The sequence below is a fragment of the Eublepharis macularius genome, chromosome 6 (genome assembly GCF_028583425.1).
Source record: "Eublepharis macularius isolate TG4126 chromosome 6, MPM_Emac_v1.0, whole genome shotgun sequence".
In the NCBI taxonomy this organism is placed as follows: Eukaryota; Metazoa; Chordata; class Lepidosauria; order Squamata; family Eublepharidae; genus Eublepharis; species Eublepharis macularius.
This window is the reverse complement of record NC_072795.1, coordinates 38,271,057-38,396,847: the sequence shown is the minus strand read 5'-3', so window position 1 is coordinate 38,396,847 and position 125,791 is coordinate 38,271,057. Positions and strand designations below refer to the sequence as shown.

The window sequence follows — 125,791 nt, the reverse complement described above, 5'->3', positions numbered from 1 at the left end:
AAGCCAAACAGGCTGGCGCCTTGATCCATTAATTCCCACACGGGGGGTGTGTAACTGACAGCCCCGTTCTCCTGCCACAGGAGAATGGGGCTGTCAATTTCACAGACCCCACGCTGGGTTCAGCCAATGGGCTGAAGCTGGTGTGGGGTGAATGAAGCTGACAGCCCCGTTATACTGCTGCTCAGGCGGCGGGAGAATGAGGCTGTCAGTTTCACAGACCCCGCGCTGGGTTCAGCTGACGGGCGGTGCGGTGCAGGGTGACAGCCTTCTCCTGCTGCTTCCCAGATTCAGGGGAAAGGGGGCTTTCAGTTTCAAACACCCCATGCCAGCTTGAGCAGCTGGCGCCGGGTGTTTGAAATGCCACGAACCAACAAATCAAGTTGTGAACTAGGAAAAGTTCGTGGAAGTTTGTGGTTCTTGGTTTGGGGAACTTGATGAACCATGAATCACGTGGTTTGGGATTTTTTTGTTCGTGCCCATGTCAAATCACTAACAAATATAAGAACCAAGTGAGTGATCAGATATGTCTCTAACACTAAATGGAACACACGGTTTCTTTAATAGGCTGAGAGTGAAGGAAAGTATCTTTTTACTAAAATTCCAAGGTTCCCTTGACAAGACTTTCTAGAATTATGGCAGTGCTACTGAGAAGGCCTTGTCTGTTTGGGGCAGGTACAAAGACAGGACAGCAGGACTGGAGTCCTGTAGCACCTTAGAGAAATTTCCAGAATGTAAGCTTTCAAGAGTTAAACAAAGACAGGAAGATCTCTGAAGTGGACTTCAGCGCATATTACTGCTGCTACCCATAATTTATCACTGTGGCCCTGTTGCTCTTGTTTGTGTCACATTTTTATTCCACCCTTGTTCCAGAGAGGTCAATGTGGTGCGTTTGATTCTCACATTCTCTTAAACCTATGAGGCAACCTAGGCTGAGAGAGAACAACTGCTTCACTCAGCAAGATACATGGATGAATGAGGATTTAACCTGGGCCGATTCCAGATAGCCCTCCGCATCCCGAAACGTCGCGCGTCGTCGCGCGGAAAACGCGAAATATGTGCGACCTCATGCAAAACTCGCGCGAGAAAACGCCATATTTCGTGTTTTACGCGCGACGTTTCGGGATGCGGAGGGCCGTCTGGAATCGGCCCTGGTCTTCCCAATGGCAGTCCACTCCCCTGCGCCACGCACTATACCACTACGCCATAGGCAACCAGGCAGCCATCACAAACTCAGAAGCAAGACCAGGGGAAGTCAACTATTTCTCTAAGACCAACAATGTAATCCTGAGAACTATTTCCATCCTGAGAGTAAGCTCCACTGAATTTACCCGAGTAGACATGCTTGAGATGGCGCTGCTAGTGACATATAGAAAAGAGAAATAAGATTGTATATTACCCAGAAGCACCCTCCCCCCATCTTTTTTTTTGCCTGTTTTGCTCTCTGAAATATCTATAGCATTGGTCCCTTTTCCCATCTAAAATTATTGTTGTTACCCAAGAAATAGACCTCAAAAAGAAACAAAGCTGTGAAAGACTAAGTACAATGTATATTTTAACAATAAAGTACTACATGAAATATATAAACTCAGTTTCTATATGTCTTTTTACCAACACCACAGCCTGTAATCATTGTAATTTATACTGAGGGCAAATGATATACTGAAATACTAGAATAAGGCAAATAGGAAATATGGGTCAATGTACCATTCAGAGATCTCTAAGGATTAAAGTGCATGGTGCTTTACTAAAGTGTTCAATATTCATATACAGTAGTACCAGTACCTAATATGATACAGAGTCTAACCAGTCCTCCCATTAGGTAGGCTGGGAGAAGGGCCTCTCAGGAAGCTGGGTAGCAATTGGGAGAAGATCCAGGGAGGTGGGATAAGGGGAGGCCTTTAAAGTCAAGTTCTGGTGAAGGCTGAGAAGGAATTGCAGGAAGAGGCAGCTGGAGCGTGCTGTCACTCCTAGGGGAGAAGGAGCCCATGGTGCCCATTCGGAGGGAAGACGGCCCCCAAAAGAGAAGTTCCGGAAGCCCCCCAAATGTCCAGGCATGTCTGTGAGCCTGTGGACACCCCCACAGATGAGGATGGGCCTGTGACCACCTGGACCTCTGCTCTCTGGCATGGGGCAGTCAGTGCCTAGTGCATGAGGCCTGTTTCACCTGCAGGCATGGGGGACTACATCCAGCATGAACGTCCGCTGATGGCAGGGGACACCAGAGAGAAGGCTACAACACATGTAACAGTGCGATCCTCCATTGTTGGTGATGGTGACAATAGCAGGGTGTAAGCTGACGGCAATGCTAGAGAGTGGGAGATGTTTCAATGATTCGCACTCGGCTCCTGCCACCTCAGTTACCTGTAATCCGGACTGAGGAAATCACCTGCCTTCATAGGCACACCAAAGAGTACCCCATAGTCCGGGTGCCAATGGTATGCCAGGGCATGACCCAAGAAATGGAGTTGTCCTGTGTGGCAGAACTTCCCTACCCAGTCCTCCATGGGTGTGATGCTCCAGGATTTCTCTAGACCCTGCACTTGGTGATGGATCCCCAAAAGGGCAATGGCTGGTAAGGAGATGGCAGAGAGGTCTGGCCCATCAACAGAGCCCCAGTTGGACCATCCTCCTCAATGTCAGCCAGCATGGGACACTGACCCTGGATTCCTGGCGGCTCAAGAGAATGATGAGATCCTGGAACCCCTGCACCATGCAGTGGCATGGAGTGAAGGTGAGATCCACGATGAGCGCTGGGCATGCCACCTGAATATGTAAGGCAACTATGGGATCAGTTGGACAAGGCTCGGGAGGCGACTGGGCAAAATCTTGGTGCAGCCCAGCAGGCACAGAAGCAGTATAACAGGGGGTCATTGCCACAGGCTCTGGCTGTCAGCAGCAAAGTTTTGGAAAGTTAGCGGGTCTTACCCCAAGGCCACAGTGAATCTTGGCAGGGACCATTTCTGGTGACCCGTGTTGTAAGCCCTTTGTCATATGAAGTAAAATGCAGACCCCTCCACCAACTAAGAAAGAAATTATACATCAATAACCTTAGAGAATGGAGGGAGCGGAAGCCTGTGGCATGCCAGTTGGCCAATGATCCCCATGCCCTCCTCGAGGGAGACCTGCCATGAGGGAGTCAAGAACCCACCAACTCTGTGCCCAGGCTGGATGACAACCTGACACTGGCCCAGCAGCAGCAAGTTCATCATCTGGTGGAACAGGTGCCTGGCATCTTCTCTTCCAAGCCAGGACGTACCTCCTGGATGACACAGGCAGTTTCCACTCCCCGTGGGCAAGTGGCTCGAGCCGTCTGGTGCCCTACCCCCCAGAAGCAGTGTGAGATGGTAGCCCAAGAAGTTGATGTTACGTTGCATATGGACATAATTGAGCCCTCTCACAGTGCCTGGTGCAGTCCGATAGTTTTGGTGCCTAAACCAGATGGGAGCATCTGGTTTTGTGTAGACTACAGAGAAGTGAACAAGTTGGGGTAATTTGATGTCTACCCCATGCCTAGGGCTGACCTCTTGATTGTTCAAGTTGGGCATAACCCATTACCTGTCTGCTCTAGATCTTACCAAAGGCTATTGGCAGGTCCCTATGAAAGCATCTGACAGAAGACAGCCTTTGCCACTCCACAGCGCCTTTTCTAATTTAAAGTGATGCCCTTCGTACTTCATGGGGCCGCCACCATGTTTCAGAAGCCTTAGCTCAATGCCAGGACTTTGCCCTGGCTTATATCGATGATATAATAATATTCAGTCTTGACTGGCCATCAGACCTACAGCATCTGCGGGCCGTTCTCCAAGCACTACATGCAGCAGACCTGAAGGTCAACCCCAAGAAAAGCCCGGAGGTGTTTAGAGAGCTGAAGTACCTGGGGTTCCTCATTGGATGGGACCAGCTGAAGCCTCTGCCAGAAAAAGTGGCTATATTGGAACAGAGTCCTCCTCCCACCACCAAGAAACAGATGAGGCACTTTCTGGGCCTGGTGGGCTATTACAGCAAGTTTGTCCCCCAGTTCACAAGCCAGATAAGATTTTTATCAGACTGCCTAAGAAAGGATCAGCCTAACACCATCCAGTGGGACCCCATCTGTCAGAGTGCCTTTGACACCCTGTCCTTCGAAATCCAGACTTTGAGATGCCATTCACAGTCCACACTGACACATCTGAATCTGCCTTGGGAGCGGTCCTTTCGCAGGAGGTCAATGGACAGGAGCACCCCATCTTGTTTATTAGCCGGAAACTGCAACCTGCAGAGCAGAAATATGCAACAATAGAAAAGGAGGCCCTGAGTGTGAAATGGGCTGTGGGGGCCCTACAGTACTACCTATCCAACAACCCCTTCATCTTAGTTACAGATCATGCACCATTTAAATGGATGACTCGCATGAAAGAAAATAACAACAGGGTCCTGAGGTGGTACCTCTACTACCATTTAACTTCTCAAACTGGCATCACCCTGGTTGAATTCATGTCCCAGATCTTTGAAGATTCACCTGGCCAGGTTCAGCAACACCACCGGAAGGATTGTGTCCTGCAATGGCATCCTCCTGTCCACCCCTCCCTTATCCTTAGGCCAGCATCAGCCGACACCCAGGCACAACCCTGGAAAACACCCAGTAGACTCACCCTTCTCCTGCAGTTACTCAGATAGCTCCATCTCGGCCAGGCCCATAGGAGATTGCCAGCAGCACAAGCCAAGCAGGCACAGCCCCCAAACTTCCAAGAGAGCCATTGCAGAGGCCCCAGAAGCAGCAGGGATGAGCCAGGCAGAGACCAGAGGAAATGCCATGCCCTGGGCTGGGATGGAGTGGGTGGGGCTAGGAGACTGCAGAGTCTAACCAGTCCTCCCATCAGATAGGCTGGGAGAAGGGCCTCTCTGGGAGGCTGGGTAGCAATTGGAATAAGATCCAGGGAGGTGGAACAAGGAGAGGCCTTTAAAGTCAGGTTCCTGTGAAGGCCGAGGAGGAATTGCAGGGAAAGGCAGCTGGAGAATGCTATCACTGCCAGGGCAGGAGAAGGACCAAGGTGGTGCAACCCCCTTCCCTGCCCATCTGAGGCCGGAGGACACCTGCCGGGACAGCTGGCAGGATGGCAAGCCATCAGGTGGGGGTGCCAGTGAGGGAGGATCTTCACACTCTGCTTCACATCTCCTTCATATTACAATGTATACAAAACCCCTTCTTTCTCATCCTTATACAACTCAAAATGTTCTAGATTCTTTTTTTACCAAAGCAGCAGAATATTGAGGAGTGACATATACTACAGTTGATTACCACTTCTGGTTCCTATTGAGAGCCGAAACAGACATGACGAGATACCTAGGGTTCAACTCATGTTCTCTTACCTCAAAGTTTGTTGGGAAGTGTAGGCGTCCTTGCAGCTTAAAGTTTAGCATTTACAGAGCAGCAGGGAGCGAAGTGCAGGCGTGGGGCGCCTTTCCTCCCGCTCTCGAGGTGCATCGCGGCATTTTCCCTTCCCCACTTACACAGAGTATCGCTTCATCTCTCCCCCCCCTCACCCGGCCTGGCCCCTGCAGAGTGACGCCTGGCTGCACCAGGAGAGCCGACAGGAAAGGCGCCCAGAGTATCTCCCCCCCTCGCTCGCCTTGCCCCTGCCCAAAGCCACATGGCCCAGAGCTACATAGCCCAGCGTGCTCTGCCTTTACCCCGATCGCACGGACCGTCTCTCCACCCATCCCTTGCCCAGCCCCCGCAGAGCGACGACGAGCTATGCAGCTCCGAGCCCTGTGGCTTCAGGTGGGGGCCAGGCGAGCGAAGGGGGGGAAGATGCAGCAATGCTCTGGGTGCCTTTCCTCCTGCTCTCCCCGTGCAGCTTGGTGTTGCTCTGTGAGGGCTAGGCGAGGGCATCGCTGCATCTCCCCCCTCGCTCGCCTGGCCCCCACCTGAAGCCGTGCGGCTCAGAGCTACATAAACTTTAACCTGCAAGGACGCCTACACTTCCCGACAAACCTTGAGGTAAGAGAACACGAGTTGAGCCTAGGTATCTCGTCACGTCTCTTTCGGCTCTAAGTCCTGGTTCACACACAAGGCCAAAGCCATTTCTGTGAATTAATTCTATATGTGCCTTTTGCTCTTCTGACCTTGACCCTCTCAAAACAGCATCTGCAAATTGCTCAAGCAGGCAACAGTTGGTTATCAGTCAAATTCATGCAAACAGTTTGCAAGCCATCTAAAGAGGCCAGACACACAAGATCCAGATGTTGCATGCACGGACTGGGCATTGGCACAACATCCATAGCAAACTGGTAAAACGTGTGGGCCACTAACACAAAACATCACTCCAGCATAAATCATAGAATCATAGAATCTTAGAGCTGGAAGAGACTCAGAGGGTCTCGCGTCCAATCCCCTGTACAATGTACTAAATTCACAGCTCTTCTCACACTCCCCCAATGACTCCTGCTCTATGCCCAGAGGAGGGCAAAAAAGCTCCGGAATCCCTGGCCAGTCTGGAGCCTCCTGACCCCAAAGTGGCAATTGGCATTAGCCTGGGCACACAAGAAAGGGCCATGAGAGTCTAGTGCCATACTTCTTTGTAGCAATATAAAGAAATATAGCAAAATACCGCAAGTAGAAATAAATCTCCACTGCTTGCTGCAAGATGTCAGTGGTGAAGCTATGTCATGTCTATGTATATCCATGCCGTTTGTTTATTCTGTCACTGATGCCACAGTGTATTGAATGTCTAATGTCTAACCTGCTGTATTCTCTCAGTAGCCATGTTCTTTTCATATTATAACTGTTATTCCTCCAGCCAGGATGGGCCTCATGTTATCTCACAAAACTATGCGTCTCCGAGCTAGAAACAACCTTGTAGACTCCAGGCACTTGCCTTTGTTACTTTGCCCAGATGCTGGAAATTCAGTATTGTGTACTCACTGCTCAGCCATAACTATAATGGGTTCTCACAGAACCAGTATAACCCTGCGTGCCAAACGTAACCGTTGCTGGAACGCAAGAAAACTCAAGTATAATATTGACCTGTTGTTTTGAATTGTCACTTCTAACAAGCTCTGTGATGGAGTTCAGACCTGAACTGTAAAATCTTGAATAAAGCCTTTTCTATTGGGACCAATGGGTGTTCACTGGAGAGGGTCTAAGGGACAAGCTACAACAGCAAGTGAACAGACTCACGTGTATTCCTCCCTGTTCACTTGCACTCCACTTGATCACTCAGCGCTCAGCTGTGCAAGTGAACAGGGAGGAATGCATGTGTCTGTTCACTTGCCGTTCAAGTGTCATTCGTACAAGTGACGAATGACACTTGCCTGGCAATTGAACAGACTCATGTGTATTCCTCCCTGTTCACTTGCTCTCCACTTGATCATTCGTCACTTGTAGCTTGGCTCTTAGGGATCTACCTGCCAGGAACTGACAAGCTCCTCATAAGCAACTAAGTGTGGCAGACGGCCTTGGCTGTATTTGGACTGATGGACCACAAATTCTGCAGGCCCACTGTAGACCCTGAAGAAAAATGACTGTATACTAAAAGCCCAAAGACATTAGGAGAGCTGGGGCAGCATCTTGCATAATTGTGATCCCCTCTTTACTAATACTCTCTTATTCAAATTTAAACTGCACAAACGGCTGTGTCCTTTGAGTTTTGTGCTTTGTTGGTTTATTGATTTCTTTTCTAAATGAAAGGTCAGGCTTTAGAGAACACATTGATGAGCATTACAGGAAGTATTTTAGCTCCGATTTGCCACAAACTGGATCAATTAATCTGCAGAGAAGCAAATGTGAGGAAAAAGTATTGTACCTAATGATTAAAGCAGCTGGGACATCAGCTAATGAGTGAATAGACCAGAGCTTTCACGAAAACCCTTTGACTCTTGGGATGTTTTCTTTCCTCCGATGGCCTGACAATACTCCTTTGCCGTTATTCATGCTTTGCCAGTTTAGAATATCAGACTCAGAGCCAAAACAAACGAGAAGAAATACCTAGGTTCAGCACATGTTTTCTTACCTCAAGGTTTGCTGGGATCTGTAGGCGTCCTGGAAGCTTAAAGTTTAGCATTTACAGAGCAGCAGGAAGGGGAAGGGAAATACAGGCGCCTGTATTTCCCTTCCTGCTGCTCTGTAAATGCTAAACTTTAAGCTTCCAGGACGCCTGGAAATAAGCAATGTCTGAAGTTGGAAACTGCAGACTGGGTTTGGTGCACTGTATTAGGCTTTTCCTTTCAGACCCAGGATAGGTCGTCTAAATTTTAGGCTGGATCCTACAGAGGATTTCCAGATGGAAGGGGGACAATCTTTGCCAATTCCCCTTCCATAGCAAATCTCAACACCCCCTCAAGCTGTTCCTGGAGGTCTCTTCATCTGTCCCCCCAACTCATCTCCCACTTTCTACTAGGACCAATTTGGTGTAGTGGTTAAGAGCGGAATGACTCTAATCTGGAGAGCTGAGTTTGATCCCCCCCTTCTCCTTTGCATGAAGCCATTGAGTGACCTTGGGGCAGTCACAGCTTCTTGGAGCTCCCTCAGGCCCATCCACCTCAGGGTGATTGCCATTAGGATAATAAGAACACAGTTTGTCAGTCGCTCTGAGTGGATGTTAAGTTGTCCAGAAGGGTAGTTTATAAATAAAATTTTATTATTACTGCAACCAAAATGCACCCCCCTCCAGGAGCAGCACTTGGACTTCACAGATGAAAGTCACTGATGTATCTTGAGACTTTATGTTGAATTAGTTTGTCCATTATAGAAATAAACCACCAATTTCTACCCAAAACAGATACTAGAAAGTTATATGAAATTCTGAAAATTCAGAAATGTTTCTGCAATGATACAGACTTGCAAACATCTATTTTTTTTTCATCTCAAAGCACTATCAGTTAAAAAATAGTTTCGATTCAGCAGCCAAAATTATAGGCATAACTGCTCTAAGTTTTTGGATTGAGGATTATTAAACTCTCAACCCATTGTGTGTGGGGTGTGTGTGAATAAATATATCTTTTTAGATTGCGGACGGCATACATAGTTTTTGAGCTTCACCTCAGCACTGAGATTGCAATATCCTTAAATATGCACAGCCAGGGCTTTTTTTCAGCTGGAACGCAGTGGAATGGAGTTCCAGCACCTCTTGAAAATGGTCACATGGCTGGTGGCCCCGCCCCCTGATCTCCAGACAGAGGGGAGTTTAGATTGCCCTCCGCGCCACTGGAGCGGTGCGGAGGGCAATCTAAACTCCCCCGTCTGGAGATCAGGGGACAGGGCCACCAGCCATGTGACAATTTTCTCCGAAGGCAATCCACTGAGTTCCACTACCTCTTTTCCCAGAAAAAAGTCCTGTGCACAGCATAATAAAAAGGAAATGACAAAATTGTACTAGCTGTATTTCTAAAACCCAGAATGAGGGAGAGAAAAGGTATAAATCTCATATTAACTGTTTTATCTCAGTTTTTTTTTCATTTATGCCATTTGTACGTATCTGGTGCAAAGATAGCATTAAAATTTTAATGAAAAAAGACCAGAAACACTGTGAAACAGAAACAGTTTGATTTATACATGGAAATATGAAAACAAACAGGGATTTTTAAAAAATCAAAACAGTTTGGCTGTCAAAATCTGTCATATCACTAAGAGCCTAATTTTTTTTTTCAAATGTTGTGGGTTGATTGGTGTGTGAGTTTAGAATTATGGGGATATATTTCTAAATATTTTTAAGAGCTTTAGAACTGTTTAGCATTCTTGTTTTGCTGGGAAGAAGAATATCTGGTATCATGTAAGTCCAAACATATAACTAGAGTGTTAATCAGCATACATATATAACATTGCCACTGAAGAAATGGGCATAGTTGCTCAAACAATTTTGAAGAATCTTACATATGGATATAAACTAGGCCAGTACTACCCCCTGATGTCCACTTTGTATGTTCAATATTTTAATTCACCTAGTTTAGTTTTTTTAATCAGAAAATGTGGCCTTATATGAATCGCCTTTCTGTGTTTTCCTGTAAGAGATGACCATTTCCCTGCTTTGTACTTGCTTCATTTTGCTGTCAGAAAACCTAGGAGTAAACAATAAATAAATAAAGGAAATAAATTAAGGCCTACTAGGCAAATCATTCCAGAGTTCAGCGAGAAAAAAGATAAAACAGGCTCCGTGTAAGGTTATTCCTCATCAGCACACATCACATGCTTAGATACATTCCCTACTCGTGTCTTCAATAAAGCTAGCAGGTGCTACCCAATTGTCTGCTAGTTGTTGTTAACATGTGTTTTGTCATTTGAAAGGGGCTTATCTGATACACATGTGAACAATATGCTTAGAATGAAGGCTAACTCTATATTCTTTTATAAGTAACTTCATTAGTCATTGAATATGTGACCGTATCAATTCTATCCTTGAAGAAGAGACTTGCTTGAAATATGTAAGCTATTTGTTTCCCATGCAATCAACCAATTATTGTATCCATAATTTAGAAGCAACAGCGCATAACTTGAGGTCTGTGTTTGACTTGGGGGATCTCATATTGTATGACTTTTACTACAAAGGCTACCCTGACCTACGCAGCATGTCTGCTGCAACTTGATGGCAAAAATAAAAACAACCCTCCTTTAAAGACTACCTACTGGTATGGTAAAGCATGAGAATTTGTTATGGAAATCCTAGGGATTTTTTTGTGTTTTTAGTGGTTTCTGAGTTATTTGTCACTGATGAATGAATGCATCAATAGCTTCTATGTGGGAAGTAATAAGCTACTAATACAAACTTATCTGCCGGCTTTATAATATGTTGTAAAGCAGAGATTTATTTATTTGATATATTTCTAGACCGTCTTTCTTAAAAAGCTCAAAACACTTTCCAAACATAAAACTTCACATGCAATAAATAATGGAAAGATCACGCCAATAATAAGAGTGCCAGTATAAAAACAACACTCAGCCAAAAGCTGTTCTTTTTTAAAAAAAATCTTGCATTTTGTAAAAAAAGGAAACCCTAAGGCAGATATGCTTTTTTAGCTCCTCTGGACAGACTTTAAGGTTTCAGCTGGTATTTTTAGCCTATATGAAACTTGTGATAATTTATATCGGATAACCAGCTGAAGAGGAAGAGAAAGCCATCTGGGAATTTCACTCCACAAATATTTTATGTAATAGATTTATCTAAATCAGATGGAATTAAATAATACATTCTAAGCTGAAAATCTTATAATGCTTTCAAAAGACTGGATTTATGAATGGGAATAAACTGAGGTGTTTTGTATCATGGGTAGATATAAGAAAGACCTTTCAGTTTTCTGCTCCAACTTTAATCATTGTGTGATGAAGATCTTGTTCTTCTAAAATGGAGCAAAATAGTCATTTAACTATAGGAAACTAAATTTACTCTTGTGGGTTGATCAACAGCTTCAGGAGAGTTATATAAAGGATTTTGCTTGATCCAGTTTTTCATCATGCCAAACAGTTCCAAAAATGGTTTCTGAAAAGGATAAGACCTGTGACTACCAGAAAAAAATCCCTCTGCAACCTAAAACCACAGTCTTAATCCAAATTGTCTAATGAGAAGGCTTTCTAAGGTTAAAGAATGTGCTGAAAGGTCAAGTCATGGACTCCAGTCCCAATGGAATTTGCAGTTTGGCCTTTAGTGTATGTGTGTAATTCTCAACTGCTGCTATTTTCTCAGCGGGAACAGCTCACAAAGGAAACTTTTTCTTCCATGAAGTACCACAGATATCTTCTTCCATGTTTGTGTTTTTAATTTTAAAAACAGCACATATTCTCCTGAAAGGAAACTTGAAATGGAACTCTGCTGCAGTAAAAAAGTAGTGGTTGGAAAACACCAGCCAATTTCTTGAGCATGATAAGTAACAGTTTTATTGATGTATAAGGGAAAGCATCCCAATTATACAGGCAGTATTAGATTGTTTATACTTGCTGTTTATGTAACTGTTCACAGATTCAATTAACTTGTTGTTCTTGGGTTGTTCTATTTACTATATTTAAAGAATACAAAAAAGAAACCATAATATATTTGAAATCATCTCATTCAATTATTCCAGAAAGAGTACCTATGTTAATATTGTCGAAGGCTTTCACGGCCAGAGAACGATGGTTGTTGTGGGTTTTCCGGGCTGTATTGCCGTGGTCTTGGCATTGTACTTCCTGATGTTCCTGATAAACTAACATATGTAAAATTACCCCCCCCCATTTGTTCAATCTGCTTGAAACATAGAAGTTCCTTAGAGGGAAGACTGTGCGCTGTATGATTTTGATGCTGTTTACTGTAAAGACGGCTGCCCCAGATCCTCCAGGCAGTCCCCCTCCCCCTCCCCACTGAAAAGAATGGCCATGAAAATCACGAGAATGGAAAAAAACCTGATGAATTTCGACCCTGACCTGTTAACACTTCAACAAAAGGCTACCCAATCACGTTAAACATTTCACTCAGCAGCCCAGATATGAAACTATATTGAAATTTTTCTAGATGCATGTTCACCTACTATAGTGAACAATTAAAACACTCAGTATATATTGCAATACTTGAGTTATTTATTGAGAATATCCTGGTATAAATGTCATGAAGGCTGCAGCCACTGGTTGTTTTAGAATTAAGCAAGTGATAAAACTAAAATTTCTCATGCAAGCTGAATTCATAGTAGCTTTTGTGTAATGTCCACAAAGGTAGCAGGATTTCTTTGAAGTATACATAACGCAAACAGGAGGGAGCAGTTAACGTCCTTATCCACTGTGCGTCCTGTGTCCTGCTCCGGCGTGCAGCCTAACTCCTCCTATTTGCTGCATTTTTATTTCCTGCACGTTCAAAAAACATGAAATCCTGTAAAAACGAAAAAAGAAAATAGTTAAAATACTTGATTCAAAATTCAGTAAGTCTGTATCATTTTATAGTAGAAATGTAGTGATATTGCATATAAAATTTTTAAATAGATAACAAGTCATTCCCTTCCCCAACCCCCACCCTCTCGACCTGGACATACAGAATGTAATGCGTGGAGTACTTATAAAAGTCAAGGAAATACATCACCGTATATTCTGAAGTAGCTAAACTGATAATGTGCCTTTCAAAAAAATCAAAAAGTGTCAGTTTCCTACATAGTTCCTTACATTTACGCTGCAATAGACTCAATTTTCTTAACTCAGTTGAAGAACTCATTCATACTCTCCTGGATTTTTCTAGCTAAACATCTTCCAGCAATAAAAGCTAGATGATCTGATCTTATGGTACGGTTTAAGCCACTTCAGCTTAAGCAGTGACTAATGTTGCTATGGCTAAACTACAACTGTGATCCTCTAAAGTGAGGCTGGGTCAAATGCTATAGTCCTCAAAATGCCTCCTACATACCCTCAGTTATGAATGGATCTTTGTTTAATATCATATTGCACTCTTTGGTATAAAGTTGATATGCTGCCAATATGAATTTAATTTGATAAAATCCATAGCTGACTTCAAGACCGTGACAAACAGTTGCTTGATAGGAACATGTGTATGTGCGTAAAGTGCCATTGAGTTGCAGCCAAATTATGGGGATCCCATAGGGTTTTCAGCACAGGAGATGAACAGAGGTAGTTTGCCATTGCTTGCCTCTGTGTAACTACCCTGGACTTCCAAGGTGGTCTTCCATCCAAGTACTAACCAAAGATGACCCTGCTTAGCTTCTAAGGTCAGGGCTGACAGGAATCTAGGAATCCTAAATTTCGTTATTTGAGTGTCTGTATCTCCATGCTTTAGCAAGGCTGTTCCAGGTTAATCCATTCATATTCTTTATGACTTACGAATAATAAAAAAACTCAGTTGCTACATATTTTACGACCCATATTTTATGAGCAAACCATAGTACAGTCTGAAAGACTGACATGTTTTTATGGGTTATATAGGTCTGCAAGAAATGGCCAATTCTTTGTTTCATTTCCTGTGTTCCAAATGAAGCTATTTACATCAAGCCAAGTAAATCTTATATACAGAGTTTCTGCCTACAACAGTGGACTCCTAAACAGAGTTATACTCTTTAAAGTCCAGTGAGGTCAATGAGCTTAGAAGGGTGTAATTCTGTTTCAGACAGTGCTATAAGTGTCTGCGTTGATCTCTAACAAGGGACCCCTGTGATGTTTGTTCCAGTTCTGCACCATAGACTATAAAAGTATCCTTTATGTTCTCTTCCAGACACTGGTGAAAAATGAACAATTTGACTCTTCATAGGCCCTCAGCAGGCTACCAAAGGAGCTGTTTTGTATGAAGATCTTTACACTAGTCCCCTCAATCCTCTGCTTCTGCACAGTGAATCATTACATCATGTTGTTAGATTAAGAGACTGCAAATTCTGGGCATTGGACTTACAAACAGGAAACAGGCCCCAATTATCATTGCTTTCATTTTAATATCAAGATCCACTGGGAACTGGATTACAAAGTTGCTAGCGTCCGTAGAAGCCTCCCTCACATAGCCAGACCACTGTCTCGAAATCTGTCCAACTGCAGACTTCCCATCTAGTGCCTTCACCTGATGTTTAAATACATACAAGAAAAGAAGTCTGAGTGCAAACATATGTTTATTGATTCAAATGTATTCTGTTACACTGACATCTACATACTTGACAGAAATAGCATCATAGCAAGGATCAGCATAATACAGAGCTCAGAAAATGGAAGTGGCACACACCAGGAAAATGGTGGTTTGTGGTTTGTTGTGTTTCATGAACCATAAACCACGAACCACCACAAACTTGACTGGTTCATGAACCTGTTCGTTTGGTTCCTGTGGTTCACTTCTGGAGGCCGTAGAATGGTCCACTTGAAAGTCAGTGATGTTGAATTCACAGAGTGTCTTCAGCAGGCTCTCCTACAGCCACCCTCCAAGTCTGGAGAAGATTGGATTTTGGATGTCTGAGTTATAGACACCCAAAGTGGGTGCCCCCAGGAAAGTTCCATTAGATATAATAGTAGCCACGAATGCCAATTGTCTTGCATTGACTCCATTAAATACATGGCAGCACCAAAATGTTGCAATGAAAAAGTGGGATGGAGTTAGAGAATCTTCCTCTGAGAACAGAATGATGGCCCCCAGAGTGCAATGACGGTTCCTGGGAGCAGAAAAACTGTTCTGGAACAGGGACAGAAGTACTTTTTGAGGGGCCAGTCAAGGAGATGTTCTTGGGGAGACAGGAAGATTCTTTTAAAGGAAAGGACAGAGACATTCTATGAGAGGAGGTTAATCTTGGGGGGAAGGAGTAGATGTTCTTTGGGGAGACAGGAATATTCTTGTACAGGAAAGGACAGAGGAGATCCATGAGGGAAGCTCAATCCTGGGGGGAAGAAGACCTTGGGTGAGCAGAAACCTTATTGGGGGGGGGGAAAGATGTAGTCTTTGAGGAGAAATGCTCTTTGAAAGAACGGAAAGAAAAGACAAAACATTTCTTTGAGAGGAAAGAATGTTCTTGGAGGGGATGGAAAAATAGAGTCCTGGGTAAGAGCTGCAGCGACCAGAGTTCATCTCCCCAACAGGGTGACCAAGTGGGAAGCCTTCCACCAGCAGAATCTATCTCCGCAACAGGGTGGGCGATTCTTGAGGGGACTCATGAAGAGGAGGTTAAATAGGGGATGGGGTGTGGGGGTAATGTGGGTGGCTGCATCAGCATGCGGTTGGGATATTGAGACCCTGGATGGTCTAGTGGCAAGGAATTCCCAAAGCAGGGGATCAGATTCTCTGGAATGAACCCAGCTATGGACAGCCGAGACCCTCTGCTGGGATGCAGCCAAGGGGCAGCAGGCACTGGTGGACTAGGGGACGGGAGGACCCACGAGGAAGGAGGTTAAAATTCCCCTTGGAGGGGTGCATTTGCACTTGCAAAGGACAGAAAGTGGTCCAGAGCCCTGATCCACCCAGACACCTTTCCATTTGGGAAAGGTGCTCTAAATAATAATGATACTGTTAATAAGTATAATATATAAAAGTATTCTGTGAGTCCTCACAGGAACCCATTAGGCTTCACCCCTGAGGATGGCACTGGGAGAGGTGCTCAGAGTAATAATAAAAGACTCCTCAGATGAGTACCCCACTAGGCTTAATCCCTGAGTGTGGCTGTAGAACAGAAGCAGGTGCTTCAGAGCCCTGAAGCACCAAAATATCAAGCACCAGCTTCAAATACCTCCCTCTGTGACTGAAAATCCAACAGCAGTTCCTCCCTGACTGCCTGTCCGAAACTGAAACCACTCGCCTGAGAGCTGGGGGTTATTTACTCCTTCTGCTACCATAGAGCAGAATGGGAGCTCTCTGTTTAGCAGCCAGAGCTGTCTATCAAGCTTTGGAGGGCTGACATTGGTGTTCTCAGGGCTGCAGAAGGTCTGCAGAAGTCCATTCCCCCATTGTCTAGGGAACAGATTGATTGGTGTCAGGCTGTCTGCAGTGACGAACTGAAATACAAACCAAATGAACCGCCCTTAAAATCATAGTGGTTTGTTGCGGGTTGTCAAAAATGAGCTCCAACGAATCGCTGGTTCGCGAACCATGAACCATGAACCGGCATGGTTCGTCATGAACTCTGGTTTGTATTTCACTCTTTTTGTTTGAAGGGTTTCCTCCTTTTGGGGTGGGGGGAGGAGATAACTACAACGGCAAATGCAGTAATGTGAATGGCTTTGGATAATTTTGCATTTTCAGAAGGTCATTCATGATTCTCAAGCAAGAATAACAAAGAAACTTTGGTGACACCTCAGAAAACCAACAAATATCTTGTAGAAGCTTTTGTAAGCTAAAAGCCTACTTCATCAAATGCATGAAAAAGGCAATGAGAATACTATTTGTTAATCTAAACCCACACAGAATACACCAATGTGGAACAGGAGGACTTGTTTGCAAGTTAAAATAACACACACACAAGAGAAGATACCAAATAACAACAAGATTTGATCATAAGAGACTGATAAACACTTATTATGTTACTAGTGAAGCCATACAAACCAAGTCCCATCTGAGAATGGATGGTAAGCCTGAATCCTCTGACAAGAATTAATATTCACCCCTCGCCCTGTCCCCAGAGAAAGCACTTTTTAAAAAGACAGACTGGGAGTCTCTTTGTCGGTCTGCGTTAACTACTAAACCACAGGTACTAAGATGACGACTCTCTTCAATAGCCAGTTTATTTATTACAGATGCTTAGTGAAAACCTTGTATCCCAACCAAAAATCATTCGTTACTTTTTAAGATTTGTATGAAAAATCAATCTAATCACTCTTTAAATTATTAAATATAAATGAATCACAATGATACAAAAACAACTAGCATATTTCAATGAAACCAGAAACAGAAAAGCATATTTCATCTCTTATCCTATCTTAAATTTAACAGATAAAATACAATTTCTAAGATTCTCACCAAAGCACTTTCAGAAAGATAAGACAGCCTCATGCAACCCAAATCTGAGAGATTTAGGGGTTTTAGGGTGTGACTACTTTATAGTCATAATATATACTAACTGCCCCGTGGCATAGAGTGGTAAGCTGCAGTACTGCAGCCCAAGCTCTGCTCATGACTTGAGTTTGATCCTGGTGGAAGCTGGGTTCAAGTAGCCAGCTCAAGGTTGATTCAGCCTTCCATCCTTCTGAGGTCAGTAAAATGAGTACCCAGTTCTCTGGGGGTAAAGTGTAGATGACTGGGGAAGGCAATGGCAAACTACCCTGTGACAAAAAGTCTGCCAAGAAAATGTAGTGATGTTTTCCCAAGCCACAAGAACTCCTGTTACCACATCCCCATCCAATCAGAAAGCTTGTCTATGAGCTCACCTGCTACTCTCAGTGCCTACCCAAGCACGGGTCTCTTATACTTTAGCCCCTATATCTGAAGCTGTGATCACCTCCAATTTATGGTCACTATCAAAATTTGCTCTATTGTGTAACCTGAGTTTTAGCTCATTTGCAGTAATCAGTCCTGTCTTGTGTGGTAGCTTCCATATGCAGCTGCCTGATTCCCTGCCCCCACCCCTTTCCATTTTTACCTGAACTTGCTTACTGGGTTCCCTGTTCTGGGCCCTAGCAAACTTTCCAACCCATCCCAGTTTGTGTAGTTCTTAGATGCCGTCTGGATCACTGGCTCCTAAGAACACAGTGGAAGCTCTCGAAATGAACCCCCAGACAGGATGGGTCATACAATCTCTCTGTTTTCTTCCTTCTTTCCCTTTGTAGTGCCTTTCTCCTCTGCTGAGAACCACTTTGAACTCTTTAAACAGATGTTTCAAATTGTTTGTATTTAAATTTTGTATTTAAATTTTGTGTATTTAGTATTTTGTACTATTTAGGGGTTTGATATTATTCTTTATTCCACTGAAGTAAGCTATCACTATTTTTCTAATATATCCAGATCACAGCTCTTCTTCCAAACCTGAAGCCTGCCATTTGTGGTCTAAACTGAGTATGTTTCATTATTTAGGTGTTAAAATCTGAGCCGGCAGTATTTCCTAGGATAAGCACAAGAGATGGCAATGATATGTTTCTTTCATATGCTTAACTACTTTGTGTGAAACCTGGATCCTGTATGGGAGTCTAGGCCCATTCACACAGAATATCTAACATTTGTTTGTAGAGGCCACCCACGGTAACAACATTCAGAGAAAATGACTAGCTGAGAAACAACAACAGAAGAATGTACTTACCTCAAAATGAATATCCTCACAACAGCGGCATGGCACACAAGGTGCAACAATTTTAAGCATATCCTCGCGGGCCTCATTCTGGATAATAAATTTAGGCAGACAAGGGTGCCACTTCTGTTTCACATAGCCAATGACTGTGCCTGGTGGGGCCTGAACCTCAAGCTTCAAGAAAAAAATAAAGCACAATTAAGATGAAGCGTATTCTTACAATTTTTATAGTGCAAGCAGACTGGAAAAAGGACTTAAAGGGCTCATAAGAAAAGTGTTCTGCATTAACATAAATGGAAGAGATAAGGCTAAGAAGGCAAACTGCTAGCAGCCAGTGCTAAAAATATCATGATTTATGTTAATGAAGCCTTTGAGAAGTGGATTATGAGGAACAATTTGAAAATGACATCATGAATAAGCAACACAGAAGATAGTCATGCACCTGTGACCTTAATAGTCAAACACTTTTTGTACAAATGGAAGTTTTCTTATGAATGTTCTTCATGTCACCTCAGTTCCTAGAACATTTCGATGTTCTGAACATCCATGAACTTGTGGGGATCTTGTGCCTGTATGACTGCCATTACTAGAAGGCACTTCAAAACCAACAAAAATATGCTATACATTTTTTCTTGAGTGTAAGTCACACTGACCTTGATAAAACTTATTTACAATAATCATACCTATTGAAAGCCTTGACTTCTTGACAAAGGGCCTGCTGTATCCCCCATCCCTCGGCTCAGTAGACAGATTATGAATAAAAGACTGAAAAACTGCCATCTTGCATATATTTAGTTTCATTTAAACTAAATAGTTTCTGACAGAGGGACAAACTTCCTGTCGTCCCTCATGGAACAATTGTGGGGAAAGCATGGCATCAAACACCTCTCTTCTACAAATGGCATGACTGAGATTCAGTGCTGCCTTGGTACAGATGCTCAGAACTTATGTAGATACACACTCTAATAATTGGGATGATGTATTATCAGCAATTATTGCTGTTATGGATAGTCACTGTGTTTATCTTGTACTATCTTGATACCCGTGCTTCACTACAGTATTTAACTACTTTAAATCCAGTTATAATACTTATGAGTATGTAGCATTTTTGGGTTTGTGTTGTTTTTTTGAGTTGGCAACCCTAGTGAACTTTTAGGGGAAGACTGGGAGGTGCATTTTACCTCAGGACCCATTCAATGTCTCCCAATAGCAAACGCATACTGTTTAGAATGTGTGTGTGTGGGGGGGTGAGGACCAATCAGGACGCATATGCAAATGTCCTTGAAAGGCTGGCCCAATTGGAAGAGTGGCCGAGCTGGCAGTGGGCGGGGACACAAGCAGGCAGCAGCCTGCCAGCCACACAGGGAAGCTGTATCCCTTTGGGAAAACACATTTTACTCCTTTTTACCTCCTTAGGGGGCAAATTTCTTAAAATCCCTTCTTAGTGGGTGTTTACATCATGAAAGGAACGTTCTCCCCAAATTTTACATTTCTGGGTCCAGGGGTTTGGGCTGGGCATTGATGAGTCAGTCAGGAGATTTGTGTTTATATATATATAGACTAGCTTGATGCCCGTGCTTCGCTATGGTATTTAACTACTTTAAATCCCGTTATAATATTTATGGGTATGTAATGTTTTTTTGTTTGTGGGTTTTTTTAAAGTTGGTTTTGTAGTATAATAGCATAATACCCGCGCTTTACAGGAGTGTTTGAATAAAATGGAGCATGTTGATGCCAAAAATTGATGAAGTGAATTTTGAAATGTAACACTTATTGAAGAGAATTTTAAAGGAAAAGAGTGTAGTGCAATAAATACAGTGAAAAATACGCACCAACTTTTTTTCTACTGAAGGACCTCTTTATACTGAAGGACCTCTTTTTCTATTGAAGGACCTCATTGGTGGTTTCCCCCCATTTTGGAGCCCCCACTGTGAGGAGAAGCTTGTGGGCTTGGAAGCCAGGAGGGTTGAGCATGTTGAGGAACTCCACAGGGTAATGGACTGCATCATCCATTTGCACAACTGAGTCCACAGATCTGTACTCCATTTCTGCCCCTTCAAAGGAGTGGTGTTTAATTAACGATGGCAGCCTTGTCTTTCTTGGGGGTCAGAGTGGCACGCTTGCACAGCCTGTCCATGGACTTCTTCATGATAGTGATGATATCAGGGTATATCGTGGCTGTTAGGTCTGCTAGGGTCGTCACTACTGTGCCCAGGCCTGCAGGGATGGTCACCTGCCATACTGGCTTTTATATAAAATCCTTTTTCAGGAGTCTTGTACTGTTTTTCTTTAACCATCTCCAAAGCAGCCATTTTCTCCAGGGGAACTGATCTTTATCACCTGGAGATCAGTTGTATCTCTGGGAGATCTCCAGCCACCACCTGGAGGCTGAGCCAACAGGGGAGGCTGCCCTAAGAGATATATCTAAATAGCTGGAAGGGTGATCTCCTAGGAGTATGTACACTAAACTTCAAGATCCAATCTAAATCCTCAAATGAAATACTCAATACAAGACAATGCAAAATAATCAATGCAATTTAGTAATGAGAAAATCAATGCAAATTTGTTTTAAGTCCATAAAGAATCGGCTTAGAATACAAACAATCAGATTGTTTGTATTCTAAGCATTGGTATATGATTACGTATCTGTACTTTTAAAAATGATCGGCTTTAATCATGTACTTGTACCTTTAAATTGATTGTTCTTTTCAATTAGGTATAAATTATGTTGTGTGACACACCCTTCCCACCCTGACACACACGGATATGACTTGTTGGAAAATGAATTGTTCATTTGATTTTGTAATGTAAGTAATAATGGAATTGTTGGGGCTCCCTAAATGTGCATAGCGGGGATAACCTCGTTTGATATTAATTTTTAGATATGGTGGCCTGAAGAAGGACCCTCAGGTCTGAAACGAGAAAAAGGAATTTTTTGGCCGGCTGATGCTCGTTGCCTTCCTCTCGCAGCAGCTCAAGCTAATCCTTGCAGCAGTTTTATGGGTGTTTGCCCCTGGATGCACAGTGTACTCCATCTTATTGCACGTACTTGGGAAGTCTATTGATCAGAATTGGACGAACTATCTTCTCAGCAATACTGCCTTGGTTTCCTTTGGACTCTGTTGATATATATGTATACTGTTTTGATTTTGTGTGTCCTCAGGATGTTGTATTAAAAATTTTTTTTTGTATAGTAACGTATAACTTTGATGAAATATTGTATTTACACTTTTCACCACTGTTCTTGGTTGAAATTTTTTCCGTCTGGGGCGTGCTTTTTCCGGTTTGTTGTTGTACTTGTTTGAAGCTTGTTACCCCCTTCTGTGTTGGTGTAGTGCTTGATACTGCAAGCAGAGCCTCCCATCAGAAAAGATATGCAAAGCTTATAAATGACTGTTGGCCTCTACATAATGCAAATGACATGCAGATGTTTCCTTCCTACCCCCAGCATCCAGCTGTGAGGCTGAAAAGGCAAGAAGGAGGGCCGGGGGATTCTTGTGGATAAAAAGACTGCAAGATGAGTGGATCTAGAAAGATGATGTAAATGGGTGAAATGATGTTCCATCCTGTCTCTCTTATGCCAGCAAAGCTCTTGCACCAAAAGAAGTCTTCTTGCACAGATGGACGGGATGCAACACAGAATATTGAGTAATTCGTACCAACCAGGAGAATTCTCACAGGAAAAAAATACTCAAGTAATAGAAACAATATGAATCAAAATGTAAAGGAACCTTGACTAGCAAACAAAACTTCTATGAAATGTCATAAGAAAATATCTCAAAAGTCCTGAGCATTAGAAAAACATGTAAGGAGGAAATAAAAAAACATCAGCGCAAGGATAGAAAAACAGTTTACCTCTTGCAAGCAACAAATGCAAGGACAGCAACAACAGGTACACTGAAAATTTCTTGTCACTTCTACGACTGCTTGGCCCGCACTGTCAAAGAGCTTGATGGTGAATGGCCGTGATGGGCCATAACAGTTTACAGTAAAGTCATCATTTTCTTCAGCTGCAAAATACACCCATTGCCCCAAAGTGTTCTTGATGTCATATCTGTTGCAAGTTTCAAAGCCTGTTATCACTGCAAAGGAAGCAATATACATATCCCCATTTGATGGAGCCAAAGGCTTGTTACAAAGAGCAACACAATACATGAAAATATTACAAGAAAATCTAGACCTTTACCTGTCCAACTTTTAAACTGATTAGACAATTAAAATGTATAGCTAAGGTTTAAAACCCAATCTGCCTTTTAAAGCTCCCAATTAGCTGATTAGGAATCATAACCAGATGTGACTATTCCTTTGTCTCAATAGAAATAGGAAGGCATAGCAAAAAAAAAAAAAAAGGACGGGAGCAAATGAGACAAATACCACTACAAGCAAAAAAATCCAGCTGACAAGCAGCACAGAAACCCACAAAGCTAGAAATTGCCCTCAGCATTTTGAACAGAAAGAAAAATGCAATTTAGCAAGACACAACACATTATTGGAGGGATAAACCAAGCAGCTTATTTTTTACAGCTCCATATTAAAAGCCTTTAGAGGGGATACAGTATCTCAATGACTGGGGACCTCTTTATGAAGAGGTAAGTTTACAAGTTGAGACCTTGCTGAACATCATTTTACAAACGTGCATTCTTTATTTAAAGAACTGACTGGAATATTTATATGTTCTTCCTTGATACTTCCAATACTTCCTGGAATGAGAAGAATCCCCTTTTTGAGGGATTCTCTTTTGTAGCCGGAGTCCATTTGGATATTGCTTCCTAATAACCCTCAAGATGCATGCAAGCCAACCAGGGTGTTTCGAAGTCACCATTAGAGCTAGGAAACTTCTCCCTCAAAGCATAACAGACAGAGCTAGATTTGAGGACTGGAGCTACTCTTGCTGGGTTTCCTGTCCTCACAGTTTACACATGCAGCAGAACAGAGGGCACCAATTCAGGCTGCAGGAGGGGGCATTTCATAAAGTTCGAAAGGGGCAGGGAGAGTAGAAAGAAGTAAATGTTCCTGCGAACTTATCACCAAATAGCATTGTTTGGGCGCCAGGGCAGCTCAGGAACAACAATTTAGTCTTGAACTGGATTCAATTTAATATGTAATTTATTTATAAAATTAATTACTGCAATTTATGGTGTTGTCCACAGGTTCATGTGGATTTTAAAAAGGAATAGCTAAATTTGTGGAGGAAAAAGCTATAAACAGATATTAGCCATTATAGTTAAATCACACTTGTGCATACAGAAGAAGTGATTTTCACAATGGCGAAAGCTGGAGACAACAGCAGGAAAAAGCTCTCATGTTTGTACCTTTCTTAGAAGTCCTCAAAGCCTTTTTATTGGCCACAACTGGAAACAGAAGGCTTGTCCCACAAGAAGGCCAGAGTGGTGGTCAATAGGGGCGGGGGGGGGGATCCTCAAGTCCCTGGATAACAGGAGCCACCAACAGTACCTCTGAACTAACCCTCAGCTGAGACTGTAAGGAAGCAAGTCTCCAGCCCTACCAGGTATTAAACAAGGTCAGTCTTGCATTCCACAAAACAATTACTTGGTGGTAATAGGCTGAATAGCTGAATAGGCCTGGACTGAAGCCCCAACCCCTCACAAAACACCACAGTAGTATAATTAATAAGCTTTATTAGAAGAGTATGGGAAATTACAAACCTAGAAGTTGGGCAAAACAGGAAACAAAATAACACAACGGTATAAATATTCTAAAATACAATACACACTTTGGTCCTCTGACACAGATGTTACCTTGTCAGACTAGAAGCACAAAGGTCCAAGTTGAACTCCCAAGTCCAAAATCCCAGCACAAGAGTCCTGGATTGACACCTAGCCTAGCAGTCAGATTCAAAAGCACAGAATGGCATGCAAGCAATCTGAACAAAAGCACGACCTGCACTAGAAGAAAGACCCTTGATGTATCCAGGCTGCTTCAGCATGGCCTGATCCTGACTAACCAATAAAGGCATTGTTAGGTCTTGTGACCATGCTCCCCTGCAGCTGAGACATACTCACAATTACAGCAACTAGCTCTCGCTCAGGGTTCCTTGCACTAATAAGCTGGAATGAAAGTGCAAGCCCTCCCTCCCAGCTTGGCTTTGAAGCTCTGATCTCAGCTGCACCTGCGTGCTTCAGGTCCATCTCTTACCTATCTCTCTGGGAACTGCCCAGTGACTGTACTTTCCAGAGACAGCCTAACCAGGCCCAGAAACCTGCACTAGAGATCTCAAAAGCCAAGAATAGACCAGTTTCTTGACAATTTGTCTGAACTGGCATGAAAATTCTCATGTTCTTATGCTTTTCTGTGAGAACATTCAGCATGGGCATTGACAATCTCATTGTCAAAAAGCACTTGTCTTGCTGAAATTAAAACTCTCACCTTCCTTGCTTGCTTCAGCTATGTGAAGTCTGGATTATTAAATCTTATCCCTTTTCTTACATATGCTCTCGGCATTATACCCACTGGCCTCCTCACTTGACACACTTTTATTGGAGGAATGGGATGCATTAGTGTGAAACATCTACCTTTAGCACAAAGATAATGTAGGGAAATCAGCATGACTGAGAGCTGTGTGCCATGGGAAGAAGATGGAAGTTACAACTTTTCAAAATGCAAAACCAAAGTAGTCATCACTGCACACATAAACCATTGTTCATATAGCCTTTGATAATGCCTTTCCCTCTACTGACAGCAAAAGCTCCAGGTCTGGATAGATTTACAGCTGCTTATTACACATTTTTTGAGGCTATATTGGCTATACCTCTGCAAAAAGTCATGAATGAGATACAAAGAAAATGTTACCACCGACGTGACAAGAAGCAAATATAACCTTGATATATAAAGAAGGAAATGATCCATTAATACTGCAATCATACAGGCCTATCTCTTTATTGAACGTGGACTATAAAATATTTACAACAATAATGGCTCAAAGATTGAGAAGATGCATTTCATAGGTAATACATGAAGACCAAACAGACTTTATCCCAAAGAGGTATATGAAAGATAATTATCAGATACCTTCTTAGTGCAATTGAACATTCAAGATGAAAAGGTGAAAAAACTGCATTTATGTTTATTGATGCTGAAAAAGCATTTGACAATGTTTCTTGGAAATTTCTTATGATAGCAGTGCAAAGAATGAATTGTGGGAATGAGTTTCTGAATTGGATTCAAAGTATTTATACCAAATAGCAAGTTGCAATTTTAGTCAATGGTTCGCTTATAAAGAAGACTGAAATAACAAAAGGAACACATCAAGGATGTCCAATCTCACCACTATAGTTTATCATTGCACTTGAAGTTTTGGCAGAGAGAATCAGACAAGATAGCAGAATTGCTGGAATAAAGGAGGGGAAAGAGATGTATAAGATGAAAAGCTACACAGATGATGTGGTTATAACAATGACAAATCCACATACCTCTCTGATTTATGTAATGGAACAAATATTAAGATTTGAGTAGCATTCTGGGTATAAGCTGAATAAGATGAAAAAGATAATGTTACTCTCAACAACGAAAGAGGAATGTGAAAAGGTCAGAAGCATAACCGACTTACCATTGCTACAAAGCTAATAAACTATTTAGGGATAAATGTATCATCACGAAATGAGAACCTTACGAAGATAATTATCAAAAAGTTTGGACAGGAATTATTGAAGATTTGCAGAGATGGCAAAATTTAAACATTTCAGGGTTAGGAAGAATTGCTGCTGTTAAAATGAATCTATTACCTAAATTGAATTTCCTATTTCAAATGATCCCAATTTACATTGAACAAAAGACTTTCAATAGATGGCAAAAAGCAGTAAATGACTTTATATGGAAAGGAAAGAAACCAAGGATAAGACACAAAGTATTGCAAGATGACAAAAACCGAGGTGGATTGGCTGTACCAAATATTAAATTGTATCATCATCCAGCGGTGTTAGTTTGGGTAATAGATTGGATTATGAATCCAAACTAGAGATGGGCACGATCCGCATTATGATTGAAAAAAACCTATGATGATGGCAATTGCGCGATCGGGACCCGGCGGATCGTGCTCAGCCATGGCCAACGATGCAACGATCGGGGGGGGGGGGCTTGATTGGGGTGATCGTACTCGGATCGGGAAGCCAGACACCCAGGCACCAGCAATCTATTCCCCTGGCAACGGAGCCAGGGGAAAGCCTGAGCTGTTTTTGCCCTCCTGTCGCCCTGGAAACCCGAATGGAAGCCCAGCTTTCCTTCATCAGCAGGGCTTCCTTCCAACCACAGAGCAGCAAAGCAGTCACCAGTTGGGAGAAGCCAGGGGAGGGAGGGGGAAGGGGATGTTCTGTAGCCATGGGCACTCCAATCTCATCCCTGCAAACCCTGATAGGCAGCTCTGACGGCCAAACACAGGCCAGACCCCCCCACCCCCTGACGGTAGGCGGCTTGTCACCATCTCCCCGTGCCCGCCAGCCGCCGCCAACACCCACCTTCCCACATAGCTGGGAATAGCAGCATGCCCTGCTTTGGCCTCCACGATCCATGGCTCGGGAACGGGAGATGACCGGTGTGGATTGTTTATTGGGGATCGTTGCCGGTGCCGATCCACAATCGGCTGGATCATTAATTTATTTTGGATCGTGCCCATCTCTAATCCAAACAGCAGACATATTAAATTGGAAACAGCAGATGCTAAAGAATCTATAATTATTTATGGATAAAAAGATCATGCAAATCTATTCATAAACAAGATGGGACCCATACTGTAAGGGATGGCCTGCTTAAAACATGGTTTCAATGCAGAAATAGATTGAGTCCACCAATTTCCCTACTGATGTCACCAATTAACACCTACAATGATGTAGCAATTAGAAACAGAATTGATCAACCAAGCTATGACTCAATGATAGACAAAGAAGGAAACATAAAAACCTGGCAAGAAATCCAGGCACAAGGCAAAAACATTCCTTGGCTGACATCACCAAATAGTATCAAGATTGAAGGCTCAAACTCAAAGAAGGCAGCAGGCTAAGAGCAAAAACACATTATGAACTATTAATATCTGGAGACTTGTTGCATCTTTTGGGGAAGATTTATAAAATACTACTGCAATACCATAAAGAAATGGAGCAAGTCAAAACTTGCATGATAAAATGGATGCAAAATTTTGGGGAAACTATTCCGATGGACTTATGGGAAAATTTATGGACTAAGGACATAAAATTTACAGGCTGCCAGTTACTGAGAAAAAATTGGTAAAAAGTGTTCTTTAGATGATACCTTACTCCCAAAGATATTGCGAGGATTAGTAAGGGTTACAGTGGACATTGTTGAAAATATCAGAATATGGATGCAACATTTAACTATATGTGGTGGTCTTAAGGAATCACGAAAACACTGGATAAAAATACATGCAGAGATGCAAAAGATCCTCAAACTCAGATCTGAATTAAATCCAAAAAGTATGCTCTTAAACATTTTAACAACTAATGTGATAAAAGAAGGAGACCTCTTCTGTTATATGGTGATGACAGCGAGAGTACTATTTGAGGGAAAATGGAAAAACGATGCTTGTCCTGGTCTCCCAGAGTGGAGAGAGAAGATTCACGAATACGTTTCAATGGCCATATTAACAACCTACTTACAAAACAAACCAATAACTGAGTTTTGGGGAAAATGGAAGGATTTCTTCAATTACTTAAGCTAAACTAATCGACATAGAAGCTTAGAGGCAGGGAGGGAAAGAAAGAGAGAGAAGGAGAAATGTTATGTATATAGACTTAGGGAAAACAAATATGTAATGTTTTGTTTATCAGGTCAAAGAAATTTGAATGTATTGCTTGTTTTACTCGCAAAACTATTGTATCTGTACTGTTTATATACTTACTGGTTGTATAAGATGGTCTAACTTTTAATTTTATGTCTAATTTAGAATCTGCATCACTTTTATACTATGCACTTACTTTCTTTTCTTTTCTTTAAATAAAATTCTTTAAAAAAATAAAAATAAGTATAATGCCTTGCCTTCTATTGTGTCCTTAAGGCTAGGAATAAGGAGGCAGCATCATTTTAAACAGCATCGGTGTTTACTAAATCAGGTTCTTTCTTTGTGTGGCACCACAGTAACCACAACTTCCTTTCTCTCGGGTCTAGCTGACACTTAATCCTGAAGTGGAGTATGACCATGTAAAACCTGACCCAGATTAAAGCAACAGATTTATGACAAACACCACACCTTCTATCATACAATCCTCCCCTTTTCCCCTGAACTGTAGGACGTTGCTGGAACTCAGCTTTTACAGTACTGCAAGCCCATGAGGCTGTGCCATGCTCTGAAACACGTTAACATTGGAAGCTTATTTGACTCCGATGCCATTTTAAAAGCACATTAGAACTCTGGTTCTCTGGAAAGTGTCAGCTGTTCCTTAAATACTGCTAGGCTTGCCATCACTCCACCTGGGGTGGGGGAAACCCTGCCACCACCTGCTGCCCCCTGGCCTCACTCACCTGGCTGGCAGGGGAGGGCATGGGGATGGGCAGAAGTACATGTACGTGCTCCCCCTTCACAGAGGAATCCTGGTACATGCTGAAATGGAGTGAAAACTGCCCCACTGGAGGCAGTTTTCACTCAGCTCCAGTTCAGCACTCAGCGGGATTCTTCTGTGAAGGGGGAGAATGGGAGAGCATGCGTTGCATGCATTCACAGGAGATTAGTACCTCGCTGTCCCCCGCCCCCCTGCTCGTTCCCCTACTTTATACCTCACCTTTCCCCCCCAATGGGGACCCAAAGAGACTTCTTCCATCATTCTCCTCTCCTTTTTATCCTCACAACAAACCTATGAGGTAGGTTTGGCTGAGAGGATGCAAGTGGCCCAGGTCACCCAGCGAGCTTCCATGGCAGAGCGGGGATCAGACCTGGGTCTCCCAGATCTTCCTCTGCAACTCTACCCACTACACCATATTGGCTCTTTCCACCATATTGGCTGTAATTGGAAATGATAGGGATTGAACTTCTACAGTCTAACAAGTCACTCTGTATTATGGATTGCACTATCAAAAATAATGTGAAGCAAACTTCTGCAATCAAAATACAAGTTTTTCAATTTGGCTATGGCCCTTACCCTAAAATTTATGTTTTTAAGATAATAAAATAAATAATAAGTATACATTTCATAAATCCACTAGTAAGGGCACCCATAATTTAAAATTCAGAGCCACAAACATTTGAAAATTCCCAGCATGCCCAATAACAATTCAAGTAACGTAACAAAATACATACTTTCCATCAGTTCAATCTGCTGTTGAATTAATATCTGATCAATCTGTTGCAATGGTTAAACAAAAAGACTGTTAAATTGGAAATGCATTAGAAAATAATTACACAAATAAATGAAGTGACTCAGTAGACTTCCATGATTCTGATCAAATGGATTACTCTAACACTTTGTCTATATATTCTACATTAGCAGGCCATCAGTTCAAACAATGAGCTTTACCATTCAGAGAAGCAACTGTAAGTTGTTCACATTATGCCTATTGCAAAGATGATAAAAGAACCCCAAGACATGTCTCAGTGTATTAATACCTGCATTTATTAATATGCTGTATGTGAGGAGAGGTGGCTCAGAGATCACAATTCTGGGCACTCTACAACATTCACTTATCAACAATAGCATTTTGGGAGAAGGAAAGAAGGACTTTAAAAAAACTTTCATTTTCTGTGGATGGTATGGATTCACTGTCCGGTCAATAAATACTAGACCAAGAAGAATGTTATCGGAGGGAACAAGTTGGAGGCATAACAATGAAATCATTTGGACCTTTTCCCCTGACTCCAGTTTCCCCCTCCAGGATATAATTGTTATAAAACCCCTATATCCCACCAGTAGTACATGTAACATTGGTTGAGAACCACTGTATGAGATAACCAGATACCTGTGCATGAAGATTGCAACCAGCTACTAGCACTGATGAAGAGGTAAAATTTAAACTGAAGAGCTGGTTACCTTTTCAGCATTTATTTCTTCAAGGAAATATCAGGCTTTTGTTCATGTGGTTTCAGGGGCCACTGAGATATTAACTACTATGTTGCTTTCTCAGCAGAGGATAAACTGAAAAGAAAAGGTACCTGGCTTAAATATTCTAATCCAGGAGGACATTTGGGAGGCACAGGTGGTGCTGGCATCCAAACTACACTGCCAGGCGCATTAGGTTGCCCTTCAACTAGTTGGGCTGAAGTCATTTGTCCTAGAGGGAAATGAGAAAACAGAACCCCCAAACAAGCATAAGTAAGCAATTTCAGTTACAATAAAAGCCATCTGCCAACAATCTCATCTCAATTGTTTGGTTAGCCTGGTTTTACTCCAGATATCTCATTGTGCCAATACACAACATTCCTACTCAATAATTGTAGTTTTTCTGGATCCTTCCCCCCTTTTACATTCTTGGAACAAACATGGAACTGTAGAACTTTGGACACAGGCATGAGGAACACGAGTTCAAATCATTCAACTATTACTTTGGACCACCTCTCACCAAATCTATTTTACAAGGCAATTGTAAGACAAACATGTTTCCTGGAGAAAGAGTTGCTTAATATATAACAAACATGGAAAAGAGAAGGCTTCTCTATAGGTGCATGCACCATATTTACTTGCCTGACCTTCAGAGAAACAAGAGTTAATTTGTTGGCCTCTCTGGGCCAATTATGACACTCAGAATTCCTGGAAAGAGCTCTCAAGATATTTTTAATCTTTAAAAATAATAAAAAGAGGTTGTAACATGGATGGAGACCTCAGCATTGGTGAGTGTGGGTTAAAGACAATTTTCCTAACCTGAAATATGGGTGTTGATGACTATTTTATGCTTAATACTAATGGGGCCCCCTCAATTCCAGAGCCCCACACACCTGATTTTTAAAGAAGAAATATGCTAGGGAACTTATTCACAGAGCTTCCAGAAATATCTGATTTAGTTCTCAATCTGACATTTGTGGCAAGAAAGATTAAGAGAAGCTTAAATCCAAGGAGGAGAAGAGTGGTGCTCATTGGAACATGACCCAAAGAGGTATTTTCCTCGTCTTTTCGAAAAGCTGTTGAGCCTAAAATTCACAATGAATTTTGCAGCCCTGGAAATCAGGAAATAACAATATGCTTGGATGAGACTTTTTCTGTCCATTGGGGGAGGGGGGAGAATGCACTCTTATGATTATCTGAATTAAATCAAACTGAAATGTATGTGTGTGTGTGTTTGATTTTTGTATTCATTTTATTATTTTGTCAGTTAAACTGACAAAGGGGATACTCATCATATATATTAGATTCAAATCTAACTCTGTATTACAGTCTGAATTTTTTTTAATTTGCAATTTTCCTCTCAAAAGAAAAAAAAGCTGCATCTGAGCCTTTATGTCTCCCATAAAATCATCCAGACTTTTATATACCAAAAAAGACTCAAAAATCCACTAGAGGGCACACCAAATGTTTACAGTTCACACACTGACTTTTAAAAAAATCAACAAGCTGAACTTCTTGTTTGGCAACAGATTTTCTGTTTGGGGAGCAAGGTTGCCTCATTGTTGGCAGATGGGTTGAAGGCCGACCAGAGACGGCACCTTCTCCACTTCTAACACATTCAGAACATAACAGCTTGATTTTATTGTATTGTACATTTTATTTTATTGTAAAACTATTTGCTTCTGGAAGGAGATTACAGCTGCAGGACAAATGGAAAAGGCTGGTGGGCCAAAGATTGAAACAATTAGGCTTTACTTCTGCCCTCTTACTATCAATAGAGAATGGTAAATTACTTTGGCATAAAAAAACAGCAGTTATTGGAGCTTGATTTTAGAAGTACAAACCTGCATGCTAAAAGGGTGTGCTCTGTTTCCTATTATGGATTAGAACCTCTGGTAACCCTCCCTACATATTCAAAATCTTTAACTATTCCTAAATATCGTAATACTTTTTAGGCAGCCAGATAAAATGCCATTCCATCGCCTAAATTAAAAGGTCGATTTGCAGGAGCCCCTTTTTCAAAACGTTTGTGCTTTTGTAATACGGGGAGGATGGATACTTTGGCTCACAATTCTTGAACACCCTTTATTCAGAGAAGACAGAGAGAGATTGATAACTTCGCCATTAGAGAAGATGGACCTATAGCGATCAAAGTCTCTCTTTGTGATAATAATCCCAAGTACTACTAAATTTCTAGCTTCTGTTAGTATCCAGCACAAAATTAAAACTAAAAACCTTTTATAATTAGAGCAGGCCTTGTAGGGTTTCCTCCCCTTTTTTGGTCATAGCAGTGTGGCTAGGCTTAAGGCTATGGCCATTAAAGCCATACCATAAACGAGGATGGAAGCAGAATTTTTTAAGAGGTGGAGATTTCTCACATCTTAAGATCTGAGTTGTATTGTAAAACTGTTAAAAAGTCTATACAAACTCTGAAAAGGAAAATAATTGTAGTTGCAGGAATACCCCCTCCACCAAATATTACCTTCATTTTATTGATCAAAATAACAAATCTGCTACAACTGCTTACCTGGGAAAGCTGATGCAGAGGCATACATGGGAAATCCATATGTAGCTTGAGCTCGTTGATAGCCTGCTGCAGGTGGATATCCTGGCGCAGGTGGATATCCCGGGGAAGGTGAATATCCCGGTGGAGGTGGATAGCCTGGCCCTGGATTCACAGGAGGTTCAGGTGTAGGCTTACTTGCTGGAAGAATGCAAAGACAATCAGGCTTACTTTGTTTCTCCATTTTCTGTAACTACTTAATGGCCCAATGTGCAGTAGGTTCCGTGGAATCCCTGCTAATTACAATAATGTATACAGAGATTTAATATCCATTTGTTTATACTTAGAAAACACCAAAGCAAAATACTTGAATTAATACCCTAGGGGACTTGCACATGTGGATGACAGTCTCTTCAAAATGCTAATGTATGTAAAGGTAGTTCCCTGAGCAAGCACCAAGTCATTGCTGATCCACAGGGGGACATCGCATCTCGACGTTTTCTTGGCAGACTTTTGTTATGGGGTGGTTTGCCATCGCCTTCCCTAGTCATCTAAACTTAACCCCCAGGAAACTGGGTACTATTTTACCGACCTCGGAAGGATGGAAGGCTGAGTCAACTTTAAGCCGGCTACTTGAACCTAGCTTCTGCCAGGATCAAACTCAGAGCAGAGCTTGGGCTGCAGTACTGCAGCTTACCACTCTGTGCCACGGGGCTTCCTATGCACAAGACCCTGGGGGACTTGCACATGTGGATGACAGTCTACTCAAAATGTTGTATCCATTTTATCACAGTGTTCCTTCTTTACGTTTTCAAATGTATGAAGTGTTCTATTTAACAAACTTCAACTTTAACTTTGCAAGTTTCATAGTAACAGTAAATTCATGAAGCTGGAGAGTTCTTTTTAGCATATTTCAAATTCTGAAATTCAAAATATACCAGCATTATATACTATTATCAAAATATGTTTGCTCTGCTCATTACTCATTGCAACATTTTTATAGTTTTCTATTGTGGCTGCCCAGGAACACATGCATAGCTATTCATCATGAAAACTGGCATGTAAAAGATTTACATTTTGCTCAGGAGAAAGTAACATGTTTAGAAAATGAACAGTAGTCTTGTAGCATCTCGAAGACTAACAAAAATTTAGTCCAGCAAAAGCTTTTGTAGACTAGAGCTCTTTTCTTCAGATGTTGTGAGTATACCCTCATTATGCAGTTATGCTATGCAAGTGATATTTTATTTTATTTATTTATTTATATTTCAATTTATATACCGCCCATCCCCAGGGGCTCTGGGCGATGAACAGTTTAAAATCAATAAAAACAAGAAAACAACAATACTAAAATCAATATACAAAACAATAATTAAATAAATTAACCAAGTGCAATGGTGGGGAGACCCCCCCCCCCGGAAGGTGGGAGGCTGACATGGCATCGCCCCCTTCAACCACCGAATGCCTGGTGGAACAGCTCTGTCTTACAGGCCTGGCAGAACGATAATATGTCCCGCTGGGCCCGGGTCTCCATTGACAGAGCGTTCCACCAGGCTGGGGCCAGGATTGAAAAGGCCCTGGCCCTGGTTGAAGCGAGGAGGGCTTCCTTAGGGCTGTGGACCACCAGTAAACATTTATCCGCTGATCGAAGCGGTCTCCGGGGAACATACATGGAGAGGCGGTCCCGAAGATATGCCGGTCCCAACCCGCTCAGGGCTTTAAAGGTAAGAACCAATACCTTGAACCTGATTCGGAATTCAACTGGAAGTCAGTGCAGCTGGCGCAGGACAGGTGTGATATGTGACTGGTAGGATATACCAATCAGGACCCGCGCCGCCGCATTCTGGACCAGTTGTAGTTTCCGGATCAGGCCCAGAGGTAGCCCAGCGTAGAGTGAATTACAGTAATCTAGCCTGGAGGTGACTGTTGCATGGGTCACTGTAGCCAGGTCCTGGGGCATCAGGTAGGGGGACAAGTTGCCTGATCTGACGAAGATGGAAAAATGCAGACTTGGCAACCGCCGTGACCTGGGCCTCCATCAATAGGGAGGCATCCAGGAGCACGCCCAGATTCTTCATCACTGGCAAAGTTGCCAGTGGTGTCCCATCCAGGGCAGGGAGCTGGATCCCAACATCTGGCAGCCCCCGTCCCAGCTGCAGGACCTCCATCTTCAACGGGTTCAATTTCAGCCTGCTCTGTTTCAACCATGCCGTCACAGCCTCCAGAGCTCTGGCCAGATTGTCTGGGGCCGTGTTTGGCCGGCCGTCCATCAACAGAAAAAGCTAGATGTCATCTGCGCACCAACTGAGTGAGGGGGCACATGTAGATGTTAAATAACATCGGGGAGAGTATCGCCCCTTGGGGAACCACACACACCAAAGGGTGATGGGGCGGATAGATCTCCCCCGAGTGCCACCCTCTGTCCCCGACCCTGGAGAAAGGAGACCAGCCATTGTAAGACTGTCCCCCTAATCCTCACGTCGGCAAGGCAGCTGGCCAACAAATCATAGTCGACCATGTCAAACGCTCTATCCTGGCTGTTTTGGACCCAATCCTGGCCATTCAGGGCCGAAATTGGGCCCAAAATGGCAAAAAGGGGCTGAAAATGGCCAAAAAGGGGCCCAAAATGGTCAGGATCGGGCTGCTGCTAAGTGGGAGAGTGATCCACCACCTGTCAGAGGCCCGATCAGGGCCATTTTGGCCCCAATCCAGGCCCAAATGGGCCCAAATGGCCAAGAGTCAGGTGGGTGGGGCCACCTGACATGTGACCTCTTTGGGGAACTGCTGGAACTGTGTTCCTGTGCGTTTCCCCTCAAAATGAGCCCTGATTGAATGTAAGGGTCAAGAAGATATGAAATTCAGGAAGCACAGGATGAAACGTAACTAGGTAAAATTCAGATGTAATCAAGAAAAATACAGAGACCATTCACTAGTTATGCTAAGCTAGTGGGAAACTCCCAACAAGAAACTGCTGAATTGGGATTCATATAGAGGTTTTACCCTACCTCTTCTGCAGGGCTGCACAAAGATTTCTGAGCACTATATTAACAAAACATGAATGTTCCCACACATTGCATTATTAACTAGTTTAGCATAACCAATATTCTCTCTCTCTCATGTTTAGATTTGAACTTTGCATAATTACATTTCACCCTGTTGTTCCTGCATTTCATGGCCTCTTAACCTAACTGTTTGATTTTATATACCCACTCCATAAAGGGTCTGAATAGTGAGAACCCACTCACAGCATCTAGTCTATGAACACTTACTCTGCAATAAAATATTTTGGCTTTTAGGGTGCCAAAAGACTACGGCATATTTTTGCTGCAGCAGTCTAATATGGCTATCACTCCAGAAATCACTTGGCGCAAGTTTGTGATGTCTCAAACAGCACACACATATTCACAACATGAACAATGTCTAATGCCCTGAAATATAAATAAAACCAATTTTAAAAACCTATTTTCAAAAATCCTATTATGAGCATTCATTCAAATAAAAAAGGGAAACACTCAGACACGAGGTAGACTTGCTCTGATGGCAAATTCTTTCTCCCTCACTTCTGAGATTAACTGCAAGTCAGCTTGATCTCAGGACAGGTGAGAAAAGTCTCTGAGCAAACTATAAACACCCTCTTGTTTTTATTCCGTGACCAAGATTGTAACCTCGGACAAGGCTTGTCCCAGAGGTGTTTTGAACTCGTAACAGGGATGCACGATTCAGGTTTCTGATTCCAGTACAGTACCTGAATCGGACCCAATTTGTAATGATTTGGAAACCCTGAATCAAAGCTTCCCAAAGTGAGGGCTGCCACCGCTGTGCCCTCTCACCGCCCAGCTGATCAGCCTCCCCTCTCCCTGCCAGCCAGGTAATTGGGATGGGTGGGGGTGGGGGGTTTGCTCCCCCTCACTTCAGTATGCTCCACTTCTTTATGGAGCAAATTGAAGTGAGCTAAAGACCAGAATTCTGGTCATTCTGGATTTTTTTAAAAACAAAAATGGCTCAAAGATTGAGAAGAATCTTTGCGGGGTGCACACCCCTAACTCGTAAAAAACTATGGCACCAGATTATGAAATGTTTGTATGACTGTCCTGTTACTCAAGCTTGTTGGGTGCCATGCATTCTGGGAAAATGTAGTTCTGAAGGGATGTTTTCTATTAACCTTTTTGATCTTTTATTCTGTAAACAATTAGTGCTAAGGTATACGTATAAGGTTCTCTGATGTAACTGTTCTTTATGCATATGAGCTAAGGAGAGTATGCACCTCAGCTTCATTTGGAAACTAGCAACAAAGCCAGTCTTGGGAAAAAATACAACAGGATCTAGAAAGGGGAGGAAGGGCAGGTGGTCACTGCCGCCTTCTCCGCGCCTGAACCCAGCTGGCTGAGGGAGGGGGCATTGCCATCTGCTCCTTGCCTGATCCTGGCCGGGTAAAAGGAGGGGCAGGCATTGCATCTTGCTCTGTGCCTGATTCCTGCCAAATGAAGGGAGGTGGGCATTGCTGCCTGCTCCACGCCTGATCCCAGCTGGGTGACGGGGGGTGGGGGTGGGCATTGCCTCCTGCTCCACACCTGCCACGTCCTCCGCGCCTGATTCTGGTGGGGTGAAGGGAGGGCGGGCATTGCCACCTGCTCTGCTCCTGATCTCGGCTGGATGAAGGGGGGAGCGGGCATTGCCTCCTGCTCCACACCTGATCCCGGCTGGGTGAAGGCAGGGGGGTGGGCACTGCTGGCTGCTCTGGACCTGATCCTGGCCTGGGCTTCCCACTGCAGCAGTGTCCTCTGGAGGCATGCCAGGATAAGAAGTGAGTTGTCATTAATATGGCTTGCCTTTTATATAATACGACAATAAACATTTCTTTATAAGATTACTGTTAGCTGTCTTAATTATTTGAGGGTATTGGCTGAAAGGGGAATTGAACTGGCATGCAAAGTACTCTGACAATAAATCCCATTTCAGACATAGAAAAAATGTTGGTGTAGCATACTATTGTGTTTCTAGTCCTGCTTCTGTAGTATGAGTTATGTAATGTTTAGCAACTCTCTACTTCTGGCAGTATCAAATAAAGCTGGAGCAAGGAGCCCTGGTGCAGACAAAGCATTGCTGATGATCCCTTTTTTTTTAAATTTATAGCCTGTTTTTTCTCCCCAATACAGACCCAAAGCAGCTTATATCACATGCTTTTCCTTTTCTCCACTTTATTTTCACAGCAACCATCCCATGAGGACAGTTAAGATGTCAGACTGTGATGGCCCAGATTCATCTAGAGAGCTTCCATGATAGAGCAGAGAATGGAACTCAATTGTCCCAGGCCCTAGACATCTACTCTGTTATGCTGCATCATCTGGCATGTGAAGATGCATATTCCAAGACAAAAAAACAGAGTTCTAAAAAGGAAAAAAATGTTTTACTCACGTTGCATTTCCATGGCTTTGTATGCAATGCTATCTGAAAAATAAGATACTTGTATTTCAATATAAGCATACTTATTTCACACACCCACCCCATGCACCCAGTTTTCTGCTTTGGAGTCACTGATCAAACAAATGTAGAACATTTGGCCAGCCTAAATCAAAGATGCCATGGAGCCTACTTTACTTTCAAAGGACTTCTTCCAGAGTTATTAGGTGAGCCACTGAGACTCATAACAATAAAGGAATTAAGTATGTGCAAGATTCATAGGCAGAACTTCATTTTCAAGTCAGTTTTCTTGGTTCCGAGTGTCACATCATTCCTTACACCAGTGAAACTTACCACATGACACAGAGGTTTTTTCCATGAAAAACAAAATCCCCTCTTCCTATTTAAAGTTGGGTCAGTTCCATTTCCAATGTCAATTCTTTCAATATTGTCAACATTTCAATTAAAAACATGCATATGTGAACTGCGATCATACTACAGCAGTTTTACAATTGCATAAAGAGTTATTCTCCAAAATTCTAAAAGGTATTTATTTTATAAACAACATAAAGAGACCCACTGCAAAGTTAAATCGATTAAGGGAAACCATTGCAGTCAGTTTACTCATTCCCCCTTACTTCAGAACTAAAACAGAATAAACTATTGTAGAATAAACACAACATTGGTGTGTACGTTGGGGTGCTTTTACACATGTGCACAACAGGATGGGCCCTCAGGCAGCAATCAATCCATCATCATTGGTTTACACAGACATCCTGAACAGTGAAATGTTGGATGACACGGAGTCTGAGAATTCACAATCTCAACCCATACACTGTAAGGGAGAGGGCCTGCTGTACGTACAGAAATCCTGAGGTAAAATCCACGGTTAAAAGGATCACAAGCAGCAGAAGGACCTTGTCTATCTGAGGCTCCGAAAAGTTGTGCCAGTTGGATTAGACCATATTGAACTTGGTGGGCATGACCAAGGAATAAAAACAGCTAAATTCCTGTAGTGTCTGAAGGTACCAGAGAAGCCTCTTCGATATACCAGAACTGTTATCCAAGCCATGGATTGTAAATCCTTGCTTAGCTATCATTTCACAGGGCAGCCTCAGGCAGTAAAGTAAAAGAAGTAAAACTATTAACATTTTACTGACTGACTTGTAAAATTGGATTATTTAGAGGATGAGCAATATCAGTACCCCAAAGCATTAAGTAACACTCAAAGAGCTATAGAAATAACAATGAGCAACAGGTGGAAATAAGCTTAGAGCAGAATAAGCTTACAGCAGAAGCAACAAGGATTACTTTATGGAATTTGGAGCATGGCTTCTGCTGGATAGCATCTCTTGGGGACTGTTCCTGCTTGGCAGAATCCACCTGGATTCCATGGAACCATCTTGCAAGGAACCACCCACCCACCCTGTCTTTTGAGAAGTATTTAGAACTCTGTGTTCGTGATCTCAGTTCTAAATGGGTGTGGGAAGTATTTTATCTCTGTGCTCAAAGACCCACCACTGCCTCTGTCATGAGTCAGCCCCAGCCCCAACTGGCCACCTTACCTAGTGCCTCAGAGTCCTCCTCAGAGTCCTCCTCAGAAGATGAGCAGGAAGGGCCAGCAGGATCTCCTCTGGAGTTGGAAGCCCCTGCAGAAGCTATGGGAGAGGAGGAGCAGCCAGAAACTACTGCTGCTGCTCCAGAGGGAATTCAGCAGGAACAGCCTGGAGCTTCTGCAGAGACTGTCAGGGACGAGGAACAGCCAGAAACCTCCACAGAGGCTGTAAGAGACAAAGACTCCCCCAGGGCAAGAGCGAAATCCGAGCCTCTGGGGCCAGCTGAAAGGAGGAAACTTAGAGATAAGGCAGCGTTCCTGGAAAGGCGGAGGAGTGGCCGGCTACTAGCACAACACCGGGCTGGGCTGTTCGAGGGAGAGGCAACAGCTGCCCCTCATTAGGACAGCAATAAAGGAAGACGCTGGGAAGACCGAAGCGTGGAAGCAACTCAGCTTGCCACTCCCTGCTACCTGGACGGTCGTGTACCCTGCTCTGCTGCTTGCTTGGACTTTGACCTTGGCCTGCCTATTGACTACTCTTCTGCCTGCCCCTCTCTCTCTCTGACTGATAGCCTGATCCTGACACCTGGCCTGACTCCTGGACCCCGGTTTGCTGTCTGGTAATCCTGAACTCCTGCCTGCTGTGTTCAGCCCTGCAGTACCAGTGAGCCTCCTGCCTGCTGTGCCCAGCCCTGTGCGCGACAGCCTCTTACAACTTAAATATCAACTGAGCCCTCACTTCAAACTACAGAGGCAGGTATATTAGAAAATGACTTAGATTAGTATACCATTCCACAGTCAATATCACATCACATTCAAGAATTCACAAACAACACCGAAGCTTAATTGTTACCATATGACCCTTCACTCAGATATCTGCCTTCCCCTGTCTCTGTACCAGGAAAGCAGTGCAGATGGCCCTGTAGAACAAGCCTGTCAATTGTTACCGTATGACCCTTCACTCAGATATCTGCCTTCCCCTGTCTGTATACCAGGAAGGCAGTGCAATTCCTCCTGCAGAACAAGCCCATCAATTGAGTCAGCCCAGAAATTCATGGATGCAGTGACACTTTTTATTTTAACGCTATCACCTCTTGGTCCTTCCTAAGGGCTTGGAGCAGCTAGGTTGCAGTTTATGCAGATGGGGAAACAGTAGGACGGATATCAGGTCTCTGCATGGAAGTGTGGTGCATCTGTAAAGTGAACAGTGGATTAAGAGGAAATGAAAACATGTTCTTTAGGATGCTTCCACCAGCACAATATACTTGTGCAAACTATGCCTGGACCACTCATGAATCAGCCACAGCAGCCTTTCACAATCACCAAGACCCACCCCCAGTAGCTCAATGTTAACATGTTGCAACTCTTGGAGTAGTGGGTCAACTTCTGAAAGCACTGAAGCTTTTCAAGGCCTCAAGATAAGCGACATTCCATTAAGCCTCTACTAAAGGGACTTTTAAAAAAGACTAGGCAGTGGCAGCTGTGCTCACCAGTGAGAAAAGTAGTTGAAGCTGTTAAATAGGTTGGTTGTTGTGGATTTAATAGGTTGTGTTAAATAGGTTGTTGGGAAAATCCTGGAGATTTGGGATGGCACCTAAAACCACAAAGTCCACCCTCCAAAACAGCCATTTTCTCCAGAGAAAGCTCATCTCTGTAGTTTGGAGGTCACTTGTATTTCCAGGGGATTGGTAGGCCTCACTTGGAGGCTGGCAGACCAATAGTGTTGAACTAGGATGACAGTCATTGCTGCATAAATAAATGCTTCGGTTTTTAAAGGTTCAGGGGAAGGCACAATCATTCAGTTTCTCAAACAGCAACTTCCCCCATAAGAGCCCACTTGTGAAACAGGAAATATTAAAATGTGGCTTAGGACACGCAGGGAAGGAGAGGATCTGCTTCTTTATGGGAAAAATGTTATTTCATGGAAACGTCCAAGAGTTTTCCTCTTGTATAGTAACGTTCGCTCTTGACAATTTAAAATGCAAAATTAGTTTTGCTAGTAAGGAGTGCATATGTTGGAAAACAAACTAGTTCCCTAAGGCGTGGTTACCCGATTCTCCTCGCAAGAGGTAGAGATCTGGGGCGTGTTCGAAGACTTAAGCAGGTGGAAAGGAATGGAGGAGGCAGTCCCTGCCCACCCCGTTCCACCCGTAGGCCGATAAAAGCAAGCCCTGGCTATCTCCGACCTGCAGAAGTTGAGCTGGTAACTCTTCGCAGCCCGATGAGATCATTTGTGTTTCTCCAGCCCACGCGTGCTCGGGTGATAACAGTTTGTTAAAGCTCAAGGGCTCGTTTAAAATCCTCCTCCCAATGACGATGATTTAGGGTTAGAGTTGCCACTTTTAAAAGGATAAAATCGGTGCTGTTTAAGGGGCTGCACAGCAGGCAGAAAGACAACAGACGACCACCTGCAATAATAAATGGAGGGAGGGGGGTGGAAACTCTTCTGACCCGTTGGTGATTTCCCACGTGCGAAATAACAAAATCGCAACCCGCGACTGAAGGCAGAGCGCTCTGGTTTCCTGCCTCTTTTCGTTTCCTTGTAACTTTCTGTTGGTTGGGAAAAGAGCGGAAATAAACTGGCGCCCAGTACAGAAAAGCGGGACCCTGTCTTATTCCGCTGGCTTCTCTCCGCGTTTCTTACCTAGGGAAGAGCGCTCCTTCGGAGATTACGTCGTGGCTTTTACCTCCTCCTCCTCCTCCTTCTCTATCTAGATCAGGCGAAGAGAGAGCCGCTCCTCCTGTCGAAGACCCGCCCTGCGCTGCGGTGGAGGCGAGGGAAGGGAGGGCTGCGGGGGACTTGACAGCAGCCCACATTGGCGCCCGAGAAGCGAAAGGAAAGGCAGGAGAGGCCGGGGCAGCCTTGCCAAGCGCGGGAAGAGAAACCGGCCCCTTCCTTTCCCCACCCAGCGCAAAGCTCTTCTTACGCAGCCGATCCCTTTTACAAGCTTTCCAGCTGCCTATTTCTCTATAGCAGACCCAGCGCTTAAGTGGTTTAGGAACTGAATCTTCCTAGAAGCCAAGTTACCAACCTCCAGGTGGAATTACAACTGGTCTCCAGGCCGTAGGGATCAGTTCCCCTGGAGAAAATGGCTGCTTTGGAGGGTGGACTATTATGTCATTATACCCTGTTGAGGTCCCTTTCCCCCTCTTCAAACCCTTCCCTCTCCAGGCTCCACACTCAAAATCTTAGGGTATTTCCCAACCAGGAGCTGGCAGCCTTACGGGATGTTCAAAAACAAAAGCCATCTGATGCCTTTTATTAGCACAGTCTCAGTGAGTACGTGAACTATAAATCACATACATGCATAAAATTAAATTGTGTACAAGCTTTAGAGTTCCTCAGAACTCTCCACTAAAAATCAGGGAAGGGAAAAGGGGGCTGCTTCAGGCCATCATCCTAAGAGGGGCTCTCTGAATTCTGTGTATAAAGTCACATAGATTTGACTGGTGTAGTAGGTCTGGGTGGAGCTAATACCAGGTTGCACATCTGAGCCTCTAGAAAGAATAGGGATGCAGTGTAGCCTCCAATCACAAATCTAAAAACAAATATAAAAACTGAGTGAGTGATCAGATGTGCCTCTAACACTAAACGGAACACAGGTTGCTTTAAAAGGCTGAGGGCCAAGCTACACATGACGAATGACACTTGAACGGCAAGTGGATTTAGTGGAGGGCAAGTGAACAGGGAGAAATACACTTGCTGTTCAAGTGTCATTCGTCATGTATAGCTTGGCCCTGAGAGTGAAGGAAAATATCTTTATGCTAAAAATATGGCAGGTTCCATTGGCAAAGGTTTCTAGAATTATGGCAGTACTCCTGAGAAGGCCTTGTCTGGTTGGGGCAGGCACAAAGACAGGACAGTAAGACTGGAGTCCAGTAGCACCTTAGCGAATAACATTTCCAGAATGTAGGAAGATCTCTGAAGTGGACTTCAGCGCATATTACTGCTGCTACCCATAATTTATCACTGTGGCCCTGTTACTCTTGTTTGTGTCACATTTTTATTCCACCTTTGTTCCAGAGAGCTCAGTGTGGTGCACATGGTTCTCACATTCTCAGAAACCTATGAAGCAGCCTACGCTGGGAGAGAACTGCCTCATTTGGCAAGATAAAATGGATAAATGGGGATTTAATCTAGCGCTCCTAATTCTAGTTCACTACCCCATTGCACACACTATACCACTGCATCATAAGCAACCAGGCAGTAATCCCAAACTCAGAAGTAAGACCAGTGGAAACTATTTCTCCTAGACCTACAGTGTAATCCTGAGAACTAGTTCCATCCTGGGAGTAAGCCCCCACTGAATTTAGCCAAGTAGACCTGCTTGAGAGAGCACTGCTAGTCACATATAGTAAAGAGAAATAAGGTCATATATCACCCAGAAGTGCTCCCCCTTGTTTTGCCTGTTTTGCTCTCTGGAATGACTGTAGCATTGGTCCCTCTTTCCATCTAAAATTATTCTTGTCAACCAAGAAACAGAAACAATTTGCATCTCTTCTTTTTTATTGTTGATTGTCAAGTGAAACCTCAGCATTGGTTAATGAAATGTTCCCTTCAGGATGTACTGCCTTATCCATGAGGTCATTGCCCTCTCTGTTGTATAATGTGTTCTAGCACATTGACCCTTGTTGTGCAATTTCATCTTGATGTCCCAGCCCTCTCTTAAGGGGACCTTGTGTGCATGAGTGGTAAGTATCTTGGCGGTAACATTATGATGGGGAGGCTGCTGCTGTCGTCTTAGGGCCAAACTACAAGCGACAAATGACACAGGTTGGACACATGTCAGCTTCCCTCAAGTTTTGATGGGAAATGTAGGCAGCTTGGTGGAATATTGGACAAATGACAGTTGAAAAGGCCATTGGACAGCAGTCAGAGAGCCAAGCTATAAGACCAGGACGCCTACATTTCCCATCAAAACTTGAGGGAAGCTGACAAGTGTCCAACCTGTGTCATTCGTCACTTGTAGCTTGGCCCTTAGTCCCCCCCCCCGCAGCCATTATTGTGGTTGTCACTTAGCTTCTGTAAGATGCTGTGTAGTGATTCTTCTTATCTTGACAGCAGCAAGTGGCTACCATTGACAGGACACAAGACTGAAAGAACAAATGGAACAGAATGTGAAAGTATTGAAGGGACAGTTATACAGATTATTTTTAAAAATCCAAACAAGTGCCTTGACTTTTTTTTAAAAAAATGCATTGGAATCTTTTTTAGAAGACAAGCAAGAAAAAAAGTTGTTATATTTTTAAAGAAGAGAGGGGAAAAAAACAAGAAGAATTCCAGGCAGAGAGAGAAGTGAAAAACAAGTGAAGTGAAACAAGGGAAGACATAGAAAGATGACAAGAAAATTATAGAAACAAAGATGCATGAACTTAGTTGCACATTTCTAATCTAGAGTCAAACCAGCAGAATTTTGGGCCCCAGGCCCAGCCGTAAGGGTATACCTTGACATGTTACCATTCAGTATGCATCTATTCACAGCTGATGCAGTTCAAGCTCCAGAAAGGAGAAGGGAGTTATAGCCTAGGGTCGACATAGTATTACATAAACACCTAGTGTCTTTAAATGAAACTAAGTCCTCAGGGCCGGATGAATTGCATCCAAGGGTACTACGAGAACTCACTGATGTCATTTCCGAGTCTCTCTCCATTATTTTTGAGAATCCTTGGAGAACAGGCAAGGTGCCAGAAAACTGGAGGTGAGCAAATGTTGTCCCCATCTTTAAGGGGGGAAAGGAGGGTCTGGGTAACTACCGACCCGTTAGCTTGACATCTATACCTGGAAAAGTTTTAGAACAAGTTATCAATCAGTCACTGAGCATTTAGAAAGGATGGCTGTGATTAATAAGAGCCATCATGAGTTTCTCAAGAACAAGTCAAGCCAGATTAACCTTACCTCTTTTTGGATAAAGTTACTACCTTGCTGGATCAGGGGAATGCTGTAGATGTAGTTTATCTCGACTTCAATAAGGCTTTTGATAAGGTTCCACATAATATCCTTGTCAACATGTTGGTAAAATGTGGTTTGGATCCTATTACTGTTAGGTGAATCTAATTGGTTGACAGATCGCACCCAAAGAGTGCTCGTTAATGGTTCCTCATCCTCTTGGAGAAGAGTGACAAGTGGAATCCCTCAGGGATCGGTCCTGGGACCTGTTCCATTAAACATTTTTATAAATGATTTGGATTAAGGAATAGAGGGAATGCTTATTAAATTTGCAGATGATACTAAACTGGGATAGGTAGTAAATATGGTCAAAGACAGAGTCAGGTTACAGGATGATCTTGACAGGCTGGAAAATCTGTGCTAAAACAAACAAAATGAATTTCAACAGAGATAAATGCAGTTCTGCATTTAGGTAGGAAAAATCAAATGCCTAATTATATGATGGGAGAGACTTGTCTTGGCAGTAGTATATGCAAAAAGAATCTAGGGGTCTTAGTAGACTGTACACTGAACATGAGTCAGCCGTGTGATGTAGCTAAAAAGGCAAATAAAGTTTGGGCTGTATCAACAGAAGCACAGTGTCCAGATCACATGAAGTGATGGTATTGCTCTCCTCTCCTCTGGTTAGACCTTGCCTAGAGTATTGTGTTGTTTGGGATATATACAAGCTGGAACATGTCCAAATGAGGGCAATGAAGATGGTGAAGAGTCTGGAGGCCAAGTCCTATGAGGAAAAATTAAAGGAGCTTGGTATGTTTAGCTTGGAGAGGAGACAACTGAGAGGTGATATGATAACCATCTTCAAGTACTTGAAGGGCTGTCATATAGAGGATGATGCAGAGTTGTTTTCCGCTGCCCCAGAAGGTTGGACCAGAACCAGTGGCTTGAAATTCAATCAAAAGAGTTTTTGGCTAAACATTAGGAAGAACTTCTTGATAGTCAGAGCAGTCTCTCAGTGGAACAGGCTTCCTCAGGAGGTGGTGGGCTCTCCTTTGGAGGTTTTTAAGCAGAGGCTAGATGGCCATCTGACAGCAATGCTTATTCTGTGAACCTAGGCAGATCATGAGAGGGAGGGCAGGAAGGGTTACATCAGTGCTTAGTTCTCATGGCTCCTTCTTACATGCCCAGGGTAAGGCTGATCGCAACCTTGAGGTCAGGTAGCAAATTTTCCCAGGCCAGTTTGGCTAGGGATCCTGATTGAGTTTTGCCACCTTCTGGGCATGGAGTAAGGGTCAGTGTGTGTGTATTTGGGAGTTTCCTGCATTTTGCTGGGGGTTGGACTAGATGACCCTAGGGGTACCTTCCAACCTGGTGATTCTTTGATTCCGGTCTGCTCCAAGAAATGGAAGAAGGCAACCCAAATGGAGATGGACTCAAGCTGGCTAATGTCAGGTGCTAGCCATAGAGAGTAGACCCTTTCAGAGAGTTAGCAGGCTTTTTCTTGGGTATTCAGGTAGGGAAGAAGCTCTTACTGGTGTATTACATAATATCAGACTCAGTATTAACTCAAGTAGAAAGTGCTTTATTTTCTATAAACAAAATGCACAAAAACAAAGTAGTACATTTTCAATTTGTTTTACATTACAAAGTATCCTTGCCTCCCCTCAGTTCGTCTTTCCTTCACTGTGTACACTTGCATGATAAACACCAAAACCTGCACTTGTACATGCTATGAGGGAGCTGTCGGGGAGCCCTGAGCCAGGAAGGATCACATCCTATACAAGTTCACTATATCAAAAATAATAGTTCAATATACATTATGGTGTGCACAATCTATATCAGAGCAGCAGCCTCATAAATGCAATTATACTAGTATGTAGCTTCAAAAACCTTTGGTTACAAAAATAAGTGATTTGAATGAAAATCCTTTCTATGCCCAGGCTTTATTCTTAGTTTTAGCCAAGCGAGAACAACAATAAGATATTTTCTCTGATGTTTTATGATGTAATAAGAAGTTTCTATGATGTAATAAGATGTTTTCTCTGAAGAGTTCACAATGCAGCAGTCAGTTCTGTTACCAGACTCCAGCTCTCTGTTGCCGATTGCCTGAGTGTTCAAAGAACATGAAATCCTGCAGAAGAAGAAAAACGTAATTAGATAATTGGAAATGAAAACCTAATACATTCCCACATTTCTTTGACAGAACTCCATTAGGTAATTTTTCTCTTAAGTATTAAAAAGGTGGACAGAACCTGGCACGCTGTAGCATGCACAGGATAATGTGTTCCTGGCTTGAAATGGGAACTGACACTTCACTGTTCAACTGCAACATCCCATTTGCTATGTGGTTACTTCCCAAGTATATCTTGTGGCATTTAATACCAAGATACATCACAGTGTCCGAGAAAACTGGCACCCCTTCCTGCACCCATCCTTCAGATTTCTGCCTTACTGGACCAGTGGGAATTTGCCAGACTTTTGGGCAGGCGGATGCAACAGCTGACGTACTCAGAGGCTATCAAAGATAAATTGTTGATGGTAATTCTAACAAGTGTGAGTCACTGTCTCCTCCTTTTAACTTAACAGACAGTGGCTTGGCATATTTACACCACCCTCCTTTATAAGCCAAAAGGTCCAGAAAGAGTGCAGCCTACAAAGCAGGGGATCAGGAAAACGATGCTCGGAATTATACCCTACATTAGATAGTTTCAGCAACTGCTCAGCATATCATAAGAGTGAGACAATTCAACTTACAATAAGGAAACAAGCCCCAATCATGACTGCTTTCATTTTGACATCGAGATCCAGCGGGAATTGGATTCCAAAGTTGTCAGCATCTGTAAAGGCCTCCCTCACAAAGCCAGTCCACTGCTTAGAAATTCTTCCAACTGAAGACTTTTCATCAGTTGACTTCACCTAATTTTTGAAAAAAAGATTTTTTTTGAAACCGGAAACAAACAATTTTACACATGAAACCATGAAGTCACTAGTTGGAAAGGAAAGCTTTAACTATGCATCCATGCTAAGCCATACTAACACTAGATATGCTTTATATTTTCCTCTCGAAATCCTGCTGTTCTGCAAGTGCACAGTCACGAGGGATACAATGTACCATGAAGCATCTTGAACACTTTTTAGTTTTCAAACAATACCCAATAGCCTTTTTTGGCTACAATCATAGAAATCTAGTTATTCCAAGTCCAACCGAAAAGGTAATTAAATTCTGGTCTTGTATCAAATTCTATTAACTATTGCGGAATCTCAGGTAGGAAGGCTGGTTGTCTTTGAGACTGGAGAACAAGCATTTTCTTGGCACCACTGCAATGCAGATTCTGGCACTGCTTGCAGTACTGGTATGAGAAGAGAAACAGTGCAATCCTAAAAAGAGTTACCTCAGTCTAAGCCATTTGCTTCAATGGGTTTGACTAGAGTAACTCTTCTTAGGATTGCACTGTAACTCTACCTTTTCTCCATCTGCTTTCGCTCAATTTCCCTCCTCGTTGCAACCTTCATCTTCTATGACTTTTGTCTATGGGGTCCCTCCTCCCTTCTTCACCAGCAGAAAAGCTGGTAGGATCTAATCTCCTGTTAAGCCATTCCACTCTTCTTAGAGAATGGTTGGAATAAAGTGCAATACATATTTTAGCTGGTTTTATGGGTTGCCACCAGCTGCATGAAAAGGCCAAACTAAATATCATAAATAAAAATACAACTCTCCTACCCCCACAGGCAACTCAGCATTTGGCCATTTCTCCTTAATCTCACAACAATCTCAGTTAAAAATAGTAGACTGTAACTCATGACAACAAAGCAGGAAGGTAGTCCACTCCACCCACCAAGACACAGGCCAATGTGATCAACCATAGAGCACAGGTAACCTTACGTCAAAATTAATATCTTCACAGCAGCTGCATACTATACAGGGTCCAACAACTTTAAATATGTCTTCTCGAGCTTCATTTTGGATAGTGAATTTAGGCAAGCACGGGTCCCAAAGCTGTTTAATATATCCAACAGGTGTGCCAAGGGGTGCATGAACCTCAAGCTACCAAAAAACAACAACAAAAGACAGAATCTTCAGAATGTAGAATTCAGTTTTTATAAAAAGTTCATAAAAATCAGCCCAAACTACAGCCATGAAAATCAACTAGGTTTGATTTTTTTGGTAAAGAATCAGATGACTGAGGATTTCAGCAAAACACCAAGAAATATTGGGGGTGGAGGGGGGGGTCTAGAAAAGAGACATTAGAGGCTAGAAGATAAAGTGGGAAAGTGTCTGCCCAAAGGCTTTGCATTCAAATATGCCTTAGTTGAAATTATACTCAAAAGTAGGTTGCAGGATGGCTCAGGGACGCCTGAAATAAAACACTCCAGAAATTTCAGGAGCAAGAAAAAAATTATCTCCCAGAATTTTGGGAGCATTTCAGGGTTTTGTGAGGTACAGGAATTGTGTGGGAAAGGGAGGAAGCTAGCCCAGGAAACAGCTCTTATTTGACGAGACACTGAATAAACTGTTGGGCAGGTAGACCTGGCCTCTATCCATGACCCTTTAAAATTTTAAAAGAGAAAGGATCAAGCTGGCCCAGGACTTACCATGCTAGTATTGTCTGTACTGGAGGCTTCTCCCTACTGCCAGCATTGGAGACAACAGAACTTGCCCCCTCAGGTGGGAAATGGCAGGTACGCTGGTGGGCTCGTGGGCTCCTGTGAGGCTTGGCTGTCACAGTTGGCCATTTCCTCTGCCAACATGGGGGATTATTATTTTAATTTGCAATTGAATATTGTTATATTGATATAACAGCATAGCATATGTGTACCATGTTCTTGGAATTTCCAGCTTTCATTTTAAAAAGCAAGTCTTTAGCTTCTTCCATTTCAGAGGCATGTCTTTTTAAAAAATATCTCCACAACAGAAGGAGCTAGAGACTTACTTTTTAAAAAATGAAAGCTGGGAATTCTGTTGTATCACTACACCTATATTTAACTACCGATTTAAAAAAGCCCCCCAGTGGCAAGGGAAGAAATGGCCACTGGGACAGCCTAGTCACACAGGAGTCCAGGATCCCCCCAAACTACTCGCCGTTTTCTAGCTGTGGGATAGGATCTGCTGCCACCAGTGCTAGCAGCAGGGAGAATTCTTCAGCATGTAGAGTACCAGCCTGGCAAGTCTGTGGCAGGCTTCCTCTCTTTCCATCCCTCTTTTCCCACTTCTGTTGCCTGCGGTGGTGGTAAGAAAGACAAAAATGCCTGGGGAAAAAATCCTGAATTGGTATCAACACTTCTGAAAAATCAAGATAATGCAAACAGTGTCTAACTAAAATCCGGCTCTGATGATTACAAGAAGTTCTGAAATACTCATCCCTATTAGCCACTAAGGAGAAGCATAGGAAAGATGACGGCATGAAATTAGGAGAGCCTTTGAGAAATGGGCTTTGGGTATCAATATGAAGAAAAATGTGCAAGAGAGAAGGTTCATGGATGGTGGAAATGAAAACAGACACACAGATATGCATCAACCCTAGACCTGAATGATGACAAATGGAATGCTCCATTTGAGGTATTTAAAGGTCACTTCTCCTAACTTGATGGTGGGAAGTGCAATCAAGTCATAGCTGACTTATGGCGACCCCTGCTGAGATTTTCAAGGCAAAAGACTAATAGAAGTGGTTTGCCATTATCTGCCTCTGCAACCTTGGGGGTCTTTGGAGGTCTCCCATCCAATTACTAACCAAGGCCGACCCTGCTTAGCAGCCAATATCTGATGAGATTGGGCTTACCTGGGCTGTACAGATCTCCCCTAAATTACTAATCATTTTTTTAAAAAAGTACCTGTGCTGTTTAGGTTTCCAGTGGCACCCACATTGCTGGGGTTATACATGAAACAGCCTCAAATGTTTAATAATTCAGAGAAGTAACAATTTCTCAATGATTTGATATAATCTATCGATATATAAATAAAATGAAAAAATAAAACCCTTGTTGGTCAATGATCTTCATGCCATTTAAATTACGTAAGAAAGTATTCCAAATAATACACATCTTTATGATTGGAAACGCTGACTTAAAAGAGAATGTAAGAACAGGATTTACCTCCTGCAAACAGCATGGACAACAGCAACTGGAGCACCTGAGAGGTCTTGTGAGTTCTATAACAGGCTGGCCCAGATTGTCAAAGATCTTCATCGTAAATGGCCGTGAGGGTCCACAACAGTTGAGTGTACAGCAGTCATTTTCTTCAGCTGCAAAGTAGACCCTTTGTCCCAGTGCATTTTTTATTTCATACTTATTGCATGTTTCAAAACCAGTTATTACTAAAAAGGAAATTACATAAATGCAGGTGATGAGTTCATTCCACATCCTTAATCAGAGAATAATAAAATATCCCCAGTTCCAGCTAAAATCTACACTGCTTGGCCTTATAGCGGCACCTGTCTGTCATAAATAAATACATTTATTTATTTAAAAAACATTCACATCCCACTCTGTCAATGAAAACAGAGCAGCTCACAGTAGTATAAAAATGTTAGAATAAAAACAGTATGTAAAATCGGCAAGAGGATCTGATGCAAGACTGATTAAAGATAAACCCTAAACACCAATAAAATAAATAGTAACCAGGAGGCAGTTAAGCTTTTTAGAACAGCCATTGGAAGAAAAATAAAACCTAAGAATGAATGGAAAACAATAAATCAACATACCATTTAAACTATCAAATCAGTCATGATCCACCAATAGGGATGATTAAATGTGAAAGCATATAGCTGAGGAAAAGACTGCAGCAAAATGACCACTTCCATTCCCTGCTCCCAAACAGCCATATCATCACAAGATGTGTGGTATAATAAAGCACAGTTTTATATTATTTCACGGTCATATATAAAGAGAAGTGAAAATAAGCAAACATTTCATTTCATTAGTGTGAAAGCAAGAATCCATGTAAGAGACAGAAGTACCATCCAGTTCAGGATACCCAAACGAAGTACTAAACTTAAAATGGCCACCATGAATCTAGAACTCTCTGACATCATAATGACACAAGACAGTGACAATGAGGAACATTATGTTATCACAATACTAGGCCAGTTCTATCATATATTACAAAGGAAAAGGGAGAATTAAATGCCAAACAGCCACAGGCAGCAGCAGTGAATATTCACCACAGCTTGGTTTGTGCTCTAGGAATGGTCTTAAGTGTCAAAGAAATGATATTTTTCAGAAACACAGCAATATATGCTACCAATCAGTAGCATTATTAATGGAATAGCATCATCAAAGGGCATCAAATAAACAGGTCAAGAGCCGATCTTGTTACCAAATGTACGATTTGCTCAAATGAAATGAGATAAATATTGAGAAGCAGGCTGGGACAGAAGATGAAAAGGTCTGTGCATTCAAGAGCACATTCATAATAGTGAAAGCAGGAAATGAAACTGGATGGGACAGATGGGTTTCTAGGTGCTAAGGCAGCTGTTTTGCAAAGCACTTCCGGACAAGAATCTGTTAACAAATATGGAAAACAAAACAATGGCCCACAGACTGGAAATGCTCAGTCTACATTCCACTTCCAAAAAAGGGAATGTCAAAGTGCAGCAACTATCAGGCTATCATGATAATTTCTCATGCAAGCAAAGAGATGCTCAAAATTCTACAGCAAAGACTCCTACCATACATAGAACAAGAAATGCCAGCTGTCCAAGCTGAATTCAGAAAAAGAAGAGGCACTAGAGATCACACTGCAAATTTACAATGGCTATTGCAACATACCAGGAAATTATAGATTTTTATAGATTACAGCAAAACTTTGACTGTGTGGATCATGAAAAGCTATGAAGAGTGTTAAAAGAAATGGGGATGACACAACAGCTGATTGTTTTGATGCACAACCTGTACTCTCGACAAGTGGCTACTATTAGGACACAATATGGGGGAACAGAATGGTTTCCAATTGGCAAAGGTGTCAGAGAAGGATGCATATTATCTCCCTACCTGTTCAACCTCTATACAGAGCATAACATAAGAACAGGTGGATTAGATACAGAAGAAGGTGGAGTTAAAACTGGTGGAAGAAACATTAACCATTTGAGATACACAGGTGATGCCACGTTACTGGCAATTCGGTTGAACATAAATCATTCTGCTACCTAAGAAATACACTCAAATCAAACACAGAAGAAGCTGAGAAACGAACATTTGAGTTATCTTTGGCTTCCCCAATAACATCAAGTAACGTAAGATACATACCTTCCAAAAGCTCAATCTGCTGATGAATTAATATCTGATCAATCTGTTACAGTGGTTTAAAAGAAAGAAACACATTAAAACTGAAATGTAATTTAAAACAACTTATTCACATTTATGTTCTGTTCCCATGATTCACTCAACCCAGAGAGCTCTATAATAAAAGAGTGAACCAAATCCTAAAAGATTTTATTTAGAAGCAGCTTCAATGAATCAATGGAGTTGCTTTCTGGTAAGTGTGCTGAAAAATAGCCAGAGAAACCAGTCCAAATGACAGGACAGCTTGCATAGGGCAAAGAGTGACTTTCAGCAAGGCCTTTCAAATCAGGTGGAAGCACTGCGGGGAGGGGGACTGCAGAAATCAGCATCAAATGATGCTCTAGATATTCTCCAAATCTCTATGGCTTTTACCATAGAGATTTGGGAAATTCCTAGAGCATTTTGCAATGTTGCGACATCACTTCTGGATATGAACTAAGTTGGAAGTGACATTGTGCACCAGCAGGAGCTCAGGGACCAAGTGGTTGGCAACCATAGCAAGTGGTGCCAAGCCTACTTTCAGAGGCTCAGACTACTTCCAGCTTTTGAGGCCACTGGCCATAATACTTTTTTTAAAAAAATGACACATGAAGCACCTAAGTTACGAAACTTATCAAACACCTCCCCCAAATTAACAAGGGTCTACAGCTTAAGGCCCTTTTGAGCTTGAGGCTCAGACCAAATGGCCATCCTGGCCCACTCTTTAATTAGCTGCATCTCTCACATGTATGTGAAGTGAGAAGGATTCTAGGTCAGATAAAATAAGCATTCTATCTTGGGGCCAATAACTATTACAGGAACCACAAACTACTACAATCCCTTTGAAGCCACCTTTCAGCACTGCCACTGCCAGTCTGCTTTCCTTTAGCAGTTCCTGCTGCCTCTTTGCAGCAACAGCAAAGCACAAGGAAGCTGCAGTGGAAAAGCTCTTGGAGACTCATGCACTCAAAGGGGCATTCCTGTACTAGTGCCTGAATCAGGATCAACCACCAGTATGTTTGGGTTCCCCCCGCCCAATCTGAGGATCTGCTCTTACTTATTATTGCACTTGGGTGCAAAGTGATGGCGAAAGCTACAACTGTGCCTACTTGTAAAAATGTGTTAGAAATGCACAGAGGGGTACTTCAAAGTCAAAGAAATCTCTGAATATCTATTATACATCTTAAATGCTTTTCGTGTGTACCCATCCACTCTGGTCATTTTTGGAGGCCCTGCTTCAAGTGTCCCTACCATGTGATGATAGATGAGTGGCAACCTGAGAAAGAACCTTCTCGATCATGTGGCCAAAACTTTGCAACTCCCTCCCACGGGAGATTAATCTCTTTCCCTCTATTTCTGTCTTCTGCCAGCAGCTGAAGATTTCTTTGTTTCATTTGGCATACCCCCAATAACTGCTATTGGCCCTCTTCCCGGCTTGCGTTGTTATGAATGTTTATATGTTTTACTAACTAGTTTAAATATTTTATATACACTTATATTTTAAATGCCATTTCAATGTTAAAATGTTTTAATATTTTGAGGCTTGCTGCTTTGGGGACCCTACTCGAGTGGAAAGATGACATAGAAATGTTTTAAATAAAATAAGTTCATGATTGGGTATTCTCATACATATTAACAGTGGATACTGAAAGGGAAAATACCTGGCTTAAATATTCTAATCCTGGGGGACAGTTAGGAGGTGGAGGTGGTGCTGGCATCCAAATTGCACCACCAGTTGCATTAGGCTGACCTGGAACGGGTGGAGCTCCATAAGCTGCTGGATAACTCTGGAAAGTATAAGGAGGCTGCCCTGGGGCACCTGGAGCTCCTTTAGGGGAAAAAACACACCAGATTGCAAAAGTCATATTGCATAAAAATAAAAACACCCCCTCCCCTAAAATTTTCCAAGTCATTTTGATATGTTCCCATCCCCCTCAACCACATGCCAGTTTGGTGCAGTGGTTAAGAGCACAGGACTCTAATCTGGAGAACCGGATTTGATTCCTCACTCCTCCACTTGAAGCCAGCTGGGTGACCTTGGGTTAGTCACAGCTTCTAGCTCTCTCAGCCCCACTCACCTCACAGGGTGTTTTGTTGTGGGGATAATAATGACATACTTTGTAAACTGCTCTGAGTGGGTGTTAAGTCATCCTGAAGGGTGGTATATAAATCGAATGTTGTTGTTGTTGTTATTATTATAGTGATGATGATGATGATGTAAAGGGGTAAGAAAGACAGAAATAATACACCTGAACTACCTAAACTGTCACATACCTTTTCTGCCAAGTATTGTAAGCTGGGAAACAAACTGGTGTCCCAGATTCTAAATCTGTACTCACCAATGTAAAGAAAATGCATACATCAGAAAAAAATGCCTCGATACACATTTCCCCTCAAAGTATGGAGACGACCATACAACAATGCACATAAGAGGGCCATTTCATAGCACATTTGTATATGAAAATGAAAGAGAGCGCGCGCGCACAGGCATGGTTCTACTGCACCTTTTGGATCAAGAAAGTAAAGCACAGAACTCTGTGAAGTCATCAGCAGCACATCCTGGAGTTTCTAACACCCAAACTGCGCAGTATTTACCATTTACTAGCATTTTCCATTCTAGTAAAGAGGACACAGAGGCTAACTGATTTGCATGAATCACGTATAATTGCAGCAGCCTGGTTTACAAGCCTGTTACTACAAGACTGGACTGAAACCCTTGCGCAATCCGCCACTCTCAATTTATTTAAAAGGAAGTGAGGTTGAAAACCTATGCATGGTTATCCCAGTCAAAGCCTACTGAAATCAATGATCTGAGGCTGGAGAAGCTGCATAGGGTTGCACTGCAAGTCTGCTTAAATCCAAAAGCTGTAGCTTAACTAATTTGTTGGCCAGAATTGTGGTTACTCCTCCCACCATGTAGATATTAATTAATATTAATATATTAATATTGCCACTGGAACATTGCACAAAACACCCGGAATACAGCGTCTTCTTGCGCAAAATCTTGCCAGGAAGATGCTGTCATCCAGGAGTTTCACGTGAAATTGCATCTTCCTAGTGCGATTTTGCACAAGAAGGCACAGTCTTCTTCCAGGTGTTTTGCGCGATGTTCCTGTGGCAGGTAAGATGTGTGAAAACGGCCCAAAGAGTGCCAGTGACGTGAATTCTTCACCCCCTTTTGCTCAAACACATAGGATGACTCTAGAGAACATAAAGGTGCAGTGGAAAGTATTTCTTTAGAAGACATTTTTTGAAAGGCATTTATTATCCCAGCATGAACTTTAAAAGCATGCCTACATTTACCATGGAAATTGGATTCACTGCAGAGTTTCCATCAGTGGACATCCATCTATGGAGCATGTCTTTCTCATCTCCCCCATTCCATTACTCCTTAGGAACAATATGACAGGGGAGTTGGAAGAAAGGAAGTGGCAAAAATCATCCCTACCCCTTGTTTTTGTGGAAATTGTCCAGTGGATCCAAACCTATAGCCCAGAGTACATTTTGTACACCATCCCTCACTTCTAACATGACTTTTGCAAGTGATTTGCATCTACTCCCATCACCACCTATATATCTCTGGCCAGTTTCTTCATACTCTCCATGCATCTGACGAAGAGAGCTGTGGTTCTCGAAAGCTTATGCTATTATAAAGTTGGTTAGTCTTAAAGGGGCTACTGGACTCTACTATTTTGCTAACTGGACGTTATCATGTTTTGTTCATGCAGAATTCCATAGCTTGCACTTCCCTGCGATGACACCTTCAACCTACACGAGACCTCCTTGTGTCCCACTCCCCTCACCTTGTGCAGGCTGTGCTCTGCTTCTGCAATCAAGAAACCATTGTGTGCTCAACACCCAATGTGGCTTTTTAATTTAAATCATCTAATGGATGCACTTTTTGGATGCTTGCCTGTTCCAAAAAACACAAATGCATCCATTAGCTCATTCAAATTAAAAGGGCACATCAGGAGAACCATCACTCAAATTATTGTAATCTTACATGGCATGCTGCACCAGCCAATATAATAAGCTACAAAATAACTATGTTAGAAGATAGAGTATATTCTTCACATAGCCCATTATTATGCGGCGATTATTTTAATACAGCAACAGCTATGTACATGATGCTTTACAGAGTCATTAATCAAAATGCAGAGAACTGTGTTGAGAATTTATCCTGGCAGTTTACATGGAGAGGGACAAAGACATGAGGGGTCACAAGAGGAAAAGACAAAAGAATAATAAGGGGTGAGTGAGTGCAGGTGTCATAACATTCACTTCATTTGGGGATGGACAGCCCAAGAAGAAAGCCAAAGATGTGAAGGAAGAGGCACGACATGGGTGTTCTGGGAGACAATATGGGTAGCCAAGGAGAATGAGTGGAATATTTTATTTCATCCATCAGAGCCCTCAGGCAGAGGTCTTTCCCAGTCTGCCTGAAATCCTCATAACTGGACACACCATGCTTGACCTTCAGCATGAAAGGCATGCGCTATCCTCCTAAAAACTTGTCTGTCTTGCAGGACAAGTTGCATTCTTTTTAGCACAGAGTTTCAATAAAACAATGTTTTTAAAAAATACAAACAACAGTTTGTACATTTGGTATTGAAGAAGGTTTGGTTTGGTTTGATTAGACATGTGTGTGATAAGATACACAAACAGTTAGAGCAATTCCTCTGGAAAAGGCTTCCTTGGGAGGTGGTGGGCTTTCCCTCCTTGGACATATTTAAGAAGAGGTCAGGTGGCCTCTTGACAGCAATGCTGATTCTATGACTCAATATGAATATATGTCAATGGGGAGAGGGAGCGCAGGAAGGGATGACCCAGTGCTAGGCTCATGTGGTCCTTTTATGCCTGTCCAGGGTAATTTCCCCCCAGGTCAGATTGGCTGGGTATCCTGGAGGTTTTGTGCTTCCCTCAGGGCACAGGAGGAGCAGAGGTCCCCCTCAGGGCCCTGGGGGAGGTAGAGGGGAGATAGCTATGAGTTTCCTGAGTTGTGCTGGGGGATGGGCTAGATGACCCTTGGGATCACTTCCAGCTCTATGTGTCCATGTTTCTCTCTCTCTCTCTCACACACACACACACTTTACAATTTCTTTGAAATACAATTAAGTATTGAATAGTTGACAGAAAACAACACACCGCTGATACCTAACCAGCATATGGACAAGGCTACGATAGAACTTTGCCTTTCTTTGATCGAAGTAGAATGTCTGTATATACATCAACTGCTTACCTGGAAAACCTGGTCCAGGGGCATACTGAGGATAGCCGTAGGGTGGCTGTGGTCCAGGATATCCGGGCCCTGTGTACCCAGTCCCTGGATACCCAGGAACTGGAGGCACCGGTGCAGACTTAGTAGCTGGAAGAAGAGACAGACACTGCAACCATATCTACAACCTCAGCTTATTCTGATGCGCAGTAGCAACACACACCTTGTACATTATGTCATATGACTAAGATTAGGAGCCTGCTAACAGCAATGAGAATATTCAAAACCTCTGTCTTTTAATTTTGGCACAAATATGAACACTCGGGGTAACATATTTACCCAGTAATCCTGAAATAATTTGAGAAATTTATTCCAATTTTCAATCTGTTCAGAATGTTTCTAATACAAATATTGCAACAAATCAATGTTTTTAATTCATGGAATAACCTACCTGTTAACAAGTAAATTTTCAAGGGGAGTATATTTGATTGATAGAATGCTCCCAATTTTAAAATTCAGTAAGTTTGAAAGAATTCATCAGCTAAACTGTTTACTTGTTTTAATCCTATCTGCTTCATATATTGTTTATAGTTTTCAAATACTGTGACCTTTGAATTATTATTCCATTGTTCCCTATAGCAAAGTTTTGTACCCTTTTCGTGCCAAAGGCTCTGTACATTAACAGCTGCTTACCGCTGGTACAGCTTCGCCTGCCATGATGGGTCTGCTAAATTTCTGCACGTTAGCCAGTTGCTCAAAGCATACCAATTCTGGCAGGTAAAACAACTGGGAACCTACTTACCTTACCCCATACTGTTCAACTGGAGTAACAGATTAAATTTGCTTCTTAAAACTCTACTGTTGCTTTTCAAATTTTCCATTTTAATCTTCAGTTTGGGCCACAAACCCCAACCTATTGACTTCAAAGTGATTCCACAGATTTCAATGGTACTCCAGAATATAGAATGGCTATCTTGACAATGGCTGATTCCGCACACATTGGATAATGCACTTTCAATGCACTTTACCAATCATTTAGAAGTGGAGTTTTTGTTTCACACATGAAAAATTCAGTTCCAAATGGTCTCTAAAGAGGATTAGAAGTGCATTATCCAAAGTGTGCAGAATCAGCAAATGTTAGTTACAGTTACAATAAGTTCTTCACTGGAAGCCATCCAAATTCTAAAGCTACACTCAGTCATTACAAGAAACTCCATTTAAACCAAGATGCAAATGAACATAGCTTGCTGCCATTTTTGAGCTTCCCTCCTCCCTCTTTTTTGCATATAGCATGATGGAAAAGTCTTAGATTGAAACAGATTCTACTTCTCCTTGTGGTCCAAATGCAAGGGTCTTCTAAAATCAGAATTGGTTTTCTTCCCCCATTCTATGTCTGGATTATCTATACCTCTACATACTCTACACGTGTTGATATCAACACCCATAGCGACAGCAGGTACAAATGTACTGATCCTGTTTAATTGCTGGCTCATGCACACAGCAACTGTGTACCAAAGAAAGGCATGTACATAGGATCCCATGATCAGGAAAGTTGGGGAAAGCATTCCCATTCAGAGAGATGTAGCCTACACATGAACACTTTGTACATGAACAGATTTCATGTACATGGGCTGGTGACCTGGCATAGGTGGGCAGTGGGGCCATAGTGCTCGTGGCTGCCTCCCTTCTATGTGCACTGGTTTCAACATGTGTGTACAGGGCTCCTGAGGTTTAGAATTCTGCTTGAGATGAGAAAAACTTTGATTCAGCCAAGTTTCTGCATTCATATATCAATTTGGTGAAGCAAAAATAACTCCGTTTTTGACTGTTTCATACCTTCTAGGCAGAAGGGGAAAAACAAGAGCACAAGTGGAAGGCCACACAAACAAGGCTATCCCAATGACCCCAGTAGAACTAGAAAGTGGACATTCTAATTCTCAATCAGGGAAGGCAGAAAAATACATTAACAAAATAGGTTACTCACGTTCCATTTCCAAGGATTTGTGTACAGTTGGTTCTGAGGAGGAGAAGAGTAGTTTTTATATAACAACACTTTTTCCAACTTTAGCATTTGAAAGGTATTTTTAAAAAGAAAAAAACAGCTGTTGTATCTGTACATCCTTTATATAAAGACAATGTAGTTCATGCAGGTTATTTTGTTTTCAAGATGCTGTAGTTTACAAATATTGTAGTTGTACTTGTAGTTTACTTGTAGTTTACAAGTACAAATATGTTTAAATAAACAAATAGTTCCAACGAGCATTCAAATACATGCTTAGGGTTCATCTAGAGTGGCAGATTTTCACTACATAAAATTATAAAAGGGAGAATCTATCCACCTTGTTTTCTGTGATGTTAATGATTTATATCTCACCTCTTCATTTTCTTATGGAAAAGCTTGCATCTTGCCTAAAAAGTCCAAGCTTTAGCACAATTGGTCTGGGAATAAATGACTCCTGTTCCTTGTAATTTTAAGTTTATTGCGAATGGAGAACTTTCACGGACTTGCAGGAGGCGTCTTATTTTTCCTGTATACCTTTCCCTAGCACCCCTTATAGCTTCCTTTTTCCATCCTTTTCTTCTTCCCACCCGCCAGCCAACCTGCCTTTATTCCCCCCTCCAATGACTTCAGCTTTCCCTTCTCCCCTACCAGACAGCCTCTCCTTGGGAAAAGTCTGGCCAGGCTGTGTGGTGGCCAGCACTGGACTTTGTGGCGGTCACTCCCTGCTCTGTGGCGGGCTAGACTGAGCTGTATGTTGGCCACCACCGCTGGGTTGAGTTCTGCGGCTAGTGAGTTTCCAGTAGTTATCCTGATAAATTCTCTTTCATTGGGAACATGACTGTTGGTCAGGGGTAGGGCTATTTCTGGGGTAGTTTCAGCCTCCCAGTCTACTCCCTGCCTCCAGCATGGGTCTGTGAGCATTTTATTCTACAGATGTTGTTTCAGTTATTTGGTGGAAGTTGTAATCCCTAAATGTAGGGGGGGAGGGTTAGAATTCAAATTTTTATACAACTCTGGGGCTTCCTTCAGGTTTACAGAGAAATCCCCCTCCCCTCAATCTGCCCTTAGCTCCATTTTGTAGCTCTATCATTCATATCCTCTATGGTGCTGTTCAGAAATACATGTATTGATATAGAGCTGCAACACTAGATCTGTACCACTGCATATATTCATCATGGGCATCTTTCTCTTTCTCTCTTTTTGCATAAGCTAAGGCTGGCTGTTTTACAATTCTGGACAGCAACACGATTCATCATTCCAGCTCAGACTTCTCCATCTAATTCTGTCCTTCACACAGCATCAAATATGTCAAGGTAAGGAAATGTGGTTGTGAGAGAAATTTATTTATTTATTTACTTCATTTATACCTCACCTTTCCCAATGGGGGCCCAAAGTAGCTTATCTCATTCTTCCCTTCTCCATTTTATGTTAACAATCCTGTGATGTAAGTTAGGCTGAGAGTATGTGACTGGCCCAAGGTCACCCATCAAGCTTTCATGTCCTAGTCTGGCACTCTAACCACTACTTAAACAAAGGAGCAAAAGGCACTCGGGGGGAACTGGAACAACAGAACAGCAGCAAATTCCCCCCATTCCTCCATTTTCTTCTCTGTTTCCTGGTGGAGTCTTCAGCTGGTCACCATTTATAGCATTCATTTGGACCTACTTTATTACGGATTTATTCCCTCTGAGACACTTCTTGAGCTGACTGTTTGAGCCTCTTGGAGGTCCATTGACTCTGGTTTCTGGTGTTACGCACTATAATGTGCAGGATCGACTGATTGATATGTGATTGTGTTTTCATCCTTTATATGTGGTTGACTTTCACCATTGGTTTCAAGTAAACAGATCATTGGTTTTGATTATTCTTGTATTGTATAGTGATAATTTGGGGAGGGGGAATTCGCTGTTGTTCTACTCTAATCACTATACTTTGTTGCTTTAGGACTAGAAACACAAGGACACACTACAAGTTGATGGTGAAATACAATGCCACACAAGAAAGATGGTAGAGACATAACATTATAGGAAACTAGCAACAGAGCCTGTTGCAAAAATAAATACAACGGGCTCTAGCAGCAAGGCCAAGGCCCCACTGCTGCCATGGAGGTGGTGGGAAGGCTGTGCAGGGCGGCAGGCTTCCCCACACTGTACCACAATCTCCACCAGCTTCACAGCCCCTAAGAGGGCTGTCAACGACAACTCTCCTTTTATCCTGGCACAGGCACAATGCAGGGTCCTCAGTGCACCTGCACCAGGATAAGAGATGAGTCATCGGGAATATGGCTCACCTTGTATGTTTAAGGGTTAAGCTAGATGTTGAATATAACCAGGCTTCAACGTTCAACATTTTCCCTTGAACTTGGAGACAAGAACTGCAAAGCACAATGCAGCCCAAGAAGTGCTATGTTGATTAATTGCATTATTTAGACAGTGCAAATATACTGCCTCATTTTTCATTTGTTTCTTCAAACACTTGTTGTGTAAAGGCAACATGCAGAAGTATACTCTACAAGGCTCTTTTGCAACTCAGAGATTACAAGCAATTTCCTTGCTATTGCACTTGTTCTACTTCTAGGAAAGGAACAGAAGACGTCCTTCTAAATCAGGAAACAGTTTCATTACAATCCACTTCAACTCCAGTTAGGTAATGGATCCCGAACTCTCAAGTGAAAGGGCCACACCCTTACAGTATATGCTCCAGCAACTGTTCCTGTTAGTTTAAGCAAGAATTTTCCACTGTAAAGCCTGTGTGATGCTGGAACCCTGAAGGCAGTGACATTCTGTCACATGACAGTGTAAATATACCTCCAAGTGCAAGTAAGGGTACTCAAGGAGTTAGTACTTTATTTCTCCTTAAAGGCTGGTCCATACAGTCAGTGTAGCTATATGGAAATATGGAACAGAGAAATATGGAAACAGAGAAATAAGAAGCTTGCAAACAGTTGCATAATCCGTAAGGGCCACAGATTGTATTAGAAAATTGAAACCATTTGCTGGCAGACAGCCACCGCAGAGCATATAGCAAGTATTAAAGCTACTTCTCTGTATGCCTGGCTGCACCTTCAATAATTTGAGAGTTCCTCATTTGTGAATCCCCTTTCACAACTTCTGACATCATAAATCTACGCAGTTAACTTCAGCAGGTTATACAGCTTTCTTAATATTCACATTAAGCTTTACTGACCACTTCACCAACACACATTTATTGTCTGCTACCCTTTATTACCCATCCACTGAGGGCTGTGATGGATGGAAGGATTGATACAGAAGACTGCCCATTACAAGGGCCAACAAATGGAGTACAGAAGTGACCATGGTTTATATTATCATCTTTGGAGTTCTCTCCAGAGACCTGTTTTTTAATCAAACTCTGTCTGCTAGAGGAGGGAGGTAGAGATTGGAGGGGAGTGTGTGAATACAGCAAATAAGCAGTGCTCATGCCACACAGTGACAAACATCCATTTAACTGAAATTTGCTGACATTCAAATGCAACCTAGAGTTTGCAGCAGGTTTGTTAGCCCCCATTTGGACTAGCTGTAGATTGTTGTAACATCTAACTGCACAAGTTACAGCTCATCACAATGTCTGAAAGAAGCCAGAATTGTTTTTATTCAATAACCACTGAGTCACATTGACCTATCTTTTGTGATAGAAAGTGTCGTCAAGTCACAGCTGACTTATGACAAACCCAGCTTGGGTTTTAAAGGCAAGAGACTACCAGAGGTGGTTTGCCATTGTCTGCCTCTGCATAGAGGCTCTGGTCTTCCTTGGAGATCTCCCATCCAAGGCCGACCCTTTGCTTCCGAGATGTGATAAGAGCGGGCTAGCCTGGTCTATCCAGGTCAGGGCAACTTTACTTGGTGGTGGAGAGTGCCATCAAGTCATAGTTGACTTATGGCGAACCTGCTGATTTGCCATTGGTGGTTTGCCATTAGCTCTGTAATCCTGGTCTTTGTTGGAGGTCTCCCATCCAATTACTAACCAAAGCTGACCCTGCTTAGCTTCCAAGATCTGATGAGATCGGGCTTGCCTGGGCTATCCAGGTCAGGGCACTTTTTATTTATGCTGTTTTATTTACAGTTTTCCAAACTGGGAACACACAGTAGCTTTTCACATCATTCTACTTTCCTCCACTTTACCCTCACAGCAACAACCCTGTGAGGTATGCCAGCTAGAGAGATTGTGATGGGCCAAAGGTCCCCCAGCAAGGTGCCCTGGCAGATTGGAGATTCGAACCTGGTTTTCTCAACACTCTAACCACTCTACAATTCCAGCTCTTGCTCACAGAAACAAATCAAGGTCAGTATTATATGCTCCAGGGGTAGACCATCTTTTGGACCTATGTGTTAAAATCACACAACATATATCTGTGAAGAAGCTGGTGTGCTGGCAAACAAAATGAAAGGAGAGTTATACTTGGCTGGTCATGCTTGGAGCCATCAAGACAGGGGAACTCCTTAGGAACACGTTTTCTGGGAGGCATTTTAGTCTGCCGCAGAGGGGAGGAGGTGAGAAAGTTGTGCTTCGAGAGCAGAAATTCATCCACCCATGTCACTCTGGGTGATCTAAACCTTCTCTTTTTGCTGAGACTGGCTTTTCAGAGAATTTGTTATCCATCTCCCCCCCCCCAAAAAAACCCACTAGTAATTAACAAGCAGTGTATCAAAACACCTGTCACCAGAAGACCAAGTTATCTGAAAAGTAATGACATAGTCCAGTGGAATGTTTATCTATAGTCTTGTTAAATTTTGTCACAGGATGTTTAGAAATATTAGAACACATGATGTCATGACATATCAGGAAACAGAGAAGGAAACAGAACAGAAACTATGATTTCCCAGCACCACTGATCAAACATATAGGTCAAAAATGCAAATATCACTGTACATCATGTGAGCTTCTTTAAAAAAAGGCACCCACGTGTCCTTTCCATTTATTAGTCAGTGTTGCAAATTTCAGCAAGCCACAATTACCAAAGATAAAAAAAGAAAGAAAGAAAAAGTCAGAAACAGCAGCAAGGGTGACCTTTCCCCCCATTACGTGAACATGGGACATTATGCTACGGACTTTGGCATGGGCCTAGCATAAGTAATGATAAAATCTGCTATCTGGAACATCTGGAGAAATCATACAGGTGTGATAATAGAGAAATCATATGGCCTCTTTTAATATTAAACAAAAGAAGGAGTGTTAGTGTGTTTTAATGACATTTCATTACATTTATTAGCAAGGATAGGAGTGAAATAATCAAAAGTAGAAAACTTTTCCTATCAGCTAGCTGCTATAACTGTTTAAACAGCGCTTTGCTTTTTAAAACTTGCTGTTAATTCTGGCTTCATTTTAATTTTTTTCTTAAAATTTTGTAACTTAGGGTGACCTTGCTTTTGGAAGACGAAGTTACCATATAGTGACAAGCAGCTCCTATAACATTCTTTAAGCGTCCTATAACATTCTATAACAGTATTTGGAAGAAGGGGCAGCAATCACCGAAACCTCCTCCCACTTTGCACTGATGTTATGACTGAGGGTATGTGGACCCCTCCAGGTCCAATATTTTTCAGTGTTCAGTGGCCCATAGCTAGAGGAAAAGTAGGCAAATCTCATTCTACGAAGTCTGGAAATATTTGGCTGCAGCTCACTCTCTCCTCTTGCTTGGCAGTGGTTCTCCAATGCCTCAGGCAGGGAAAAAGTAATTCCCTGACACCTAACCTGGAATTCTACAACTTGCGACACCAGGATTGATTACAGGCTATTCTACACGCAAGGCACAAGTCCACTTCATGAATTCTGGGCTATGGTCCAAAGGGAAGCATTCAGATTTACAGAAAATGTTAATGCCATCTGATACTTTTTACCTTTCTAAACAAAGATCATGCTTTAAGAATGTGTTGCCACTACTTGAACAAAACATTGTTTCCCCGTCTGGTCAATGCCCATGCCTAACTAAAACAAAAGTTGCACAATCCAATCTCACAAGGGGAGCAAAGCAGGAAGTCCGGGTAGGTAGAAATGCTGAAGTCGGGGGGGGGGGGGGGTTTCCAAATGCTCTGTAACATTTCCCAGTTTTTCTGATAGGAAAACTGAGAAAGACATCAGACTTTTTCCCATGCTTTTAATGTGTTTTAACAAAAGGATTTTCTCGTTCAAAAAAGACTTCATAATTTTTTTCATTGCTCCCCCAAATTTATCACCTTTTCCTCTCTTGTTCATGCTATATATTTTGAGTAAGAAAAACATGGCCTTAAGTAGTATTTCGGTCATTCTAAAATAGAAAATACTTCATAGGAGTTTTTTCAGCGCTCCTCAAATTTCCCTCCATCAAAAAACTGAAATCCCCCCCTGCCCCTTGAACGTTTACATTTCTCCCCCTCCCCCGCTCTTCACACTTCTAGGAGCAGGTGCACCAGAACAGAGGCTGTCAGCAGCAAACCAGAGTTTGATGCCCCCTTTCCTTGGGGTCAATTTGGACAGAGTGTTTTGCTCTGTAGCACAATCCTCTATGTTCAACTGGGCTTAGCACAAAGTAAAGATGATAGGATTGCAGGCCTTAGCTGTGGACTGGCGCAGTGTTTGAATTTTGACAAATCACATTTTGCAACAGGCTAGCAAACCAGAAGTAGTCTGAAATGGCCTTGCATCCTATCAAGGGCTCTACAGGTTAGCCTAGGTAAGGCAAAGGTGGTCCCCTGCGCAAGCACCAAGTCATTACTGACCCATGGGGTAGCGGGACATCGTGACGTTTTCTTGGCAGAATTTTTGTTACCGTGGTTTGCCATTGCCTTCCCCAGTCATCTATGCTTTACCTCCTGGAAACTAGGTACTCATTTTACTGACCTTGGAAGGATGGAAGGCTGAGTCAACCCTGAGCTGGCTACCTGAACCCAGCTTCCGTCAGGATCGAACTCAGATCATGAGCAGAGTTTGGACTGCAGTACTGCAGCCTACTACTCTGTGCCACGGGGCTCTTCTACAGGTTAACTTGATGTATGATCAAATACTAGATCCATCTTTTGCTCTGCTTGCCAAGGCTGCTATTCCATGGAAGTGCCTTTAGCAACTTGGTGGAAAGTGCCAAGCCGCAGCCAACCCCCTGCCCCGAGTTTTCAAGACAGGAGATGTTTAGAGGTGCCCGCCAATGCCCGCCTTTACACAGTGACCCTGGTCTTCCTTGGCGGGTCTCCAATCCAAGTACTAGCCAGGGTGGACCAGACTTAGCTTCCAAGATATGATGAGATCGGTCTAGCCTGGGCCATCCAAGTCAAGAACAGCAACCTGAGAAGGCGGGAAAGGGAAACGGAGGGCTTTATGGAGTCCCTTTTGCTTTTGTAGAACTGCCAGCTCAAGCCACCCCCCCCCCCCCGTTCTAAACGGCGGTGAAAGACAGTTGCGTCTGATTTGCGACTAAATTCAAGGCTTTCACGAAAACGTGCATCTCAGTATCACCTTTAGGATCGGGATCGGATAGAGGGAGAATCACTTCGAGAGACACGCAAAGAAACGAAAGCGAAACCACTTTGCGAGGGGTTTCTTTCCTACCCTCCCTCTTCACTTTCCCCGTTAAAAGCAACCTGCGCCTGACCCCACCTGGTTGACTGGATAAACACGGTGGGCGCCACGAGGGCGGGCGCAGGCGCTCTCCTGACTCGCCAGCCGCCTCTCTCCCCTCCACCCCCGCTTTCCCCGGGGACAAACGCAGTACCTGGGCGGCTCCGCTCCTTGCTGCTTCTTCGCCTCTCGCGTCTGATCCAGCCCCGTGCTAGCTCAAGGCGCCGCTTTTGCGCCCTCGGCTCCGCCCGGGACGGAAGGGTGGAGTGGTGGGTGGGAAAAACAGCCTGACAGGGGAAAAGGGAGCGGGGGACAAGACGTCAATGGACGAAAGCAAGCGGGGGGCGCTGCCTTCCCGGAGCAGGAAATGCAATCCAAACACGCTCGGCGGCTGCTGACAGTAAACGCTTGGAGCGGTTCCCTTTACGACATCCTCCTGCTGGCCGAGTTTGCATGGCGTCCCTCGGGTCGCAAGTAAGGGCTAAAATTAAAGGCTCGGGAAGGGGGACTCCGAGGCTGCCAGAAGGGGGCCGCTAGGGTTGGAAGCCTTGGACTCTTTCCATCAGAGGTGCCCAGTGCGCCCCAGAAAGGAGGGTGCGCCTGCTTACTTGAAGCAAACCACCTCGAGGCTTACTTCCGAGGAAGCATACAGAGGTGAAAGAAAAGGGAAACGGGCACTTGCTCTGAGTCAGCCGCCTCTTGGTTGTTGCTCCAGCTAGTTCCGTTTTTTAGCCTTTGCCAAAACAGACAGCCTCGGGCTGGAAAACGTGTCTGCTCTTATGAGAACTTTTGATTGGGGATGTGTTAATCGCGAGCAAGCCAGCGTCCAAGCCAGCCCTTTCCACCAGATCCGATGGCTGTTTCATCACACTCCTTGATATTCACCCGTGCCTCGGAGATTTTTTTTTTTTACAGAGCAAACGCTTGGAAATAAAGTTTCAGTTTGTGTATTTTTCTGACATCCCAAGGCCCTTTTTTAAATGGCTGGATTGTTTACATTTTGTTAATTCTAATTATTTATATGCAGTGTTCATGATTTCATCATGTTTAGCTTTGAGAGGCAGCAGACACATTTTCTAAACCAGCCAGGGAAAAGAGGAAGACAGCTTTCCTCCTGCTGCCTTCTCTCTTTCTTTTCTCCCTACCCATGTTCCTTACTTGATCCCACTAAGGATATCAAAGTAGCAAAACAGGCTTGATGCATTTCACTTGCTGGATCTATTTCTTCAAGGCTGATATGAGCACAGGGCCACTTCACTACCAGATGATGCAAGAGACCTTCTGCAGCCCTTTGGAGCCCAGGTGGCGCTTGTGCCGCTGCTGCCTGGAGCTGGGAGAGCAGATGGGAACAGTTACCATGGGTGCCACCTATGGGTTCCAGGGGCCAGAGAACAGTGGTGAGCATGGACTAATAGGATGCCTGTGTGACTTTGGAGTCTGCCCATAAAACTAGCTAACCTCGCAGTCTCTTCCCGAATAGATTCCCTTGCCTGTGTGCGTGCAGAAAGCAGACTACGTTCAGAGTCAGTCATTTGAATCTGTGGAGATGCAAAGAGAGAACAAAGCATAAAGGATTCCAGTATTGGCAAGTATGTTGAAATAATGGCTGGATCATCATCTCAAGGGATATATGCCTGTCCTCCAGCAAGTTGGAAGATTTCGTTTGCGGAGTTCACAAGGAGTTGCAACTTACTTGTTACATGTTATGGAGGCACAACTTGACCTTAACCTGGGGCTGCCAAATCTCCTGCCATGTCAGGGATTCTCCATCCTCTGCCTCCTTCCCCCACTTGCCTGGCTGGTGCAGTGTGGGGGGAGTGAGCAGAGGCAAGCTGGAGTGCATGTCACACAGAATCTGCAGGCCCAATGGTGTCAAATCTGGTTCAAACCAAAAGATTGGGCAATCCTATAAGAATCACTACATAGCAAAACATAAAACAGAAACACTGAAAATGCTGTGTTTGGGGCCAGCTGGGATGCCATAGCTTCCGGTTTAAACTGGAAGTGATGTCATCACTGTGAGTAGCATGCTTCAGTCTGCCTCTGCTCACCAGGAGAGGAGGATCAGCACCCTCACTTGCTGCTTTTCAGGCAGGAGGGCCGGGCAACCCTACCCTGACAAGTGATTGTTGTGCAGATGCATAGCTGCTTGGCACAGTATTTAAGCAGAATTTGAGCAGAAAACATCAAGGCACTCCAATCAAGAGCTCACCTCCTGTGTAAGCAAGGGAGTTCAGTCAAGGTAAGATCACTTGGAGATCATGTCAGTTCTCATCCTCCCTGGCACTCAGGCTTGCTGTTATCATACTGCTGAAACAAATGTGAGAGAGTCATGTTAAAGACACCAACAAAAAGCGCACTGTGCCATGAGGAGAAAAAAATTGTAATAACGAATGTTGAAAAATATCTTTTTAAGGGTTATTCTAGTAACATTCCATATATGTTCATAAATTATCAATATGTCAAAAAACGTCATCTACAAAAGGCTGTCAGAATATAACAATCAATGAAAAGCAGCAAAACTTAAGTCTCAAAACCATATGACATCTCTGGAGGTAGTCATACAATTACAGTAAAATGCTATGTGCTTATTGGGCAAAATTGAAAAGTTAGCAGTTCAAACAGTAGCTAAAGTGACCGATGCCTATTCTTTTAAAATGACAGTGCCTCACAGAAAGTATAAAGTTATCACTTACAAAAACATTTACAGTCACAAAGTTCATGCATGTGCCAACATAATTGAAGTCATTCAATGATCCAAAGGGGGAGACTTGCTCCACTTCATAACTGCTACGGGTGGGCTAGCATTCATGTCCCATTTTTGTTATCCTTCTTCATGGCAGTTACAAGCTAGAAATCATTTAAACAACATGTTTGACCAAGCATCTCTTTAAAAATAATTTTAAAATGAATCAATTGCAGGCATACTTACAACAAGGCATTCAATAATACAAATCTAATATCCCTGCATTTTCCAGCCGCTCCCTCCAAGCAGGTAGATGACATAATTTGCATCATACATATATACAATTGTGGATGATGTTCTATCAATTAAAGGTACAGTATTCCAAAATTGGTCTATGAATACCTCCTACAAATTAAAAAGCATGACAACTTAATATTGACATTAAGGACCTGCTAGGGCAACAGTTTTAAGTTTAAAGATACACAATGCCTATTTTCTAAGGAGATCCCTCCTAATATTCTCTGAGTTTGTGGAGCTGCTAATGTAAAGACTTGTAAAAAGCATCTCCTTATTCCATATTTTGTTTCCACAAAATGTGAAACTAGAGAGGTGTCAACTACCTTTCAACTAATACGCATTAGATGTTCCTGGATCCTTAATCTTATTACTCGGGTGCTATTACCAACACAGTTTTCCACACTTACATTTGATTAGGTAGAAACACTGTCTGTATTGCAAGTAGCAAAAGAAGTTAAAGGAATACCCATAGCATTAACTTCTTGGTTATTTGTTAGGAAATTTTATGATCTTTCTCCCATTATGAGTGCTATTGAAGCAGACCTGCACACACATTCAGGGAACATTCTTCCTTTAGCTAAGCAGTCTCATGGTTAAAAGAGTAACAGCAGCTACAAGAATGTCAACATTTCTTGTTTTCCTTTTTGCTAATCAAGAAATAGCCTTGGAGAGCAGTCTCTAAGACACACTGTAAGATGAAGGCTCCAAACTTTTTGACATGTTTATATTAAGAAGTGTTTACTGTCTTGTCATTCAGACCCATCAGGTGCCATAATTCCTGAAGGCAGCATTTACAAAGAATTATTTGTATAAACCCTGTGTTAACCTTTGATCTTTTATTTTGTAAACAATTGGCTGCAATAAGTATATAAGATTCTCTGCTGTGACTATTTTTTTATGCATATGTCTTAATGAGGGCATCTGCATCTGGGTTTTATTATACTAAAGCTCATTTTTCTTTGTGGATCACTGTTTTAGTGTCTTAAGTTAATGTGGGTAATGGCTGTTGGGAAATGTAATCTGAACGCAGAGTATCTTTAAGAAAATTTCCCCCTAACATTATTCATTATTAAGCTGCAAACAGAACAATAACTGCATGGGGGGGGCGGAATTTTTGAGGTAAGTTTCTAAGTGGTCTCTTTGTATAGATGTCCGACTGGACCAGCATATCTTTGTCTCAACCAACCAGCACCAACCAACCAACTCAGCCGACTTTGTCTCAACCAACCAGCACCGGCGTGGGAGCATATTACACCGGTGCTACGCCAGCTGCATTGGCTGCCAGTGGAGTACCGAATCAAGTTCAAGGTTTTGGTGTTAACCTACAAAGCCCTACGCGGACTGGGACCGACGTATCTGAGGGACCGTCTCTCACCATATGAGCCCCGGAGGACTCTCCGCTCTGGCGGAAAACATCTTTTAAGTGTCCCTGGCCCTAGGGAGGCCCGCCTGGCGTCGACCAGGGCCAGGGCCTTTTCAGTCCTGGCACCGACCTGGTGGAATGCTCTGTCTTGCGAGACAAGGGCCCGGCAAGATTTGCTTGCATTTCGCCGGGCCTGTAAGACAGAGCTATTCCGCCAGGCATATGGCTAACGCTGGGCAGTGCCCGCCCCCCCCCATGAAGGGGGGGTTAAACCATCACCCCTATGCAAACACAGAGGCATGTATGAACCACTATGCAGCATGAATTGTTATATTTAATGTTTTTAAATGTTTTTAAATGTATTATTTAATGTTTTTAAATGTTTTTAAACGTGTTTGTATTTGTTATCCGCCCTGAGCCTGCGAAAGCGGGGAGGGCGGAATATAAATATAATAAATTAAATTAAATTAAATTAAAAATTCTTAGTTCTCCAAAAGGCTGCCCTAGGTGGATCAATATAGTCAGGCAACTCTTGTACCAGTGGCCGCCAGTCTTTATTCACGATACATTTGTTAGTATTAGCAAATGGGGTATAGTCAACAGAAAATGTTATTCTCTTTTCCCTTATTCTTTGTCGTGGATGCAGGATCCCTGTCCTGTTGCAGTTCCCAGCCTTATGCTTACAATTTAAAATGACATGATATATCCTTAAAAAGATATTTTTCAATGTTCTTTATTGTTGTTACAATTTTTTTCTCTTAGCTTGTCATGGCGCGGTACGCTTGTTGTTATCACGTTGCCAGCAAACATGATAATATCTTATAGCTGGCGAGGTCCCCCATCTGAGCTTAATCTAAACCACAAAAAGCTAGAAGGAAGGAAATCCCAAACCACACATAGCTTCCTCATAGAGGGAGACACCAGAACAACTTAAATCAGCTAAATGAATCCAAATTTTATTATATAGCATCCGATAGACATCATTACAACAATGCAAAGACTGCAACCCACTGCAAACCTATCAGTTCAGCAAATTACTCTCATGGCAACTCAAATCCCACAGCAATTGAGAATGGTACTAGAGACAGGGATTTTTCAGCAGTGGCACCTTGCATGTGGAATGTCCTTCCCCCAGAGGCTTGCCTAGTACCTGTTCTGTTTTAGGTGCCAGGCCAAAATTTTTCTGTTTACTCAAGCTTTTAATTAAGGAGTTGGTCTTTGAACACCATTCTTGTAGTGTACTTTTAGACTGAAAGCTGTTGAATTCATTTTTAAATGCTCAGTGTTTTATGTTTTTGTGCTCTGGCTGGGTTTTTAATGCTGGATTTTAATTAACAACTTTTAATTTTTTTTCTGTTTTATTTTGTAAGCTGCCTTAGGCAAGTTCCCTGGAGAGGCAGCATAATTTTTTTCCTAACTGAATAAGTAAAATAGACAGGAATTCTCAGTGGTGTAATATCCACCTGCTTCACCTCCATGTCATAGTTTACTAAAGTCCCAGGAGAGAAAGTTATTGAAACAATAAAATGAATGGACTTTTCAGGTGACAGGATGAATACAACCAGGTTGCACTACAATATCTTTTGTTCATGTTTCCAAAGCAGACTGTAAATTCCTTCATAAAGGTGCCGTGTCTTAAAAGGTAAAAGTCAGCTCCATGGAGAAGAAAAAGAGCAGGACATGTCAGCATGAGTAACTGCTTCTGAGCATGTGCAGATTGTCTCACCATTTCATAAGGAGAGTTAAGTCAGGTCTTCATCCCATAAGCACTGAAGACATGCTGCTTTCTTCTCTGAGAATTTTGCTTGGAAGGGGTCTCAGGATGGGCTTCTGCAGCAATGTGGCCTACAACAATCATTCTGCACTCCAGAGGTGAGAGCCTACAGTGGCTCTTTTGGACTTGCCACTCAAGCCTGTGGCAATTCTAGTATGGTGCTTTCTGAGTTACTTTTGGAGATTCAACTGCCTCATCCATAAACAAAGGCAAATATCAGCAACAGATAAGCAGAGGGAATATTTTCCCTACCACATGTGGTTAAGTGACTATGAGTCTTCTGTGACATGTCCACAGATTGAAAATCAACATATTTTCCCAAGGCACCAAGTGACTTACCCTTAGGAATTAGCATTATTGCATAAGTAAGAATAGAAGAAAAGAACTGTTGGATAGGATAACCAATCTAGTCCAGAATCCTATTTCCAACAGTTACCAGCCAGGTGCTTTTAGGAAGCCTGTAGGCAGGGCATGAAGAGAATAATCCTCTCCAACACTTTGTTCCACAGCACTTGGTATACTGCCTCTGAACATGGAAGTTCCATTTAGCTGTCATGTCTAATAATCACTGATACACTTATCTACCAGTGACCATCACTGCATCTTTTGACACTGCGTTCCATTAGTATTTTTATTTATTTTATTTTATTTATTCAATTTCTATACTGCTTCTCTTCAGTTAAGAACTCAAGGCAGTTCACAACAATTACAACAGTTAAAAACAATACAAACATATAATATTCAATAAACTCACAATAAAACAGCCTAAGACAAATATTTTAAACTACTTGATTCTGGGTGTGCCAGGACAGACACTTGGGAGCTCTACAAGTGTGTCTGCTGGACCAGCTCCTGTCTTTTCCAGATCCACCTATAAGAAGCAAGGAAAAAAGTTTCATATGGGAGAATCTGATAGTCAAGACAGTAGTTTTTGACCTGTCTTTCATCTACCTGTGTAAGGAACACCCTGGATCCATGCATCTAGAAGAAAAAGAAAGACACATCAGAAGGTGTAGTTGGACTTATACATGAATTTGATTGCCGTTGCCTATATTTGAATGAATGTACATGGAAAAATATTTTTGTATTGGGATTTGGACATTGCATGTAGTCTATATAAGATATTTAATGTTATTGTTACAGCATATTTATTGAGTACTTGTTCACTTTATTTCAATACAAGTCTTTTGTACCATTGTGCATAATAATTTCTTTTTCTTGAATTGTGGGGTTCCACTTTGTTTGATTAGTTCTGTATTCAGGGAGGCTTGTCTGTTATAATCACCTGGAGGCTGGCAAGCCTACGGAGAAGTGGTCAGTGTACTTTGCTTGGGGCAGCAAAATACCTCAAACCTGGCTACACTGTTGGCTGTACAGGTAAATGCTAGCTTACCCAACAAGAGTGTCTACTTTTGGGGTACAAAGTTCTCTCTCTCTCTCTCCCTCTCTCTCTCTCTCTCTCTCTCTCTCCCCCCCCCCATGAGATTAGTATATGTCTCTGGTTTTCTTCTTTGTACTGCCTGGCTTTCTGTTAGGAAAACCAAGAAAGTTATTTACATTTAATGGTTCTGGTTAACCTTGAAGAAGAGGAACAAGCTAATGACTAACAGAACTTTGTATCACGTAGTTACAAAGAAAGAAATTGCAAACAAGAATATTGGTAAGATTGTGATCACTTTATTATATTGGTTTTCTCCTAACAAATGGCATTTTCTGCCCTGCTTGTTACCTTCCATCCAATAATAACAAGATTTGAAAAGGAGGGCTAGGAAGGAATGTAGCTTTTGGCATGGCAGTTTAAGTGAGACCATCCAAAGAACATAAACTCCACAGATGTCTCTATTATGGGCTGTGTCCTCACTGAAACATACCGTATATGGCTGGCTGGCTTCAGCTGGTATGTAGAACCATTTTGGAATTGTTTAGATCAAGTCAACGCAGAACACAAAATTGTGATACTGATATTTATTTAATTATTTGGGCATTTCTATGTGCTTTTCTCCCCAAAGGCACCTGAAGTGTCTTACACAAATTTTCAGAACAAGCCAATGTAAACAATATTGTTGAAATAAACAAAACAAACCCAAAAAAACCCATTAAGGAATGGGTCCTTATTTCAGCCTAGCACTTGTAGGCCTAGGGATGCCATAACTTTTGTCCTTCTGCCAATTCTCTTCAATGCCTGCCGGTGCCCTGGGCACCAACAGGAGAAATTGGGGCAGGGGGGAAAGGCCTGGTTTACCAACATCACTTCTGGTTTAAACTGGAAGGGGTAGGAGACATTGTGGCATTTCACAAAGACTAAAACCATTGAATTTTTGAGAAATGCCAGAGAGTCCCTGGAGATGTACTGACATCACTTCTGGGCACAAGGGGAGTAACATCAGTGTGTTGCCAGCAATGTCTGCCTGTTGATGGTGAAGTATCCCCCTGAAGGCAAGCCTCCTACTAGATGCCAGGGACAACTCTATGTGGGTTGTGTGCAGCCTCAGGCTGTGTGCCATGGACTAAGGGCCAAACTCATAACAATGCAGTGTAAGTTTAGGGTTGCTAACAATCCTGAAGTTTTGTTCCTTTAATAAAGGCTCAATGGGATATTATCTACTCAGTGATGCTATTTTTCTCCTTGCTATGAAAAGCTTCAGCTGCCCATTTTCATACATTAAACCTCTGTCAAAGGAGCAGGACATTTTTTTCTTCTTCATGCAGCTGGCAGCCCTAGCGTGACTGGTACAAGGTAACCCAGTAACTCAGTGAGATGCGTGGCTGAGCCGGGAAATTGAGGGCTACAAAAATATAGCTTAAGGTTATAGCCATATTAACCTAATGGTTAATTCATTCTGGATTTGCAAGAAAGACAGGTTGATCTTGTATAAAAGTGTGTTTGTTCACGCATGTGCACGCACACACACACACACGTGCACGCATACACGATAGCACAGTAATTAAGGTTGCCAGGACAAAACCCAGCCTGTCCTCCTCTTCAGCTAGGGTTACAAGTAGCAGTGCCAAGTCAGCTTCAGTGCGAAACCTCCTTCTACTCACTGGCAGTTCCCGCCACAACTCAGCTGAGAGGCAGGGAAAAATAGAGGGGCGGGGGGAATGGAGGTGATAAGCTTTGCTGGTGATGCAATAACATCACTTCTGGCATTAGTGCAGAATTTTGGCTGAATGCTAGACAATCACTAGTGACCCAAGGACCCCCACTGAACTGGTGAGTCTCTCACCAGTTGCCAGCCTCATGCTGGCAAACCTAGTTGCAAGTCTAGCACTGGCAAATCCTTGGAGATTTCATGGCCGTGCCAGGGATGATGGAGAGTTAGGGGATGTGACATCACACTGGACACATTAGGAATTTTCTCAGTCTGTATGGTAAAGACCATAGAAACTGGGGGAATTCCTTGAACATCACATAAGATATGATGTCACTTCTGGGTGGAAGTTTGGAGAATGTATCATCACTTCATGGTGATGCTCTAGGAACCCTACGATCCCTATGGTTATTACCATAGAGATTGGGGAAATTCCTAGAGCATCATTACAGGCTCTGCCCTCTACCATTTTTTCTCCCGCTCCTCAAATCGCTGAGGGCAAGGAATTGGGACCCAAAGCAGGGTTTTGTCTCTGCAGGTGGGCAAATGGCAAGCCTGTCTTCTGCCCATGCCTTTAATAGCTGTTTATGTGTATTGGTCAGGATGGAAAGAATGTCACAGCATGGATTCATACATCATCACCAGCTAGTATTTGAAGGAAACACAGGTTTAGAAGCATGGAAGGAGGGGCTGGATGAAAAATTTGCAGTTTTAACCATGTTAAATGTTTAGTGCACCACTAAAATTATATATTCCTGTGGCCAGACCCAAGTATCTTAAATGTTCTTGAGTGCTTCTTCAATAGAAAATATATACACCATGTGTAGTAATGGTAATTTTTCAGCTCAGAAGCTTTCACCTATATTATGCCTATAATCAATTTGTTCCTTAAATTAGTCAACACATTTGTTTAAAAGGATATTTTTGAAAAAGATGGATAAAAGTAAAGAAAATACCTTACAGACACATTGATCTAAATGTCTGTTATGCTGCTTGTTTCTTAATTAATAATTTTAACATGACAGTGTTACCCAAACAGGAGGTCTCCTTAATTAGTTGGGGAAAGGAGACAAGTGAGAGAGGGTAACAAGGAATCTCCCACAATGTTTACAGGGATTATTCCCATAGAGAATATTTAAATAAACCAGGAAGATGTTCAACAGGAAAGGTTTTGTTTTAAAAGAAAATAAAAATGGCAATAACACAAATACACACAGCACGTATATAAGGCTAAGTAAAGGTAAAGGTAGTCCCCTGAGCAAGCACTAAGTCATTACTGACCCATGGGGGGACATCGCATCACAACATTTTCATGGCAGACTTTTTGATATGGGGTGGTTTGCCACTGCCTTCCCCAAGAAACTGGGTACCCATTTTACCAACCTCGGAAGGATGGAAGGCTGAGTCAATCTTGATCCAGCTACCTGAACCCGGCTTCTGCCAGGATCGAATTCAGGTCATGAGCAGAGCTTACCACTCTGCGCCATGGGGCTAGCTAAGAGGAAATTAAAGAGGAAAGGGGGAGAAAGCAGTTCAGGGAAGGTGATAATTACCAGTCTTGAAGAGGAGAGGGGTCCACAAAGGCAGCAAAATGACCAGCATTTTATGAAGAAGAGAGAAGGCCCAAATGAATTTGGGAGTGCATAGATGGGTCCCAGAATACACACACACAGTACACAGCTAGGAAGCCCAATTATAGAGCAAAACATTCCCTGTGAAATGTCTTGCTCCAAAAACAATGGCTTAATGGTTTGTCCGGAGATAGAATAATAAATGGTGAGTGGTTTGATGGTTCCTGTCTAGGATAGACTATAGGTGGGAATACTGCTTGATGACCTGGTAAGCACTGGATTGGAAGAACTATCAGGTAGCTGAATAGCTTTAATTAGGATAAATGGGTGAGGGTAGGTATAGGAAGACATTGATGAGCTTAGACAGAGGTTTTCTTAGGAAGTCTTGTTATCTCTACATCTCTCCAAGGCATGGAGGAGCAGTCAGTCAGCTGCCTCTGACTCATGTTCTGGTAATTTTCCAAGTTCCTGCCCAGTTGGCATTCACCCTGCTTTTGACCAGGCTGTACCTTGGACTTATGGCACATGAGGAAGGGATTTATGATATTCCATCAATAAACTGCCCTCTCAGTGTGAAGAGGGGAGGAGGGTCTGACTGCTAACAAAGGCATTGTGAAAAATCTGCAATAATTGTATTTGCAGTATATTTACAGTTCCAGCAGTCAGCAAGCAAATCTATGTTCGTGGTAACAGAAGTGAGCATTTCATAATATCCAAACTTTGAACCCAGTATATCAGAAAACCAGCATAAACTGGAAAGGCAAATTTGATCATTATTCAGCACTAATGTTGTCATTGTTGCAGGTTATTTGTCTGTGATAAATGTTTCCCAGTGAAAGGCTCCTGTTTGCACCAATACCACTTCCATGTATCTCTATCTTTGCAAAAACTCATGGGACTTTTTTCTTCTTCTCCCCAATGCATTGGTATACAGAAGCACCCCAATGCGGAAAACAATAAATTTCTGGGTTGATTTATGCCCGAGGTGCCATTTTGCTTTCAAAAAGAAAACTATTAAGTGGGCTGGCAGTTTTTTTAATGTGTGGGTGATGATAATATCCTAAAATGATAACATTTTTAATTATTTATTTTATTTTAATAGAAAGATTAAAATCCTATTAAAGGGAAAAAGAAAAAGGGGAAAATATATATAAGAAGAAATGATAACATTATTAACTGCTCCTGTATGTATGCTGCCAAAAAAGTGCAATAGTGGGAGAATTTTGCCCCAGATGGTTTGCAGCAGGTTATTAAAAGGTATGAGATGAATAGTTTACAGTTAGGGAGAGGACAACAACTGCAGCTCATTTTGTCAAATATTTGGTTTTAAGCTGTCTAAACCAAGATAACAGATCAAAAAGCAACTCTGACTTCTCTGTGGACAGGAAAGCAATGATAAGCATAGACTTAACTTTCCCATTGGAATCCATGAGACATTTTTTACTAGTTGGGCTGATTCTGAGGACAATTTGAAAGAAGCCTCATGCCAGAGCACATTCTGGGCAACAATGGAAGTTGCAAATGCTTTCTCTGCTGTCTCACTACAATACTCTGGAAATCCAGTTTGTCTTTAAAGTACAATCTGAACCTGAATCTTACAATCAGAGAGTGTATCATTTGGTGCAGCCACAAAATCTGATACCTATTGTGGTCTATCTGATAATAACAGTGTGCAGATACCAGTTGTGGCCAACAGAAGGGCTCAGGGCTTCAGTTGCTGCTGCTGAGCATGCTGTATTGACCATGCTTAGTATTCAGCTGCAGTATTTCACAGGTGGCTGTTTTTATTGTTGCACTGGCTAGTTGGGGCACATTCTTAGTCTCTGGAGTCTTCCTTGCCTCAAGGGACACACTTGCAGCCTTGGAAATGAAGGGGAGGAACTGCTGCTCCCAAGTAGGCATCTAAAACAAGGATGTGAAACTCCAATTCTTCATTCACATTTTTATTTCAGGTTTCCATGAACAGTGGACAAACATTTTTGGTAATGTTTTAACTGCGCTTTCCCTGCTTTTATCTATTTATTCCTCACCCCTGTAGCACTGTCTCTTTGTTTTCTCTGTACCATCTCAGATCTCTTTGAACCCCATCTCAGATACACCATTTTTTTCTCAGTACCCTACACCATTATCTCTTCTCTTTCACCACCACAGTGTTTAATCCGTCACTTTACCCCACAAGTCTCTCTGAATCCCCCAGCTCTTTTTTGATCACTCCTTCCTTTTTTCTGTAGGCCATATCTTTAGCTACTATAGACTGCTCATCTGGAAATGGTCTTGGTCTAAAAAAGAACTGTCATTGATTAAATGAAGTTCACCTACAATGTTTAATTTTTTCCCCTAATAAAAATAGGGGAAGTGAGAGTGCACACTCTCCATTGCCTACCTATTTTTTCCCTGCTGTCTGCCTTAGAAGTGACTTGAGTATTCCTATTAATGCTGGATTGTATGTGAATAAAGTGCTGTCAAGTCACAACTGATTTACAAAGACCTAGATCCGGGACAGTATTTGGCGGACTGGGCGAAACTGAAACAATTTTTGGAAAAAAAATGGGATGTGAAAGGAGAACTGTGGCAGTTTGAGAACTTTTGAAATAAGACATTTTAAATTTTAAACAGAAGAGAGAAGTGACTTTACCATTAAGAATTTATATCTATTTTAATCTAAGCTTGGATTATAATATAGCAGAAGAGGGATGAAATTTAGAACTGATTTTTTAAAGAATAAGATAGGGAGGTTATGATAAGTAATACCTTTATCAGAGTATATGAATAAGGGAATAGTTAAACAAATATACTGATGGGGCATACTATATATACTATTATGTTGGTAGATTAGATTGTATATTATATAATGAATGTGCAGTATGGTGCTGTGTGCGGTGCCACATTGGTGGCAGGGTGCACAGTAAGGGTGTTAATACATATTATAATGACAATAGTATATTTGATAGAATATATGTTTAAAAGAAATAGAATATGTTTAAATTAAGACTTTTGTTATATATTATATTATATTATATTATATTATATTATATTATATTATATTATATTATATTATATTATATTATATTATATTATATTATATTATATTATATTATATTATACTGGTCTATATTGAGGGGTATAAGATTTATACTATAGTGATAGTATAATTGATAGATGTATATTATACTGATAGAATATTTGATAGTATAATTGATAGAAGCATGCTATATTGATAGGATATTTGATATATATGATAGAATACCTGGAAAAAAATTTAGAATGTGCTTAGACTAAGGGAATTATCAAGTAATAAGAGGGGGTAAGGGTTGGAAAGCTGTTGGAAGTCGATAGAGAGGGGGGAGGAAAAGGGTGGGGGATAGGGTTAATTAGATATTGAGGGAATGTATGTATTGATTTTGGAAAGTATACTCACCAATAAAATTTTTCTAAAAAAAAAAAAAGTCACAACTGACTTACGGAAATGCCAGCAAGGGGCTTTCAAGGCAAGTGAGTAGCAGAGGTGGTTTGCCATCACCTTCCTCTGAAGAGTATTCCTTGGTGGTCTCCCATCCCATGCAATATTTTTATCAATGATCTGGATGAAGGAGTGGAAGGGCTGCTCATTAAATTTGCTGATGATACCAAATTGGGAGGAGTAGCAAACACCCAAGAAGATAGAATTAAAATTCAACAGGACCTGAATACTCTGGAGAAGTGGGCAGCTGTGAATAGGATGCAATTCAACAAAGACAAGTGCACAGTATTACATCTGGGGCACAAAAATGGGAAGCACAAATACTGGATGAGGGATACACTTCTGGGCAGTAGTATATGTGAAAGGGATCTTGGGGTAAGAGTGGACTGTAAACTAAATATGAGCAGTCAGTGTGATGCAGTGGCAAAAAAGGCCAATTCAATCCTGGGTTGTATCAAAGGGGCCATAGCATCGAAATCGCAGGAAGTCATAGCCCCTCTCTATACTGCCTTGGTCAGGCCACACCTGGAGTATTGTGTGCAGTTCTGGAGGCCTCACTTCAAAAAGGATGTGGACAAAATCGAGAGGGTGCAGAAGAGAGCGAAGAGGATGATCAGGGGTCTAGAGACTGAGCCCTACGAGGAAAGGCTGAGGGCCTTGGGAATGTTTAGTTTGGAGAAGAGGAGATTGAGGGGCGACATGATTGCTCTCTTTAAGTATTTGAAAGGTGGTCATTTGGAGGAGGGCAGGGAGCTGTTCCAGTTGGCAGCAGAGGGTAGGACCCGAAGCAATGGGCTTAAATTACAGGCACAAAGGTACCGGCTGGATATTAGGAAAAACTTTTTCATGGTCAGAGTAGTTCAAAAGTGGAATCAGCTGCCTAGGGAGGTGGTGAGCTCCCCTTCACTGGCAGTTTTCAAGAAGAGGCTGGATGAATATTTGTCAGAGATGCTTTAGGCTGATCCTGTACTGGACAGGGGGTTGGACTAGATGGTCTGTACGGCCCCTTCCAACTCTATGATTCTATGATCCAAGTGCTGACCCTGCTTAGCAGCTGAGATCTAATGAGATTGGGCTATACCATGCCACCTTCTCTCCCTAATGCTGGATTAACAGCTGACTTATATTTTCAAAGAGAAATAGCTGTTCTTTCCTTTGCCCAGGAAGCCTTTGGTACAACTTGAAATCTGTTGTGCACCATCTAATCAAGCCTGAAACCTCTCCTGTATTCCTGGATGTTATAGCTGCTGTTAGGGTTTTCCCACAAACCAGAGTAATATGTAGCCATTCTAGAGGAGGCTTATGTTCTGATACCATGTTTAAAGACATGTACATTTCCAACCACTTTTGGCAATATAAACAAGTCAACACCTTTTACCTGTATAAAGGCTAGGCAGTCCCCCTGCCCACTTCTTCAAATCCAAAACAAGAAAGTAAAAAATTTGTAGCTGAAGACAGAAACTGTATTAGATAGACAGTTGAAATCAAATTGGATAGTATAGTGGTTAGAATGAGTGGTTTATTTATTTGCATCTTATGACTCTTAAGATAAAGTTCTATCATGGTTGTTGAGTGACGTCTTTGTACTACCTTTTGTTTGAGATGCCATTGTGGAGTAATGTCTTTAGCATTTACAGTGTAATTCTAAGTGGAGTTATGCTCTTCAGCAATATTAGCAAAGGTTTACACTGAGATCTATCATGTGGCTTAGGGATCAAAAACAGAAACATGACTTAGCAAACATGTTCATTTACACATTGTTGAGTACATAAACCTGTAGAAGGAAGTAGATCAGAGTCCTTTCTTCTTTGATTTGCATCATCAAGACTACCAGGATTAACAAGACCCTCATAAAAAAGGATATTGCTGCAACCAAGCAGTAAGATTAAGACCAGTCATCTCTTCTGTCGTGCTAGACACTCTGTACCTTTAGCCCAGGTTGTTTGACAAATGCAGATACTGCCTGTGAAAGTGAGTACAGAGTTCTACCCAATGATTATCTGCTTGTTATTCTGCTGTAAAACAGAGGAAACAATTAAAGGGAAGGAGAAGTGAATTGGGCCTTTGTGTTTTCTTTGATGGAACACAGAAAGTTCCATGGTGATATTTCAGGTCAGAAAAATTGCTTATGAAGGAAAAGGATTTAATTGTTCTTTCCTCACCCACTCCAAAATGTTAGGGATCTGTAACATAAAACCGCAGCAAGCATTTCATGTGGTCTGACCTAATTTGTCCCAGATCCTTTAGATATTCTGTCTTTACATCAGGAGGGATCCAAGATGGCAACTGCTGTGGATGTTCTGTAACTTTGCTCTTTTAATTGATTTAACCTACTCCTTTTTAATCTGTTTGAATAATAGGTTTCCTCCCTACCAGTAAGAGACTGTGTTTGGGAGGGCTTGGGGTTCTGTTTTTCAACTTGTAATGCTTGTCTTTACCTCAGTGTTCTTAACAGTCTTCCCTCTCTTCCCACAGCCTCTCAGTTATCAAACAGATGCTGTAAAGTTCCTTCAGATCTTCTTGTTATCTGACATTACCTTTTTTGTCTTAGTTCCCCCCTTCCTCTGAACATTTCTTCAAGTCTTAATTTCCACTATTATCCTTACTCGGCAACTTTCCTCTAGCTTACTTTCTTTTCCGCTTCCAACCCTTCAGTTCTCAGGACCTCTTCTCTAGTATTCCTTCTAGATACAGTTCTTAATTACAACCAAACTGACAACATTTCACAGAATCTGGATGGCAAAACTATTTCATTCTCTGTGATACTAAAGCCATCTTATTAGCTTAGTCAAATGGACTTTACCACCATAACATGAGTTTTGTGAGATCTTTATTGATCTTAATGCACCTGATTGGCCAATATTAAGTAATGAACTCTGTAGTGGAACTAATAACTAGACATGGGCACGAACCGCATTACGAACTTCAAAACCCCATGAAATTGGTGATCGCACAATCACAATCCGGCAGTTCGTGATTGTCCACGGCAAACGAACCAGCATTTGGAAGAAGCCTGGTTCAAGCAAATATGGGTAATGCTATGTCAAACAAATGTTGGAAATGTAAACAACATGAAGGCTCTTTTTATTATATGTGGTGGACTTACGATAAGGCTAAGCAATTTTGGTCTAAGATATATGTAGAAATGTTGAAAATTATAAAAGGTGATTTACCAAAAAGCCCCTAACTGTTTTTACTAGGGCTTAAAATGGAAAAAATTAACGTAACGGACAGGACATTAGTATGGTAGCAGCAAGAGTATTATATGCGCAATATTGGAAGCAAGAGGAAACACCAGAAATTGAAGACTGGATACAAAAACTGTTGTACATGGCGGAGATGGACAAGTTGACCAGAAAGCTGAAAGAACAAAGTTCAAATGAATTTTTAAAGGACCGGGAAAAATTTAAAGAATACATGGAAAATAAGTGGGATGTAAAAGGACAATTATGGTCGATGGATAATTATTGATGTCTATATGTTAGGGAACTAGAATTTATGTAAGAACTTTACCTTTGAGAACTGGAAGAAGTATTAGCATAGAAGGAACATGTTAAGATTTTAAAAGGTTTTAGTGCTGTTGGGGGTCTAGGGTAAGGGGAGAGGGCGGGTGGGAAGTGTTTATTTGAATGGATAAATGTAAGACAATTAGTATTTAGAAGTTAAGAGAAAATGGATGATTCATGCAATTTGTAATACTTATCTTAACCTACCCAATAAAAAATTTTTAAAAAAGGAAGAAGCCTGGTTCGGTGTGTTTGGCAGCGGTTCGTGAAGCCAGATAGTCAGGCGCCATCAATCAGTTCCCCTGGAAACGGAGCCGGGAAATGCCTGAACTCTGTCTGCGCTCCTTCTGTCACCCTGGAAACCCGAATCGAAGCCCAGCTTACCTTGATCGGCAGGTCTTCCTTCCAACCATGGAGCTCCAAAGTGATTACAAATTGGGAGAAGACACCTGAGGGAGGGAGGGGGAGGGGGTGTTCTGTAGCCACAGGCACTCCAATCTCATCCCTGCAAACTCTGATAGGCAGCCCTGACGGCCAAACACAGACCTCCTGCGTTGCTCTATGGGACTTCAGCTTATAAAAAGCACTGCGCTCCTAGGCTGGCTTTCACTTTCAGCGAGCAGTGGAGCGTGAGAGCTGTTGTTTGCTACTTGCTAGCCTTTGGGGAGAGACAGAGAGAGTATAATTGAGCTTGGATTTTTGTGGGAGTTTCCTGGGGGCCTTGGATTGGAGAGGGTATAACTCCAAGATCCCTATTGCAATCTTGACCAAACTTGGGTGCTGGCTGGAGGAGAGCCTGCTACACACTCCCTGTGAATCTGGGCTCTCTAAGTGCAACGGGGGCCATTCTGAGCACCATGAACCGCAAACCAGTTTGGCAACAGGAAATGTCCGTTGCGGTTCGTGACTTTGGGATCGTCCTCAGCACCAAACCACGAACCGCAGATTCATTAAAAAATTTTGGTTCGTGCCCATGTCTACTAATAACTCTGAGCCTCTCACACAATAAGTATACTTACCAGGAAGTAAGTCCAGTTGAATTTAGAGTGGCTGCTTCTAAATAAACACATTTAGGAACAACCTGTTATTTTACCCCTGTTTTAATTAGAGAAACAGGGTTGACAAACACTCAAGAAAAACTGACGTGACCCTTTAATAGAGGTTTAATATGTGGAAATAGGCAGTTGAAGCTTTTAATGACATAGAGGTCAATAGCATCACCTAGTAAATAACATCCCATTAAGCCTTTGTTCAAGAGACAGGATGTTTTTTTTTTAATCAAGCTGTTAGCCATCCTATTCAGGGAGCCCCTGCTTCCCATGGCATTTCTTTAGTCCGGCAGTGCTGGCTTGTCAAATAACGTTTTTAAAACTTCTGTTCTTTTGAGACGATAGAAGCCTACTAACCAGAAGTGAAAGTGGATGAATGATCTTTCAACACTATTGTTCATCTCCAGCTTTAGACTTAGGATGGCAGTAATTTTCCCTCTTGGCTGTTTTTCCTCCCTCAGTAGATCCAGACATGGTATAGATCTCTCATGTGACTATACCACTTCAAATATTATGTGTAGTAGTAGCAGGTGTTTTAAAGAATTATATGTCAAAACTGCTTATATGTGAAAAAGCTTACATGCCAAAAAGAAAATTTCTATTCCGGCTTTCACATGACTTCTTCACTTATCACCTATGAAGCTGCCTTGTAATAACTCTCCACACAGTATTGAAAACAACATAGAGGGGGGAGGGGCTGTGGGCCCATTGGCCTTGCCCCCGCTTAAGTGCAATGAGTGGTTTCTGAGCACAGCATCTCTATGCATACGAGCATAAGCTCCTTTCCTGTGAGTAAGGATGCTCTTTGTTCCCAATTGATGAGCCCTGACCTCAGTGGCCCAGGTGAGCCTGATCTCTTCAGATCTCGGAAGCTAAGCAGGGTTGGCCTTGGTTAGTAGTTGGATGGGAGACCTCTGAAGAAGAACAGGTTGCAGAGGTAGGCAATGACAAACCACCTCTGTTAGTCTCTTACCTTGAAAACCCAAGCAGAGGTTGCCATAAGTCCACTAGGACAGCATTTTCCACCACCACCAATCAAGGGGACACATATGGTTCCTATATACATAGACATGGTAATCCAGGGTCAGCGATCAAATGTTGGTGAGCGGGCGTGCTCATGCTTGCTCTTCCTTTGCATGTATAGATTACAGTGTGTGCAAAGCACTACTGACTCAGCCCATCAGTCCATCTTACTCAGTATTATCTGCTCTAATGGGCAGAAACTCTCCAGGCTTTTGTACAGAGAAAGGTCTTTCTAGCACCTTCTATCTGGGACCTTCTGCATACAGAAAGCATGCATTTCCATTGAACCACAGACTCTACCTGAGAACTAATGCTTGAGGCAGCTGTTCCTCAAACGTATTACATACATTACTTCATCCAAAAGTGTTTTTCTGGCAAAGTAGACCTTATTTCCACCATTACTACAGGAGAAAGAAGTAAATGCAGCTGTGCTAAAATATTTTCTTCCAGCTCGGTCTAGTTTAGAAGATGGCCTTCTATCGTGACACGACCTACCTTGCAACTTGGATGCCATAGTAACATCCAGCCACAGCATGGTTATTATTAGGAGTTAAGCAGAGCATGCAAATAACTCCCATTCTACAGTCATTCCATTGGCTACCTATCAGTTGCTGGGCTCTGTTCACATTTTTAGCTATCACATACTAAGCCCTTCATTGCCTTGGTCCCTCATATCTGTAGGACTGCCTCTCTCCTTATGTTCTCCTATGGCAGCTTTGCTCATCTCAGCAGGGCCTTCTGCAGATACCACCCTGCCCAACTGAGCAAAACCAACAACTGCCTGAAATCAACCCTGCAAATGGGCAAAATCAACAACATGTGTTCTCTATTACTGCCCTCACCATATGGAAGGCCTGCCTGATAAGGTCACGAAAGCCCCCACTCTCCTGGCATTCTGCAAAGTATGCCAAAATGGGTAGGGCTTTTTTTTAAACAGGTAATAGGCTGTACTGTAAGGAAATGATTAGAAAAATGCTTTGAGAAAGGAACAAGACAGTGAATTATGCTACGATGTATAGTATGTACTGCCTATTGCTGTAAGTATGATCCTACTGTGTAATTTCTGCCTTGTTTAACATATCATGCGAATGCTTATGGTTTGTTTCATCTCTGCTTTCAAATTTCTGCTTGAATTCTAACTTCTGCAATCCAAATCTTGCTGTATTGCTTATTGCATGTCCCATCATATTGATTGTATTGACTTGCACTATGTCTGTTTCCATGCTTCCGGCTTTTCTCCTTCACTTCACACATCTCTGATTTCAAAATGATAGCAGGCTGTTTGGCTTCCATTTTTTTGGCACCTTTTCTGAGAACGCATTTCCCAAGCCCCCCCGCCCAAAAAAGGTGCTAAAAAAATGGAAGCCAAACAGCCTATCATTTTGAAATTGGAGATACATGGAGTGAAGGAGAAAAGCTGGCTGTGTTCAGTGAGTGGGCCATCTTTTTAAGGATGTGTGGAAATGGCCTATGTAAACCGCCTTCAGTCTTAGTGTGAAAGGAAGACTATAAATAATGCAAATAATAAGTAATATTAAATACCTGTAAGTAATATGGCAGTGACTTTCTATTAAACAAGAAAGGTTATGTATTGATAATAAGCAAATAAAAAGGTGTTCCATAATTCATTATGGATGTGTATGTATTTTTCATCATTCCTAACATTTTGGAGTGGGTGGGGAAAGAATGATTAAACCCTTCCATTATAAATATGCTCATGGCATGTGCAAATTTCCTCAGTTTGTAATGGACTGAAGTCATGGGAACTGCAACAAGATACTTTCCCCCAGTATTTTTTCCCTTTCTTCTTCGATAGCTTTAAATTGAGCTTATAAGTATTTCTGGAAGAAATCTCTCTCAACACTGCTGTCTATGAGAGTTAAATGAAACTTCCATGTTCAGAGACAGTGTACTTCTAAATAGTTATAGCCAGCATGATGTAGTGGTTAGAAGGTCTGACAACAGTTTGGGAGATCCAGGTTCAAATCCCCCATATTGCCATGAAAGCTTGCTTGGTGCCCTTGGGGCAGCCACTCTTTCTCTGTCAGCCTACTTGACAGAGTGATTGTAAAGTTAAAATGGAGGAGGGTGAACCATGTTGTAAGGTCCTTATTTGGGAAAGAAAGTGGGGGTACGAAGAAATAAATAATGCAAGTTGCCAAGTGGCAAAATCCCAGGGAAGGCCGTTGCCTTCATGCCCTTTTTTGAGGTTTCCCAAAAGCATCAACCAGGTTGGTGGACTTCTCGGCTGATTCTGCAGGCTTCTTTCTATATACTCTTCGGTGTTGAAAGAAGACGACTCAAAAATCATCAGCAGGATATCAAGTTCTCGGAGAGCTAATTCTGACGTGACCCCCCCCCCCCCCGCTTCCAACAAACCAACCAACCCTGCTCTTGTCTTTCAGGCTGTCCCAGAATGACAGTCGCCAGGAAGCAGAGCGAGGGCATGGCTTTTCCAGCCGCTTGAAAAACCAGCTACCTTCCAGAAGGACAGCTGGCCCTGTCAGCAGCATCTGGGAGTCCAAGAAGAGCCAGGGAGTGGGAGCAGGGGAAGGGAAGATCATTTAAGATGCTGCATACCTAGAAGCTGCATGAAACAATTCTGTAAATCCAACCTGTTTGATGCAAATTTGGCATGATGCTAAAACAAACAGCTCTCCTGCCTCCCTGTTTCCGTGTACTCTCATTTCCTCTGGCATGATCTCAGTCTTTGGGTGATACAAGGAATTAAAATAAACTCCCTGCCCCTCCCTCAATCCATGCCCATCCTTGATCTGGCAGAAAATGCCATTTGTTGCAATAACGATACTAATGTACTATGAGAACAACAAATAAAATCAAGTGGAAAATTACCCTTTGGAGTCGGGCTTATATGAACAGATAAGAAAAGCCTTGCAGTGACCATAAAACCACCAGCATGATGTCATGCAATCGGCTTAATTGAATCAAATACAATCTAATTGAGGATCTGATCAATTGCACCACTGTCCGGTTTCTGTCTTTCAGTTCCAATGTGTGGGCCGCCAGAGAGGGATGGAAAATATGATGTTTCCATGCCTCCATTCATTGTGCTGAACAAGGGTCATATTCCATCTGAGATGACATTGTGATGTGTTTTTTTCTCATCCTTCGCTTCTGGTTCATCACTGCGTATAGCACAAGAATAAGTTTTCATCCAAGCTATATTAGCTCATGGGCGGGCACGTTATGTTTTTGAGCTATGGCACTCTCTGCTTGTTTGCTTAAAGACATCTGGAACTGTTTGTGGAGAGTTCTAGAACACATCTCTGCACATGGCAAGCTGTGGTGATGTGAATTGCACACCCTAATCCAGTTAGTTAGTTAGTTGGGGAAAGTATTATGCCACCTCTTCCCTCAAGGCAGCTCACAAAGTAAAAACAATAGAATAAAATCATAAAAACAACAACGTAAGAATCTTCAGTATGAATACAAACCATTCAAAACAGGCCAGTGTCATGAAACATCATACAGCAGGCTAAAATGATATTCATAAATCAGTTCTTTGGTTAGAACCCTAAAAACAGTTTTAAAAGACAGAACTGCTTGTAGAGACATTATTCATATAGTTTGTGTTTTAGGTGTAGTGGCAAAATGGGGGCGCCCCAAACTACACAGAATTCTTGAGAAGTTGAGTTGGATTCAGACTAAGTATCCCAATATCAGAAGGACACTTTCTCACTTCTTTCCACCCACAGCAGCCCATCGATCTCCACAAAAGGCTGCTCCTGAAGGATGGGAAACTCTGAGGAAGGACGGATGTCTGCAGCAGGAAGGGGGAATCAGTGGGAATTGCAGGCTTAGTCTGGATACAACACAGGGTATACAATCCAACATTTTTTCTACCTTGATCATTTTCTTGTGTTTACAGTATATAGCTTACACGTGCCCTCAATTACCCTAGAACATAAGAACATAAGCAAAGCCATGTTGGATCAGGCCAGTGGCCCATCCAGTCCAACATTCTGTCACACACAGTGGCTAGAAATCCAGTGCCATCTAAAGGACTGTCAGTGAGGCCAGGACACCAGAAGCCCTCCCACTGCCTTCCTTCCAGCACCAAGACAACAGAGCACCACCTCCCCACAAAGAGAATACCATCTATCTCCTGTGGCTAATAGCCACTGATGGACCTCTGCTCCATATATTTGTCCAGTCCCCTCTTGAAGCTGGCAATGCTTGTAGCTGCCACCACCTCCTGTGGCAACCCTCTTTACCACCTATAGATGAATAATATATCTACAAGCAGTTTGCTGGAATTTTCTGGTAATGCTAATCTGTCCTCACACTGCCACCCTGTGGTATGTTGAGGTTTTCCCTCATACTTTGTAAACAATGTTCATTGACACAGCCTTCGGTCCTTCAGTATGACCGTTCGCACCCCACTGCATAGATACTACACCTAGCTCTGTATCTCACTATCCAAATATCCAGGTGATGCGGTAGAGGTCTTAAGTCACTGCCTGACACCTGTGGTCAAATGGCTGAGATCAAACAGATTAAAACTGAACCCAGACAAGGTGGAAGGGACAGGAAGGTGAAGGTCTTGAAGGACATTGCACTCCGCACTTTTGGTGAGGTTCAACTGACCCTTACAGATTCAGTTAAAAGGTTTTACTGGATCCAGCATCGCTCCTAGAGAAGCAAATGTAGCTGCAAAAAATGCCTTTGCCCAGCTCAGTTTGGCCAGAAAGAGAGCCCCCTACCTTGATATCTGGATCCATGCTACTGTAACATTGAAACTAGACTACTGTAATGCAGTCTGTGTAGGTCTTCCCTCAAAGTCAACTCACGGACTTCAGTCAGTGCAGAACACAGCAGTTTGATTATTGTCAGGAGCTAGGAGAAGCATGCATATAACTCCCATTTGGTAGTCACTCTATTGGCTTCCCATCACTTTCCAGGCTCAAATTCAAGGTTTTAGCTATCACATACAAAGCCGTTCATGGCCTTGGCCCTAATATGCACAAGGCCACCTCTCCCACCGCCGCAGCTTTGCTCATCTGAACACATTCTTCTGCAGCTACTACCCTGCAAATGGGCACAAATATAAACATGCTTCCCTTTCAGCTGGTGCAAAATAAGAGAGGTTGTCAGAACTGTCAAACCTTTAAGTATGCGATAACCTATAATGACAACAAAATATTCAGGCATTTCTTCAAGTTCATATAAATTTGCAGGAATCAACTTTATGTTCCTTGGGATTACTTTTTCAAAATACTGTCCTATTAGCCTAGATGCTGATCAGCAAGAAGAAACATTTAAATAATGAAGCAATGCTGCCACCTTATGGTTGAGTTTAGCATTGCATAACATCCTTCTATATGATTCTGTTTTGGGGGTTTGTGCTGTGTTTATTTCTAAGACACACATGGTGATCTTACCACCTCATTTTCCCCTGAAGAGTTGTGTGAAATAACTGTCAAGTGAAAACTTCACATTTCATACGTCCGACAGAATTCAGGCTTTCTTTCTGACGCAGGAACTTAAAGGGTTTTTTAATGTAGATCCTGCAAAAGGGTTCTAATTTATTTTATTTGTTTATTTATTTACATTAGCCTTTCTCACTGTAACTCAAGGCGGATTACACCGTGTGAGTCAGTACACTCAATATCAAAGATATTTCAATGAACATGTAATGGGTATATACATGCAAATTTGCAAAGATTTAAAAACCAGCAGAAATACAATATAGAGCTGACAAAATGTTGAAACAGAGCATAAGCAATTCCATGACTGACATATTAAACAATATACAAACTACCCAGTAGGATTATACTTATAGCAATAGTAGTGAAGTCTATAGAACCTCAGTATTTACAGCAATAGTTGTAAAGTCTGTGGTCCGTCCTTATCCCTTTACTGATGGGTCTCTTGAGGCCACTTCCTTACACAGCCCACCTATCTGAGTAAAAATCCCTCTTGAATAATTCAGTTTTGCACTGTTTGTGAAAGGCCAGAGGAGTAGGAGGTTTCCTAACCTTCTCTGGTAGACCTTTCCGTAATCGGGGGGGGGGGCACCACAGAGAATGCACATGTTTATTTAGCCCATGTAGAAGGCCCTGTTTAGATTAGCGAAGACAATGAAGAACTTTGTAGCTGATAGACAATACCTTGAATAGAGCTCAGTAACTGATAGGTAGTCAATGGAGTGACTGCAGAATGGGAGTAATATGTGTGCTCCTCCTAGCTCCCGATAATAACTGAGCTGCAGCATTCTGCACCAAATAGAGTTTCTAAGTTAGCTTTGTGGGGAGACCTATGTACAGTGCATTACAGTAGTCAAGTCTTGATGTTACCATATCATGGATCCAGGTGGCCAGATCAGCTGTGTCAACGTAGGGGGCCATCTTCCAGCAATGAGTATGTGGAAAGCATTTTTTGCAGCCACCTTAATTTGCTTTTCTAGCTGTGGCACTGGATCAAGTATAACCCCTAGACTCTTGACTGAGTCTGCAAAGCTCATACGAACTCCATCGAAAGTAGGAAGCACGATGTCCTTCAAGATCTCTGCCTTCCCAACCAATATGACTTCTGTCTTATCTGGGTTCAGTTTCAGTTTGTTCACTTTCAGCCATTTGACCAAGCCATTTCACCACAGCTCTCAGACAGCAACCTAAGCTCTCTACTGCATCTCACGGTAATTTGGATAGTGTGATATAAATCTGGGTGTCATCTGCATATTAGAGGTATCCAATTCCAAATCTATAAATGAGTTCTCCTAAAGACTTTACACAGAGTTTCAATAACATGGGGGATAAGATTATGTCCTGTGGAATCCCACAAGAGAATTCTCATCCTGCAGATAGTTGGTCCTCAACAACTACCTTTTGAGTTCATTTCATGAGAAACAATTTAAACCAGTCTAAAGCACATCCCTTAATTCCTACTTCTTCCACCAGGCAGAAAGATTTTAATCTCCTTAACAATGACTGTATGGATTGGCACTCAATTTGCATCCCTGAGAAGATGTGAACTTATGTGTTGAGCTCTATGAGTGTCCTCAGAGGAAACAAATGTTGTAATTTTGGATCTGGAATTTAGCCAAGGGAACTTTTATGTTGATTGGTGATTTTCTGCTGGAACACTATCAGTTTGGGATTCAAATCCATGTGGTTTTTCAGGTTCTGGAGTTTCAAGAGCATTATTTTCAATGGGGAATGTTTTCAGGGGTCTGGGACAGCTGTTTATAAATAAGATAATGACACCAAATTGGAAGTATAACCCTCCCTTTAATCTAAAGACCGCTTAGGTTTCATTCAAAGGGTTTCCATTTTAGAGGCACCCAAAGTAGGTGTGTTTTAGGACAGACACCTATGGGAGAGTGTGTGTGGAATGGTGCTCAGCTGGCAGCCTAGCAGGAGAGTGCCAGCCAGCCACCAGCATCTAAAAAATAAAACCCTGTCTGCATGCATCTCATTTTCCTGTGCTTACAGTGACTGAGAATTTTAGTTACGCTTTCCACTGAAAACTCTGCATTTGCCATCCTTCCTTGTAATTTGTTTCCTTTCACAAAGTGAGGAAGGAAGGAGGGAAGGAGAACCGGCATTATTCCCTGTGGGGGGCTTTTTGTGGGGGGGAGGGGTTAGAGTGGCTGTTTTCCTATTAAATATCACAGAAATTGAAGGGAAACAAGTCCTGCCTGTTCACTAAAGAACCCAAATATTCAAGCAAATTGGACCAAGGAGCCCCTGAACAAGGTGCCTCCGGCCATCCTACTTGTGGAGGGGAATAGGGCCCTGCTCCCACAAAAGAAGGAAGGAAGGAGCAAGCCAGAACCACAGTTCTGTTGGGCCCTGAGTTGGCTTGCATTGGCCAGGATTTAACAACAACAATAACCAGGGCTCATTTTGAGGGGGAACATGCAGGAACACAATTCCATCAGTTCCCCAAAGAGGTCACATGACAGGTGACTCTCAGCCATTTTGGGCCCGTTTCAGCCTGGATTGGGGCAGAAACCGGCCTGGATCGGTCCTCTTGACGGGTGGTGGATCACTCTCCCACTCAGCAGCAGCCCGATCCTGACCATTTTGGGCCTCTTTTTGGCCATTTTCAGCCCTTTTTTGCAATTTTGGGCCCAATTTCATCTCTGAATGGCCAGGATTGGGTCCAAAACAGCCAGGATAGGTGATGTCAGGGGTGTGCCATATGCAAATCAGTTAAGCTAATGACACACTTCTGGTGATGGCAAGGGGTGTGACATATGCTAATGAGTTGTGCTAATGAGATCCTCCAGCTATTTTTCTACGAAATGACCCCTGACAATAACAACAACATTCGATTTATATACAATCCTTCAGGACAACTTAATGCCTACTTAGAATGGTTGCTTTAGGAGGTTTCCCACCTGTTTGGGTCTACTTAGAATGGTTTACAAAGTGTGTTATTATTAACCTCAAGACAATCACCCTGTTAGGTGGGTGGGGCTGAGAGAGTTCCGAGAAGCTGTGACTGACCCAAGGTCACCCAGCTGGCTTCAAGTGGAGGAGTGGGGTGTCAAACCCAGTTTTCCAGATTAGAGTCCTGCTGTTCTTAAATGCTACATCAAACTGGCCTTAGTTGCCCTAGCCTTCATGTTCTGTTTTTATAAAAAGTGGCCTTCCCTGGGCCACTGCCTGGGAAAATTCAGAAAATAAAAAAAAACAAGATGCCCACTGCTGCTGATAAGCATCCAGACATGAAAAACTACATGGATTTGGAGGGGGGAGGTGTTTCGTAATGTCTATGAATCCTGGATTCGTGTAACCAATCTGAAAAATCACAGGAACAACCAAAAATATAAGAATATCTGTATAATAGGTTACAGCTTCTCTGGTCCCATGACAGTAAAGAGCAAACACACAGACACATGCTCAGATACTCAAAGACACAAAAGAAGGCAGGGATAACAAATAGTCAGATTTTCTTTCTATGGTGAGGGGAACTGCTAAATAAGGATCTGAGATCTTTTGCGACATCTTTATTATTTGTGCTGTGGGAGAGGCACCTAATAAACACAAATCCAACCATTCATGGGTAAATCATGGGCATTTCCTAACACACACACACACCCCATTTTTGCTCATTAAACTCTGCTGTTTGATATATGTTTTGTACAGGCCAGACTCCAGAAGACAGCCAGGATGGGAGAAAAATAGTAAAAGTACCAACATGCTGCCAGATAAGGTGCGGCGAGGGTTGAGTTGCCTGCATGTTCTGTTTTTGTAAAAGGACATCCCTTATCCATCCCGTCTCAGTAGGCAAAAATCTTTTCATTCATATATCCATATTGCCATGTTTTCTGCAAGGGGAGAATTTTAATGGCCTGTAAAATGGAGGTGGGCAGGGCACTTTATGTAGTTGTAATTTTTCAGGAAGGATCCCTTAGGCAAACGGTGAAAACGAACCAGCTTGCATCCCAGTTGGGTCTGGAGAAAAGATACACCTGCGTTTCTCAATCAGGTCAATGGAAACAGCTGTCAGAATGATGACTTTAATTCCAGCACAAAGAGCTTGACTTGAGTTTTCAAAATGACAAAAGAACTGGATCTGAAACTTTTTTTTTTTTGCTTGCCTCTATTGGCAGCTGGAAATGCATTTATAAGGTGAACTTTGGCTTGGTGATAATTGCAGCTACTTTCTTCCATAACGAACAGTTAGAAGCTCAGGTTGGAACCAAGCTAGCAAAACATAGCACAAGCATATAGCATATACATGTAACTTGGGAGCTGGTTTCTGAATCTCTGTTTTGTTTAATGATTCTCATAGGCACTTCAAATTATTTGTTTTTTTTAATGTTCTGATCCATCACCTAATGTAGGAAGTAGACAATTACCATCAGTGAGTCTATAAATTTTAACTGTGTTGTTTAAGTATCTCTTAAATCTGAGCAATTAACACAATCACCCCCAAGCATCCCCACAGACATCCGTCTTTAGGTTTCCCAGTGGATGATGTCTCTGTTAGTTACTGCTAATTGAACTCTAAATCAGAAAGCTTCTTGGGATGTAATGAAATAAACCCATCTTTTTTCTACTTTTCCCTCCCCCCCCCCCATTAATAGCTGGTACCAACATGCACCAAACTTCAAAGGGATTTGTAAGTAAAGACTTTTCATCACAGGAGCTTCCTGTCTTCGTTCTAATCTTTCATGCTTTCTGACGCAAAGACATCAAACAAGTCCAAAGAGAATTGCAGCACTCCAAAGCAATGCTGTTCTCAAGCTCTCTCTGTCCGTAAAACTGTGTGTTTAGTAACAGTCCACATAATTAAAATGAGAAAATAATAGTTTGCATAAGTTATCATTTAATCAACATCACCATCCCCCTCTCCCTTTTTCCTTTGCCCAAAACATAGGCTGGTATAGTTCAAAAGTGATATCCAAAGCTCAAGGGATAGCTGGCAGAAAATGAAAAAGAATTAGGAAGTGTCTTCTGTAGAAGTCTTCAAAGCAAAGGCAGCCAATTTATGTTTCGTTCTTACTTACTATGTCGTTTGCATATTTAATTGTTTCTGTCATCTTGCTTGTTACAATCCATCTAAGGAGTTCTCAAAGAACATTAAGTCCTACAAATAAATAAACCGTGAATGAGGAGGAAGATACAAAAAGGCAACAATTAATATCAAAAGACTGACTTGTACGGTTTTATTTCACCAAAGTCTTTTCTTTCATTATGCAACAGTTCTTGGGCTTAGCATCTCTCATCAAGGAAGGTTTTGTGTAGGAAATCAGAGAGCTTTAAATTTCAGGATAATGTTATTTTAAGCCATGTTGGAATAAAGAGGTGGAATAAAAACTGAATCACTATTTTAGATTTGGTCACAGCATGGGATCCATCAAGAGGCAAGCCCAATTATCCCAGTTCTGTGAAATACTGGAGTGTGTTCCTCACATTGGAAAATATGAAGTCTGCCATCAAAACCAATCTGCTAACCCTTCGAAGTTTTCCTTATGGTCGTGTCCATCTTTCTACAAACAGGAGGTGAAAGTCTTTCAAATTCCAGATTTTTATTGATATTGTGGCCATTGAATAACTTTGTTAATACCACAACTCAGATTTTTTAAAAAGGAAATGATACACCTAGGAATTCCAAGTCCCCCAGTGAGGCCATGGAATCCCCTGCTCCCACCCTGTATCCCCAACCATCATTCACTTGACTGGTGGGAGGAAAAGGCAGGGGAATAGGCCTCATGAATGTGCGCCCGGGGCAGTATGACATCAGTCCCAGGAGTAATATCATCACACAGCCCCAGGAACACTCTTATGCTTCGCAGTGGGCTGATTTGGGCCTCAAATGGGTCAAATCAGGCCTGCTGTGAAGAACGGGAGTTATCCCAGCCCCTGAGAAATGATATCACTTCCTGAAAGTGACATCATCACACCACTCCGGGAGCTGGACTCAATGGACCGCTGTTCTGATCCAGCAGGCTCTTATGCTCTTATGGATTATTTTTAATGAGGATATACTTACTAGAAGGAAGCAAGCACCAATCATTACTGCTTTGATTTTTACATCCAGATCTACAGGAACCTGGATACCAAAGTTGGCTGTATTGGTAAAGATGTTATTGACAAAACCAGACCAATACTTGGAAATCTTGCCAATGGTAGACATCTCATTTAGAGATTTTACCTGCAGAATAGGGGGGGGGAGGAAAATATATATTGTAAACATTCCCCAAATACTTGGAGATCCAAATAAATGGAATTAAGACTAATACAAAAGAAATGGGATCTGCAGAAAGAGGGGACATCTTATTATTCCCCTCTCTGCCTCATCGCCAGCTATGTCTGTTTCAGCACTGCTACTGCTGCTTGGGTTTCTAGGTGCAAGTGGGTACCTCTTGGTTCATAGAATCCTAAACTATGTTTGTCTCTACTTACTTCTGATATACATGCAATGGATTGTGCTGTAATGAATACAAAGTGAATATTAATTGAGGTTGAAAATGAAATTACAGCAGCAGAAGTCTAGCACCCTCTGAATATAATTGACCTGATCATTATGATTACTATTTGGGCCCATGACACTAAATCTCTTCAAATTTCTGAAATAGAAACAATTTGCTACTCTGTTTTCCTTCATTCTGAAACCCAGGATTTGTTCACAGTTTTTACAGCCACCAGTAAATATGGTAGAATTAGACACAATTTCTAAACACAAAAAATAAATGGATTGAAAACAGTGAAGAAGGCTCTGAAGTTCATAATTTCCTTATACAAAATACAAATAATGGAAGTCTGTTCTTTTCATCCTCCTGTTCTTAGACCAACGTCTTGAGCAATAAAACTAAAAAACTTAAATAAAACCCGTATCTAAAAACACTTCCCGTTGGCATTTCTCTGAAGCCTCTGGAATTCGAGCAACAAAATAAGTACATTTAGGTTCAGAATTCTCTAAGAGGAATGGAACTTTTTGCTCTAAAGTTGCTAGAGGAAGCATAGTCCATTTATCAAGGAGTGGCATAATCCATTTTAGCCTAAACTAAAACATGTAAGGACATTGCAAGAGAATATGTAGAAGAGAGTTGACTGATTGGAGGGCACAGGGTCATCATAACCGATATGAAAAGGTGATCCTTAACAGGCGACCCAATAATACTATTGAAAAGAGGCAGTTGAATAGTGAATGCATAGAAGTTCTATGTAACTTTGGGCAAACTAAGGAGTCTAAATAAGAAAAAGGTGTACCATTAGAAGGCCCAAGGCAAGCAGAGAGCATGTCCTTCAGGCATCAAAATGGGCATAGCTCTTATCTCTGGGATAAATCAATTTGGCCACATGCTTTTTTTATTGATTTACTGAGAAAGAAGAAATATCCTCCACCTTAAGATTTATAAGAGATGGCTTCTGATCAAAAATCTTAAGCCATGGAGGCTTATAAAAGTCCCTGAGGGTTAGCTTTTCCAAGCTTCTCTTGGAGACCTCAAAACATAGATGAAACCAAAAATGAAAGGGTTGTTGTACCCAGACGTGGACTTCTATAGAGCTAAGACCAAATTTAGAGCAAAGGGCTGATGACGAAATGCACCTTGGAAGCCCTCTAATTGGCCAAAGGAATGAAGACTGTACTCTGTTTATAGAATCAGCTACAGAAGATCCATATAGGGACACCATATAAAAGTTCTAAGATCACCACTGAGTTAAAAACTCTAATAGCAGCTGGAATATAATGTGCCCCATTAGGGAAAAAAAAGAAATGCAAAATTGCCTTCAACGTAGCCAAAGATTTCTGAGTGACCAATTGTTTATGACATCTCCAGGACAAGGTAGACTGAAATGAGGTGCCCAAATACCTAAAAGAAGAAACCTGCGAGATCTTCCACCCAATAAATATCCATGTCTCTCTTTCAGTCAAAGAATGAGGTGCAAAGTTAATCATTTTAGTTTTAGGAAAATTAATAGATAATTCCTCATGCAGACAATAAAAATGAAAACTTTTCAAAGCCTGAAGAAGACTGATCCAGGTACAGGAAAGTAAGACTGAATCATCTGCATAAAGTAAAAGAGGAACTGGGACATGCAGTCATTTAGGTGGGTGGAGAGAAGAATCAGTCAAAAATCCTGGCAGATTAGACAGATACCAACTAAATAAAGATGGTGCTAGAGGCATCCCTGCTGGACCCCTCGGATGATGGGGAAGGGAGCAGTTAAGTGACCTTCACTATTACACCGCACTTGGGCAGTAGAATCAGTATAAAGATGTTTAATTAACCACAACAATCTCCTGTCAGTTGTGGTTTGTTTCAATTTAGCCCACAGATGGCTTCTAGATATGGAATCAAATGCGTAGGAAAAGTCTATGAAGGCAGCATATAAAATGCCTGTAATGCTTGCCTCTGACTTGATGTGAACATGTCACCTTCCAAAGTTCTTTGTCTCATTGTAATAAAGTCCCACTATTCTGCTTACTTATTGATGCTACAACTATTGCTGTGGCGTTGACACAAGCTCTTGCCTCTTTCCAGAGCACTGAATTCTGTTACGGCAAAGTCCAAAGCATCAAAAATGCAATCGAGTAGTGTAATTTTCCCAGAGTGCTTCCCTTCCTGGATATAAGGCACCATGAGTAGCTATATTACCCAGTCTTCCTTGCATTTGGGACACTGTTCAAGCAGTGTTCAAGGCATCAGAGAAAGGAAGGAGGGAAGAGTTACTAACATAGCAATAGTCAGGTAAAGGGAATTGGGGGGATCTTGGGTAGATTTTGGGAACCTCACTACAGACGCCTTTGGAAACCCATCATTTCTTGATGATATCATCAACACCACGATATACTTTCTGAATTTCACAATTCGACTCGGAAAATACATGTCAATTGCCAGTTGCTAATTCCTCAGGTCAGTGGAAGTGCAGTAAGCTGTCCCCATGTTTATCAGTTGCCAGGTAGCAGGAAATTCATACACAAGATGGGGCATTTCCTTCCTGCATTCATTCTTTCCAGCTTTCCTTAGAATAGCAATGCAAGAAGGAAAGCTGGGAGCTCAGGTCCTCTTGGTGAGAAATGCCTAGAATAGGCAGTTGGTGGCAGCAGTACTAAAAAAGGGAAAGAAAACCCCACCAAGGATTCGGTGTGCTGGGACAGTGGTGTATTGCTCATTCAAACAGGTGATTGGTACAATTAGACCTGACAGTTCTGATGATATGGTGTGTACATTGGTATGGGTTGTGCATCATAAGAATTGGGTGCAATTTTCACATTCTTGTCTTGCAGTTGCCATTTATGTGGACAATGGAATATAAAGCTACAGACAGAGATAATATCATTCAAAATAGCATATCAAAAATACCTCAAAATCAACGTCTCCAAAGCAACCACATGTTGCATAAGGGCCTATGATCTTCAGCACATCTTCGTTGCTCTCATTCCTGATAGTGAATTTTGGCAGAAAGGGGTCCCATTTTTGTATCACGTAGCCAACTGTGGTCCCAGGAGGAGACTGAACTTCTAACTATTGGACAGTCAAAAATGTCATCATATGACATGTGGCTTGCAAAGAATAACAACACATCTGAAACATAAACAATGTCATACCAAATAATATTTTTATTTAGTTAATATCTTCAGCGAAATTTAGTTCCTAATTTTATTTCAAGTAGCAACTACTATGGCTTCCTTTTTTTCCATTGGTTGTCACTGCTGTGCCAGAATTTTGACTGTAGATGTAGACAAAGACATTTCTATTTTGCTTATGTTTAAACATTATAGTTATCATAACCATTTCTCTTATTTGTAAATACCAAATTGGGTACCAAATTGATGAAAGGGGAAGGGCTGGATGGGATCAGTAAATAAAGGAAAATACTATACTTGATCGTAGCCAAAAGACTAAGAAGTGATTTAACTCTTTTGATATGGCATATTGTTAAATGGTGTTTATGCTGGTATGGTTTGGGCTATAGCTACAACAACAATAAACTCTTCACATAAGGGAAGAGCCACTAAATTATGAAGAAATCCTGCTTTAAGACCTCAAATCCAGCTAAAACTGGCAGGGAGCTGCCAGGGCTGGCTTCAGCACATGGCAAGGTGCGGCAGCTGCCTGGGCTCATGGCTTCTGGTTGGTCCCACTGCTGCTGACAGCCTACTCACACATCTCCTCTAATGCCTGCACTCACACCCTTCCTGTTTATATGTGCTTTATCACCCCATCTGCACATGTTGCCTAGCAGCACTGGAAAAGAGCATGTGAGTGAACCAAAAAGCATCAGCATTTCTGGAGGTCATGGCAGTGGCACTTCTACCTGCACCTACCACCTAACACCATTGGGGAAAGGATATGCAGGAAGTGTGGGCTGCTGTGACTACAGGTGCTTTCTCCCCTTTCCTCCCGGATTTCTTCTTAGCTAGCCTTGCATGTGTTATGTTTATAATTGTATGCCTGCCCTTTCATTTCTCTTTTTATAAAAACCTTTCTGGTTGAACATCTGGCTAGTTTATTTCAAGAGTTCTCTTAAGGGAAAAATCCCCATAAATATTGGTGGAGAATCCTAGTTACCCCCTCTCGCTTTGTCTCCTTTAAGCTAATTTCTCCCAATTAATTAGGAGACTGCCTCTTTGGGTAACACAGCCCCCCCCCCCAAACTGGCCCTGTGAGCTGCACATGTTTACTGTCTATCTGCTAGTGAACTTACCCACTCAGCCTGGAAATTTTGCTGGGGAACAAGAGGGGTACAATTGGACCTGGGCCTTCACACCAAGAATCTCTGAAATTGTAGGAATGCATCTGCCTTGGAAAATGAATGACTTCGGGCACGCTTGCTGCAAGCCCAAATTCCCCCCTTCCAAATTATTCTTTAAACTGCCAGGAGATTTCCCCATAGGATCTGTCCTGTGAATGACTGCGGCTAAAGGGGATGTTCAGCTGTCTTCAAGTGCAGTCTATCCACAACTGAATTGTTTGTGATTGATACACATCCAAATATCCCCACCCAGATCCAGCTCTGTGTCTGAGGACTGTTTTATCAGTACCGTTTTGGACTGCTCTTAAAAAAACCTATTTATTGACAATATTTATGGATAATAATGATAACAACTGTAGCAACACATTATAAAGAACATGAATAGAAGAGCTAATTAACTGTGATGGAAAGATAAATAACAATAATAATAACCAGTATTGTTACAAACTATGCATACTTGGATCAGTGAGCATTTATGTATTCACATCATATAGAAACTGGGTGCTCAGTCAGTGAAATATTTAAAATAAACTTGATTTCACTATTTAATAAACTAAAATGGAATAGTATTTCCAAGGCCTTTTTGGGATGTGCTCCTTAGATTTAAAAAAAGGTAACCATCTATTTGTGAAATTAGTTGTGTAAAATGGATTGTCTATAATTATGAACTAGGAGGAGATTCTATTCAGGATTGAGAACTCCCAGATCTTAAGGCACCATGCTGCTCTTATGCCCTGACATGTTTTTCATTGACTTGTTTTATTGGATAGTTTGGTTTTATCGTTTTAGTTGTGAGCCCTGTAAAGTTGGTTCTGGGGAAGAGACATAAAAGTTCCCAAAACAAACAAATACACTCTAATCAGGATGGTAGAGATTCCCATCCCACAAACAACATTACTGGAGCATCCACACCTGCAAACACATTTGAAAGTGCTGGGTTCCAGGTATGGCAAATGCTATGCTGGCAACAAGATGCTTCTCTGCATAAACCTCTAGAGTTCATTGTGGCGATAGAGCTGCCAACAGAAGAACTACTTCCTTTTCTTTGATCTTCCCTTTGTAATCATCTGGAGTATTTCTGATGAAATCAACAACATTTGGAACAAAATACACAAAACTGAAACAATTTTTAGAGATTTAATCTTGTTTTCCTAGAGTTGGAGGACATAACTAGACATGATGGCATCCTGGGGATACCGCTGCTATATTAGAGAGTTTAAAAATGCCACAAGGATCTGATACTGATAAGGCCTGCTGCATATCCAGACAAAGTGCTCTTGTGTCATACCATCTCCCCCTGCTATGCCAAGGGTTGCCAGTAGATATGGGCATGAAAGGCATTATGAATGGAAAACTCACGAACAGCCTGTTCGTTTATTCGTGAACAAGCTGTTCGTGATGGTCGTTGCACGCCTCCTTCGTTGCCTTTGTCAGCTATTCGTCAAGCCAGACAGTCTGGGGCCTTTCAATCAATTCCCCTGGCAACGGCAGGGACTGAACTCTGTCTGAACTCCTTCTGGCTTTCCTTCTGGCTTTAACCCTTCAAAGTACTTCCAGCAGAGAGTCCCGTTTTTGCCACTGTGAAGAGAAAATGACAACAAAGGGGGAGACCCATGGATCGTGCCTTTCCTGGGGTGTAATCTCTAAAACTTGGGGGATCTTTGGAGGACAGTGAGGACTATGTTCCCTGCAAATTTGGTGGGTATTGGACATTGGGAAGGTCAGTTTGTAACCCCTCAAAGTAGCTTCCACCAGAGAGTCCCATTTTTGCCACTGTGAAGAGAAAATTACAACAAAGGAAATTACCCATGGATCGTGTCCTTCCCGGGGTGCAATCTCTCTGAAACTTGGGGGGTCTTCGGAGGACAGTGAGTACTATGTCCCCTGCAAATACAATGGGTATTGGACATTGGGAAGATCAGTTTGTAACCCCTCAAAGTAGCTGCCTTCCACCAGAGAATACCATTTTTGCCACTGTGAAGAGAAAATGACAGCAAAGGGGGGGACACATGGATCGTGCCTTTCCTGGGGTGTAATCTCTAAAACTTGGGGGATCTTTGGAGGACAGTGAGGACTATGTTCCCTGCAAATTTGGTGGGTATTGGACATTGGGAAGGTCAGTTTGTAACCCCTCAAAGTAGCTTCCACCAGAGAGTCCCATTTTTGCCACTGTGAAGAGAAAATTACAACAAAGGAAATTACCCATGGATCGTGTCCTTCCCGGGGTGCAATCTCTCTGAAACTTGGGGGGTCTTCGGAGGACAGTGAGTACTATGTCCCCTGCAAATACAATGGGTATTGGACATTGGGAAGATCAGTTTGTAACCCCTCAAAGTAGCTGCCTTCCACCAGAGAGTACCATTTTTGCCACTGTGAAGAGAAAATGACAGCAAAGGGGGGGACACATGGATCCTGCCTTTCCTGGGGTGCAATCTCTCAGGGAATCTCCCCTGCCACCTGCCAGCTGATAGTTTAAAGGGATATTTAAGGGGCCACAAACAATGAACAGCTTGTTTGGGTTTTTTTTCCATTCATGCCCATGTCTAGTTGCCAGATCCCCTTACCCTCCCGGTGGGAGGGACCTGGCATTCATCTTATTCTTCCTCCTTGCACATGCATGCTCCTGGGGCAGTATGATGATGTCAATCCCAGGCAGTAACATCATTGCTCAGGCCCAGAAATGCATAGGAGCACTCCTGGTGTGGCACAATGACATCACTTCTAGGAAGTCATCATGCAGGCTTGCTAGCACTTGCTGGGTAAATGAGTGGTGGCAGCAGGTGGAGGGTGGGAATAGGGAATCTCCCACCTCTACAGGGGGAACGGCAACATTAGCCATGCCTTTTCAAGTGCCAAAACAGCCATGGGCTAGAGTAGGGTTGCTGTCACATCTAGCTGTGCCATAAATCTACACTTGAAAGAACTCATGATGGAATTATCCTTCTACCTTCTCCTTCCGGCCTTTGTAACCTACCCCATAAGAAGGATTCTCAGGTTGATTTCCATACATATCTAAAGAAGTGAGCAGTGATTCGCAAAAACTCATATTGAAGTAAATATTGTTAGTTATTAAGGTGCCATTGGACTTTTATTTGATGCTGGGCGTGAAAGCAGATGAAGTGAGATGGCAGGAATGAGTTGCAAAAATCAAAGGAATCCTTTGAAGTACACAATCTAAATCCAAAGCTACGAAAACCCAAACACGCATATCCAGTGAGAGCCACTGGGTGTGCATGTGTGCTGCCTACTTTCTGCTACAGATGAAATTACTCATTTTCTGATTGCTTCCAATTCTCCACATGTTCACATACGAACACTCACTGCCTGTCATTACCTTCCTTCTCCCTCACCACAGAAGTCAAGCACCATGCCCAGGGCCAGCACGCCCATTGAGGCAGGTCAGGCCCCCACCTTGAGCGCTGAGGTGCCGGAGGGGGCGCTGGAGGGGGCACTGGGGGTGGCGGAATGCACCGTGAAGCTGGCATTGGCAGCGCTGGAAGCTGAGCAGGAGGGATGGGAAGCCACTTGTGCACCACCCTGGCCACCTGCCATGCCTGGCCAGCAGCTGCTGAAGCCTGCCAGCCCTCCCACCCTGCACTGCCATCGCCGCCAACACACGCCCCTGGCCAGGTGCAGCAGCTGTGGGCCAGGCGTGGCGGACGTCTGGGGCGGTGTGCAGAATGACAGAGCAGGAGGGCTGGGAGGATGCACATGTACCTCCCCAGCCACCCACCGCGCCTGTCTGGGAGCACGAGCAGCCTCCGCGTGCCATCCCAGTTGCCCACTGGCCATTGGGGCTAGCTTGCTGCATGATGACTTCGCAATCAGTGACATCATCATGCAGTCCAGGGTGTGTGAGCATGCATGCGTACTCTGTGCGCGCATGTAGGGGCAGTCTCGGGTGCTAGAAACCCTGGCGCCGCCCCTGACCATGCCTCACCCACTGGGACCTGTTCTGCTACTGACCAGCTACAGTTCTCGCCTTCTTCTCCACAATTAGCTGAACTTCCTAAGCTTCTTTCTAGGAAGAGCAGTCAGGGCTGCCTGGGCCTCCTTCCCTACTCAGTGCCAATCCTGTCCCTATCATTCATTCATTACTCCTCTTTGACCTTGTCACTTGCTCCTTTTTTAGAAAAAAAGGATCTGTCAGGAGAATTTTTTCCCTTTGGAAAAGTAATGGAATTGAACCCCCCCCCCCCCAAAAACCCACCCAGCTTTCAAAGTGGTCATTCTTGAACTCATGGCCTCCTGCATCCTTTGAGAGAGGTGAGCAAACGCCTGGACCAGGACTGGATCCAGACTTAATTTTCCACTCACTGAAGAAGAGGCACAATTTCCACCATTTCCCCTTTACTGCTGCAGCCCCTTCAAAAATTGTCCCCATATGTGATTCCTGAGGGTCCCCTCTCCCTCCAAGAGCAGCATTTTGGGAAGATCAGTGGGCTGCTGAAGAAGCGGGTAAGCAGGGAAGTTCTGTTCCTCTGACGGAAGTTTCTTCCAAGAGCAGAAAATTTTGTCTGGGCCCTCCTCCCAGTTGGCTTTATACAGAATAAATATATTTGCCAATCATCTCAGGGGATAATTATTTGATGTATGTATGACCAAGCCATTATTGTAGTGTTTTAGAAAGCAGTAATCATTTTCCTGTTCTCTTCACCACCACCCCTTGCATTCTGTTGTTCTTGTATTTAAGCCTAGGTGTAACATACAAGAGAATGAGGTGGCAGAGTGTTGAGATAGTAGAATGGACGGTACCATTTCAGTCAGACGTGGAGGGATTATATTTTTCAGTGTACTCTATACTAACAATTCCTGTAAATGGAGCTTGTGCCAGATTACAAAAGGCTAGGCTAGGTGTGCTGGTTTTTATTTGCAGGGAGCTTTTATGTATGGGAGCATTAAAAACGTGAACAGTCTGAAACCTGAAGTCTCCATCACTGACCGGTTCAGCTTGCAGTCCGTTCACCAATTGTGATCAGCACAACTAATTCAATAAACTAGTTACCACCATCCAAACATGTATATGTGTGTCTCTGTGTGTAGTACCTGCATGATCTCATTCTGCTTTCCCACAGATCCTTGACTTGGTCTTCATTACTGCCAGGGCTCATTTTGAGGGGGAATGCACAGGAATGCAGTTCTGGTAGTTCCCCAAAGAGGTCACATGACAGATGGCCCCACCCACCTGACTCAGCCATTTTGAGCCCGTTTCGGCCTGGATTGGGGCCAAAATGGCCTGAATTGGGCCTCTGATGGGTGGTAGATCACTGTCCCGCTCAGCAGCAGCCCGATTCTGACCATTTTGGGCCCCTTTTCTGCCATTTTCAGCCTCTTTTTGCCATTTTGGGCCCAATTTTGGCCCTGAATGGCCAGGATTGGGTCCAAAACAGCCAGGATAGGTGATGTCAGGGGGTGTGGCACATGTAAATGAGTTATGCTAATGACACACTTCCAGTGATGTCAAGGAGCATGGCATATGCTAATGAGTTACGCTAATGAGTTCTTCCAGCTCTTTTTCTACGAAATGACCCCTGATTACTGCTAAAGGCAGTATGAATTTAAATGAATTAACACATGGCTATTATCTCACTGCCTCATGGGGATTTTATTTCCTCCACCTCCATGTTGGGTAAATTTTTATTTTTAAAAGTTTGTTCTACTAACAAAAGAGGTTAACAGGGAAGAGTGACTTCTGTTCTTGCCCTATCAAGCTCACATAACCTTATGTCTTTTAACAGGAAAGGTGGGTGAACTGTTCAGATTGGCAATATTTTGCACATGCTCGTTCTTGCATTGCCTCATGAAGGCAGCAGTTATTTGTCAGGGGGAAGGCCCACTGTTCTGTATGGCAACTCAGTAAACGTTGTTTAAGTTCTGTGAATGTTTACATAAACAGCTCTTTTCTCATGAGCTTCAACATATAAAATATAAAACGATCGCCTTCTTCCCCAAAGTAGTACTTTCATATCCTTTGCAAGGTATAGTCCAAGTTGAAAGGTAGTATTACAGTGATTTACTAACCTCTTGCAGATAACATGGAAACCAGCAGCTGTTACATCTTAAGGGTCTGTTTACAGTGATAACTTCTTGACCAGCGTTGTCTGTAATTCTTATGGTGAAGGACCGTAAAGGTGAGCAGAAGTTACGATCAAAGCAACCATTTTCCTCTACTGCAAAGTAAACTCTTTGTCCCATGTGGTTTTTTATCTCATACTTGCTGCAGGTCTCAGTGCCAAGTATAACTAAATAAAACCAAACATGCAGAAATGTATTTTGCATCATTATAATGGGACAGAGATGCATCTGATAACCTTTTTGACTCAGTGCTACATTTTAATTAATAATACTCCTGCAACTATTAGATATTTTTAAAATGCTATCATTTTGTAATTATATGGGCTGTTAGCTTGTTTGAGGTGGAATCCAGCCAAAGTTAAAAGATGTCAGCAGAGAAGTTAAGCATGTGTTTAAAAGTTCTTTGGATGAGCTGGACTTATTATTTGCCAACATTAAGCTACAGAACAGATTCAGACATAACTCAAAACTATAGTTTATTTTAAACTGTGGCTACTTTGTTCAGATCACAGCTATTCATTCCAATCCTGACTGGCCTTGAAAAAATGGTAATTTCATTGTGTTTTCTCTGAATCTTTGGCACATGTCACTAGAAGCCAGTTTGGTATAGTGGTTAGAGATGGGCACGATCCCCAAAAAATTAACGATCCAGCTAATCGTGGATCGGCGCCGGCGATGATCCCGAATTAACTATCCACACCGATCATCTCCCATTCCCGAGCCGTGGATCATGGATCATGGATCATGGAGGCCAAAGCGGGCTGCGCTGCTATTCCCAGCTATGTGGGAAGGTGGGTGGTGGTGGTGGCCACTGGGCCTGGTGGGCACGGGGAGGCGACGACGAGCCGCCTCCCCTCAGGTCCCATTCAGCAACACGGAAGGTCTTTGTTTGGCCATCAGAGCTGCCTATCAGGGTTTGCATGGATGAGATTGGAGTGCCCATGGCTACAGAACACCCCCTTCCCCCTCCCTCCCCTGGGTGTCTTCTCCCAACTTGTGACTGCTTTGCTGCTCCATGGTTGGAAGGAAGCCCTGCTGATCAAGGAAAGCTGGGCTTCCATTCGAGTTTCCAGGGTGACAGAAGGAGGGCAAACAGAGCTCAGGCTTTCCCCTGGCTCCGTTGCCAGGGGAATAGATTGCTGGCACCTGAGTGTCTGGATCCCCGATCCAAGCCTGAACGCAATGATCCAGGCCTCTCCCAATCACTGGATCATTGGCCATGGACAATCACAATCCGCCGGGTCATGATCGCGCGATCACCATTATCGTGGGGTTTTTTTATAGTAATGCGGATCGTGCCCATCTCTAGTTAAGAGTGCCAGGACTCTAACCTGCAGAACCGGGTTTGATTCTCCATTCCTCCACTTGTAGCTAGCTGGGTGACCTTGGGTCAGTCACAGCTCTTCCAGAGCTCTCTTAGCCCCACCCACTTCACAGGATGTTTGTTGTGGGGATAATAATAACATACTTTGTAAACCATTCTGAGTGGGTGTTAAGTTGTCATGAAGGGCGGTATATAAATCGAATGTTATTATTATTAGAAAACAAGCTAGTCTTAAGCCCGAATTGAGCCAGCATGTTTACATTCAGACATCATGAGAAACCATAGTTAAGAATAACTGTTGTTAATTAACAGATCCTAGCTTGATGGTTCCCAAGTAGAGGAGGCGTGGTCTGGAAAACGAACCTAATTTTGACATGGTCCAGCCCGGTTCGTGGTTCATGAACATATGGGTCGAGAGACTCACCTTTTTCATGAACTTTGGTCTGTTTGGGCTGGTCCATCAGTCCATGGTCCGTGAGTCCAGACATCCTGGTTCCAATCTATCAATTCCCTAGGCAATGGATGGGATGTCCGCAGACCTTCTGCAGGCATAAAAACTCGATAGGCAGCTCTGCCAGAGAGCTTCCATTCTGCTCTATGTGAGCAAGGAGCAAGAATTAATTCCCTAGACAATGGAGGGCTGGGCGTTCTGCAGCCATGGGAACACCAATCTTAGTCCTCAAAACCTTGATAGTCAGCTCTGCCTGCCAACCAGAGAGCTCCCATTCAGCTCTATGCAAGCAAGGAGCAAGAATTAATTCCTTAGGCAATGGATGGGAAGGTGTCTGTGTGGTGAGTGAGGGGGCTCTTCCTCCACCCTTTTCTGTTTGATTTTGCTTCATTGCAACTTTTTGGTGTTGCAAGCCAATGCAAGTCAATTGGCATTTGTGACTCCGTATCTACTGGAAGTTTCCTGGGGTTGGCTGCTTTGGGGGCCTGTAATTTGGACCTCCGAAATGCAATCATGGCCAAACTTGGAGAGTGGCTGGAGAAGAGTCTGCTGAAGTGTTGCTGTGAGTTTGGCATCTCTGTTTGCAAAATGGGCAGTCCTAGGGCCCCTTAAAGTGACGGACCACAGACTGATGAACTGGTCCATAACCTGGGCTGGTCTGTGAAAAGTTCGTGGTCCATGGAACGTAAAAATCGAAGGACCATGGGCCAGCAGTCCATGGCATTTTCCCCACCATGCCCACCTTTATACCCAAGTAACCGCAGTTAGTGAAGTGGCTTGCATTCAGATAATCACACTAGCTTGTTTAATTAAACCATGGTTTTGCTTTATGTCTGAACTGAGCCATAGATCCTAGCCTCCACCCCAAGAATGGTGGAACTTTGAAGTACAATACCTTGAAGAAGCTCCACTTGTTGGTGAATTATTATCTGGTCCAGCTGTACAGAAATAAAAGTAAATAAACAATATAAGAATTGTGGGACATTGAAGATATTTTAAACTGCTTTTCAAAGTGTAGCAGAAAAAAAATCATAGTTTAGTCTCCTGTGACACATAGACACATAGTGTAGTCTTCTGTGTCCAGGGATATTGTTCAGACTGCAAGCTGATGGAAATCAGGTAAGGGAAACAGTCCAAAAACAGTTGTGTGATCACAGTATGTTTGTGGCAGTGACTTATGTAATATGCTAACAAGGATAAGAAACATCTCAGAATCTCTATTCTATCTGACGTGGATAAAATTTTATTTTCTCTTTAATCTAGTGCTCAGTTCAATCCTGACCATGCAACAAAATGAACATACATTACTGGTGTGGTTCCAAGTTTAATTGATAGAGGTATTTAAGAAAGGAATCTCAAATGTTAAGAATGGTACGTCATGGAGGATATGTGCTTTACAAAATCTAGTTCAATTTCATTTGGAAAGCAGGTGAGTAAAGGCTATTACACTGCAATCACATTTATTGAACTGACTAATAATAATATAACAATAGCACTGCTCTTATATTCTTCTTTTCTAGACAGATTAGTGCTCCACTCAGAGTGCTGCAATAAGGTGCTGCATCAGGATGTTTTGAATAATGTATTTATTGATTGCTACCAAGTTTTTATATTTTTATACTTTATTATGTTTTCTATCCGCTCTGAGCCCGCTTGTGGGGAGGGCGGACTACAAATCAAATCAAATCAAATCAAATCAAATCAAATCAAATCAAATCAAATCAAATCAAATCAAATCAAATCAAATCAAATCAAATCAAATCAAATCATTATCCCCACAATACAGCTGGGGAGGTGGGGCTGAGAGGAGTGGCTTACCCAAGGCCACTTGCTGGGCTCATGGCAGCAGTGGGATTCAAAGCAGCAGAGTGCTGGTTCACAGTCCGATCACGTAACCATTATACTAAAGCATAGTCCAGAGTTCTTGACTAATCCGAAGTTTGGATTCCACAAGTCACGTCAGCAGAAGGGTTATAAAGATTTTAGGGGCTTCGTAGCCAGATAAAAATGTAACTCTTTGAACCATGATGGCTCAGACAAGAAATTCACTGCATCTCCACTTTATAGAACTTTAACATTAAACCACACGATTAAGAATCAGAGGCCTGTTCGCATAGATCAGAAGTCTGTCTCCTAATACTGACATTGGTATGATCACCTTCGACAATGTCAGATCTGCCCCTCTGATTATCTGGAGCTTCCTCCTTTATTTCATGATAAGAAGAAAGACAGGGAGAAGAGGGAACTGGGGCAAACTCCAAATGCAGTTATAAAACTTGCTTTGTGAAGCCGCTCTGGCCTTATTGTTGAATAGGCTTTCTATTAACAATCTTCATGAAGCATTTGGAAGTGTTTGATCAGAAAAGATATGCCCAAGCAAAGGACCTTTAGATCTAAGTATGGCAGTGGTGTGACAGGAGTTCTAAGGCTTCATAATTTAGGTTTGATTTCACCAGAGCTATGTCCAGCTATAAATCAAAAGTGTTGCCTTTTAGAAAACCTCAAAGCTTTCTTCTTTGAATCTACAAATCAGAGCCTTCAACAGATAGAATAAGTCGGTCCTTTGTGTGAATAGCATGACAGCAATAAAATGGTACCCAGAATTTGTTTTGTTCCTGGCTCAAACAATACACATTCACAATTAGGAAAGTTTTATAGAAATTTATAAAATGGCTTCCATGGTCCAATTTGCTCCCACTGTGTGACTCTTACAGAGCCTATGATAATCAGTCAAGTGATATAAAGTCAGAGTGGTACAGTGATTGGTGTGTGGGACTAGGGCTGTTTTCACACGTCTTAACTGCCACGCAAAATTGCACAAAACTCATGGAATGTCAGAGTCTTCATGGCTCGATTTCCTGTCAAGACTCCATTTCATGGCACGATTTCTGATGTCATCGTGCCACAAAACGGAGTCATGACGGAAAATCATGCCATAAAGACGCCTTTGTTCTGTGAGTTTTGCGCGATTTTGTGTGGCAGTTAAGATGTGAAAATGGCTATTATCTGGAGAACGTTTGGTTTAAACCACAATCAGTTATGAGGCTTTCTTAGGATGCAGTCCTAAACGTACTTACTAGGGCGCTAGTCCTGTTGAACTGAATGGGACTTATTTGCAAGTATACATGTTTAGAGTTTAATTGGAAGTAAACCAAGTCCAGCCATTCTTTCTCAGTTTAATAGTGGCTAAAATGCAGAATGAAGAAATATGTATATCACCCTCAACTCCTTAGAGTTAGGTAGATAAAAATCCAGAAAGCCATTTTTACAACTTACCAAATCGGGCCAAATAGGTTCAGTCCATACAAACTCAAGGGCCTAATCCAATAGCTAAGTGTTTTTCAACTCAGCAGTCTGAACTAGAGGTGGGTACAGACCAGGAAAAAAACACAGACTGTTGGTTCATGGTCCGTCGATTTTCACGGACCATGGACCACTTACAGACCTGCCCGGGTCCATGGACCAGTTTGTTGGTCTTTGGTCCATCATTTCTGGGGGCCCTGGAACTGCCCCCTTCACACTCATAGATGCCAAACTCTCAGCAAGATTTCAGCAGGCTCTTCTCCAGCCAAGATTGCAGTTTGGATGTCTGAGTACAGACCTCCAAAGTGGCCACTGCTGGGAAACTTCCAGTACATAGGATAGGAGCCGCAAACGACAATTGACTTGCATTGGCTTGCAGCACGAAAAACGTTGCAATGAAAACATGGGATGGAGTTGGAGAATCATCCTCTGAGAATGGAATGATGGCCACCAGAGTGGAATGATGGTTCCTGGGAGCAGAAAACCTGCCTTGGGACAGGAATGGGGAGGGAGAGAAGTACTCTTTGAGGGGAGAGTCAAGGAGATGTTTTTGGGGAGACAACAGGAGGAATATTCTTTTAAAGGACACGAGGACAGAGACAATTTATGAGAGAAGGTTAAATTTGGGAAGAAGGAGTAGATGTTCTTTGAGGAGACAGGAATATACCTGTACAGGGAAGGACAGAGGTGATCTATGAGGGGAGGTTAATTCTGGGGGGAAGGAGAGTCTCCTTGGGGGAACTGAAAACTCCCCAATGGGCTGGTCGAGGGGAGGCTGGAAGCACCAACTCTGGGAGGGAGAACAGATCATGAGGAGGTAGACCTGGGCATAGGGAGACAAAAGGACAGGACTCTTGCGGGGGGGGGGGGGGAGAGAGATCTTGAGGGAAGAGATGTGGAAAGGAGGATGAAAGTGAAGATTTTGTGAGGGACAGACAAAAAATGGGAGGAGGCAGATGCAGACAGCCAGGCATCGACAGGTCTCCATTGCACAACAGGATTGCATTCCATAAGGAGGAGCTCCGCCAATGGAGGACGCCGGACCTCCGCGAGGGGGTACAGAACTGCACTGGTGTGTATGTGTGGGGGGGGTGGCTGTCTCTAGGAGCAAGAGGCCCTTAGAAGACTTTCAAGAGGGGGAGCAAGCTATGCATTTCCCTAGCCCAATACCCCCAAATCAAATAAAAATTTAAAGGGGAAAAATGAGACAGAAGAGTGAGCCCTGAAGGAGCCCAATAAACTTGGTCCCAGAGCCTGACTGAAGCCCTGAAACTGGGTTGGGGCAGAGCCCTAGCCCAACACCACAAATAAGAATTGAAAAGGGGAAAAAATGAGACAGAAGATGGAGCCCTCAGCCGAGGAAACCCAACAAGCTTGGTCCCAGTCAGAGCCTGACTGCCGCCCTGAAACTGGGGTGGGACAGAGTCCTTAAAGAGTTAGAATGTTTATAAAGTTATACTGTTCTGAATGTTTATTATGCAACTATTAAAATTGTAACTTTACAATTTTATAACATTACAATTTTGCACTGTACAGGAATGAAGCTTGTAAGCGGAAAGGTTTATAAAAAATAAAAATCTATGTTCCTTAAAGACAAAATTCTTAGGCTAGCCCATCACCCCACAAGCAAATAACTGAAAGAAAAAAGTAATAAACAGAAGATTGAGCTCTCAGCTGAGGAAACCCAATAAGCTTCCTCCCTTGCTGCAGCACAAGCCCGAGCCTCCCTCTCGTGACATGCAATGCAAAAATAACAGCAAGCAGTTCCTCACTCGGTAACTGAGGGCTGGAAAGTGAAACTGCAGCTCCGCACTGTGTCTTATATACTAAATGCTCACATAGAGTATAATGGGAGCTCTCTGGTTGGCAGCCAGATCTGCCTGTCAAGGTTTTCAGGACTAAGATTGGTATGTTTCGAGGGCTGCAGAAGGTCTGCAGGCAGCTCCTACATTGCCTAAGGAACTGATTGCTCAGCGCTGGGATGTCTGGTTTCATGGACCAATGGACCGACAGACTGGCCAAAGTTTGTCGCGTCTGTGAAAAAAGGTGCATCCTATGACCCATTGGCTTGCGAACGCTGAACCAGCCAAGTCCATGTAAAATGTTGGTCCATTTTCCAGTCTGTGCCCACCTCTAGTCTTAGCCATGTTTAAGTTTATGGTGGCTAATTTGAAATTTGATCCTGAGTAATTAACTTTCCAAGACATCTAGTGAGTTGTTTAGCTTAAACAGCTTATAAAATCATATTTTATAGTCTGTCATGTCTATTGATGATCAAGTGTTATTAAAATACAGATAATAGATTATGTGGGTTTCCACCAGAAAGGAGTCTTCAGCATTTAAAGTAAGCCTGTCTGATATGCTAATTGAGCATGGTTGAAATTTCTGTATCATCAAAGCCTACCACTCTCACACTCAGCACATTACTAAGGGCACAACAGTCTCAACAGCCTAAGTTCAAATCTATTGATTGGTCTAAACTAGTGACACGCTGACAGGTTTATAGGAAGAAAAAAAAACACACATCAGTTTCCTCCAAATGAAAGCCAGGCTTTAAGTCCCGAAGAAACTGTCAAGATGAAGTTTTGCCTTAGCTTTAGATAACTTGCTGTGCAATCCTAAGCAAAGTTATTCCAATCTAAACCCATTGAAATCAAAATTGCCCCCCTGCTTCTATCTTCTTTCCAACTCCAGGGTAAATCCTAGAGGAAATGAGCAAATAAATGAATGCATCTATTTTGCAGAATTACAAGAGAGTAAAACCACAGGAAATTATTTGGGTAAATTGTAAGTAAATATAAGATGGGGCCCGGTAATACATATAATAGAATCTTCAAAGTATTTGGAAAACGATAAGACCTGGCGTAGGTATTCCAAACCAGGAGGCAAACTGGCAGCTGGTAGTGCTTGTTTACAGATGGTGGTTGCCTCTGAAGGTTTAAGTTGCTCTGCAGGATCTGGAAAGCCAGGAAGAGGGTCCTCTATGGGTTTATGAATTTGGCCTGGAATATCTGCATGAAATAAACAAGAAATGGGGTTGCTTTTGTCCATTAAAATTGTCCAGTAGGTGAATTGGTTCTAGCCAATCGCAGCTATTGAAAATGGTTCCCGTGCTTATCTTGATTTCCTTACGTATTTATTTATAAACATTTCTATGCTGTCCTTCCACCCCAGGGCTCTATTTTATGCTGTTAATTTTGTAACTCTGTATTTTATTATTGTGCACTGCTCTGAGCCTGTTCACAGGAAGGGTGGTATATAAATATGATAAAATAAAAATAAAAAAAATCAACATTAAAGCATTTAAGATATTAAAACAGCATTTAAAATAAATATAAATAAATATAAAATATTTAAACAATTCAATAAAAAACATAAGACAAACAAATAACAACAACAACAACCAAGGAGGCGGGCTAATAAGTCATTTGGGTTACATCAAACAAAACAGAAAAGTCTTTACTCATTGGCATAAGACAATGATAGCAGGAGACCAATAAATCTGCCTCAAGAGAACGTTCCAAAGTTTTGGCACCACAACCAAGAAGGCCCTTTCTTGGGTTGTTACCCATTTAGCCTGAGATGACAACCTCTGAAGCTGATGAGAGTGTACAGGTAGGTTCATATGGGAGAAGGTGGTCCTTCAGGTATGTTGGCCCTAAACCACATAGGGCTTTAAAGAACAATACCAGCACCTTGAACTGAGCCCAGAAACAAATTGGAAGTAAGTGCAGATGGAACAAGATGAACAATATGGTCAATACAACACATTTCAGTCAATACTCTGGCCATAGTATTCTGTACCAATCACATCTTCTGGATAGTCTTCAAGGGCAGCCCCACATACAGCACATCTAATCTAGATGTTACTAGGTGATCTGGATGATCAGCTGGTGAAGGGCACCCCTAGCCAGCACAGCCACTTGTTTATCCAGCAGGAGTCCCTGGTCCAGCAGCACCCCCAAACGATGAACCTGCTCCTTTAGGCAGAGCACAACCCCATTCAGAACAGGAGTTACCTCAGTTCTTGGGTCAAACCTTCTCGCCAATGAGGGAACGGATTTCCATTTCTCACCTCCCCATCCTACTGCAGACCCAAATTTCCATCAAAATGCTGCCCCTCAGGTACAGGAAACCCCAAGGAAAGGCATGATGGGGAGTCAGAAGTCTGCAATGGGAGAGGGAATCACTGAAGATCCCCTCCCCTTTTATCCACAGAAATCTTCTGCTGGATCTAGCCCTATACCTCTTCATTATTATGGCCTTTTAAACTATCTTTATCATTTTTCTTTCCCTCTGTTGACCAACCTTTCACTTCAAACATCTGATGAAGTAGGCTTGCCATCCCCCTCAGGGGGCAGGGGATCCCCTGCTCCCACCTCCTCCTCCCGCACCTACTTACCTGGCCAGCGGGGGCTGGCATGCCCTCCAGGGCACCCCCTGGTGGCACGGCACCCCCCAGGTGGCATAGTACGCCCCCACGTCCTGTCATGGCGTGCCCCCGTGACCCACTGTGGCAAGCTTCTGTGCCCTGCAACAGGCCCATTTCATGCTGAATTGAGCCGGGGGGGGGCAATTCAGCCCCACAATGGGTCTGTTTCAGGCTGAATTGGGCCTGTGGGGGGCGATTCAGCCCTTTGGTGAGCACAGGAACACTCCCAGGCTGCCCGTTGACCCATGTGATGATGTCACTTCCTGGACACACCGGAAGTGCGCTCACGCTATGCGCAGAACAAGACTAAGAAGCCGGCAAGGAGTAAGTGCCAGGCTCCCAAACTCCCACCAGGGGACTCAAGGGACCTGACAACCCTATGATGAAGTGAGTGTTAGTTCATGAAAACTTATTCTTCAGCATTGTGTGGCCCTCTACTGAGATCAGTAAAGTGTGCACCCCTCAAGAGCCTTTGGCATACATTATGGCCAGAAGTATAGGAAAGGCACCTCTAAAATCTCTTGGCTTTAAGATGCCAAGAATGAGGGGATATGCATCTATCTGCACATTAAAAGAGGGTATCTGGATAAGAAGTGGTCCTGGCAAGGAGTCACATGACTTCCCAGATATGCCCAAAAAGCACTGCTGAAGGCTTGCACAAACAGAACCCCAAGAAAGCCCTTGCAATTAGCCCTTGCGCCAAATCAACATGACCATATCCCATCTTACACAAGACATAGCATGACGTATTTCAGCCTCCAGGAATTAACTACCTTCTTTGGCCAAGTTATGTCATATTTCCAATTGGATTGTAATAGCTGCATCAAATAGTCTTTTGCCCTTTGATTTTTGTACACAGCAACACAGACTGGAGATGAACAATCAGCTCTTGATCTTACAGTAGCTCTTCTGCAATGTCTTGCATGAACAGAAAGGCATTAAGTAAAATTTCCCTTTTGCTATTGCATGGTAGGATCCAACTCCCTCTCCTTGTGTCCTGCTGTGGCACACTGCAGCATTTTCAAGACTGCCTCAGATTAGCATCACACACAATCCAGGGTGAGCTATGTAGATGAAGGGGTGGCGCTAAAGAAACTGCAACCTCAGTTCCAAACAGAGTTATCAGCAGGGATTATCTGATTTGATTTTGCAAAAGAAGTATTTTGAAATCAAATTTGCTTTGCACTACCCATTTTCTGTTGAGATGAGCACCTGATATGATCATGTTGGTCATTTGTTTGCAGTTCAGTTTTGAGTGCATCTCCCTTCCCCCAAAGGATCAAGAAGACAATCAAAGCCAAGTCACCTGTTCTGTAAGGATCAATGTTTTTTTCTCTCTCAGTTGTGTTGGGCAAATGGATGGGGAGGAAAAGGGGACTGGGTATGGCAAAAGCAGTGCAGGAATTGTGTATGAATGTATTTGTGTGGCCAGGAACCCAAAGCACATAGATAAAACCAAGCAAGACGGACAAGGACAGAATAGAAGCATGCAACTGCCCCTGTCTCACTTTAGAGTCAGGGCCTGCTAGATCATGCTTTTAGGTTCATAGGACACCCAAGAAGAGAACAAGATTGCTTTGGCAATGGTGTTTATTAAGATTTAACAAGATGTTATATAAGCAGGGTGGTGTGGTTACACAACAATGCCAATTAAGTAAAGATAGGCTTACTACATCTCTCTTCTGCAAAAGGGGATCCCTGACTGTTTCCTTGAGATGTCACTCCACAAGGTAAATTTCATCTGTGTATCTCCTGCTTGACAAGCAAGATACGAAGACCTTGAGGCTTGCCTAGCTTTTTAAAACTTGCTGCCCCCTAAGTGCGTGCAAGCTCCAGCACCTGTTTATGGGAAGCTTTCCCACTGGCAGAATGTTGACTGCCTTCAGCTTTGTCTCTGACTAGTAAGCACTAATCGGCTGCAATTGGCAGTGCAGGTCTGATGCTTGGGATGAAGTGAAAGAGGGTACACAGAGGGAATTCATAGAGTTCTGTAAAGATTCACTATCTCCTTACCATACAATGGTCTTCTGCATGTAAATCCATTATGGCTTCCTCCCATTCCCCAGCAGGTTCAACCCCTTTCTGAAATCATTTGCAACAATAGATACTGGCTTATGAAGGGTCAGGAGGACACAGCTATGTGGAAAGCTATGAAAACCTGCATGCGTAAAATATTCTTGAGAGAGTTGGCGAGTGATCCATTTTTATTTAAGCATGGAAGACCCCTGCTAACAGTTGGTAATCCCATTTCAGACTGAACAGAGATTTCATCCTTAGTTACCAGGAGAAGATTTAGTTCTATCCCAGTGGTACCCCTAAGTACACCCACGTGTTTCTTGCTGCACCCCATTTCCCCCTCTGTTAAGAGAATGCAAGCCTATCACTCTACCCTGCATGGCACCCTGCAAACCCATTAAGGATTTCTACACTCTCAAGCCTTCCGTCTCTGGAGATTCCCTCTCAAGTCACAGGAAAGCAAAGGTAGCTGCAACTCTTCCTTCCTTCCTCCCCTGTTAAGCCCTCCATACCCCTGACACTTTCTCAGGATGTCTGTGACCTCCGAAGAGGTCAGATACCCCATTTTGGAAAGACCATGGCTGTTCCCAGACGGCTGACCTGCACCCGGGACGTCACACCACGTTTTGGATCTTGCCGGGGAAAATGCGAAATATCGCGTTTTCTCGCACAAGTTTTGCGCAACGTCGCGCAAAACTTGCACGACAAAATGCGATATTTCGCATTTTCCCCAGCACAATCCGAAACATGGCATGACATCCTGGGTGCAAGTCAGCCATCTGGAAATGGCCCATCTATGTTTGACCCATTGGATGTGGCCATGAAGTGTTCTATTCTGCTCTTGTGGGCTTGAAAAACAAGCGTTATTTGAATGTGAGCCTGGCTGTATCCTCATGTAATCAAATTTTGATCTTAATTTATCATTGCAGCCACAGCTTTCCTTCAAAGCCTAGGACCACAGGAAGGAGAAGGAATCTCTTTGAATTTCTATCTGGCTTTTAAAAATGTATAACTGGGTCATAAATATTTCATATGTTCTCTTGCATCATTTTACCTCACAGAGCCCTGTTGTTGCTGAAACTCATGTTACACGAAATGCCATGAAGTTTTATGGGCCAAGTGTGAGAGTAATTTTTGAGACAGGGGGAGGGAAGATTGAAGTCTGTCTTTTAAGTCAGACTTAGAAAACTGAGCGGCAGGTGTACTAAATATTCATGGAAAGAATTCTGGAGAGTGTGAGCATTATCTTTTGCATTCATTATGGTGGCACTCCGGATCTTATTTCAGTTTTCCATACACTTAAAATACACCTCACTGTAAATAAAGTGCATGATATAAGCATAGCTTTTATTTGACCGTCTGACTGCTGCTAAGATGTGTGTTCATTTCATCAGTTGTAACTATGCTCATTGACGTGAATGGATTTGGAAGGCAGTAACTCTGTTTAGGATTACAGCATATGGTTCATGCTTCTTTGCTATTAGAAAGTTATTAGAAATGCTATTAGAAATGATTAGAAAGTTATTAGAAATGCTATTAGAAATGATTGTATTATCTCCTCTGAAATCTTACCTCATACTAGCCCATATCATTCAAATGGCACCTTTATTTTTGCAAAGTACTTTAACAGGTTTTTGTCTTCACTCACCAATGTGAGCCTGGCAATTCTTTCCTCCATTTTATAGATGAAGGAATTGACTTTTAAAGGAACTACATCAGTTTGCACAACTTAACTCAATCACATGGTTGATGTAATAAAATAAAGAGAGCCATAATAATGACTCAGTCCTGAAGAATATGAAAGGAGCGTTTTTTTCCCCTCAGCATTTTCTGAGGGGAAAAAATTCAAGCGTGGGTGAGAACTTCTCAGTACACTCTGAAAGCCTGAGTGCCAAATTCTAACGCCTCTTCTATTTAAAGAAGTACATTAGAAAGTGTGAGCAAAGAATTTGTCCTCACTTTTAAAAGTGTAACATTTAATTTTTTTTTCAAAAGTGGATGGAAGATGATTGAGAGGATTTCTAATTGCCTGCAATTTTCACTTTTAATGAGAAATTAACTGGTTCTAAGGCAAAACCTCAACAAGAACTGTTCATTCTGAGTGCATTTAGTTTTCTTAGTTAGTAGGAATTTTGTCAACCATATTCAGAATTATTAGTAGTTCTGGATGAAATATTTCTAAAGTGAAATGTGTTTGAAGGGCATTTAATGGAAGGATGACCATTAAATGGTCGTTTTAATGGAAGGATGACCTTTCCACATTTTGTATTATCACATAAATAGCATGCATAGGCAGAAACAGGCAGGTTTAGATAAAACTGGCATTACATGATCAACAGGAAAAGTGAGCTTCCGCATAATTATTAGCTGTCAGTCTCTTAAAAATTTCTGGATCCAGAACAACATAGAGAAGAATTACCGTGCTTTAGAATTATTACTTCCCTGCTTAATCAAAATTGCTGAGTGTTATATTGTAAAGGGTTGAGGTGTTTTTTTTTTTTTTTAGTAAATAATGTCTTTATAGGTTATATATAATCACTTACCTTGAGAGGCCATGAAGCTGCCTGAATCACTTCTTCAAAGGAAGCCAGGTTAAAGGGCTTTTCTTGTTGCAGCAAGAAAAAAAAAAAGCACAGCATGCACAAAACTTCAGAAGGTATCTGTCTACTTCATGTCAGGTTAAAAAAGAGAAACGCATCTCCTTTCTCATATTGCAGAATGATGCATTTTATGGACAGCAGGGGGAGCTGATGCTTGTAAGCAAGAAAGTAAATAGGTATAGATACAGATTGCTTACTTCAGATGCGTTTTGCAACAGAGTGTGTTCAAGGAAGATAAACAGCACTTACACAAAAATTGAATGTGCTGAATCCACACATGAATTCAGTCTAAGCTTTACATTATATTTACTGACTCCTTAATTCTTAATAGATTGCATTGTGAAGGGGCACAAGGTAACAAAAACATTGACTTAATGTCTGCCCAAAGCAAAATGCAATGTTTTGTATACAAATGGATGAAGCACAGAGGTGGGTTTGGGTCTTGTCCTACCACTCATCTGCACTTGTCAAGGACGATTACTTCTTTAGAGAATGAAATCCAGAAAACAGTACCTTATGCCCTGTATACTAGAGCACTAACTGCTATGGTGATAGAGTTTAGATATGGCGATCTTGCTTCAGAATGGAGCCTCAATTGTAAAGCTAATTGT

At 42.5% G+C, this 125,791-nt stretch overlaps 3 protein-coding genes across 7 annotated transcripts; all 3 read right to left on the bottom strand.

The window, feature by feature from the left end:
- Positions 1–11,829: 11,829 nt before the first annotated feature.
- Positions 11,830–42,878, bottom strand: LOC129332006 (phospholipid scramblase 2-like). Of its 5 annotated transcripts, XM_054982753.1 has the most exons (11): positions 42,714–42,873; positions 42,256–42,477; positions 41,161–41,262; positions 38,530–38,562; positions 33,142–33,318; positions 30,728–30,846; positions 29,879–29,921; positions 22,474–22,700; positions 18,631–18,792; positions 14,325–14,486; positions 11,830–12,806 (listed from the first exon to the last, which is right to left on the bottom strand). In XM_054982753.1, the coding sequence occupies exons 4-11, from the start codon at positions 38,540–38,542 to the stop codon at positions 12,750–12,752; spliced, it is 960 nt and encodes a 319-aa protein (XP_054838728.1). In that variant the 5' UTR covers positions 38,543–38,562; positions 41,161–41,262; positions 42,256–42,477; positions 42,714–42,873; the 3' UTR covers positions 11,830–12,749. The 5 variants fall into 5 exon arrangements, with proteins under 5 accessions (XP_054838728.1, XP_054838727.1, XP_054838726.1 ...); XM_054982752.1 differs by lacking the exon at positions 42,256–42,477; XM_054982751.1 differs by lacking the exons at positions 41,161–41,262; positions 42,256–42,477 and adding an exon at positions 40,080–40,172.
- Positions 42,879–47,517: 4,639 nt separating this feature from the next.
- LOC129332007 (phospholipid scramblase 2-like) lies at positions 47,518–69,615 on the bottom strand. The gene is made up of 9 exons (XM_054982755.1): positions 69,132–69,615; positions 61,412–61,444; positions 59,452–59,577; positions 55,874–56,040; positions 54,198–54,240; positions 52,047–52,267; positions 49,840–50,001; positions 48,711–48,872; positions 47,518–48,087 (listed from the first exon to the last, which is right to left on the bottom strand). The coding sequence occupies exons 2-9, from the start codon at positions 61,416–61,418 to the stop codon at positions 48,031–48,033; spliced, it is 945 nt and encodes a 314-aa protein (XP_054838730.1). The 5' UTR covers positions 61,419–61,444; positions 69,132–69,615; the 3' UTR covers positions 47,518–48,030.
- Positions 69,616–99,322: 29,707 nt separating this feature from the next.
- On the bottom strand, positions 99,323–125,136 carry LOC129332402 (phospholipid scramblase family member 5-like). The gene is made up of 7 exons (XM_054983499.1): positions 125,124–125,136; positions 118,992–119,143; positions 113,725–113,767; positions 111,001–111,221; positions 103,587–103,748; positions 100,268–100,429; positions 99,323–99,361 (listed from the first exon to the last, which is right to left on the bottom strand). Exons 1-7 carry the CDS (start codon positions 125,134–125,136, stop codon positions 99,323–99,325), a joined length of 792 nt encoding a protein of 263 aa, XP_054839474.1.
- Positions 125,137–125,791: the final 655 nt, after the last annotated feature.

What these genes read in the sequence shown, in the direction of transcription:
- LOC129332007 (XM_054982755.1), bottom strand. An exon ending in CCCTGGACCAGGTTTTCCAG is followed by an intron (nt 56,041 to 59,451) that starts GTAAGCAGTTGA and finishes TTTCCCCTAAAG; the next exon opens with GAGCTCCAGGTGCCCCAGGG. An exon ending in GCAGATTGAGCTTTTGGAAG is followed by an intron (nt 52,268 to 54,197) that starts GTATGTATCTTA and finishes TTTCCTTTTTAG; the next exon opens with TAATAACTGGTTTTGAAACA.
- LOC129332402 (XM_054983499.1), bottom strand. An exon ending in GTTTGGAATACCTACGCCAG is followed by an intron (nt 113,768 to 118,991) that starts GTCTTATCGTTT and finishes ATTTCTGTACAG; the next exon opens with CTGGACCAGATAATAATTCA. An exon ending in TTGGAGACGTTGATTTTGAG is followed by an intron (nt 100,430 to 103,586) that starts GTATTTTTGATA and finishes CCTATTCTGCAG; the next exon opens with GTAAAATCTCTAAATGAGAT.
- LOC129332006 (XM_054982753.1), bottom strand. An exon ending in CTCTGCATCAGCTTTCCCAG is followed by an intron (nt 30,847 to 33,141) that starts GTAAGCAGTTGT and finishes ATTTCCCTCTAG; the next exon opens with GACAAATGACTTCAGCCCAA. An exon ending in GTGAGGATATTCATTTTGAG is followed by an intron (nt 14,487 to 18,630) that starts GTAAGTACATTC and finishes TTTAAACATCAG; the next exon opens with GTGAAGGCACTAGATGGGAA.